General features: G+C 43.0%; 6 protein-coding genes across 13 annotated transcripts; 3 read left to right on the top strand and 3 right to left on the bottom strand.

Annotated features, from left to right (window-relative positions):
* Window positions 1–1,643: 1,643 nt before the first annotated feature.
* On the bottom strand, window positions 1,644–7,588 carry smcr8a (Smith-Magenis syndrome chromosome region, candidate 8a; the record flags this gene model as incomplete). The annotated part of the gene is made up of 3 exons (XM_080724185.1): window positions 1,644–2,115; window positions 4,769–6,616; window positions 6,987–7,588. The coding sequence occupies 3 exons, from the start codon at window positions 7,586–7,588 to the stop codon at window positions 1,644–1,646; spliced, it is 2,922 nt and encodes a 973-aa protein (XP_080580311.1).
* Window positions 7,589–8,359: 771 nt separating this feature from the next.
* On the top strand, window positions 8,360–29,845 carry top3a (DNA topoisomerase III alpha). Its single transcript, XM_080722915.1, has 19 exons — window positions 8,360–8,839; window positions 9,725–9,784; window positions 9,902–9,975; window positions 10,544–10,619; window positions 10,947–11,055; window positions 11,658–11,801; window positions 12,902–13,072; window positions 13,285–13,385; window positions 13,719–13,793; window positions 14,413–14,495; window positions 14,811–15,021; window positions 17,017–17,202; window positions 18,411–18,540; window positions 19,925–20,038; window positions 20,875–21,040; window positions 21,909–22,055; window positions 23,063–23,188; window positions 27,895–28,724; window positions 29,495–29,845. The coding sequence occupies exons 1-19, from the start codon at window positions 8,630–8,632 to the stop codon at window positions 29,671–29,673; spliced, it is 3,192 nt and encodes a 1,063-aa protein (XP_080579041.1). The 5' UTR covers window positions 8,360–8,629; the 3' UTR covers window positions 29,674–29,845.
* Window positions 29,846–35,444: 5,599 nt separating this feature from the next.
* cbx7a (chromobox homolog 7a) lies at window positions 35,445–40,974 on the top strand. The gene is made up of 6 exons (XM_080722926.1): window positions 35,445–35,739; window positions 37,367–37,410; window positions 37,756–37,821; window positions 37,962–38,028; window positions 38,654–38,957; window positions 39,194–40,974. Exons 1-6 carry the CDS (start codon window positions 35,671–35,673, stop codon window positions 39,832–39,834), a joined length of 1,191 nt encoding a protein of 396 aa, XP_080579052.1. The 5' UTR covers window positions 35,445–35,670; the 3' UTR covers window positions 39,835–40,974.
* Window positions 40,975–42,882: 1,908 nt separating this feature from the next.
* On the bottom strand, window positions 42,883–91,693 carry ep300b (EP300 lysine acetyltransferase b). 7 transcript variants are annotated; one of them, XM_080722911.1, is made up of 30 exons: window positions 89,653–91,693; window positions 86,115–86,725; window positions 81,077–81,256; window positions 79,238–79,568; window positions 78,711–78,824; window positions 76,977–77,219; window positions 76,328–76,418; window positions 75,666–75,794; window positions 75,392–75,509; window positions 74,686–74,869; window positions 73,349–73,426; window positions 72,036–72,121; window positions 71,700–71,846; window positions 70,594–71,364; window positions 69,998–70,240; window positions 68,666–68,879; window positions 67,857–67,975; window positions 61,907–62,146; window positions 61,045–61,133; window positions 57,568–57,648; window positions 56,587–56,643; window positions 56,199–56,276; window positions 55,528–55,595; window positions 53,033–53,183; window positions 51,801–52,061; window positions 51,407–51,572; window positions 50,911–51,078; window positions 49,326–49,487; window positions 48,284–48,565; window positions 42,883–47,571 (listed from the first exon to the last, which is right to left on the bottom strand). In XM_080722911.1, exons 1-30 carry the CDS (start codon window positions 89,744–89,746, stop codon window positions 44,275–44,277), a joined length of 8,853 nt encoding a protein of 2,950 aa, XP_080579037.1. In that variant the 5' UTR covers window positions 89,747–91,693; the 3' UTR covers window positions 42,883–44,274. The 7 variants fall into 7 exon arrangements, with proteins under 7 accessions (XP_080579037.1, XP_080579036.1, XP_080579033.1 ...); XM_080722910.1 differs by having other exon boundaries at window positions 61,907–62,149; XM_080722907.1 differs by having other exon boundaries at window positions 57,568–57,678; window positions 61,907–62,149.
* A 541-nt stretch (window positions 91,694–92,234) lies between these two features.
* Window positions 92,235–106,741, bottom strand: xpnpep3 (X-prolyl aminopeptidase 3, mitochondrial). Of its 2 annotated transcripts, none has more exons than XM_080722920.1 (11): window positions 106,476–106,741; window positions 105,630–105,752; window positions 105,162–105,349; window positions 104,235–104,454; window positions 103,656–103,840; window positions 100,075–100,137; window positions 99,673–99,786; window positions 99,273–99,358; window positions 98,817–99,000; window positions 95,112–95,232; window positions 92,235–93,365 (listed from the first exon to the last, which is right to left on the bottom strand). In XM_080722920.1, exons 1-11 carry the CDS (start codon window positions 106,543–106,545, stop codon window positions 93,199–93,201), a joined length of 1,521 nt encoding a protein of 506 aa, XP_080579046.1. In that variant the 5' UTR covers window positions 106,546–106,741; the 3' UTR covers window positions 92,235–93,198. The 2 variants fall into 2 exon arrangements, 1 of the variants encoding a protein (XP_080579046.1); XR_013961898.1 differs by lacking the exon at window positions 92,235–93,365 and adding an exon at window positions 98,391–98,484 and having other exon boundaries at window positions 95,204–95,232.
* Window positions 106,742–107,306: 565 nt separating this feature from the next.
* On the top strand, window positions 107,307–120,734 carry st13 (ST13 Hsp70 interacting protein). The gene is made up of 13 exons (XM_080722927.1): window positions 107,307–107,431; window positions 108,308–108,451; window positions 109,418–109,469; window positions 109,671–109,758; window positions 111,687–111,757; window positions 111,956–112,022; window positions 112,912–112,996; window positions 113,220–113,330; window positions 113,629–113,731; window positions 117,604–117,720; window positions 118,649–118,715; window positions 119,259–119,431; window positions 119,791–120,734. The coding sequence occupies exons 2-13, from the start codon at window positions 108,342–108,344 to the stop codon at window positions 119,929–119,931; spliced, it is 1,185 nt and encodes a 394-aa protein (XP_080579053.1). The 5' UTR covers window positions 107,307–107,431; window positions 108,308–108,341; the 3' UTR covers window positions 119,932–120,734.
* The last annotated feature ends 1,889 nt before the right edge of the window (window positions 120,735–122,623 follow it).

Here is a 122,623-nt window from a genome sequence, read left to right on the forward strand (position 1 = left end):
CTACAATGGCACAGTTAAATCTATGTGTCAGTTAATTGATTTGTCTCAAGACACAACAACAACACCTATTACAACACAAGAGTCACATCTCAGTGCCAGCTCCACAAACTGTTCAGACTCAAAGTCATCAGGTTCATTCTCAGGATACAGAAAAACAAGAAATACTTTTATATTATGGTGATTCACCCTGGTACAACACAGTCCCATGCTGACGCCACAATACTCTCACACAACTTCAATTAACCACTTAAGCCCTATTCCAAAATCTTTTGAACAGTTTCGAGAATCTTCGCCTATAATGACATGCCAAAAATAGGCACGCCAGGGTGAAAGTGGTTAAGACAACAGTGAAATTCAATACATTTAAGATTAGTAGCTTTTTGGGTCTGACTGCGTCAGTATACAGTATTCATGGCAATGCTTGCCAGCAGTTCATATTAGGTTTTGGCAGCCACTGGCCCAGTACACAAGTGTACGGATGTGCGATGGGTTTCTCTGGACATGCAATATAACAGGGAGTTGAATGGGACTACTCCACACAACAATACACACACACTTCATGCATCATCACCAAACCTGAAGCAGCCTCTGAGAATGTATATACTCTATCTGTCTCTCCCAAACAGAGGTCCATAACTATTGGATTGAAATACACAACCAAGTCTCTTCTTAAAACAAAATTGACGCTCAATCTGACACCAAACACATTGGTAACTGGACAATTTAGGATTCATTCACAATGGCAATGTACTGTATGTATGTATGGACTAAAGAAACAAAACAAAAACTTTAAAAAAGCGAGGCGGCGAGTCAAACAGAAATATTCTTCTGAGAATCTAGTGATAATATAATGGAGCCTTATACAGTAAAGAGACTCATCACAAGCCCATATAAAGAAGACATCCTCTCCAGTCTCCACTCTCAAGCCTCTGTTCATAGCAGCCAGATTATCTTAGCATGGAGGCGCCAAGTACAGCAAACCTGGAAAACATTGAGATGATATCATAGTTGATAAATTAGATAATGATTGGTGGACATTTAAATAAGGCCATGATTTGACCAATCTGCAAGCTAGATACTGTCAGGCCACCCTTGGCTTGAACACCAGCCATGTTGGCTTGAGTTCAGATGGTCGGGAAAGTATACTAAAAGGAAGAATGAGTCAGCAATATGAGGAACATTATTTCCACAGAGGTGAAATGAGTGACACTACAGTAAGGACACCAGACCAGATTAGCTCAAGGTACTCTGTACTCTGTATTTGTTGGTGTCCGAGCATGCTCTAAACTAAATAAACAGAAGTAAGCTGACCCATTTACATTCACTTCTCCTACTCTGTCTACTGACCTGTTTCCCTATTGACCATATTCCCACGGCTGCGTAATAAATAAAAGCTAAATGGACACTGCGTAAATATGGTCCAAGTACAGAAGAGCAGGAAGGAGACAAGCAATGAAAACAAAGAAAGGCAGAAAGAGATTCCACAGATAGAAATATAACCAGTGCAGAACCTCAGCAATAAGATCATCTGTGTGGGCCCACTACAAGCCAGTGGATAAAGGGTGATGTTTACCAAAACACCTCAGGGAGGTCTGGTCCCACAACAATGCAATCCACCCAAAGTCCATCTGTCAGTAGAATAATCAGATCTTGTATAAAACGCTGGTGGTGTATTTAAAACTAAAACAAGGAGCTGCCACTGCCACGGTGACTGGCACAGTGGCAGCGGGCTCCAGGTAGTGCTGAGTGATGAGCTGGCTGAGGTAGAGGAGTATCTGACTGTCCTCTTCCCCCAGGCCCAGCTGCTCCTGCAAGAAGCTGCAGCGCCTGGCCTCCACCCCCTCCAGCCCTTCCTGGGAGCTGATGGGGAGGTGGAGGTGGTGGGTGAAGGTGAACAGGAAGGCCCTGGCCGCCAAGCTACTGAGTGTGCTCTGGACGTGCAGGAAGTAGGTGGAGCCGCGGCGGACGTAGGTGCGGTGGTCGGCAATGTTGGCCAGCAGCTGGCCACGGTACGGCGGGCAGCGCAGAGTCTTCTGGTCGGCGTCCAATATGGAGATGTAGCGGCTGTAGCGCGAGAGGGAGAAAAGCATGCTGGAACCCACAGGAGACGCCACTCTGTGGCAGGAGAGAAAGAAGTTGGAATCATGAGATGGGAGATTAATCGTATTACTTTACTTACTGTACCTGTTGTACAGGAATGTTATGGGGACTTAAACAGGAATGTTTAACAAGAGTCTGAGAGCTGTGACTGCGGTCCATCTTGCTGATGTAGTACCAATTTAAGATTATCCACTGTTGCACTAGTATTTGTACATCACTCTGTATTAAAGATTATAATTTAACTGCCTGCCTAAAAATATACATTTTGATTAATTTTGGAGAGTACAGTGTATTATACAAAGATCGGATGTCTTAAAATGTGTACTGGGTCAAGGAGCTGTTTTATCTAAAGAGGGCATTATTATTTTATTATTATAAGGGAGAGAATCATCCTTTGGCAGCGTTGAATTAATGGAGGCAATTTGCTCAGGGAAGGTGGTTTAAGGACAAATACAAAGATGTGGGCTGAATAGAAGTCCCAAATTATGGCTGAGTCATCATCCTCAGGTAGGTTTTAACTATTCAGGACTGAGTCAGACATAATAAAACTGCAACAATAAGTGTAAGGAGGGCTAGGGACTGACTTGCTTTTCATCACCGGGCAAAAAACAGGATATGGTTCTGGGTAGTTATATCGCCAGAACTCCCACATTGATATATAGGATGTCCTTGCAATGTGATGTTCAACAAACCAAAACTGTGGTTGAAAAGATCATTGCTGCCTTCTCTAGCATAATATTCAGATTGTGGGGTGCACCCCCCTCTTGTGGGGTATGAGAGAATGGTAGGTGGGATGGTAATGGGAAATAACCAACATCTTAATTTAAAAAATATTTCTCATAATCAAAGTATTTTCTTTTTTTGCAGTTAGCGAAAAAAAAAGAAAAATCTTTTAAAAGCGCCAAATTTTGCACAGATGTAGCCCAGGGCATGCTCTAATGATTTAGCTAGGACGCCCGAGTCGGCGACCTTTGGGGTCGCCACAGCGGCCAAATCAAGTTGGGCTCCCATTACATCGACTTTCTATAAAGGAGGAAAATACCCAGAAAAAGTAGGATTTGAGGGGTCTAGTTAGGGGTTTATCATGATCCTGAATCCATTGCAAGCATTTGTTTTGCACAAAAAACATTCCTTGGGCTAAAAATGGCCTCAGAGGGGTGGGCCATGCTCACATCTTCTGGTCGTGCCCTAAAATTGAAGAGTATTGGAAGGATGTACATTCCATCATGGGAAAGATAATGTCTTTTGAGTTGCCTCTGAATTGTACCTTGCTATTACTTGGAAATATCCCAGAAGAGATTTTAACACCTGATAAATACTTAATTAAGATTTTCCTAGCTGCAAGCAAAAAGGCGATTACACGTTGCTGGTTACAACAGGATCCTCCAACTAAAGAAGATTGGATTGCTATAATAAAAGAAATATACACGATGGAAAGGCTAACTTTTATACTTAGACTACAAGAGGACAAATCAGACAAATATTGGGAAAAATGGATTCTCTTTCAACAGCCCATGGACATTGCTTAGAATAGAGACATTGTACTGAAGATTGTATCTTTAATTGTCGACATAAGATGTGCAGCCCACCCTGTTCAATGCTTTGTTTTTGTTTTTCTGTCTTGTTTCTTTTGTTTTCTTTTGGTAGTTGTTTTCTCTCTGTTTGCCTTGTTTGGCCTCGTGTTTTGTGTGTTTAATAAAAATTGAGTTATAAAAAAGAAATGGCCTCAGAAAACGATGGTTTAGTGATGAAAAGTGATGACTCATCACTTTTCATCACTAAACCACAGTTTTGTGGGTGTTTTCTGAGGCCATTTGCATCCTACTTAAATACCCAGAAAAGAAAAAAAGGTTTTTCTGGGTATTTCCTCCTGTATAGAAAGTCGATGGGAGCCCAACTTGATCTGGCCGCTGTGGCGACCCCGAAGGTCGCTGACTCGGGCGCCCTAGCTAAATCATTAGAGCATGTCCTGGGCTACATCTGTGCAAAATGTGGTGCTTTTAGACTGATTAGCACGAAAAAACCCTAAGGTCTCCAACTAGGAGGAGTTGTTTGTATTCCCAATGTTTTTAGTCTGTGACCCAAAAGAGAAATTAGACATTCGCCCAGCACCCAAACTGATGATCTGTCTTGTGTTTCCCCTCGGGGACAATAAAGATTATTATTATAGTGAAAATAGCGTGTTGCGACTACTTATTATTATTATTATTAAAATTATATCTTTTAAAAGATGTTCCATCTTTTGAAATATATTTCTTATTTTTTGTAGGAAAAGAAAATGGAATTTTTAATCGAGTCGTGACCCATAAAAATGTGTCGGTGACCCACAAATGGGTTGCAACCCACTGTTTGGGAACCAGTGCTCTACAGCACCTGTAACTGTTATGTATAGGAAAACAGGGGTGGACATAGCTGAATGGTTAGGGAGCCCGCCTGGGGAACCAGAGCCCCTGGTTGTCCCAGGTTCATTCCAGGCCAGGCCAGTAATGTTGATGTGTGTCCCTGAGCAAGACCCCCCTAACCCCTAATTGCTCACGCGCTCCTTGTGGGCAGCGAATCAGCTGGGTTGGGCTGAAAATACTGAATTTCCCTTGCGGAACTATTACTATTATAATGTGAATGAATGAAGTGAAGAATTAATAGTGTAATTCCTCCTCTCTGCCCTTACCTTTGCAGCCCTATGAGTTTCCATCTCTGCAGATCTGTGAGGGTGAAAGGACAGGACAGCCAGGGCTGGACCCTCTCTCCACACCTGCCGGGTGCGGGTACAAAAAGGGCAAGGGCGGCGACCAGCCTGCGGACCCTCCCCTCATCCGCCCCAAGCACCACCAGGGTCCTGCCACTCAGCAGACACCACAGGGCCTGTAAGGCGAATGGATATTGCCGTACGAACCTCAGTGCTCCCTGGCCTGCCTTCTTCCTCTGACGCAGGGTCAATACCTCTCCATAACCCAGAGGCGAGACAGCCCGATCAGAGCCAGTGGAGGCGCTCATGGTGTAGTCTGAACCATCCTCCACTGAGCACCGGGACACAGCATCTACCAGGGACCCTACTGGCAGCTCCAGCCCGATCATAGGGCTCTCTGAGCGAGGAGAGCCTAAAGCATAGTCCCCCTGGAGCGGCAGGAAGGCTTGGGGTTCCTGCTTGACAACCAGGGAGCGAGGGGGTAGTGGATTTGAAGTGTGCCCCAGACCAGGCACTGTATCTTGGCCCGGAGCCTCATAGAGGAAGCCCTCCTGAGACATACAGCATGCTGTGTCCATCTGCACTAATGCTTCAGGCTCTATCTGACAAACATCCTCAGTCACACCCTCACATCCACTCTCCATCTGTCCATCACACTTGCCCTCGGTCGCCTCCAACTCTAACGCGCCCTTTGGCAGAGAATTGGGTGTCAGGTCACCCCCGTTTTCAACCTCGTCTTCGCAAGCGGTAATGTCCAGTTCTTCGCTGGTGCTCTCTCTCTCTGGGTCACTGTTATGTTCACGATCAGAGGTAGGATGGTTAGGCTCAGGAGTCAAGTCAGGATCCGGGTCAGGTGGATCTGTCTTCATACTCGCTAGACTCTGCTCCCCATCTCCCAGCCCCTCCCCGCTCCTGTCACTGCTAAAGCTGCCTTTGGTCTCCTCTGAACTCTCCTGGGTTTCCAGCGTCTGGTCGGAGGGAGAGGACTCCAGCTGGCTTTCCCCAGGGCCCAGCTCACTATCCTGGGTATGACTGGTCTCTGAGACTAGGTCCAAGTGATCCAGCTGTTCAAGCGGTTCAAGGGAATCGAGCTCTAGAGGCTCAGGACACAGCACTATGTGAGGTGGGTGTGTGAGTTTACCAATGTCTACAGCATGGTTCACAGCACAGAACGGTCGTAATGTCCCCCCATCTTCCTCGTCATCTTCTCCAACGTCTTCCTCAAAGAGGAAGTTGGTGATCTGCAGCTTCTTGCAGAGTGTCAGGTCCAGGCGACGCGTGTGCAAATAGCACAGATCACCCCGGAAGCTCCTCTCCGTTTCCTTCAGCAGCTCAACAGTGGCATCGTGGAATGTCTTGTCACATAGCTCCTGCAGCGTCTTCAGGCGCTTGTCAAAACACTTGGCTGACTTGGCTTTGATCAGCTGGGGGGTGTAGGACGGCCTGCGTTTAACACCTTCCTCCTCTTCAGCATCATCCTCGTCCTCCTCAGCTCCATCAGGTGTCTGACTCTCTCCCTTCTCCCCCGTCTCTTCCATTTCAGTGCAATTACGCTTCGAGGGGTTGGCAAGTGGGGTGTACTTGTCTGGTAGCTTTTCGCACTCACTCAGACACTCAGTCATACATTTCTGGCAGGTCACAGCGTTGGGATCCCGCCGTGGGCGCTGTGGGTAGGAGCTGATCTGTCGCAGCAGGTCTCTGTGTTCATAGATGCTTTTTTCCACATTGGCGATCTCGTTGGCTTTCTCCACAGCGTGGGCGGAGTAGATGCTCTGTGGCTTTGCCTCTCTGTGAAGTCCCTCCTCCTTCTGCAGCACAGAGCGTGTGTACCTGACAGGAGAAGAAAAGGAAACAAAACAAAATAAGACATTTGACCCCTGGGACAGCCGAACCATGCTGTTTCCAGTCTCTTTTTATAAAACAGTCTACTTGTGCTGCTCATTAGGTCAACAGTCTATAGACAAAGTGTCATTATTAAGAGCAGTGTCTCACTTATGTGCCTTTTAATTTTTGAATGCCACCTGTGCACCCTGTGATGTCTCCCTGCTTTCTATTAAAACAGAATTACAAACCTTTCTGGCAGAAGCAGAGAAACAATGACAGATATATTATGTACTGTATATACTGTAGGACAGCAAACCACCATTAGTAGAAAGCAGTTGGCAAACAGTGTTAAGGGTTCAGTAGATATTGTCCTTACTCAAGGTCCCGAAGCTTCCTCTGCAACTCCTTGGCAAATGCTCGTCTGTTGCCAGTCTTGAGGCACTCTGATGCCTGGGAGAAGCGTAGGGAAAGCTCCTGGAACTGTAGCATGATTTTCCTCTCATCTGCTGAAACATAGGCCATGCAAAACGGACGCACAAATCCTCTGGCCTCCAGGTCATAAAGCGTCAGGTGGTGGACATAGGCAAAAGCCCCTTCCTTTGAGTCTCCCAGCACTACTCTTGAATCTTCTACAAAACTGAGTCGTGGGTAACCGCTCCCAGGTGGGTGGCCCACAAACGAGGCTTGGTAGTCCACAGACATGATACGCAAGGAAAAGTAATTGAGATCGAAGGTGCCGCAGACTTTGGGGTCATCTGGGATGGTGAGGAGAGGCTGGGGTCCCACTTGCTCTGAGAACTCAGAGATGAGAATGAAGTCTTTGGTGAACTTGGCATATGAGGTTTTGGCCCAAGGGTTGGAGTTGGCAAGAGGGTGGAGAGGGACAGAGAACTCCTCGGGTAGAGCCCAGGGATCAGGATTTGTATCCCCAAACTCATCCTCTTTAGTGAACGCCACCACGTCCGGTGAGCCTATCATTGTGGTGTTGTTTTACAAGGCATTAGAAACACACAGCACGTCCCATCAGAAGAGCAGTCAAACCCCCAGCGGTCAAATCGGGGCAGTGGAGGCTATAAGCATCCATCGGACAGTCAAAGTGACCACACACACAGGTCATGCAGGTAGGTAGCATCCAAAATGACACTGAACCAGAGGCATCTGTCAGTGACTTTCTATACACAAAGGCAATCAGCTTGCGACAATGGGCCAAACCACTTCCATAAATCACTTCCAGATATTCTAGCAGATCATGCAGGCTGATGAAGCGAGACGAAATGAGACCATATCTGCTGCGGTAGCATTCATTTAAGAATTCATTCACCACTCCCTCCCGTAGCGCGTTGTTCCTGGGTGAAATGCAACGCTCGACCGTGCCGGAGCAACCTCATCAACAGACACTGTAGTTAGAAACACTGCATGCATTTTACATCCTTTCATGAGACAGACGCCATGTTTACCCAGCTGGCTGCTCGGAGTCTTGTCACGTGATCATGCTACTACCAGGGTTCATGAAATAGATGTATTTATTTATATATCTATCTATTTATTTTCTTTTATAAAACATAATCAGTTTGATAAAAAAAAAATATTATTATACAATAATAATTAAATGCAACGCGTCTTTGTCTCGTGTTAATATTGTCTCATGTTTCTTTTTTTTGCACGCTTTTACGACAGTTTTACGACAGCACCACAATGATCAGGCGCGGAATTTGTAAACAACATGCTCGCTGTTATGTTCCTCAAAAACTTTTTTTATTTGCCGTGTTTACCATGTTGACCTCCATGTTTGCGTTCGTGTAATTTTTAACGAATACCCGATGTTAATCGGAAGAGTGATCTCGGTGTTTACACATTTTACACGTCGTTATATGGGGCTACTGCTAGTTAGCCATAGCATAACTTAGCTGTAGCTTTCCCCTTTCCAGTGAAAGTTACAAGTGACAGACAGTGACCTGACGTGGTGACACCCGGCTGTCTGCCGGAGTCGAGCCGCATGTGAGGACAGGGAAGGGAGGTATGCTCATACAGCACCTCGGCAGGGTTCTGTTCAGATCAGTATTCCAGAGGACAACAACAAGCAGGTGTTGTTACTGTAGTTGTGGGACAGTCCCAGAGCCAGCTGACATGATCCGCAGGACGCAGATAAAGAGGGTGCTGTGTGTGGCTGAGAAGAACGATGCTGCCAAGGGCATCTCTGAGATCATGTCCGGCGGGACGTCGAGGAGGGTAAGAATTGGGATTATATATGGGCACGATGTAGGTCAGTGTTTCTCAAAAGTTTACATTTCAAGGTCTCTCTCTCTCCCCCGTTCCATTTGGTTCCATTTGTACACTGTTAAAGTTGCAGCCTCAATTGTGACTGTGAGTGTCAATTTAGACCCCCATAAAGGAACCTAGAGAGTCCCTGGAATCCACTTTGAGAACCACTGATTTAGGTACTACGTACGAATGGTTTGCCATTCACTTTATCATTATATAGTGTCAATCAATGTGTCATTACTAGATAACAGTCTCTGGACGGTGTTTATATATAGTGTCAGAGTCACATACTGTAACATTAGAATTATAGTTGTTTTGTTCTTGTTTTTACTGTTTTAATGTGGTGTATTTTAGCTGTGCCTGTGCTGTATGTATTTACCTATTGTCTTATCTGTATTGACCCGAGCAAAATTATTTTCCCTTGTGGATAAGCCGTCTAATCTAATCTAATCTAATCTAATCTAATAGTTTCTAAATAAATACCACCACATGTTGGGTGGAAGCTTTGGCCTTTTATTATGTTGGTTGTAATTACTTTGTTACAGCTTATCTCCTACCAGTGCAATTACCCAAATAGACTTTGGTATATGTGGTTGTCCCTACCTTGAGGATTTGCCACAGTATAGAGGGTATGCATCATATGCCACTCATCTAGACTGAGTGGCAAAACATAAAGCAGCATGAAGCATTGGAGTTTGGAAGCGCTCTCTGGGAAACTCCTACTGACAACTCCTGAGTCTTGCTGACTCCTCCTGACTCCTACTGACTCTGTTTTTAGCCACTCCCACATCACTTCTAGGTACGATGTTGTCACGTGCATACCCTCTATTGACTGATGTGTTCCATTTCCAGAGAGAAGGAATGTCTAAGTATAATAAGATCTACGAATATGAATACAACCTGTTCGGTCAGGTAAGTTAAGATTCTAGTGGATTTGTTTGTGAATGTAAATGTAGATTTACATATAAGTAAATTATAGCTGTCTTTTAATTTTGAGTGTAATAATAATAATAATAATTTTCCTTACAGAATGTGACGGTGTCAATGACGTCAGTGTCTGGACATCTGCTGGGCTTGGAGTTCAAAACACAATTCAAGAAATGGTAACTAAGCAGCTATAGACAGTGTACAATATACAGTAGGTACACAATACATCATACACACACTGCTCTGACCTTCCATTTATAGGCCTCATGGTAGATGTATTATATTGTCGATGTTGGGTTCCACCAACCTTTTATGTCCAAAACTGTTACTTTTCAGGAGATGGAAAAATGAACCTGTCTTCCAATGGATACAATTTAGTTATTATATTATTTAGTCACAAGCTCTTCAAAAGTGGCTAAAAGAGCCGATCTACAAGTTTACAACGCACTGCCTTGTGATTTTACCACTTTAGCGCAACACTTCTGTACAACCAAGTAGAGCATTAATTTATGGAGGGAAAAAAAAACATACAAATGTGAAACACGGAAACAGAAGGTTTCTGCCTGACAGCTACGATATGCTGATCTTATCCATTATTATGTGTCAGTGAAGTCATAAAGACCAATAGAATTTAGTCCCAATTTTGCTTAGTGTGAACACATATCTCAGCCAGTACCAGGTGTAAAGTTCTTTGTGCTGTGCATTTGTGTATCTACTTACTCTGTATGTCTACCGTATCCTCAGGTATAGTTGCAATCCCGTGATGTTGTTTGATGCTGAGGTGGAAAAACATTGTCCTGAGAACATGATACCAATCAAGGTATGTTTATGTGCTCTATGCTTTCAGTAATCCTAGAACATAATTTAGTACGCGCTTATTCTTTCCAACATTGACATTGCCATGAGATTTCTACCCTTATATTGTTTCTTTAGGTTAGGTTACTCATAATTTATTAACTGTAATTGCTTATTAGATATTTCTCTTTAACAACAAGACCATAGTATTGATGAATTATATAATAATAATATTCATTGCCTTTACATGCTGCTAGCAGCAGGGGGCCATATCTGCCAAATCATATAACTTTCACTTATTTTATTTTTTTCCAATCATGCCCTGTTTCCTTGCACCCTTCTCCCTCTGTAGCGTTCCCTTGAGAAAGAGGTGAGGCAGTGCCAGGCTTTAGTCATTTGGACTGATTGTGACAGAGAGGGAGAGAACATTGGCTTTGAGATCATAGATGTCTGCAAAGCAGGTATGATATTACATGTGTGTTGGCAGAGGTGGTTGGGCATCTTGCAGAATTGCCTGACTCCCTTCTTACTGACATAAATTATTCAAACAAACATTATCTGTGTACAGTATATCAGTGGTTCTCAACCTTTTCAGGCCGTGACCCCCCAAAATAATCATATTTTAACTGGGGGGGGACCCCCCCCCACCCTGACGACACTAAGAGTTGAGGCATAACATGGTTCTATTGTGGAAATAGCAGATCTACATGCTCACAACACCCCGCTTTCCGAGGCGTTGTGAGCATGTAGATCTCTCTAATATTTGACAATTTGGCCAATGTTTAATTTGTCATTTTAGGGGTATTAAAAAGGTCCTTAAATTGCCACTTTAGAAATGTGCAGATACCCTCTATACACTTAAACTTTATGTTGGTTTGTTCACAGTTGAGTGAGAAAACAATGTTGCACATTAAATTAATCACCTGGGGACCCCCCTGGGGGTCCCGACCCACAGGTTGAGAACCACTGCAGTATATAACTGTACAATCAAAGCCAACTACACTTTTCAACGATGTACTATTTTGCTTATGATAATGATAATGACTGTGTGTGTATGTTTCAGTAAAGCCCAATATACAAGTGTTCCGGGCAAGATTCTCTGAGATTACTCCCAACTCCATCCGACGAGCCTGTGAGACGCTAATAGAGCCAGATGGTAACGTTAACGACGCTGTTGATGTTCGACAGGAGCTGGACCTCAGGATAGGTAATGTGATATTTATTTATCCGGCCAACAATTACGCTGACAGTTGTTTCTTAAGGACTGCCTAGTTTTACTGTTCCATAAGCACCTATGTGGGTTATATTGAATTTGAATCTGGGTATGTTCCCTTAATTATATTATACGATTATAAATAATCTGTAATATTCTTTTGCATAGATTCGTTGATACGACAATAAATGAAAAGGCAACAAAACACGCTTCTCAATTATATGAAAAAAAAAATAGATATTAATATCACCAAGAAAGTAAATGATAGACTTCAGACCTAAAACACAAGGTAGCACAGTCAATTCTGTCCAGTACATGAACAGAATAAAAGCTAGCTGATGCAATCTGAAGCTGGTTGCTTTAGATTACGTCAGCTAGGTCCACTGACCTATATTGTAGACAAAGATGTAGGCTAGCCCTAGAAATTACTTTGACCAATCCTGGTGCTTTTTAGTGTAGTACGCAGGGGTGTCGCACCAAATTCTGGGCCCTGGGTACTTTAACTATTGAAAAATAGCAGATATACAAGCTCGGTGCCGCGCTGCGAGCTTGTAGATCTGCTATTTTTGAAAAATAGTGAAAATGTGTGCAAGTCTTTGAATATTTCAAATCCTTCTAAGGTTTTTTGAAAAACCTATGTTTCTATGTCAGTGGTACTCAAACCTTTTCATGTGAAGGACCCCCAAAATGATATGTATTTCGCTTAAAAAAATACATATATTCAAAGATTTGCACACATTTTCATGACTTTTCAGAAATGGCAGATCTACAAGCTCGCAGTGCGGCACTCGGTGCCGCGCTGTGAGCTTGTATATCTGTTATTTTTCAATAGCTAAAGTATTAAATAATTAAGGCCCCTCCACATTGGGCCCTAGTAACTCAGTCCCACCTTTCCCCCCGTGTGACGCCCCTGTGTGTACTGCAAGTTTTGGTAGATCTCCAGTGGGACTCACTAACGCCTCCCTACTTAATATTATCTTAGTATTAACATATAGGTTAATATTAACATATTAACTTTGGAAAGCCAATCGTAATCTTGACATTTCAGATGGCAACGTTTTACTGATCTAACTGTGCACTGTCTTCTGCTTCAGGTGCGTCCTTCACTCGCTTCCAGACGCTTCGGCTCCAGAAGATCTTTCCAGAGTCTCTGGCCAATCAGCTGGTCTCGTACGGCAGCTGTCAGTTCCCCACTCTGGGCTTTGTGGTGGAACGGTTCAAAGCCATCCAGGCCTTCATACCTGAGACCTTCTACAAGATCAAAGGTAAAAACATCCATATACACAGTATCTACACACCTGCATACCTATTACATAATACACAAAAATATGAATTCCGGCTACAGACCTGTGTCGCATGTCTTTTTCCGCCCCCATGAATATGATATATTACTTTGATATTAAGTTTTTCTCAATTTCTCTCCATATACTTCTCTTCCATGATTCCATCTTTCTCTCTCTTTACCTCTCCTCATCAGTTCTCCATACAGTAGAGGAGGATACTGTCGATTTCAGTTGGAAAAGAAACCGTCTTTTCCATCACACAGCATGCCTGGTTCTCTACCAGATATGCATGGAGGTGCGTGTAGTGTATGTACTATATTCTTTGTTTGTACATCTGCTGTGTGTCTACATAGGAATCCAAAGATTTTCAAAACTTAAATAAATGAAACGTTGAACATTTCCCTTTTGGGTCTCGAGCTATAAGGTTTGGGAACTACTGCTTTATGTCATATAAGATAAGTTGTTTTTAAATTATATTCTGTCGAGCTCTCAGGTGTAACTGTGTAGTGTAATTACCCCCCTTTTCTGAGTGGGAAGCATTGTTTGTCTAAAAATGTCTAAAAGATATAATATGTATGTACAGTAATATACAGTACATAAAAGATTTACAGAAAAATCTTCTTCTCAGAATCCCATAGCAACAGTCACCTCAGTAACCAGTAAACCCAAAAGCAAGTGGAGGCCGGTGCCGCTGGACACTGTGGTAAGAATATATGGACACACATAATGATAAAAACAAATATACACTCTTCACATAACTTATTCTGTTTGAGCTAATGATAAGCTTAATTTATATAGCACTTTAATACCAGGACACATAGATACAGTACAGGACAAGATGGAAAAAAACACACAAGGGCAATAGTTGTGATGATAAATCATTTAAAAGCAGATAGTATATAATAAATTGTGCATTGTGGATCTCAGGATTCCCTTAAAAACACCTGGCTCTAATCTGGATCTCGGACTTCATGTGGCTAGCCTGTGATATCAGTCATCTATGATGACAGACGTCTATGATATATTGATGACTGACAACTGAAACCTGGCAAATTTTGGCAAGGTTTCAGCAAAATCACAACCTTATTGACTTGACATTAAAAATTAAGTAGTGAAGGTACTTCTATAGCCCACTGGCAGTGTGCATACAACGTTTGGCTCTGATCTGTCCAGCTGTGGTTTGCGAGATTAGCTCCAGACAGACACACACTGCTAGTCACGCTGAAAAAAGAGTAGGATGTTTGAAGTCAAAGTAGAGACTGGAACCCTGGTTTGTGATGTCCCTGCTGCCCTAACAGGCCTTTCCCCCATCTCTCTGAAAGGAACTGGAGAAACTGGCATCACGGAAGCTGAAATTAACTGCTAAAGAGACCATGAAAATAGCTGAAAAGCTGTACACACAAGGGTATGTATTTAAAAACAGTCCATATCCAACTATATCTAAATGATCAGTGTTTGAATCCGTTCGAAAATGTGTTATTATTTATTTCTAAAGTCATAACTCCTACGCCATGAGTCAAATTTATACAAAACTGGCTATCGACATCCTATCATCATATAACCTGTTAGTTATCTTTAATACAGGTGTCGAAACCCCCTCACAACGTCTAACCTTTTCTTGAAACCTTGAAAGTCTGCATTGTCAAAGATCCTTCTTCTAGGCCTTCTTTTTCTTCTTCTACTTCTTAAAAAAAACCTTTGTATATCCACCTCCCCTCAGGTTCATCAGCTACCCCCGCACAGAGACCAACATGTTCCCCAAAGACTTGGCCTTGACTCCCTTGGTGGAGCAGCAAACCCAGAGCCAAGCCTGGGGAACCTTTGCCCAACGGGTCCTGGACCAGCCTGGAGGACCCAACCCACGGCAGGGCAACAAGTCTGACCAGGCCCATCCCCCCATACACCCTACCAAATACACCAACGCACTGCAGGTAGAAAGATAGAAATATTACACACACACACACACACACACACACACACACACACACACACACACACACACACACACACACACACACACACACACACACACACATGTCACACACACACACACACACACACACACACACACACACACACACACACACACACACACACACTGCACTACACTTGTTAAAATGCCATATATGCTAACATTGTGCTTATGTGTGTGCACCGCAGGTGTATCTACTGTTACAATTAAAGGAGTAGTTCACCCCCAAATGGGGACCATCCGGAACAAATGGGGGTACATTTATTGTTTCCAAATTATTGTCTTAGGAATAATCAAAAAACTAAAAATGAATGTATATTATATATGGTGCCATGGCATTGGTCCGAAGGTTCATTAGTCCGAAGGTTCATTAGTCTGAAGGTTCATTAGTCTGAATTTGTTAAGAATACTATGCCTAACTCTAACCCTAACCCTAACCTCAGCAGTGTTGGGAAAGTTCACTTTAAAAACGAACTAGTTCAAGTTCAAGTTCAGAACTTCTAAAATGAACTAGTTCATTTCATAGTTCATAATTCTATATTTTGAACTAAAGTTCATGGTTCCCCAAAATGAACTAACTTAGTTCTTTTTTTTTTTTTTTTTTTTTTTACAAATCTCTTTATTCATTTTTTTGGCAGGAATAGTAGAAGGCATCATAATAGGTAATATCACAAATGTAAACTGCACTTATTTTACATATTCAACATCAAAAGTCAGTGTATAAAGATTCAATAAAATAAAGAGAACACACAAAACATGAAACAAAAACATACAGTCGCAAAATCCCATTCACACTTTCAACCAAGACAGGACAAAAGACAGAGGGAAACACGAGGAGGGGGGGGGGGGGGGGGGGGAGTCTCTGCTCAGGCTAATTGTTAAGTTCGTTTGTGATCGTGAGCGTGCCGATGTAATCCAGCACGGGCTGCCACGTTTTGTGGAAGGATTCCAAGGAACCTCTGAGGGAGAATCTAAGTCTTTCAAGTTTGATACAGTATAGAATTTCGTTCGTTCTTTTTTTACCCATAATTTTTTTTATACTTTTGGCTATTCAAAAAAAAAGAAGAAGAAAAAGAAGAAAATATATATAGGTCTATATATATATATATATATATATATATATATATATATAAATGTTTAGACGTTGCTGCATGCTATTATTTGTCAAAATTATTGACACAGCCCATATAGATCCACACACAGTAATAATTTCATCTAACTTAACATTGAGGTGCCCACAATATTTATGTGCCCACTGCCCAGTTCCCAGTCTTCCTGCACCCTTATTGTGAAGGGCTGAAGGCAGACGTTTCTAAACCTCGCGCACAGCATGTTTCCGCGTTGGTTAAAATAGCTGATCTACAAGCTCACGTTGTCTCGTGGATGTGACGCGTTGTGAGCTTGCTGATCAGCTATTTTCGCCGTACAACACACATACGACAAAGTATAGTCAGGTTTGCGAGACGTAACGAGGAGGAGATTCACAGTGCAGCTGCAGACAGCACCGCATATCAACGTTCACGAGGAGCTGCGTGCAGTGCGTGCTATTGGAGCATGTGAATGAAAAGAGAGAGGAGAGGACAGACGGGCGCGGACCGCCGCACGAACGCCGACGAACGCCGTTCACGGGCGTCAGAATGACCACGTTCGACAATATCGTTCATCAAGCGAAAACAATTACGTTCAGTTCACGTTCGCCCAAAATATGAACGTGTTCATGAACGATCGTTCTTTGAACGCGTTCGGGTACAACACTGAACCTCAGTAACCCTAACTAAATTCGGACTAATGAACCTTCGGACTTATGGGCAGTCCCCATTATATATATTATTGAACTCTTGAAGTCTCCATAGTGTGAGTAATCAATAGAAAAAAAGTCATTTTGGGGGTGAACTACTCCTTTAAAGTATTTAATTAAAAAAAAATATATTCTGTTTCTACCCTTTGTCTCCAGGGCAACGAGAGCCGTGTGTATGAGTTTATCGTCCGTCACTTCCTGGCTTGTGTATCCCAGGATGCTGTGGGGCAGGAGACCGTGGTGGAAATAGATATCGCGCAGGAGAGGTTCTCCGCCTCTGGACTTATGATAATCGCCAGAAACTACCTGGATGTTTATCCCTATGATAGGTGGAGCTCCAAGGTGTGTGCCTGTGATTTTTGGGACATATTATACAGTGAATACAGTTGAGACAAACCCTGCACTCTACAGCCAGTGCAACGTACTTTGTAACTCTACTTTTTAAAAGGTCCTGTATGAAAACCTTTTGACATAGTGCATGATGCAATTAGAACTGACAATCACGGTACACTAATAATTTAGACCGACATTCAGCGATTGATCTACAATGATGTATTGTATGTACAGTATATAGGATTCAAGTTGCTACAGACCGCAGGTCCGTCCAACAACAGTTTACTTCCGAGTTCCAAACAACACATCAAAACCTACTGCTATGCAGAGAATGAACCATAATGATTTCGGTGATCCCATGACCTCTCTCCTAGTTCCAACATTTCACTTTCACACAAGATCTCTCAAAATCTAATGGGTGGATTGCCATGGAACTGCCCACCCCACCACCACAAGCCCACTAATAGTATTTTTTAATTAAACTTTCTTTCTTTGCATAACCCCAGTAGTGCCAGCATGGGGCTCTGGAGATGGCAATATCACCCACTGTGGCGTTTAAGGGGTAGCACAGTGGCCCCTAGGGGCCAGTACCAGTAGCAGGGTTTTTAGACTTTAGTGTGTATGAATGAGAAGAAGCCTGTTGGTTTTGGCAGTTGGTGCTACTACCACAGGGGTTCTCAAACCTTTTTAGGCCGTGACCCCCAAAATAAACATATATGAACTGGGGAGTGGGGACCCCCACCCCGACAAGCACTTGGAATTGTAGGTATTACATTTAATGTGACCCGGTTCCACAGATAAATATTGTGAAAATAGCAGATCTACATGCTCACAAAGCGCGTTGTGAGCATGTAGATCTGCTATTTTCACAATGTTCGCCTCTTGCTTACTTAATATTTGACAGCTTGGTATTAAAACGGTCTTGAAAATCCTTAAATTGGCACATAAATGTGCAGATACCCTGTATACCCTTATGTTGGTTTGTTTACCGTTGAGTGAGAATCTTTTTTTACGCTAAGCTAATAATCTGGGGAACCCACAAAATAATTTGGGGACCGCACTTGGCGTCCCGACCCCAAGTTTGAGAACCACTGCTCTAACAGAATGATCATGATTTCCACATGATCCCCACGGCTCGACTGTACTGTGTAAAAATGATATATTAGTAATAAATACTAATAGGTTTGTGTGTATGATACTGTACATGCTGACACTAGGTGATCCCAGTGTATCAACAAGGTTCCCAGTTCCAGCCCTCGACTATAGAGATGGTGGACGGACAAACCAGTCCTCCTCAGCTGCTGACCGAGGCTGACCTCATATCACTGATGGAGAAACATGGCATAGGTACCATATACACACACGCACGTGCATACAGCTTGATATTCACACAGAAACACACATACTAGACATGGGGTCTTCAATGTTTTCAGGCCAAGGACCCCTTAGTTGAGAGAGAGATGAAGCAGGGACCCCCACATCTTTTTCATAGATTCCATATAGTTTCATTGTTTGACAGCAAAATCATCATTGTATTTTGGATTCATGTCAATTTTTCAGATACGTGTTTAACTACTTGAACCGTCAATACATAACTTGACATTTCACTCTGTAATTGGTCTGCTCTTTTTACCCTCTACACCAAATGACTTTGCCGAAAATAGCCGATCTACAAGCTCACAACGCCTCGCAGCGCGAGCTTGTAGATTTGCTATTTTTGGCTAAAGTTCTCAGAATATGGACGCTAGGATTCAAGTGGTAAAAAAGGAGAAAAAAGTTTCTATCACACAGTAGTAACTCTGAGGACTCGCTAGGGGTCCCGGACCCCCTGTTGTAGACCCTTGTACAAGTCAATAGACATGCACTCAGAAACACACAGACAACTACATACAGCACACACACACACACACACACACACACACACACACACACACACACACACACACACACACACACACACACACACACACACACACACACACACACACACACACAAACAAACACGCACGCGCATACACAGACAGACACACTACAGAAACATAGCGTCGCAATCTTTTGCTATATGCACAAATAGACACATATTCTCAGGCATATGCTTATACTGTACACTTAAAGACTGGCAGAGACTTCACTTGATTTCAGTGATGGAAAAACAGCATGGCACATGTGACATACATTTGCGTACATATTTGCCATCACACCATCGCCCTGGAACGGCTTCACATACAGTATATCGGATTAGTCTCACATACAGTATGTGGGATTGACTCTTAACAGTCATGGGTGCAGGCTATTGAAAACTAAATAGATCAGTGGTCTCGCCATTGGGCTGTACTCACACAGACAAATTTGATTAGTTGATTTTGTAAATCCAGGTCAACAGGGCATTTGCTGTTTCTACAGTATTAGCAGGGTGCAAATTGACAGACGCTGGGATGTTTTTAGAAATCCACCTGGGGGTGAAAATAAAATCACCAAAGGTGTGGATTTAAATCTTCCCTGGCAAATCTTAACATGTCTGTAGATGAATGAATGGACAGACGGATGGATAGATAGATCGATAGATAAATAGATAGCCTTTGACTTTAAATGGAGAGATAGTCTTTGACTTTAAATGGATGTTTTACCTGGTTATGATATTACCTGTCAATGTCAATACTTGTTTTCCCCCCCTCAGCTCCATGATGCATTCGATTACCCTCTCAAAAATGCTTTCTCACAATGCCTACAGGTACAGATGCAACCCATGCTGACCACATAGAAACTATAAAGAGCCGTATGTATGTGGGGCTGACGGCTGAGCAGAGGTTCATCCCCGGAGAACTGGGCATGGGTCTGGTGGAGGGTATGAACACACACACTCACACACACAAGCCCATCCTCACTGCATACAGTAGTACACCACGCAGATAGGGCCACACTCTGACGTTACTCTGCTTTGTCTCTTAGGAAACTATGACTCATTCAGCAAATATATTACCATTAGAGTGTTTGTGTGTGTGTGTGTGTGTGTGTGTGTGTGTGTGTGTGTGTGTGTGTGTGTGTGTGTGTGTGTGTGTGTGTGTGTGTGTGTGTGTGTGGGGGGGGTGGGGGGGGGGGGGGGGTTTAACCTCTTAAACCCCAGCATCTGTATTCTGGGGAAAACTTTTACAGAAGATAGCAGATTGTCAAGCTCACAACATGTCACGATGCGCTGTGAGCTTATAGATCAGCTATTTTCAGTGAAAATATTTAATGTAGAGCGAAAAACAGACAAGACACTAGTCTGGAGCCTTGAGGGACTCTCAACAACGTACTGTATGTGGTTTTCTACAAATGTCTTTTAAATATGAACAGTTTTCTGAAGAAATGTGTTGCTATGTCAGTGGTTTTTCAAATGTTTTCATGTCAAGGACCCCCAAAATTATATGTATTCGGCCACAGATCCACATCTCAAAATATTTAGTTCCAGGGACCCCCAGAAGCAAATATTTGAGTTATTTTTTATATACAGTATATACTGTATATTCAAAATATATATTTGTCACACACTTTCAAGATATTTCAAAAATAGCAGATCTACAAGCTCATAGCACGGCACAAAGTGACGCGCTACGTGCTTGTATATCTGCTATTTTTGAATAGCCAATCTAGAATGATTACTGGGTTAAGTAAATGAACAGTGAGTATTTTGCTGTGTAGGTTACAACTCCATGGGCTTTGAGATGTCCAAACCTGACCTGCGCGCAGAGCTGGAAGCAGACCTGAAGCTGGTGTCAGAAGGGAGGAAGGACAAACAGAGCGTGCTGCAGTACCACATCCAGAAATACAAAACCGTCTTCATTGAGTCTGTGAGGAAGGCCAAGAAGTGAGTCACTGAGTGGAACTAGAAAGATTGCACTCAGTAGAGCATACTCTGTACAACACCTGCCAACAATACTATGCATTTGTCAAGATATGCCTTTTACAGTTGAGATATTACTTATAATATAATTGTAACCTTGAAATTTCAAATTATGCCTGACTGACTGACTGACTGACTGAGACAGCACTTTACATTGTTGTACAGCTCAATTCATTGTATGGCTCTAACATTGAGAGCTTAAGTACATAATCCTGTCCTAAATGTCTTGGTTGTTTTTTAATTGTGACACAGTTAAGAACTAGACAAATGTGCCCCTCGGAGCACAGGTCTCCACCAGGCCAGGTAGTAGAAGTCAGTCTTAGCTAATCAGAATGAAATATGAGAATTTGGACAGGTCTGTGTACCGATTTGCGTGATGTTTAGACAAAATCTGTAGGAGTTCATAGGGAAGAAAATGAAAAATCGACCTCCTAGTGGCGCTATAAAAGGCCAATGTGAAGTTTCACGCAATCTGCTGCTGCATTCATGATTTAAGGCATTTTGCTCAAAACGAGTCACTCCTTCAAACTTTAGATGCCAATCTTAGCCATTCAGGATGGAATATGAAAAACCGGAGATAAAATGGAGATAATGTGTGATTTGCGTGTTTTGGACAAAATCTGTAATATCAAAAAATGTGTTTTGCTCAAATCTGCCTCCTTGTGACGCTTTAACAGGCCGATGTGAAGGATTTGGGGCAGAGGTTATGTTCTTGCCTCCAGGGAGTATGCGTGCACCGTTTCACACCGATAGGGCCAACGACAGTGCTGGAGATTAGCCTTTCGGCCTAGCGGAGACAATGAATGTACTGTTGTGACTGATGTTGTGTCAGGTTGGATGAAGCTCTGGCCCCGTACCTGGGTGCAGCTCAGGAGTTCACCGAGCCGGAGGAGCAGGACATGGAGATTCCCCTCCCGGTCAGGAAGTGTCCTCACTGTGGGCGGGACATGGTGCTGAAGACCAAGAGAGAAGGAAACAAGTGAGACAAAACTGAGTGCTTCTCTTTCCTGTACAGTTCAGTTAGATGTGGAAATGATCATATCTCTATGTCCATGTCAGACTATGCAAGTGAATTTTCTGATGATTGTGTTGTATGTGTAGGTGTGTGCTCTGTTCATGGGCAAATTGACATTTTATCATTTACAGTAGGGTTGGTCAGTTTGTAATACTATACTTTGAAGCACTGATGGTTACGGTATATACTGTTAGCAAAAAAGTGCTCATTCTGTGTAGTCCTAATAAATGTGCATCGGCAGCTACGAGTGTGCAGCTTTACTCTTTTTTCATACAGTATATACTGTATCACAATATATTCCTTGTCAATATCAGGACACCGCATTTTAAGATTTCTTGTGTGCAGAACTGCAATGGGAAAAAACACAAAACCTTAAATTCTCAAGTAACTTTCATCTCTGAAAAACACTTACAATAAGATCAAGCTGCAGAAAGTGAAAATTAAAAGGTACAGCAGGAAAAAATTCAATCCATACCATTGGGAAAACTTCTACAGTACCTTCTATACTGCTGTAGCTGTTTATACCATCATGAATTACAGTTTTGAGGAATTAAGCAAGTATCCAAATGTGTTTTCAGTTAAACGTGATGAGGGATTCTATGACTTTTGTGGCAAAATTGCCAACATTAACTTAATGAAGGCCCCTGTTTTTATAGCTACAATGAATGTCTAATTTGTCGATTTGTAAAAGGCGATTGTAAACACAAAATGTTTGCACGAATGTAAACTAAAGTATTTTCTATGAATCAGGAATAATTATATTGTGGAAAACTATCTTAAATTAAGTGTAATTCCAAGAATAAGGCCCCATATGCTTTGTGTTTTTAAACCCTGCAAGGGTAACCTAAAGCTGTATTAATGCTGTAACTGTTTTTTTTTGGGTATATGACTACAATTGGGGCGGTTGTATTTGGTCTCCCTGGTCCTGTGTTCTGGTTTGACAGAAATCTCTTCTCTCCTGTAACCTCCAGTAAGTTCCTGACCTGTACTGGCTACCCAGACTGCAAGACGTCTGTGTGGTTCCCTGAAAACATGGTGCTGGAGGTCAGCAGAGATGACAGCATCTGTCCCACCTGCCAGCCTCGCCCCGTACACATGTGAGTATAGACCAGGGGGAGAGTTCCGCCGATTTAAAATGAGCCCAATACGGAACTAAAACTTCCTATGATTGGCCGCTAGTTGCGCTGTTGCCCGGTTGCAAAAAGAATTGTTCTCCATTGGATCCCATTCATTTTCCCCTTTCGTGTTCTAACCTTAATTAACATTTTCATGAATACTTTATGGTTCCTATCGCTAGTTAAAAATTGCCTTTCAATCACGATGATATGCGTTTTGTGAAAATAAGGTCCCATTTATGTTAAAATTGATGATAAAGTTGCGGGGGGCGTGGCCAACTAAACTGATACCAGCCGGCTGTGTTCTTCTTCGTGTGCTGTATTTCGGGAGGCTCCGACCACATTCTCCCATGTATCCCTGCGGTTGCACGTGACCGTTGGCAGCCAATAGCCTCCACTTGGTTGCATTTCAATCTATGATGGCAACACCCATGCCAAGGACCCATATTGTGTCATTTGCGCTGCATAGAAACCAATGGCTTTGCTTTGTCCATATCTTTTATACAGTCTATGACTCTATGGTATAGACTAACCTCGCCCACCAGGCTTTCTGAGGGAAAGCCTGGTGATCGTTAACGGGCGGTTTGATCCGGTCTAGGTGGAAACCACAAGCCAAAGAAGCGGCGTCGCTTTGTTTTGGTTCCCTCCGTTTGTTTCCCCAATCCCTTTTAAAATGCTCGAGTAGCCTAGTGTAGTCTTGCCAGTCGCTACGAGTTGGAATAAAATATGCATATCCCAAACACATTTTTCAAAAGCAAAACTACGCCGCATCAAGGAGTTTATTAGGTAGGCCCTAAAAGTATGTCCTTGAGCGCAGGGGAATTATTTTGGGTTAAAACTGAATCCGGTTTGATAGTTCCGGCAAATTGTAGTCCTTTGAGTACTACAACATGAAGTAAAGTGGTTTCCTCTCCCGACCGGATCAAACCTCGAAAAGTGAAGCGATCCCAGACTAGTATAGACTGAACCACTGTCACTGTTCACTCAGCTCAAGTGCAGCTAATATTCAGGACGTTTATATTAGTCTTAGTCTATATTATATTAGGCACAATTTTCTGTGATCCAGTGTCTTAAAAAAAAGGTCTTTCCTTTTTTTCTTTCCACTTAAGTCATTATGTCAATTCCCCCTATGACAGTTCCCTGTCACTTCTGATCCAAACTATTTTTATTGGTCAGGGTGTTGACAACTACCTGTCTCCACTGAAATGATGTAAACCAGGGGTCTTCAACGTTTTCAGGCCAATGACCCCTTAGTTGAGAGAGAGATGAAGCAGGGACCCCCACAACCTGTACATAGATTCCATATAGTTTCATTGTTTGACAGCACAATCATCAATGTATTTTGGATTCATGTCAATTTGTCTTTTCAGATATTTAACCACTTGAACCGTTAATACTTAATAAACTTGACGTTTCACTATGTACTTAGTCTGCTCTTTTCCCCTTTACACCAAAGCTCTTTGCCGAAAATACAACGCTGCGAGGCGTTGTGAGCTTGTAGATCGGCTATTTTTGTCTAAAGTTCTCCGAATATGGACACTAGGGTTCAAGTGGTTAATATAAAAAAGGAGAAAAAAACGTTCTATCACACAAAGATTTGGAGGACCCCCTGTTGTAACTCTGAGGACCCCCTAGGGGTCCTGGACCCCCAGTTGAAGACCCCTGATGTAAACGGTGGTTCTCTTCACCTGTCGGTGGGGAGTGTCACCATGAGGGTGTAATGCGTGCAGTGGAACACTCTATCCTTCACAGTTCCGCTTCCTGCAGAGCAGGCGCCCTCATGGGGAGTAACTACTGTAGTGCAGCGACATAGATTGTCCTGCTAACAGGCTTTACAGCCACGAAAATTGTGTTTGTTGAAGCGCTCGTTCAAGCCAGAGGCACCGCAGTGTTTCCATTACAGGCAGGAACTTTACTCCTGCACCACCCGGATTATTTCAGTCGAACCCTTGTAGCCTAGAGGCATGTTTCTTGCCACCGTTTCCCAGGTGCCAAAAGTTTTTATATTTTGTAGAACCTTTCACAATCTCACTGATCGCTCTGTCCGTCCAAACTGTGCTCCTTCATGTGGGCACAAATTATGCCATATGTAAGCAATGGATCAAATTACAACACAATTCCTTAATCCTTGCCCCTAATGCCATCACCTTCAGTTACATTTAACCATCTACAGTATACTGTATGTCAAAATGACTGAGTTGTTCTATCTGTTTTATCCTGTCCATTCCATACACCAAGGAAAAGAGGGTTTTAGTCGCCTTTATTTTATAGATCAGTGGTTGCTATATGATTATAATATTCTAAACCAGGAAGAACTTACATACAAGAGACACAATCGCCATCTCAATAAGAATGTGATAAAGGGGCTTGCTGCTCCTTTTATTTTTATTTCCCCATGTAGTAACCTGCTCAAAGTCCTTTCATCATGAAGTACTGTTGTTGTCCAGATCATTTATTTTCATGGTGTCCCCTTTCAGTCTAGTATTAGCCACATGAACCTTCTGGGGCAAACATTCGGCGAAAATGGCAGGTCTACAAGCTCACAAACGTCGCATGAGCTTGTAGATGGGCTACATCTTGATTTGATTTAGAGGGCAAAAAGGATAGAGCCTTGGGGGACCGTTTCATTAAGTATTAAGTATATAGGTGTAAGTGGCTAACACATATGGATTCATTTAACGCAAAACACTCAATGGCTTTGCATTGCAAGAACTGGTCAGAATTCCTTCTTCGCGTGGGCGTTAACCCTTCTCTCATATGTCTTTCTTCAATCCAAAACGCAGGGTGATCGAGTTAAACTGCTTCACCAACAGCTGTTACTATAGCGACTAGTGGGTGCAGAACTCGAAGTAGTTTTTCTTAAAACTACTAATTTTAAAATACATATCTTTCCTTATATTCTTTGCACTCCGACACTGCATGTTATAGATCAGAAGTGTGGGTATTACATTTAATGTGACTCGGTTCCACAGATAAATATTGTGAAAATAGCAGATCTACATTATGTAGATCAGCTATTTTCACAACGTTCGCCTCTTGCTTACTTAATATTTGACAGTTTGGCCAGTTCAGTATTAAAACGGTCTTGAAAGTCCTTAAATTGTCTCTTTATAAATGTGCAGATACCCTGTATACACTTATACTCTGTGTTGGTTTGTTTACCGTTGAGTGAGAAAAATAATTACATTAAGCTAATCATCTGGGGACCCCACAAAATAATTTGGGGTCCTGACCCCAAGTTTGAGAACCACTGTTATAAATTATCCCAACACACAAACACATTCTCTCTTTCGCAGGAACGCTCCTACATCTTCACTGTCTGGTGGAAATCTTGTATGTATTCATTGGTTCAATATTTATGAAACCGACAGACATGCAATAGTTAACCACTTTCACTTTCATTCAGAAATAGCTCCTTTCGGAACCTCTCCCTCCGCTATACAGCTCCAAGATGAGGTTCCTGCTCATATCGAGCCCATATGAGTTTTTCCGGGGGATAGTTCACCACGTTTTTGACCATTCTTACCTTCACCAAACATCGTATCGAAAAGGTAAAGTCCTATACCCATCTCTCACATGTCTACTTTTTTAACGGCGGGGGTAATCCAAGCGATGTGTTGAATCAATACTTCTAAATCGATCGTTTTCTCAACCAGTTCCATGTATTTGTCAGCCTGTGGCCATTTCTCTCCCCGACCGCTTGGTGGCTGCAACACAGAATAATGGCGAGTCACGTGTACACACATTACTGCTTCCGTAACATTTCACTGGGAAAAACATGGAACTGGTTGACAAAACGAGTGATTTAAAAGTATTATTTCAACACATAGCTTGGATTACCCCCGCCGTTAAAAAGGTAGACATGTGAGAGACGGGTATAGGACCTTTACTTTTTGGATACGATGTTTGGTGAAGGTAAGAATGGTAAAAACGTGGCGAACTATCCCTGGAAAAACTCATAATATGGGTGTTATGAGCAGGAACCTCATCTCGGAGCTGTATAGCGGAGGGAGAGGTTCCGAAAGGAGCTAATTCAGAAATAGCTCAAATAAGCCACGGCACGTGAGCTTGTATATTTACTATTTTTGTTACATTTTGTGACACTGTAGTATTATTAATTTATGAAAGAAAACATAAAAAGTTGAAATATGGAGATACAAGATTTCTGCCCGACAACAACGATATATGAGTCCTATATTTTCTAATTTTCCATTTATCAACTCCCCTTTGCCTTTTATCTCAACCCCTGCCACCTCTTCCTTCTTTTTCCTGCCCTATCCCTCTCCACATCTACCTCCCCTTCCCTCAGTCTCTTTGTACATTTTCCTTTATCAGAAAGTACACAGCGTTTTCACCTTATTGGATATTTGGTTCATATGAAGTCTCAGATACTGCTGAGAGAATGGATCTGCCACAATGGAGCTTATCTTGCCAGGTGTCGATTAACACAACGTGTACACGGAGAGCAGATCTGCCAGCACTGCACATTCCACTCAGACGATGACTACAGTTACCTCATTAATGCACAGTTTTATGTTCCCCTCATATCAAACATTATACTATAGTATCTGTGATACATGTCTAAACAGTGCTGGAGTGCAGCTCAGTTAAACCTATTTTCAGTTCATTTATTTGTGTCTCAGTGCCGCCAATAAACTGCCTTGCCTCCTGTGCGTTCTTCTCCCCAGGTTAAAGTTGAAGTTCCGTCGGGGCACCCTGCCTCCCATGATGCCTCTGGAGTTTGTCGGCTGCATTGGTGGATGTGATGAGACCCTGAGGGAAGTGCTCGACCTGAAATACCTCCGAGCAGGAGCGGGAGGAGCTGGTAGGGGAGGAGGAGGAGGCACAAGGGAAGCGGGCAGAGGTGGAGGAACAGGCAGAGGTGGAAGATCAGGAAGAGGCGGGGGAGCAGGAAGGGGTGGGGGAACAGGAAGAGGTGGGGGAGGTGATCCTCGTCCACCAGCCCCCCGGCCCATCACAGCAGACCCACCCAGATCCATAGCACCCCCGCGACCATCTTGGACCCCCCAATCCATGGGTGGCAGCGGCAGCGGCAGCAACGGTGCTGCTGCGGACCCCGGCAACAATGTCGTTGTGTGTAACTGTGGTCAGGATGCTCTGCTCCTCACTGTGCGCAAAGACGGCCCCAACCAAGGACGTCAGTTCTACAAGTGCAACGGCGGAAGCTGTAACTTTTTCCTTTGGGCCGATCAATCCGACCAACAGGGGGCACAGCCGAGCAGAGCTCCTCACCCACCAACAGTACGGAACGCTCAGCCTCCCCGGCCTTCCCTGGGCTTTGGGAACAGCCCTGGAGGAGACAGAGGAGGTTGGGGTGGAGGAGGAGGTGGAGGTGGAGGTGGAGGAGAGACCATGTGCAACTGTAACGAGCCAGCGGTGATGAGGACGGTGCAGAAGGACGGGCCGAACAAAGGACGCACGTTCCACACCTGTGGGAAACCGAGGGAGAGCCAGTGCGGCTTCTTCCAGTGGGCTGACGAGAATGTGCCTCCGTCAGGTGAAGAATAGACACGCATGCGTGAAACACACGCAAACTGATCTGAGACATCCCAAAAATGTTACTTTACTTGACACATTGAGATACACATATACATGTATACCAGGCGCCTATACTGTATAAGATGTGTCACATTTAGAATGTGCAAGATCAAGTAAGTAGCCAAGTAAATAGCTTGCCAAGAAAAGAAGCATGTCCTAAAAATTAACTAAAATAGCAGGTAAACATCGTATATAGCACCTGTCTAAATTACAGAATTAATTAATATATTTAGCATCTGTAGTGTGGACAAGCAAACAGCATACATCTATCTAAATTACATACATAGCATGTGTGAACAACAAGCATCTAACTAGTGAACAAGTCATCATACACAATCTCACCTACACATTTACAGTATGTAGCAGTAGTGCTATAGAAGAAATGGCATGACTCAGATACGCATTCACTGGGACCTTGAGTCACTCACGGATGTGAAGATGACATGTTTCAGTGCTTTTCCTCCATTTCCAGTGTACCTATTAGATCTGTTACCCTTCTCTCTTTTTATCTTCCTTAAACTCTGTGGTTGTTAAAGTGGGGTCCAGGGACCCTCAGGGTTCCTTGAGGGGGTTCCAAATGGACCCTTACATGTCATTCTGAGAGTGTACATGGAGACTCTCATTTTACATTTTGTACACTCAGAGTTATTTGGGTCCTTTGAAATTAAAACGTTTGTGAACCACTGATCTAACTTCACTCTTGTGTTGCATGTGACCTCTCTTCCCCAGGCTCAGGTGGTTTTGGAGGCGGGTCTGGTGGAGTCGCTGGCGGGTCAGACCGAGGGAACAAGGTGTGGAAGAAAACGGGAGGTGCAACTGCCAACAACCCTCCTGCTGCCAAGAAACCACGTAACTGTGGCATCTGCCATGTGCCTGGACACACCCGTGTTACATGTCCACAGCGGTGACCTCTGATGGTGGCTGAAGACAGAGAGACTATGTTGGATTGTTTTGCAGCTTATGGCATTTAGGGACAGCCTGGCCATGGATGGGTTTTGCTGTTAAAATCCATGCAATCTCTTACTGTACCAAATGAAAGTGAGTGAGAAAGTATGTTATTTTATGTTGTGTGTAAATGAATAAATGACTAAGTGCGCTTTTACTTTTAAATAAATAATTAAATAATACCTGTTTAAATCAATTTAAATGTGAAATAGTTTGCCCCTTGTCTCTAACAGAAAAGTTAGAGACGATGGGGGGTCCGCTTAGAAAACCCAAGGAAGTTAAAGAACCAACGGAACCATTTGGATATGATCTGAACCACAGCTTTGATCATAAGACCATCAACAAGATGAACAAAGTAAATGTATTTGTTGGTAGCTGGTAAATACAGATTGCTGCTAATGTTGTATTGTTGGCTGGCAGCCACACAGCAGACACAACAGGGTTTAAACAGAAGTCTGACATGGCCTTTTTTCTAGTACAAGTACTAGAACCAGACATACAGAACAGAACATTCCGTACATGTCTGACACTAATAGTTCTTAGGTGTACCCAGATCTACATCTATGAAGTGTTTGTTCAAAATGGATGTCTGATTTTGGGTCCTGCTTATAAAGTCACAGGGCTTTGTTTTTGGGGTGCTGAAGAGTTAGAGAAAGGTCTTTATTTGTAGCCTTAAAATGTCAAGCTGAAATATTAATATAATTTATGTGCTTTCATTCTGAATTCATGTTTCAAAATGACACTACACTACTTGACTTTACTATAGAACTCTGACTCTGACTAAACTTTGAACTGCATTTCGTTCAAAGGATATGCAGCAAAGATGATGCTACCGGTCGGGACACATTGATTTACAGTAGACCACTCTTGCAACCTGTCAATGCCTGAAATTACTTGACAATGAAGAGATTTACTCAGCTGGCCTTGAATCAATTTAATCTATAATCTTGTATCCTGACAGCATAACAGAGCACTTTGAGAAAGTCTTCATTGATAAGCAGAAGCAGTGCTGGAATTGAAGGAAAAAGTGTAGATTGATTTTTGTCATCTTCAACTGTTGGAGGATGAAGGAATCAGTAGTAGCCGGGGACCCACAAGCCCAAAAGCTCAAGGAATAGGGTAGGACCTGTGATTTTCTGCCGTACTTTTTATTTCTGTTTTATCTATTAGTTTGGTCATTAAGGTCCACAGAATGAGAGGCCTGCTCTGCCGGAAACATCGTGAAAAAAGGTTAAGGCCATTTGTATGTTCACTGTCCCATTGACTCCACTAGAAATATTAAAAAAAGGAAAAACATCTGCTTTAATTAGCATGTGAGGGGTCAAACTAGGGGTTCTAAGTGATTCTGAATCCATTGCAAGCATTTGTTTTGCATGAAAAACATTCCTTGGGCTAGATATCGGCACCCCAAAACAGTCAAAAGTGATGAGTCATCACTTTTTTTCCACTTTTCACAGTTTTGGGCTGCCGAAAGTTAACCCAAGCAATGTTTTTTATGCAAAACAAATGTTTGCAATGGATTCAGAATCACGAAGAACCCCTAGTTTGACCCCTCACATGCAGATGTTTTTCCTTTTTTTAATATTTCTAGTGGAGTCAATGGGACAGTGAACATACAAATGGCCATAACTTTTTTTCGCGATGTTTCCGGCAGAGCAGGCCTCTCATTCTGTGGACCTTAATGACCAAACTAATAGATAAAACAGAAATAAAAAGTACGGCAGAAAATCACAGGTCCCCTCCCATTTTGGTGACTGGGTCCCCGGCTAGTAGGGTATTTTTTGTCAACCACAACCAGCAAGATGAGGGTTTTTGTGTCTTGCCTTGTTTTCCTTGTCAGATAAACTGGTATACAGTATGCTATTTTATGTTGCGTGTAATGAATAAATGACTAATGTTTAAAGCAATTTTAACTGAAACTGTTTGACCTTTGTCTCTAACAGACAAGAATCACAAAACTGTTAAAGGGCTAAACATTAATTCATATTTTATTTATTTAGGGGTACTGATATTAAAGGTGCAGTAAATCATTTTGGTGTTGTTAAAATAAGTTAAATAGCTCTATATTCTGATAGCAACCATAAGTGTTTGTTCAATAACAGGGGTCTATCTCTCCCGCCATCTCCAGCTCTTTGGTAGCAGAAATCAAATTTTCAGTTCACCAGGTCATACAGGAGAGCCAGTGCTTTTGAATCAGAAAGTGATGACACAAAGAAGTGAGCAGACAAAATTGGCATATGGAAATGGTAGGCTACACCAGTGGTTCTCAACCTTTTTCAGGCTGTGACCCCCAAAATAATCATATATGAACTGGGGACCCCCCACCCTGCACAAGCACTTGGAATTGTAGGAGTTGGCATTACATTTAGTTTGACTCCTTTGTGAAAATAGCCGATCTACATGCCTTGTGTTGCGATACTGTATGTTGGTCTGTTGTTGAGTGAGAAAATGTTAACATTTAGCTAAACATCTGGGGACCCCCCAAAATAATTTGGGGACCCCTCTGGGGGTCCCGACCCACAGGTTGAGAACCATTGGGCTACACTATAACATGGAAGCTGATAAATGGGTAGCCTACTCTCTCCTGATTGGCTGAAATTGGCAAGCCACATGAAAATGTAGCTTAGGCTACTAAGCATATACATTCAGTTTATTACTTAATTTTTGAGCCGTGCTCCTGGAAGGAGCTAAACTCCATCATCTGGCTTTGTGTTACGCTTAACGAAATAAACTCATAAATAGCACCCCTCACTTCACTCTAGGTGTGATTTTTCCCCTTGCTGATTCCTCTTGACTTGTGTCAGTAGGCTGCCTACAACCACACTTTTTTTTTCTCAGAATTTCATCTTTCTAGTTTCATTGTGGGCTCGCTGAAAGGCGAGACCAAGTTATACCAAAACTTTATAGGTCAAGTTTATTCTCCTAAAAAAAATCAACGACAGTACAAAGGCAGGGCCCTTAGCCAATGAGGAGCAGCGTTCTTGGTGACATCACAACCAACAAGTGCGACCTGATATAAATCACAACAACAGCGCGTGGGCTCGAGACCAGTATGTTATATCAGTGTGTTATACCAAAACCTTATAGACAAAGGTTATTCTCCTCAAAAGAATGACCGCGCCCATACATGGTGTTCCATGCGAGCCCACACTGTTTCGTAGGAACAGTATTTCTATTATTTATTGTTAGGGTCAGAGACAATGGTGATCAGCTTGAGCTTCTTCTTCCATGTAGGCCTGATATTAAACACACGTGTAGCTGAATCCGAGAACGCAAAATTCACATGTAAAATGGTGGACCTTGAACTTGAACTTGCAAGAACCAGAACATCCTCTGACAGCTTCTCACTCAACCCTGTTGGTTTTCAAAATGTAGGTCTGTTCTTCAGACTTTTAATGTAAGAGTAGGCCTAGGCCAATACTAATGAGACTTGAAACCATGAACTGTGATGCCAATATTTATGCACAGTCCGAAGACAACTTCTTGTCAGTCAGTGGTTGGTTCACTTGGTTGGTGATAAAGAGCTCAATGGGAAGGGCAATAAACCCATGTTTCTGTACATTTGCATATCATAAAGCCAACATATATTTCAGATTATTAATTAAATTATTGCATGCCTATACAGTGCCACCATATTTTTGTTTCATGAAAAAAAAAAAAAAAAAAAAACTTCAAACATGGTTTAACTTCCTGGCTGCACAGTTTCCTATCTCATTTCAGCCCTGCAGTGTAATAAAGGCCTAATAGCGAAACTATATTGCAGACTTGTGGAATGACGGGAAGTCGGGAACCTAGGAGTTTCCCAGAAGTGCATGCAACCTTGTTGAACCTCTGTAGGCTACATCTACGTAGGCTACACGCTATAATGAAGTGCAGCCCCGCGGCCGCGCGACTTGAAATAAAAGTTTAGATTTCCCGGTAGCCCATATGGATTTAGTGGTTTGTTGATAGATAGCCCCACTCCCCAGGGCGCCTGTTACAAAGAACTGAGGGTGATCTGATCCTGGTCTTACTGGCACGTTTATTATGAGTCATAGCCTGACATGAGTCATAACGTGGGTGGGAATGTGCGGTGCGATCTGTCGTTCCTTGTTTTCTACTCCCTGCTCTCAACTCAGCTTTAGTAGTAGGCTAGTATCCAGGCAGATAACGGTCATGTTATGCTGTGTTTGTCCCTCTTCTGAACGACATCGCTATCGGTAGAAATATGTCCCCAAGTTATGACAAAAAAAAGGTCAAAAGTCACAACTTCGGGGTCAGCGGGGAACGATGTAACTCAGACATATGGTGTCATTATCAACAACACCCGCCCCTCTTTGCCCCCCCTCCCCTCCATCCATCCAGCTTTTCAACCGTCTCCGTAGAAACAGTTACCATGACACCCAGTGCCCGTAAGTGATGCAAGTGTTCCAGGTGCAGAGAATTGACCATGGGCCCCTGTGTGTGTGAGAGAGGGAGAGAGAGAGGGAGAGGGAGAGAGAGAGAGAGAGAGAGAGAGAGAGAGAGAGAGAGAGAGAGAGAGAGAGAGAGAGAGAGAGAGATATGGGGTGGGGGGATGTAAAGAAGAGTTTTACTGCATGAGTAAACTGATATGGGGCAGTTTCAATGAAAGAAATAGGATTTTGTGTCAGAGCCCTACCATTGCCTACTTGTCACGATGTAAACTAGCTGTAATTGTCTGCTGTCCTCCCTGCATATCTGTGTGTGTGTGTGTGTGTGTGTGTGTGTGACTCAGTGTGTGTGTGTGTGTGTGTGTGTGTGTGTGTGTGTGCGCGCGCGCGCGCGCGCGTGTGCACGTGCGTGCGTGTGTGTGTGTGTGAGAGAGAGAGAGAGAGTGTGTGTGTGTGTGTGTATGCGTGTGCGTGCGTGCGTGCGTGTGTGCGTGTGTGTGGAGAGAGAGAGAGAAAGTGAAACTTTGGATGAACATCCTTTCACTATAGGGTCTTGATCATAGCCTACATGTCTATCCATCAAAAAAATAATCAATGATCGATTAGGCTAATGCCAATCGTCAATGTATTTGTTCACACACTTACAAAAATGACTTTCAGCCCTGTGGAGTGGTTTCAAAGAGCTCTAGAACAGCTGGAAGTGTGTGTGGGTATTCCCAGCAGAAAACGAGGCTTTCATTTCCAATGCAGATTGTGATCTTTCCTGGCTTTTCAACTGTTACATAAAAATAGCCAACACTTTATTTCATCCTCGAGCTGCACTTGAGTAAACTTGAATTCCGTGCAAAAACGGTTATATAATTCTGGTCCATCTTTAATGAGCAGGCTACATCATGTTTTTCTTTCTTTCTTTTTTCACCCCCACCTTTTTCTTTGGTATTAGGTCTGGTTTGTAAGCTTAACTGTGATTTTTATATCAGAGATGCTGAGAAATCAAGCTATTATTTTTCTTTTTTAAATGGCCTGTCATTAATAACACATGTAAGAGCACATAATAACACAGTGTTCTTTTCCTCAGAACTTAGTTTCACAATAACCTTCCTGTTTTGACCCTCCTCTTCCTCCTCTCGCCCCTCCCTACCCCCCCACCCCACCCTCGCTCTGTCCCTCTTCTGCACTCTGCTCCAATTTGCGTGCGCGGACTCGTGGCCACGTGCACGCTTCTTGGGGGCTCGTCGACGCATCGCAATGGAAAAGGGGGCGCGCCCGACTCACAGCACGCGCTATCCAGTGTTGATGTGTCGCAGATTTTAAAAAACTCCGTAAAGACTGAGAGAGAGAGAGAGAGAGAGAGAGAGGCAAGGAGGATCCGGATCAGAACACATCAGGGTGGCAGCTGGAAAACAACAACAACAACAACAACAACAACAACAACAACACAACGAACAAGTTGTTCAGACTGGGGCTGCAGCTGCAGCAGGGGACACTTATTATTATTTTGTTATTCTGGAGGACGATAAATTAGAGAGCCCGTTCAGTTGCGTGCTGTTCGGAGCGTGCGGAGCAGCGATGGAACTGTCGTCAATAGGAGATCAAGTGTTTGCAGTTGAATCGATAACCAAGAAGAGAGTCAGAAAGGTAAGATGGATGGATCGGACTTTTAACACAACACACATAACTTATTATTCCTGGCGGGGCTTTTATTATGGCCGATATAAAGTCTCATGTTCCTAATAAAAATATACCCCGGCCACTGGCGGCCAGCCACCTCCGATCAAAAGTAGGCTACGCAGTTTCCTTATAGTTTACGCAAAGTGATGACAGTGATCTATTATTATCAACAACTGCGCAAAAGTTTGACATTGTTTCATGCCTAAAAACACATCCTATATATAGGCTATACCCGCGATTACGGCGATGTGCGTTTTAATATTTGTGCTGCGTGTGTGAGCGGCTGGCAGGAGGCTCTACACACACTGTACGGTATGATGATGATCGTAGTAAATGTAAAGGGGGTGTGTGTGCGTCCTGAGAACACAACTGGTATAGGATCATCCAATGTGGTGCGGGCTACGCAGTTTATTTGTAGGTTACGCCAGTAGGGGAACGGAGAGGACGGGTGTGTATCTGGGTGAAACTGCTGCGTAATGTCACTCACTAGTACTGCGTGATCACGATAATGATCTATTGATTGATACCGCTGCGTGATATACAGTACATAACATACACATCCATCCTTAGTGTTTCTCCGAGAGCATACAAAATGTGACCAAATTGTTACAATTTGGTTATAATTGAATTTGTAACCAAATTGTTACAATTTAGTTAGTAACATTTTTAGTTACATTTGTAACCAAATTGTAAACATGTGTTTACATTTTGTTACCAAAACTGTTACAATTGTTACACTTTGGTTACATTTGCACGCTCTCAGAGTTACGAATGGATACATTTTGGCTACTCTACTGTGTAACTGGATAACTAATCCGCTAGATGACAGTGTGTGCGAGGATGACACATAGGTGATAACAACACGGAACGAATCCTTCAGTTAGTATATGAACAGAACATGCTCATGGTCTCTTATAGCGTGCAACGTGTTGTGTAACTGCAGCCGATGTAAACGTCTCCGCGGCGCCCACCACAGCCGTACATACAGTGCATCACCGTGGAATCGTTTCAGAATGGGTGGAGGTGAGCGCGCGTTGCGCAACACACCATGTTGTTTACATGTTACCATGGCCCCACCTATTTCCACTGGTTTAATGTTCTAGAAAGTCCCACTACATTATTAAACCAGCCCGTATGTACCCGGGCCGGCCTACCACCCTACCCCCGTGCCCATGTGTGCGGTCACGTCATCACAATAGGAGAGAAGATGTTTGGAGGCCACCCAGCCCCGCTGTCATTGACGTCACCCTCAGAATCACCATTTAAAGAGAGAGGGAGAGAGAGGGGAAAATAACCCATGATCCCCCCTCCACACTTTAAAGTGACAGTCACCCTTTTTTCATGGTTGGCACACACGCACGCACGCACGCACGCACGCACGCACGCGTGCGCACACACACACACACACACACACACACACACACACACACACACACACACACACACACACACACACACACACACACACACAGACTTGTGTCCATTGCAATCTACATTTCAATGGACAACAACATTCTATGTGCGGATTGTATGAATGTATTAGCAACCATGCTGTTCCTCTCATCCAGTGTCCATGTCTCTCTCCCGTCACCAGGGCAATGTGGAATATCTACTGAAGTGGCAGGGATGGCCTCAGAAGTGAGTAAGCCTTGAGTCATCACTGAGTGATCTCATGCCAATGTTTCCAGGAACCATAATGCATTTGTGGATTAATTATGGTTCCTTGTATATAGATAGGCAGGCAGGCATGCATGCATACAGTGTACACAGTGTTAATTGATAAATGGACATTTGGTTACATTTGTACGCTCTCATAGTTAAATGAACACTCAGGATGTTACGGTATATAAGGCTATACAGATAGAATTCTAGATAGATTCTAGAAAAATAGACATAGAAACATTGTTGCACACATAAATAGATGCGCTAATGGAGCGGTTAATTGGAGCTAAAAGTGGATGCGCTGTTGGTGTCCATTGGCAGGTACAGTACCTGGGAACCAGAGGACCATATACTGGACCCACGCCTGGTGCTGGCATACGAAGAGAAGTGAGTATTCCTGGAAAAGCTGTTGTTTTCAAATTTCTTTTTAAGTTCTAGTTAGAGCAGCTTTTCATTCGCATCTCTCTCAATCTGTCTGTTTGTCCTTTGCCTCGATTCCCTCCCTCTCTCTGTGTTTTCTCTCTCAGGGAGGAGAAGGACAGAGCTCTCGCCTATCGTAGGAAAGGTCTCAGACCCAGGAGGCTGATTTTGCGGGTAAGGGCACTTTCCACTCTCCTTGTCCACAGTCTTAATTATCACGCACCTCTTGGGGGGTCACTGTTCCAGTTGTCCTTCATCCCATGCAGGCTACAGAAAGTCTGCATGGGCATCCCCACTCTCTTTCCTATTCACAGGACTAATTTCCCCATGGGGATCAATAATCTAATATAATATAACTTAAAACATTACAGCGTGTGACCTGCGCCAGAGATTCTGTTTTCAACCACTGCCTGCCTGTGCATTATCAATGTGGTATAGCCTTCCAACCTGTCATATCTGTTAAGCCTGATTTATACTTAGTTATGTGCTGGTGTCGTGTACAAGCTCGATCTACAAGCTCACCAGGTGCCAGTGTTGTGAGCTTATGCTGTAACTGTAATGTATATGCATGCTGGTGGTGGTGGAGGCGGATGCTGATTTCAGGTTATTGGTCAAAAAAGCAGTTCTATCAGCCTCACTTTTTGCATAGTAATGCAATGTAACTAAAAGAAAGACTGGTCCACCGAGACAGCATGTCAACAATGACGATAATCTTTCTCTCTCATCTGTCTCTCTGCCTCTGTCTTTATCTCTATCTCTCTGTCTCTATCTCTCTCCCTCCATCCTTTGTCTGCAAAAGAATATCTTTGCCATGGACCTACGGAGTACAGAGAAGGTTCCTGAGAAGGCTCCCCCCAGGCTACGCCTCTCCCTCACACGCTCCATGAGCACAGACGTGGACCAGGGCGAGAGAGGCATGTACCGTCGAATCATCCGACGGAAGAAACCGCAGAGGGTCAGCAAACGAGGGCCCCACGGACCCCCCAGAAAATTCCGGCACCCTGCAAAGGTAGAGGATCCTATGGAGTGTGACTCAGAAGACACTGCTGAAGAGAGACAGGAGTCTGAATGCACCAACGAGATGCGTGATGACAGTGTATACGGTTGGTTTTAAAAAAATACAAATTAGTTACTTTTCTTAAGTCTCCACTTAATGGTCATGGTATTATCCATTTAGACATTCAATAAGTAATTGTAACTGTAACCCAGGAGTTATCAAACTTATCATTTCATCATTATATAATGATGCATATCTTTTAACTTATTTCCTCTATCTATCTATCTATCTCTCTATCTTCCCCTGTCTGTCTGTCCATCCGTCCACCTCTTGTTCTCCTAGGTCGCTCAGAGTGCAGTTCTCCTCCTATCCTGGAGCGAGAGGTTGAACTGGAGGTGAAGGAAACAGACGACAATCTGAAACTGGTGAACAGAGACACAGACACAGGGGAAGCGGTCATGACTGACAGGTTAGAAGGAGGGACTTGTGAAACAAGACAGATCCTGCTGTCTACACCCAACCCTGCAGAGAGCTGTGCTTCTACGCTGGAGGCAGGACCAAAAGACATTGTCACCACGGTCAGCAAGCTAGATTCACAAGGTGTCGAACCAGGGCCGGACACCTTGACTGGCATGGCCACTGGGGACTCTGGGTCAGATTATTTCAAAAAAAGGTCAGAGGAGAGCACTTGCAAACTGGAGGCAGAAAGTCAGAGCGGCAAACAGAATATGACTTCAGTTATAGTGAGCGTTCAGGGGGACAGCAAGAATGTAGGTGACGGTTTTATAGTCTGCTCAGGTGACGAGGGAAGGAAAATGAGGGACGACAATCAGAGCATTACAGCGATAAAACATCAACCAGGCAGCACTGCTCCAGCAGCGGAGAAACCTGGGAAGGTGATTGTTACTTATGTGACTCTCAACTCCCTAACAGTAATTTTCAAGGAAGCTATAATGCCTGAGGGCTTCTTTAAGAGCTGTTGAACAGCATTCTGGTCAGAGTGAGAGAGACACTAAGTTTGGAGGAAAAGATGAAGGCAGAAAAACAGGGAGCAAGGAGAGGTGAGGATTATGTTTTCATGAGAAAAGGTAACTGCAATGTTACACTTACTGCTCATTTTGTACTTGTACATAGCCTTATATGTGACTGTAAGTTAATTCCAGATGTTTACAATGCTTATCGGAGAGATGCACACATTTGCTACAATGAGACTAATGAAGAAATTTGCCTTTTGAAAAAGTGAGTGGTAATTTTAACATTGTGGCTTCATTTTGAGGACAGGACAGCATGAACATAGGAAGCCTAAGAATGCGAACATCTTATTTGCTCTGTTGCAACCCGGTAGTAATGGGTTTCTCTACTGGGCCAGTAGAGAAAATGGATGCGAGCAGTGAGCTGAAATTGAAAGCTGCTGGACTGATTGAGATGGCAAGATTAAGAGGAAGAGAGAAAAGAGAGAGGATGAGAAATCTTGAGACCGCAGTTGAATCTAAAACATTAGTCTACATAACTACTTCCATGCAGCTATTTGTGCTTTCCAGAATAATCCAGAATATTGTTCTCACACTGAAAACCTGTTATCAGGGCTTGTCGCTCCTTTTTCTAACAAGCTTTTGTAAAGATATCCCTCCTTTTCCAGTAGTCACACAGTGCTTTCTGCATGCCCTGTCAATCTGTGCCACATATGCACAAACCACTGTCCCGTGTTGTCATTGAAGAGGTTTATTTCTGTCTCAAAAGAAATAACACAAAGGAGAGAATTAATGCCTGCCAGAAAAAGAAAGTATTTCAATGAGAATTGATGCTTAAAAGAGATAAATACACTATTGTTAGGTGTCTGTCTGTCCTTACTTTTCAAGTCTGAAATGCTACCTGGTTCTATTTTTGTATTACCAATTGATAGTCCACTCGCTAGCCTTTGTGCGTTTTCAAGAGATGTTGGTTTCCCCAACCGCCATCACCATTAAAATGCTGTGTAGGGTAATGTGCAAACTGAAGCAAAATGTACATTAGGTCGAACAGTAGTGAGCTACTATTTATCGCATGTCACACCTATAAACTGACTTAAATTATGTCACGTGTCTGAATGAGTTTTTCTTTGACCGAGATGAGTTGTCAAACATGTCTTCTCGATAATAAAATGCCTTTTTATTTGACTGTATTTCCAATAAATATGTACTAAAACAATTGCTGCCTCACACGCCTTTCTAAACTATAATCCAAGAGATTAAAACGAGAACAATGAAATAATCTCATTCATACCCTGGGTTTTACATGAACTCTCAAGGAGAGACATTTCCATACTATTCTCCAAAACACCCGTTATTGAATGCAAAAGTTAATTTCTGCTCCAGAGAGCTTTCATTCAGATTTCAAGACCTAGAGGAAGGCCCACTAGGCCAGAACAATCTTTTATATACAGTAAAAGGATCTTCATGCCCTTACTTTGGTGGCCATTCTGTGCCCTCTTGTATTGACACCAATATCCTTTGAGGTTTTGGAAGTGGCACAACAACTGCGAAATCTAAAGCCAATTTCATGGTAGTAATGGGCCCAGGAAAGCTTTGTTCCAACAAAGCCCGACATAGAAGCCATGCCTGTTCATCAGGGCTTAAAGTAGTTCACCCTGAAAATGACGTTGTCTATCGATTACTCACGCCATGGAGACTCGAGTTCAATAATATTTTTTGGTTAAGTTCGAATATAGTAAATTTACCCCCATTGATTCCGGATGGGGACCCGAATGCATTCAGGTCCCCATCCGGAATCAATGGGGGTAAATTTACTACAATCAAATTATTTTCTTAGGAATGCAACAAATACCAAAAAATGTATTGGACCCAATAGAATAGGGTGAACTACTCCTTTAAGTTGTCACTGATCATGCATCACCATCTACCACCACTAGAGGTCATAGTGTTCTCAACAACTAAAAGTAACTGTCTCCACTGTCATAGATACATACAGTATATCCATTAGTTTACTAAACTAGAAAGTCGCGCCGCAAGCGGCGCTCCTGTCTATCCCCCCTCGCCACGTTGTTAACAGGAAAAGCTCTGTGAATGCATAGCAGGATCCAGGCAGAGGTGGAACATAATTCGACGGGTAACCAAATGTTGTGTAACTGGCTTGGTTCGGTGGAAAACACGACACACCTCCCTCTGTTGTAATTCGATACACTGTCCGCTCAGCTTGCTCTCTCTCTCTACTCTCTCTACTCTCCACCCCCCCATCCTCCCCTCACTGACTGTGCCTGTGAGGGGCACGTGCCTCTCTCTCTCTTTCTCTCTCTCTCTCTCTCTCCACGCGCGCTTCTGCACTCTCGGAGGGGCTGCGCTCTCTAGGGGCTGTGTGTGTGTGTGTGTGTGTGTGTGTGTGTGTGTGTGTGTGCGTGCGTGCGTGCGTGCGTGTGTGTGGCTACGCCCCCCTCGGTTGAAATAGGATCCGCCGGTCCCATAGCTGGGAATGAGCCAATGGAGGGCAGTCACCATGGCGACGGGGGGCGAATGATAGCGTTAGGGGCGGTATTCCTTACGTCCTAGACGACTACCTATGAGTTGAAGTCGATGTAAAGGGGGCGTGAATGGGCTTGGAAGTGGGATGCAGCAATAGGAGGAATGTATATATAAGATGGAAGTGAAAAATCTGACAGGGGACTGCACAACCCTGAATATTAAGATTATACCAATCTTGCTGGTATGTTTGGCTTCAAGGGTTATATCTTGATGAGGTTGTATGGTTCTTACGCATGGAAGATTTTAGTTTAAGGAGCAAGCAAAAGACTTGAGCTGTAGAACACCATTGTCAATCAAATAGAAAACAATTATGTCAAATAACTTCCTATTGTGGAAGACCAGTGGCATGTTGGTGATGTCAGTCAAGCTTGAAAAGTGATTCTAATTAAAAGTGACTCATCAGAAAAGCTAAAATATAAACTATCAATAACATGCAACAGTGCATGGACAACAGCACCCAGCACTATTTTAATTTTCCATTTTATTATAAAAAAAAACAGTATTTGAGTCCACAGTTTGTGTTTTCTTTGTACAGTAAAAAATATTAAATTAAACTCCCAAAGGACCTTAGAAGAAAGATACATTGGGAGGGTGGAGACAGAGAGGATTCTCCCTGCAGGAAGGTGGGAGGGTGGGGATGACGGCAGGAGGAGATGGGGTGGAGTGGGAGGGGACCAGTGCATTTGGATCTCTGCTCTGTGAAGGGGCCGGGGTTTTAGTCCAGGGGGAAGCAGCAACAGGGATGAGGCAGAGAGAGGAAAACGAGAGTCACATCCCTCCTTTTCCTGCTCAGTTCTGTGCAACACAGTCTATTTGGATCAATTTCCTCCCATCTTCTCAGAAAAAAACTAAAGCAAAAAAAAAAGAAAAGAAAAAAAAGAAACACTGGTGGATGCCCCCCGTGGTTTTTCACATCCCACCCCATGTACGCGAAATGTTACAGGCACACAGGAATGCACCCCCAACCCTGTTACTTAGTAAGTGTCTCTTAAGGAAGGAGTGCACACACATTCAAGGGAGGGCCGTTTCTTGAGGGAAGTCCCTTCCAGCATGATCGTTGTCCAACACAGCAGCTGGCTAGGGTGTTCAACATGTCCGTTAGCCAGCTGAGAATCGCAGTAGACCCTCAATAACTGCAGGAAACACTGACATTTATTTACTTCCTACCTGGACAAACCCAGACAAAGACAAAAGTGAAATGAAATATCCACTAACCCACTCCCAAATTCAACAGTCAATAACAAAAATATATTTCTATATGAATTGTAGCAGTCTCAGGGTAGATACCAACCCCAAAAAAGGGGAAGAGAAAAGAAATCTTGGAAACAAAAATAAATAAAGCAAACCCAAACATTTAAAAAGTAAGATATGCATCATGTTTGGATTTATAACATTAATAATAATAATAATCCACATCACTCTGTGAAACTAATAAGACAGACTGAATGATGGAAAACAAAAACAATTAAAAAGTCCTTTGCATTAAATTGTTTCCTCTTTAATTCTTCACCACTTTTAAAATCTTAAAAACATTTCTTAAAAAAAGGCAAATACTCCCGTTTCCCCCAACCCCCCCAAAAATATCTCCTGTCTTGTATTCTCTAAGGGGTGGGGGAGCATAGAGAAACCATCCCCCTCTTTGTACACAATTGGCAAAAAAATATATTAACAGCAATAACTTACAATTCATTTATTCTAATTCATTTATCGACTTGTTGATTTATTGTTGCATCTCCCATAGGAAGTTCAGTTCAATGTATCTTTATTGAAAACATTTTAAATAACATTTAACAATAGTATAAAAAGAAAGGCTAAGTAGTAATAACAATAACACTGTCCTGGGTGAGTGCAGTTTCTGCGAAGGATCACAGAGCGTCTCGGCTCGACTTGACACATTACGTAGGTTTCCTACATTATGTCTAAGGTATTGTGATTCATGTTCTGGCCCAACGGGTCTTGACCATTGCCCCCTGGCCCGTGAAGACTGGCCATCCCACTGAGCTGCGACAACATGGCGTTCTGATCGGAACCAAACTGTTCCATAGAGTTCTGTTGCTGCTGTTGGGCCGTTTGTTGCTGCTGTTGTTGTTGCTGTGGAGGAACCACCATGCCAGGGTGATGCTGGTTCATGTGGCCCGGGTGTGGGGAGCCTGTCTGGGTCTGAGGGGAGATGTGATGTGGGGAGGGCTGGGGCTGCATGCGTGGGGATGGGCTGGAGTGTGGCGGCTGGGACTGGGGCCTCGGCGAGGGTTGTTGTGGGGATCGCACCTGGTTAGCTAGAGACGCGTTCATTGTCTGGCCCTGGAGATGTGGGTGTGGGGACTGAGCCATCGACTGTTGCTGCTGGGGACTCATGGGGTTGCTGTGCTGGGCAGGTGACCCCCCAGTACCTAGGTGCTGCTGCTGCTGCTGAAGCAGTCTCTGGTGAAGCGCCTGCTGAAGCAGGGCCTGCGAGGATGGAGGCTGGGGGCCACCTTGTGGGTGCTGAGGGCCCTGAGGCTGCTGCTGAGGACCCCCTCCACCTGGACCTCCATCACCCCCTTGCAGGCCAGCCATGGCATTCTGCTGCTGCATCTGGAGGTGGTGCTGGTGCTGAAGCCTCTGCTGAAGAGCTGCAGCCTGCTGTTGAGCCACTGTCCCTGGGTAGCCTTGTCCCTGCTGCCCTGGGGGACCACCAGGCTGTGGCCCAGGAGGGGGACCTCCTGGAGGGCCTTGTCCTGCCTGGGGCGGCTGCATGCCAGGCTGGCCCATGTAGCTCTGGCCCTGTGGTGGCTGTGGCTGCTGGAACTGCCCATGGTTAACGCCTACACCCATTTGCTGCTGCTGCTGCTGCTGCTGCTGTTGTTGTTGTTGCTGCTGTTGCTGCTGTTGTTGCAGTTGTTGTTGATGCCGTCTCATGAACAGCTCTCTTAATTGGGGATTGTTGAGATTGGCCATCTGAGGCCCTTGGCCAATCATTCCTCTTCCTGCTCCCTGTTGCTGCTGTTGCTGGAGAGCTGCCACTTGCTGTTGTTGTAGCCCACCCAGCATTGGCCTCTGCTGTTGCTGCTGCTGCTGCTGTTGCTGCTGTTGTAACTGCTGCTGCTGCTGGACTTGCTGTAGCTGAGCCATAGAGGCCATGTTGACATTCACACCCCCTTGACCTCCCATATGCATCCCCGGTTGTCCACCAGCAGCAGCATTCATGTTCACCTGTGGACCCCCGCCTGTCATCATATTACCAACGGGAACGCCGACTGGGCCGGGGCCTCCTGGCGGAATACCTGGCCCACCGGGAGGCCCTTGTGCCCCCTTGTATTTGGAGGCTCTCTGTTTGATGAAGGCAGCCATGAGTTGAGGGTTGGAACGCAGGATGTTGAGGACTTGCTGCTGCTGGAGTGGTGAACTCGGCGAACGGAGGGTCCGTAGCAGCTCCTGGAGGGCGGCCTGCGGGAGGTTCCCTCCGCCGGGAACACCGGCTCCTGGGACACCGGGAGCACCAGGGATGGCTCCGCCTGGAACTCCACCTGGTATCCCACCACCAGCACCTTGCTGTTGCTGCTGTTGTTGTACCATGTTCATCAGGGCTGCATGGCTTTGAGCTTGTTGCTGCTGCTGCTGTTGCTGCTGTTGCTGTTGTTGTTGCTGCTGCTGCTGCTGCTGTTGCTGCTGCTGCTGTTGCATTTGTTGCTGCTGTTGCTGAGCTGCCACCATGCCTGGGTGCATCTGGTTCAACATTGTCTGTCTCTGTTGTGATGCCATTCCTTGTTGGGCTGCCCACTGCTGCTGCTGTTGTGGATTTTGGAGCGGAGCACCCATTCTCTGCTGTTGGAGTTGGACCTGAGGAGGGAGCTGAACCTGGGGAAGGTTACCCTGCTGAGGTGCCCCCCCAGGTCCCACCATCATCCCTGGCGGTGCTCCTTGTTGTTGCTGCTGCTGTTGTTGCTGCTCCATGTGGGCTCTTGCAGCAGCCGCAGCTGCAGCAGCTTGGGCCTGAGGAGGCATGCCCTGCGCCCCGACCATTCCTACCGGCCCCGGATGTCCCATGCCCATCTGTTGGCCTTGACCCTGTTGGTGGTGGGGGTGAGCAGGCATCATGCCTGCAGCTTGCTGGGCCGCTTGCCTCTGCAGAGCCATCTTCCTCTGAGCATCGGCTACCTGCTGGATCTTCATGGCAATCTCCACAGCTGCTGGAGGAGGGCCGGATGGTGGCTGTTGTTGTGGATGTTGTGGAGGCGGGGGCTGGCCCTGGTTGGGAAGCTGCTGACCTCCACCACCTCCACCCATGATATTGCCACCAGGCTGCTGTTGTGGTGGCGTTGCAGGACCCAGACTTGGTTTGCCCTGTGACTGGTGAATTGGGGAGGAGCCAGGTGGTCTGTTGGCATAGGGAGGCAGGTTGTTGGGATGCTGTTGCATTTGTTGGGGGGTGCCACCGCCTCCACCTTGCTGTTGCTGGACCTGAGGGTGCATCTGCTGCTGATGCTGGGGGGAGCTCATCATGCCCCCTCCCCCACCTGTGCCACCTGGCATCTGTTGGAACTGGTGGAGGTGGTGCTGAGCTGGCATCCCACCTGGTTGCTGTTGCTGCTGGGCTGAAGGCCCAGGTCCCACGCCTTGCTGGGGACCTGGAGTCATGGCCGGAGTGGGGGTCTGAGGGGTCGCGGGTTGGGTGCCACAAGATGTGGGGGTACTGGGTGCTGTAGTGCCGTTGTTCCCCGGAGATGGAAGACCTCCAGTGGGTCCCCCCGGTGGACCTCCAGCCGGCTGCCCCACCCTCTGCATGCTGGCCATCCTCCTCCGCAGCATCTGTGCCTGCTGGAGACGATGCTGTAGCTGCTGTTGTCGTAGCTTGTGCTTGATATTCAGGCAGAACGGGACGGGACACTTATTCTCCTGACAGTGCTTGGCGTGGTAGCAACACAGGGCGATGAGCTGCTTGCAGATGGGACAGCCGCCATTGGTTTTGCGCTTGCAGCCCTTTGTGTGCTGGACTACGCGTTTCATCTTCTGGCAAGATGGCAGGGAGCAGTTGGCGTTGCGGCACTGGCAGGCGTGGACCAGCGACTGGATGCAGCGCTGGATGCTGAGGCGGCGAGAGTCTCCAGGACTCTGGGTGGCGGCAGCATTTGCGTTGTTGCTCTCGTCATCTAAACCGAGACCAAGTTTGTCCATCTTGTGCTCATGGCCCTTAGTGTTGTAGCAGGTGATGCACAAGTCATAGTCCTGTTGAGTGGAGAAAAGAGGGGGGACATGTTTTATTTAACATCAAATAAAGAAAACGCAATATAGTTTTTCTTTGACATACTTTCCGTTTTTTGTCTGTTTTGTTCTTCAATAAGAAAATCTGTTTAGTGTACCAACTCTTAAAATGTAAAGGAAACTATGAATCTGAGCTGAGATAATGACATTTCTATATCATTTAGCCACAAACAATTGATAGGTTTGTGCAAGCCCATGTCTATAGATGCAGAGCTGTATAATGACTCAAGATTCAAGAATCTTGATTATGAAACGTCTAGTAGAGCCAGATGATCAACGAACTCTGCCTACTGACCCATCTAGAGAAATCTTAGAATTGGTTTTGCCATGCTGTTATTATCTTTTAAATTCACGAGCTGTTTCCATCAAGTCACCAGACTCATAATGAACTGTCAAGAGTAACCGAAATCCCACTCGAATACAACATTTTGAACAACTGTCCAAGTGCACAAAATGTGATGACCATTCTCGATAGAGTAACTCTATATAAGGTGTATATTAGCATAACATCAAACTCTGAGTTCTCTGAGATTTAATTGGGGGAGCGATACTGACTGGACTCTCCCCAAAGCAATCAGAACAGCACATGTGAATTCTTAAAGCAAAAGCTTTGACACCCTTTCTTCTTCAGACTCCACTGCAAAAGACAAGCCTTTCCCCCTTCCCTCCTTCTCACCTCACAGACGGTGCAGTGGTAGCGGGTCTCCACATGATGTTTGCACTCATTGCAGGTGTAAACGAAGCGGTCCTGGCTCTGATTGTGCAGCTCCACCAGCATGCACATGGAGCTCCACTTGGACCGCCTCAGGGAACTGAACTCCAGGTGCTTGTCGCGGGCCAGCGTCAGGAAGGCGTCACGGCCATCCATCAGGTCACAGGCCATCAGTCCGTCTGGGTCGGAGATGGGGGGCAGCGAGTTGGCCGTGGGGGCAGCGATGAGACGGATGACAAAGAAAACCTGGTGGTGGATGCAAGAGAATACAAATATAACATGTTTTATTCACCAAATACAGGTAAAATGTTGGGATTTTAAGGAAAAGCTCCAGGTGAAGATTTTACAAATGTGTTTATTTTAGCCTATGATTAAACTCTGGCAGTTTGTTGTTCCTAGCCCATTTAGATCTGTTAAACCTACACGTTATTAAACTTTTCAATCCAGGACAGCATCTGTGTCACTTTAGATGTTGAGATCAGCCTCAGGTCTAAATGGGGAATATACTATAATTTCTTTCATCATTTCCGAAATCTGACAAAGCATAAAAATGCCAAAAGAGAAGTCTTCGAATATACTGACATAAGGTGCAATGTGGTGATCAAAGAGAAAGGTAGATTATTGATTAGCAAAATAACACATGTTGTATATACAGTAACTTCTGAACAATTAATAAGGATTAGATTTATTTAATTTGAAAGCTAGTCTCAAATTAGGCGTTGAGACTTATGGCTGAACTATGCACACCTAAACTGCCTTGTTTGCTGCTACTGAGGAGCCCATGTTGCCCCTATAATCCAGAAATACAGGGTGGTAATAATAATTACCACATAATAAGTCTGGGAGCTCTACATTGGTCACATCTGTATGTAAGAGAATGACTGAAGTTTATTCAGTGTAATTCAATAAGGAGGTGAGCATAGGGGTGAAATTAGGAAAAATAAACCAATAAATAAGAAGACATTTCTAGGTTTACAGGGGTTTGTCTCCTGCCAGAATCAAATACCTCTTTGTGTTTCTCCATGGTGGCGTAGAGTTTCTGGGAAAGGTCGTTGGAAACGTTAGGCATCCCTGGTTTCTTCTTGTTGGTTCGGCTTAGACTGCTCTTGTTCTTGCTCGTCTTTTTATTGTTCTTCTTTTTGGCATTCTTGCTGTCTCCTTTAGTAGCCTGTAGGAGAAGGTTAACATTGTGTTTAACGTTTCCAGATCGTTGGCGTTATTAGAACACATTGGTGTTGTGCTGCTAAATGGAATCTGCCTGGAAGTGATGCTGCCACAACTCATAAATGGCTGTAAAGTAAAACAAACAGGCCCGTTTAACCCATTTAGAACGGGTACACATTTTGTGTTTCATTATTTTATGCTTTAACTATTGAAAAATAGCAGATATACAAGCTCACAGCGCGGGCTTGTAGATCTGCTATTTTTGAAAAACCGTGAAAATTTGAATTTTGACCCGATTCTATAAGTGTCTTTTGAATCCTTCCAAGGTTTTTTTTAAAAACCCATGTTTCTGTGTCAGCAATCTGGCCAGCCATCGTCAAAGAAAAGGTCCTTTTCACTTAACTGGAGCTCAGTTAGTCTGTTCTTGAGAGACTACTATAGCCCCTTTTCGACTGCAGTTTTAGCACCACACCACACCACACCACACCACACCACACTACACCACACCACACAGCACCACATACAAATATCTACATTTTCCATTACAAAAAAGTACCCCCATCGGTAAGAAACAAATTGACCCTTTTAACTGTGATTATAATACAATATAAATTTGTATTACAACTATCCTAATTATAATGAACTGTAATGGATTATAACTGTGATTATAATACATTATAAAGTATTAATGTATTACTATGATAATTAAAATACACTATAATAGATTATAATAGTGGTTATAACACAATAGAATCTATTATCAATGTATTACAACTATATCCTGGTGGTCTAAATGAAAAGTCAGTGAGTGATCAGTCATTATGAAGTGTTTGGCCCTGTTTGGCCTAGCTCAGACCTACTCTAGAGTGGATACTTTTTAGTACCCTGTTTAGTACCACTTTCACACCACTCTACCCAGGTCCTTGTAGTGGAAAACCTGGCACAAGTGGGTGGTGTGGAGTTGGGCCAGTGGAAAATGGGCTTATGTCAGTGGTTCTCAAACTTTTTCATGTGAAGGACCCCCGAAATGATATTTATTTGGCCACAGACCCCCATTTCAAAATATATAGTTCCAGGGACCACCCAGAAGCAAAATTTGAGTTACAAACGTTCGCTTTGAAAATACAGTATATTCAAAGATTTGCACACATTTTCACGACTTTTTCAAAAATAGCAGATCTACAAGCTCGCAGCGCGGCACTCGGTGCCGCGCTGTGAGCTTGTATATCTGCTATTTTTCACTGGTTAAAGCAGTCAATAATTCTAGGCCTAAATGGGTTAAAAAAAACTCCTCAAAAGTCTGTGAGTGTAACATCTGAACATGTGTGTAAACACAATACAGTATGTGTGCAAGCACATACGGTACATATGTATGCACACACCCCCTTCGGTCATTGCATTTTACATCATTATTCACTACAACTCACATCTATGCTCTCGCAGGAGGTGCTGTTCTCCTCTCTCTTCCTCTCCTCTTCCTCCTGCTCCAACTCCTTGATGCTCTCCTCCAGTACGTTGGGCCAGAAATCTCCCTCAAAGTACGGCAGCTCACTGGCACTTGTCAGACGATCCTCTGTCGCTTGCTTAAAGATGTCCTGAACAACAACGAGGGGGTGGGTGAGTTTACAGATGCATAGAGCGGTCTACAATGCATGATTGATGGACATGAGAAGACAGTCAAGGGTGATGGATTCGGTTGTATTTCAACTGCTTCGAAATCAAAGCCACAACACATTAACAATGACTCATTATAACACATAAGTATTATATATTTGTTCATGATGCAAGTACAGTAATAACATAAAATAATTATAATGGAAATCCTGCTGTGTGTAATATGTAATTTTAAAAGAAATGGGAGCCTTGTCAGCAACAAGTTGTAAAATAATTTGCATCGTATAACCCTGTTGAGACTCCTCTCACCTTGTAGTCGTGGACAATGCGCTCTGCCACGGCCTTGTCCAACATTTTCTTGTACCACTCCTGCAGCCGTTTTGGCTTGGGAATCTTCTGGTCTACTGGGTGACAGTGGAAGATGTAGTCGTCCCCCTCACTGGGTGGACACGCCCAGATGTGGCCCGTTGTAAACCTGCGAAAAGGAATAGCGACGTTAATTCACATTAACTAAGAAATCGAAATCCATTTATTCTTCTTGCTTGCTCAAGTTATTGAAAGTAACTGAAAATTGCTTTCTTTGGCTGCCTAAAGCAGCTCCAATGGTAAAGTAACTGATACACACAGGAGCTAAAAATCTGGTTTTATGTTTTCAAAACAGATGTATTCGCATTTTAAGCTTGTGTTAACAGTTTTCTCATACCCTATTCTCCTGACATATTCCAGGTAGCCTATGAGGATCTCATGGTAGACGCCTGTACGGAGGTGGCGAGGCTGAAAGAAGTGCACGCTGTCCAGGTAAGAGATGTAACATCTTCTCTGATTGGGTGGAGGGCAGTCAGAACCGTACTCTTGCACATGCATGCCAAAGAAGCATACATCGGCTCCATCGATGTCCTCAAATGCAAACAGGGCTTTTGTCCTGTATGGAAATGACTCCGACATTTCTCCACTGTCCACAAACCTGGGGGACAAGACAGGGATCAGGTCTAAGGAAACATGTTCATTAACTACTTTCAAATTGAAATGCCTATTTTGGGTACATTCTCAAAAAAAAAAGAAAAAAAAAATGTTTTCTGTATTGAGTGATTGTTATTCACTGAGCCTTCAGCTTTAACTGTGCACTCTCTCTGCACACGGAGAACTGTTTTCTCTCCAGAGGGTGGTTCTGGTGCATTCCAAATGTCAAGTAGGGTCCTAATCAAATCACCCATAACAACTTAGTTTCAAATCTAAAATATTGGTTTGATAACTCTACATGTCTGTGATTTCAAGATGCTGAATTGTTCTGGTACACGGTTTGTTACTCTAAACCCCATAATCTGATTAGCTTCGTAAAGAAATAACAGAATGAGATGGTCAACATTTAATCAGAAAACACATTTCTGATTCTGCCTCAAGTTGTGGATAATGTCTGTGTATATGACAGAGTGCAATAGGATAACATATACAAAAGAAAGAACACTAGGTAAGTTAAGTGAGTGGGAAGGAATTTAGGTAAGGTTATCAGTTCTTTAGCTCTGGTGGGCTTCACTGATGCATCCCTACTAACATCTCTGGCAGCAAAATCCCATATTTACTCAAGCCATGAATGGCCATAAATATAAAGGACATATTATTCACATCCTAGCGTGACCAGGTGCTTCCTGTGAATCGTTTCACTGGTACTACACCCATGCTTCCACAAAAAACCCTCCCAATTTAACAACCAGCGAAGATTAACTCGCCAATTACTATCTCAGTGGTTCCCAAACTTTTCAGGTCGAGACCCAAAAAGAAAGATGAGACGTTTGCCCGGGACCCAAACTAGTGACAATAGCAGATCAACAACCACACAACGCCTCCGTAGATCGGCTATTTTCACTACTTCTTAATTATAATGTTTTCATATTTATGGAATTTTTAATGTATAACATTTGTAAAAAACCCATGTACCTGGATTTCATGCCTGGCTTGACCTCCACCACCTTGTCAGAGACGTGGACCACGCGGATGGTGACCTCCCCCGCCTCAGGGTGGGCCTGCCGCTTGAGGTAGTCGTTAACTCGCGTCTCCAAGAAGACCCCCAACTTTGTATGGGGGAGCCCTGTGAAGGAGGAGGAAAAAACAGGACAGATGGGCAGAGAAAGAAGGGAGAAAAACAGGAAAATAGGAAAGAAAAAGGAGGACGGAGAACAGAGACAGAAAGAGAGAAAAGACAGATGAAAAGACAACAGGAAAAAAAGAATGCTGGTTAGAAGGATAAGACCATAATGGTTGAAATAAAGCTCAGTGAATTATGAGGTTGGGGAAAGCGAGGTCGTCAACAAGTTCACCAATATGGATTTGTGATAATGGAGTCGTCTTGGGTTTCTTAATCTGGGATTGCTTTCATATGTTTGCACCACTGGCATACAAAACTTGGCATTGGCTCAACCGAAACTGCTGGAGAACACTCTGGAGGCTGCCTGCCTGAGGCATTTTGTCAGTCTTTTAAAGTATAGCAATGGTATTCCCCGTCTTTGTCAATCAATAAGTTGGGGCTGCCCTGCTTTTAAATGGGGTCAGTGAAGCGACTTCGGCCTCGGCTCTAAACTCTTTACACCTAAGTGTTATGAGAGGTGCACAATAAAATCCTCATGTTCATTTAACTTTGAGAGTGTACAAATAGACCCCTTAAGGTGAGGGAGAGAGACATGGAGTCAGTGCTTAACCACAAGAACTCTAGCATCCCTATTCTGGGCATTTCAGTACGCAAACATTCTGCAAAATGCACAATCTAGCACACGCTCTTATATATCAGAATGCGTTGAATTGTGAGCTTGTAGATAGGCTATTTTCAGGGTAGAGATTACGAGATAAAAAAGGAGCGGACCACTGATCAAATACGTATCTAGGGAAGAAAATACCTTGTTTTAAGCATTTCTATGAACTTAGGCAGTAATAAGTAGGAGTGATGCAACAACAAAATGGTGCTTTTTTTATTGCATGAAGAACTACATTGGGAGAACCGTGTGTTTACTAACCGCAACAGTGTTTAGCCAAGACCCGCCTTTGGAAACGTACGGGCCTCTTTCCCTTCATCTTCATCCATATGAAGTATTTTTGTTTGTGTTATCTTTGGGTGTATTATTGTAGGCTAATGGGTAGGTAATCTTGCAAAGTTCAAATAGGCTATGTTATTAAGAGCCCATTTAACCAGTAATATCACATTCAGACAGATAAATTACGGGCTATCAATCATCTGGATGGTCTTCTATCCTGAAGGCTATCCACGAGTTTCCTACGCCCCATAGTGCATTGCGCAAACGTCTGCACCGAGGTTCCGCCGCCGATTTACAAGCTCACAACGGGTTGCATCTGCGACGCGACGTGAGCATGTATGTCTGCTGTTAAACCCGGAAGTTTGGTCCTGATAGTCTCCAGTAAACTCCCGCGGAAACTTGTGGATAGGATGGTGTGCAATACACTTTTTCATCCGTGTGACAAATGAACCTCTTAACTCTCCTACTGCCAGATTATTTATTTATTTATTGGGTCTGGTGCCATCAAAAAGCGGCGTACCTTTGCGACGTTATAGCAGATAGACAGACATTTATTTATTTTTTTATTGTGCAATAGTGCACTTTGGTCTGCCAGGCAGCAGAGGGCGGCGTCATGCGAGAATGAATGTGAATTTGCCTGTTATGTGTTGAAGAAGAAGAAGACCAGTCACTGGCCACAGAGCCTTACAGCCAGAGGAAATCAACAAGGAAGTGAATTGTTCTCCGTTGATCTAACGCATAATGGATTTTTTACACCATCACCGCGGAAAATGTGTTTACAGTAGACGGCCGCGCGACCCCTCATCAGCTTACAGTCATCAGACGAACGAACCGAACGAGCGCCGTATTGGCATCGAGGTTCTGTAAAAAATGGGGCGAACGTTAACGTTCAAAGCGTGGGGAGAGTTAACATCTTCTTCATACTCACTGTCATATTCAAGATAACTTAATTGAAACAGCAGTTTAATAACTTTAAAGTAACGATGACAGCGTCCACACAGGGCGAGTCTTATCAAAACATGGTTGTGGTTAGTAAACACGCGGGAGAACCTATACCTGTATACAATTTTTAGTATGGGTAATTTCAGGGAAAGATATGGAACAAGCGGTTGATTTAGGGAAAGAACAAACATTTATTTTAATTTCCACAATCATCAAAAAATACACCAGACTACGTCATATTAAAATAGGGTACAAATATATGTCAACATTTATTTTAAAGTCAACAACATATCACTAACTTGAGAAATTGTGTTAGTACAACAATTTCTCTGGCCACAGAACAGCAAAGTCCCTGGTTCAATTCTCAACTCAGGACATGAGTTGCAGGTTTCTATTCACTATGCTTTTGCTTTCCTATCGTTCCTAGTATTGTCAAAGCCAAAACAAGGACTGGATTTTACTTACTTCTGGCCGCGTATTTGTTCTCCTTGCGTGTCTTATTGGCCTTTTTAAGGCAGTTGTCACAAGAAAAGCTGTGGATAGAAAGGGGACAATTCAGTACTTCCATATGTAACATCTCATCCATTATCTGTCAGACATTATGTATCAATAACATTGGTTAGTTTCATTAATGTACATATTTATCAATTTGTTATTTTAACTATAGTAACTTGTGATTGAAAGTGCCGTTTCTTGATAGCAAATAGACTATGCAGGAAATCAAGTGGAATCATGGAACAAACAGCTTTTCAGAGAGGGCGCGATCACACATCTAGCGCCGTTAGGCTCAGAATAACGCCCATAGTAGCTGCATTTCCTGCCGTCACAATGGTTAGTGCCTATCACTGCCGGGTGATAGATCAGCAGTGCTGAACCACATGCGTTGAATTCAACGCTTGTGTATGCGCATCAGCAACGGCCCACTGACGCTTCTGTAGAACCCTTTCCTGTTTTTTCCCTTAACATGGGAGTGGATGGGAGTTCTGCTGCTGCCCGTACCCATAGAGTTGAACTACAACAGGCTTTGAGTATGTGTGCGTTTGTTATATAGAAAGACTACTGCCATCCTGGCATGCATACTCAACAGTGACGTAATAATATATAAAGAGAATGCGTCTGCGTGAGAGGTGGCTCACCCTGAAGGCCATATGGTGTCATTATGCAGGACACAGATCTGGTGCATTTTACGACCACAGTCAATACATTCCACAAGCCTGGACAGAGAGACAGAGCAGAGGACAGATGCAACACAGAGTTAATAAATCCACATACTGTATGTCAATATTCATTCTTGTCTGCTCAGTGGTGGAGTTAAGTGAACAGGGGAGGAAAAGGCAGCGACGGACTGCAACAGGTGTGAATAATGAACTACAGGATGCGCTACACTCTTGCATCATATATAGCTTAACATAGATAATATATCAAATATTAATGACATGTTCCGTTTCTTTAAGCGTAAACAATTTATTTTATAGTTAGACAGTTCAACGGCAATATAAAATATGATAAAAAGTTCCAACGTACAACTCAGGGTCGAGGGTGTCGTTCTTTTTTCTCTGGAACTGTTCTTTGTTGATGGACCTGTGAGGGGGGAAAGATTAGGTCAATTTGCCCGAAATAATTTCTGTCTGTCTAGTTGTCAGGGATAGTACATACATGTTTTTATCAGGCACTGCATGGCTTTAGGGGTACAATAGTTAATCAAAAAAATAACAGATTGCCAATTTTTGCATCACACCGTTTATGATGAAGTATAAACTAGGGTTTCCTTAGAATTATTTTGCGTTGATTCATTGAAATATATCGTCGTTGTCGGGTGGAAACCTCGTATCTCCAAGTTTCAAATTTGTCTGTTCTTTCGCAAAGTAAAGCCCTGCTTCATCATACAAGGCCGTCGCACAAAAGTAGTGAAAACAGCAGATATACAAGCACACAACGCCTCGCGGTGGGAGGCATTGTGTGCTTGTAGATCGGCTGTTTAAATCATTTTTAAAATGATAAATGCAAAACAAACGGTTTTGGACATACAAGGTTTTCACCTGACACCGACGATATATTTAAAAGAATCTTATAACATTTTCCAAAAAGAACACAATTCAAGATTATTCAATAAATCAAATAATTGATCAATAGAATAATGGCTAAGAATATTTATCGATAGTTGCAGCCCTATGCACAACATGTTATTAATCAGAAGGCACTGCTTGGCTTTGTAAAGAACTGCCACAGGAATCTCCCAAGTTCAGAAAACAATAAATCAGTTAAAGAATGCATGAATACATTATATAAACAAGATAACTATGTAAGTTTGAGTCTGGTTGGCTTTTATTTATGAAATAATGGAGAGAGAGAGAGAGAGAGGGAGAGAGAGAGAGAGAGAGAGAGAGAGAGAGAGTGTGAGTGAGTGAGTGAGTGAGTGAGTGAGTGGGAGTGGGAGAGGGAGAGGGAGAGGGAGAGAGAGAGAGAGAGAGAGAGAGTGTGAGTGAGATGTATCCAGGTACTCACGCCTGAGGCTGGGAGGGGTCGTCTCCCAGGGAAACGGTCTCGCCCTGGATTTCGTTGAAACACTTCTCGCAGAAGTGGTACCTGTCAGCAATAAGCCCAAATTTTGGTGAACTACACCGTTCGCCGAACAGCACAGCCAATCACAGAGAGGACACGAAGAAGCATCCGCCAGTCAGGAAGGGCGGGCACACAGGAGGAGAGGGCCAGAGGGCAAGGGAGGTCGTCAGGCCAGGAGGTACGGTAGGCAGCCAATCGTGATGCAGGGTTTTTGTGTGGGGCGGGTGTTTTGATTTTGCGTATAAATTTCGGAGTGGATGATCGGTCACACCAAAGCAGGCCAATGCAGACATCACAAGCGTTAAAAAAGGGGGGGAGGGGAGAAAAGGGAAAAAGGGGAAATGGGGGGAGGGAGGGAGGGGGCAAAATGAATATTTTAAAAAGCGTGAAAAAAATCGTTACAGGTCAGACAAGGATGATGGAGGGATGAGAGGGGGACATGGTGAAAAGGGAGGGAGGGATGGACAGAATGTGAACAACAACCAACAGAGGACAGAGAGCCAAGGCAAAGCAAAGATTAGCGTCAGACATTCTGTGGTCAACAACAACATTACAGCAACATGAGAGTAGGGATGGGACGATATAAAAATGTCATATCACGATTATTGTGACAAAAGAAATCGCGTTTTACGATATTATCGCGATAATCAAAATCCATTATCCTGGGGTGGAACATTTGCCAAAAAATAGCGTTGCAACGTCTTGTGAGCTTGTAGATCGGCTATTTTTTGGCAACTACATTTGAAAGTGAAAAAAAGTCTGTATCAAGTATGTATATTATAAGTACCTTTTACCAATTATGAAGGGTTTAAATAGTACCGGATATGCAGCTCGGCAAATAAAAGGTGAATTGATCCCAGTGCATGACAGAGGACGATATCACGATAAATTAAATCTCCACGATACGATTATCGCGAGTGTTTTTTATCACGATAAACGATAGTATCGCTTATCGTCCCATCCCTACATATAGTCCATGGGCCATACGGGTTGTCGGTATCAAAAAGGTGGCAAAGGTTATCATGCATTTTTGAAAAGCTCTATATCTGTAGATTATATTTTGGTATGATAACCCTTTCTTAGACACAGCTAAATTGGTGTTATCAGCCGCTAGAGTTGGTGTCCCATTAACTTTACATTACAGGGAAAAAAAGCTAAAAATTAATCTGCTTTAAGTAGCATAAGAGGGGTCAAACTAGGGGGTTTTCATGATGCTGAATCCATAGCAAGCATCTGTTTTGCACGGAAAACATTCCTGGGGCTAAAACAGCCCACACAAAAGTGTGAAAAGTGATGACTCATCACTTTTCATCACTAAACCATAGTCTTGTGGGACAGTGTTTAGCCCAAGGAATGTTTTTTGTGCAAAACAGATGCTTGCAATGGATTCAGTATCATGAAAACCCTCTAGTTTGACCCCTCATATGCTACTTAAAGTTGTACCATGTAACTTTTTTTATAAAACAAATCTTAAAATTGTCCTAACTGTTAAATCGCTAAAGTTTTAGAACACCCACTCCGTTATTTTCAGCTTCTGAAGCCTTCTCTTTATATGTTTTCTATGATCCTGGCCGTGGACCGGATTTCGCGCCAAAATGACGTAATCTGCATCATCTGTATACGTTGTGTATACGTTGCCCAATCACATCGCCGATCATGCACACATGGTACACTACCGGCCAATCACAGCTTATCTGCTCTGGTCTCCAGGAAGCGCCTCCGCTTGGCTACAGTGTTTACCATGGTGAAGGATTTTAACCTCTTAATCCACAAATCCTGGCCAGAAAATTACGTTCTACCATGCGTTCTACCCCTCCACGGATTACTATCGGTCGCGGTGGTTTGCGGCGCCGCTCCGGTGGTCCGCGGCGGTGGTCCGCGACGACTCCGGCCGAAAAACGGCCGAAAAAAGCAATACCGCTACTGACCACTAGTTGAACTTACACAGTATAGCTTTAAAGCAGATTCATTTTTTGCTTTTTTTCCCTGTAATGTAAAGTTAATAGGACAACAAATCTAGCGGCTGATAACACCAATTTAGCTGTGTCTAAGAAAGGGTTATCATACCAAAATATAATCTACAGATATAGAGCTTTTATAAAATGCATGGTAACCTTTGCCACCTTTTTGATACCGACAACTCGTATGGCCCATGGACTAATAAGAGACCACTAAGGAACTGTGGAGGAGGAAGGGGTGGGCGTGAGGGTACCAGGCTCCACACATCCAAGGGTGGATGAGGAAAAATAAAACAAGTGGTAGTGCAACAAAGACCCATCATCCTTTCGGTACATTTATAAGGTGGGAACCTTTATTCTTATAGTGGTGCAAGTTGGTTACACCCCCCCCCCTCCCCATTTCACACAGTAAAATCCTAACTCTGCAAGTGGTGTGCATTTGTAACTCAGATTGAATGAAAACATGTAACCAAATGGTCCCTTATGGGTCCATTTGGTTCCATTAGTTACACGTTCAAGAGTAGTCTGACGTAGCCAGATGATCAGAGCTCTCCACCTGCTGATAGGTCTGAAGACATCCAAATTCAATGAAAGGGCTAAATCTGAGGTGAACAATTAGGACATTTTAAAAACAATGCGAGGCCTTTAGGGCATATTCCTTCATATGGGATGGTATCAGGATTGGTTTTCAAAGCAGTGGGTGTAGGTTTGTTAGCACAGCCATCCAAGCCTATTCATTGAATTTAGATTTCCCCAGACTTGTCATTAGGCCGGAGATCTCCGATTGTCTGGCTACACAAGACTAACCCTAGGTATGCACTATGCACACAATTGCACTTAGAAGCGGATAACCCCCAAACCCCTCTCAGCGTAGTGCATGTGAAATTAACCCAGAGAAAGCATGGTCCAGAAACCAAAGACTAAATCTGAAGACAGGAACCCACTTTATGAATGACCAACGTAATGGAAAATTAAACAACGGTGAGTTGTGGTGATGGAAATGGTGCCAGGGTAACCGTTTGAAGCCAAATTTAAAAAAAAAACTTTGACTCGTCTGTGATTGAACAATATGCTACATTGCAGCAAATATCCCACACGGTGTGCAACAATATCACAAGACACTCAAGTTCTATGTCATCTTATGAGGATTTATCACAGTCAAATATCTGCACATGAAAATACAATTCTGTCTTTATTATGTGTGTATGGCCCATGTGCGTGTGCCTGTGAGTTTCATATGTTGTCTGTATGATTGATGTGCATGCGTTTCATCTGTTGTGTGTGTATGACCCATGTGCGTGTAGTGTTTGTGCGTTTCATCTGTTGTGTGTGTATGACCCATGTGTGTGTTGTGTTTGTGCGTTTCATCTGTTCCGTGTGTATGACCCGTGTGCATGTGTTTCTGTGTGTTTCATTAAACCCCAACTGTGTGTTTGTGTTTCAGTGTGTTTACGCCCCCTACCTGTTCTGGTAGCTGAAGTAAGCAGCGTCTCGTTGGATGGTGCATAATTGTTTTCCATAGCAGCATAGGGTTTGTGGGGAAAACTCCAGCTATAACAATAGGGAGGGAGACAGAAGAGAGGTAACAAAACAAATTGTTATTTGCACAGCCATTCATCTGTGGGAAATTGTATGCCAAAATCGATTTCCATTTTCGCTCACACTCAACCCTTTTGAAAAACAAAGTAAGACATTAGAAAAACAATCGTTAAATACACAACACCCGCTCTTCCCGAATACATCCATATCATGCACAAACCAGGGCATTCATGAATAGTGATTTTTAGTATTCAAATGATTCGACCTCAAAGCATTCGAACAGTCGAATATTCGACAGGACTGGCCAAACTGTCAAATATTAAGTAAGCAAGAGGCGAACATTGTGAAAATAGCCGATCTACATGCTCACAACGCCTCGCAACGCGAGGCGTTGTGAGCATGTAGATCTGCTATTTTCACAATATTTATCTGCAGAACCGAGTCACATTAAATGTAATACCAACAATTTCAAGTGTTTGTCAGGGTGTTTGTCCCCAGTTCATATATGTTTATTTTGGGGGTCACAGCCTAAAAAGGTTTGAGAACCCCTGGTATAGAGCATTAACAAATTCATCCACCAGGGGCATTGACAACTCATTCTTATGACTTCCTACCGGTATCTAGCCACGCTTTATAAACTATATATTTTTGAAAGAGAAAACAATAAAAATAAGCGAATATTCGACTTCGGTGAACAACGTCGAATAGTGACTTTGATATTCAAATATTCGGTGAATGCCCTAGCACAAACACACAACGCTGCACATCACACACTCCCATCTCACCTTCCGCCCGCAGCAGTACCCCAGGCCTTGCATGACCGGGTCAATCTCAGCCTCGAACACCTCTGCCAGCTTGGAGCAGTACTTGTAGACGCGGGACGTCTTGCGGTTATACAGCCAGGCGTTGTTGAACATCAACCAGACATCCTCCACGTACTGCCAGGGCTCCTGGTACTGGCCTGTGTCCAGCTTGCGTTTGATGGTGGACAGGTCTATGGGGTTCTTTACTATGTCAAAGTAGTCCTGCTGATGACAAGATTGGTTTGGTCGTCGAGGTGAGAGGGGAGAAGCAGGGAAAACCAGGGAAAACCGTCATTATCGTCGTCATTTTTGAGGCGGCAGAAGAAGGTAGTCGTGGTGACGAACCAGGCGGAACCAGAGACCAGGGGGAGACAAGGGGGGGAACAATGATGTTGAGCGCTGCAGAAAGGAGGGTTCACGTGCAGACAGAGAGACATGACAGCTTCTCCCTTCCAGCACCCTGCTTTGCACCCTCTCTCTTGACCCCAACTGTATTCTACAGTCCACCTCAATTGTTTGCATCAGCTACCGACAAGATTTAAGATTGCTGGGTAGTTACTTTGAACTAGAAGTGTTAGAGCAAAATGACACTTTTGTAGTTTGGTTTGGATTGTACCTTGCCATGATGTACAGCAACTCCAGATATTGGTGAGGTGTCTTCAGTAGTTGCTCTACTGATTAAAAACACTCATTATTGACTGTGCAGTCAAACAGATCTCAAAGACACTCTTTAACCACATACATGAATGTAAACAAAGCAGAGTCTGACAATATGTAACATTACAAGTCCCAAAAGCATTTTTTTAGGTGATATTTCTTTGTTAACGCAAGTGTTAAATAGCTTTATATTCTTATAGTAATCATTCTCCAGCTCTTTAGTAGGGTTAGGATAGACATTTTATCCAATCAGGAGGAGACTCATTCAGGATACAGGATAAACGTGAAAGTGTTCAAACATTTTAACTGCAACACTATAAAATGTAAGCTTAAATCATAAATTCATTCTGATTGGATGAAATTTACAACCCACCTGAAAATGTATTTTCCATTTACTAAAGAGCTAGAGAGACACGCAGACTCCTGTTGCTGAACCAACACTCAATGATTAATGTAGAGACTATAGCGCTTCAACTTTTTAACCCAATCAATCTGGAGATTTATAAGGCATTAGACCTAAATAAGTAAAGAAATGTTGATTTTGTTTTTAAGAAATAGCCAATAGAAATGTTGATTTGATTGATACCATTTCAAAATTAGAATCTGTGGATCCAGTTCGGATCTTCCTCCTAATTAAAAAATCAACAGGAAGTTGACATATTATTACCCATTATCACCTTCCCTATTTTGGCAATATAAATTAGGAAGAACACCCAGATTGGATCCTCGGATCTGGAAATCAACATATTTGTGTACAAAAAATGCAGAATCAGGTTTCGTAATGTAATAAATTGTCAGAATCCTTTGTTTGCATCCATTTAAGTGCTAGAAGAAGTGACTCATTTCACTGTATAATGCAAGTCAATGACGAGACTAGTTTGGAACATTAACTTCTAATCAATGGAGCAATCTTTCTAATCAACAGCGCAACGACTGAAGATATTACACTAATATTTGGAGTTACATCATGGCAAGGTACACAACTCAAAACTACCAAAGCGTAATTTAGCTTTAACACACAGGACACTTGCTATGAATTAATACCATTAGTATATTTAGCATTTTCCCCTCCTATAGTTTTCCTGGGAGGTCCTGTGTAGGGAGCGCCTGTGTAGGGAGGTCCTGTGTAGGGAGCTCCTGTGTAGGGAGCTCCTGTGTAGGGAGCTCCTGTGTAGGGAGCGCCGCCGCCTTCGCTGCAGTGTAAACACCATCCAGTGGTGGGGTAGAAGTAAAATGATTGAACATGTGAAATACTCAAGTATACAGTACTTGAAGCTGTGATGACACCCAAAAATAAAGTAAGTAAGTAAATAAATCAGGCTCTCTTTGGCTGATATTGTTGATGACGCCACGGCGTGCCTCTACTGTACTTCACTGTATGTACTGTACTGTCGGTCTCCCCTATTGTCTCCCCCTGCCAACACTACGAAAACCAGGAAGTCGCCTTACAGGAAAATGTCTCATTACTAAATCTGTGCATATAAAAATGATATAACCTCTCAGTTATCCTAGTTTTAGCAACATTGTTCATGTCAAATAGTTAGATTGGCTTATTTGTTGAAATGATAAAAATCGCTATGGTGGGCGGTTCAAGGCTGGATTCCAGCTGGGGAGGAGAGGAGCTAAAGACGGATACATATGGTGGTGGTGCACCGTGACAAATGCGGCACGGTGCTCTCATAGCAATTTTGATCATTATAATGAATATGCTTCAACAAACTAGTTCACGCGGATGATATCGATGTACAGGTAACTAAGATATTCGATTGTATTCATATATATTCATATATATTTTATATGAGCAGAATTACAATTAAAACACGTTTTAAGTCGAGGCAAATTCCTCAATTTCCTGGTCAGTGAGAGGCTGCGGGAGGCGCTGATCTCTCTGCTCTGTCTCTGCCCGTTTCTGAGCCTTTACAGAGAGACCATGTGACCTACTGTATCATAGTGTTAAACGTCGGTGTGTGTCCCTTCCACTTTAAGTAAATGTAGGCTACTAGTTACTTTACACTACTGTTTACACCGCAGCAATGGCGGCAGCGCCCTCTACAGGGGAGAGCTCAGGAAAACGGTCTAGAGCTAACTTTGGCAACATGGGCTCTTGCCCTCCGCTGTGGTCTGAAAGCCCATGGAGATTTCAGGCTGCGGAGGGCGATCGAGGTGCAAAGCGGAGGTGAATCAGAGTAGTAGTAGCATTAGCAACAGGCACACATTGTCAAAAAGCTAGAGGATCAATTATATTATCATTGGCAGCATCAGCGTTGGCGATCGACCACGTTTGCACAGTGGCGATTCTACTCTTACATCCCCCCCGCCCCTTCCTCCCTCCCTCCCTCCCTCCCCCCCAGTATGATGTAAGAGCAAAATGGCCATCGTGTGAATATGGTCAATGACATGAGCCAGCAACTTGAGTGGCGGCATGGCGGCACATTAAAAGCCAACGGCACTGAGGGCAAAGCAAAGATATGCAAAGACAGGTGAGTCTCTGGAGTTGTCCCAGCAATCCTCATCTCTCCTCAGTTTATTCTCAAAAAGGAACCACTAAGGGGCTGTGTACAAAGAACACTTTTTTTTAAGCTTCCAGGACTTTTTTTTTTTTTTTTGCCATGGATTTCTATGGTTTAGATGCACTAGTAGAAACACTTCCCAGTGCCAGGCATCACATTTCAGTGCTGTTGGTATCCAGCGATTGTTGGTGTGCCTCGAGTAGAAAATAGTTAAACTTTTAGGGAGGAGTGCCGCTAAATGTCACTTTCCTACGCAAGGTTGGAGTGACACGCCCATACTAAGGGCACATTTAATGTTCTGGACATGATATCCGAAGCGCTCTGCCGCTCAAAAATCGCTTTCTGCAGACACAGCCTCTAACACTCCAAGCTCAGGAGAATAGAGGAGGAAAAGTAGAGGCTTTTGAGACTCATCCATCAACAAGGAAGTGGGTGGAGGCTTCAGAGCTAAGGGTCCATCTCCAAGTCACCAAGGCAACAACAAACAGGAAATTAACCCTTTTCTCTGAAAGGACCAGTCACATGACAACCAGGCAATGCACATCATAAATATTGGATCACCACGTCAAGGAACAGAACCCCCCCCCCCCCCCCCGCCCGCAAAAGAAAATAATAATAATAATTTGGGGATCCCGACCCACAGGTTGAGAACCACTGGTGTAATTAATGACTGTGACAAAGTTATACATAAAGTAAAGTATAAACTCTGGAAGTTGGGGGTGTTACACAACCAATTACTTCACATGGCATAACAATTTTAAAATAGCAAGTTCAGTGTGTTGCATTGTGACACGTTGAGTGTGACTGCCATTTTCCAAATACTTTTTTTTTAAGTGGTCAAATGAGTGCTAAAACGAATTAGTGCGCCAATTGCACACATGGTGTTACAGACGTAGCTGGATAGACCGTGCATTACTGGATCATGGACGTTCCTGGAGTGGAGAGATGAGCCAAACACCTGCTGCCCTACATCAGTGGTTCTCAACCTTTTCAGGCTGTGACCCCCAAAATAATCACATTTTAACTGGTTATATTGTAGCAGATCTACATGATTTGATCGCGTTGCGAGGCGTTGTGAGCATGTAGAACGGCTATTTTCACAATTTCTGCCTCTAATATTTGACGATTTGGCCAATGTTTAATTTGTCATTTTAGATCTATTAAAAAGTCCTTACATTTTCACTTTAGAAATGTGCAGATCCCTCTATATACTTAAACTTTATGTTGGTTTGTTTACTGTTGAGTTAGAAAACAATGTTGCACATTAGGTTAATCATCTGGGGACCCCCCCCCAAATAATTTGGGGGTCCCGACCCACAGATTGAGAACCACTGCCCTACATGACTGATCTGGAAACAGGTTGGCATTTGTACGATTTTAAACTGTATCAGAACGTGATGATACTGTGTATATATGGTGTCTGATTCTGTTAAAGTACATGAAGTAATAATACAATTTTAGTTTTTCTAACTAGATTTCTCTAGTGAATTGTTCCATCTGGATAGTAATTAAATCAAAATGTACTATAATTGACAAAAAGTATACCATAAATTGATTTGATCTGACTGAAAAGATACATTGAGTGTACAAGTGTTGGTCCACCTCTACACACAACCCACAACCAAACTCAAACACAGTACTAACTACTGGTGAGGAACTGAACTAGGAAGCTAGGATGGAATTCTAGGATGACAGCTATCAAATCATAAATCCAAATAAAAATCTAACAGAAGCATTTTGGAAAGCATGAATGAGGGAGAAAACAAATCTGAAATACGTATATGAATGACAAAACAAAGCAATAGGCTATGAGCATTTTTCTGATACTTGGAAGTGAATTGCTTCCCTCTGGTAAGGCCTTGAAATGCAGGATTGTTGCGATATGGACCAGATAATGGAGGTTTACTTAATTTTTTTGGTGTGTGATGAAAGACAAACAAAAACAGCCATTAACTTCAGAGAATGGTCTGGGGAAATTTGGGGTGGGAAGGATTATAATCGTTGAGTGACTTAATTAACGTGCATAAAGGGCTTCCTTAGTAAAAGATACACACACATATATGCATTTGCGTGTGTGTGTGTGTGTGTTTATAATCTAAAACGTATATTCAGTAACTGACTAAGTAGGATAAAAAATTATAAAAAGTATAAAAATAGAAATGAGTGTGGGGGAGACACCCAAATAGACCTTGAAGATCAAGAAAGCGCTAAATGGGCTTAAAATCATTGTGTTGAAACAATCAATGGCAAAGGAAGAACTTTAACCAGAATAGATTTTCATGCTGTTCAAATCTTCCCCCCTGTGTTATGTAGTCATTGTCAAAGACTGACAGTAGTAATGTTCATAAGCTTTGCTTTGATTTATCCAGTTAACTAAATGTCTTTATGCTGAGAGAATTAGATGTGGTCATAATTTGGCTCTTCACACACACTTAAAACTCATGCCTCCCATGTACATACAGCTTAACCATCTATGATTTTTGTACATTTATATACAGTACATTCTAATCAAAAGAACACACACACTTAAATCTCATTCTCTCAACACACACATGAGTTAAAGATGGACTGAAGGTGAAAGAAACTGGATGACAAGTAGACATATCAAAAATGAAAAAAAGAAAAAAGTAAACTATGACCACTATGAAGAAAAACAAAATAAACAAGAAAGAGAAACGCTAAGTTCATAGAAGAGGAGCAGAAGCAAAATGGCAGCCAGTGCAGTCCCTTACCAGGTTAGTTTTGTTACTAGTTCGAATACGTACGGGTATTCCCAGTAACTGGGGGTTAACCGGCTGACGGAAGGGCAGGGACTCTGGGTCCTGGCGGTACAGAGCCTCCAGGGTGGGCATCAGAGCCTGACGCAGCTCCTCTGGTTTAAAGACTACAGAGAGAGAGATGCATGGAGAAGAGTTGGAGTCAAATATAAGGACAGAGAAGATGGAGAGAGGGAGAGAAAGGTGGTAAGACAAAGACATTTTTAAGAAAAGAAAGGATGGAGATTGGCAGAGGAGGGAGATGAAGTGAGGAAAGTTGAGAGAGAGAGAGGAGGATAAATTGTGATAAGAGATGAATGAGAGGGAGATGAGAAAGAAGCGATGGGAAGGGACAAACTTTCATATTTTGATGAAGTATGGTCACCTCTCACAGCATACCTCACCTGGTCGGGTGTCAATGAAAGTGGAGTAGGGACGGGTGGGAAGGGGATGGGACTTTCAGAGATATTACTTAGGATCATGACATGTATGTTTTCTATTGTTTTTATGTACAGGTATATGTATTATTTATTTATGTTAACCGTTTCATTTTGTTTTTGTAAATGTATAACATTTGATTTTGTGTGAAAAAAAGAGAGAAAAAAAGAGCATGCATTGTTGCATTTATCTGACTTAATGTAATTTGCTCGAATAAAAAAGTGATGGGAAGGTAAGTAGAGGTAGACAAAGTGAAAGGAAGATGCGTGATCTTTAATTAAAATCTTCTCATGGAAAACCAAAGAAATTAAATATATAATATCTGTACAAATCTCTTTTTAATGTCACCAACAGAGAAAGAAGTTGAAGTAAGCACTCACTTTTCCGTTTGCTCTGAGTGCTAGAAGGAGAGCTGGCGGCTGCAGGACCTTCCTCTTCCTCTTTGGGCTCTTTCTTCACCTCCGGCTTCCTGTCCTCGCTCGCTGGTGCGGATGACGATGAGGATGACGATGATGACGATGACGATGAGGACGACGAAGATGTGTCCATGGGCTCGCCTTTACACCCATCTCCCGAGGGCTTCTCTTTCTTTATCTGAGAAATAGAGTAGACGGTAAAACGCCACTCTAATGATTTCCTAAACTCAACACACAAATGTTTGATCTTCCTGGATAAACTGCAGTCTGAGAGAGTTGGCTCCTTCCTCGAGTAGGGAAGTTTGCATGGCAGTGGATGTCTGATGTTGGCAGTTTCAATTCTCAATGGATCTCAACAGGTTTTTAATCCCACTAGAATAATAGATCAACTGCCCCAAATGTTGTGTTTTTTGAGCGGTGGTCACAACGCTCCTATACGTGGCCGTGTGTGTGGGTCTGTCTGTCTGTCTGCGTGTCTGTCTGTCTGTCTGTCTGTCTGTCTGTCTGTCTGTCTGTCTGTCTGTCTGTCTGTCTGTCTGTCTGTCTGTCTGTCTGTCTGTAGCCTGCAGTAACCTTTTCTGACCACACATGTTAAGGGAGGGGCGCTGTTGTTCAGGCCAGGCCAGGCAGGCACACACACACACACACACACACACACACACACACACACACACACACACACACACACACACACACACACACACACACACACACACACACACACACACACACACACACACACACACACACACACACACACACACACACACACACACACACACACACACACACACACACACACACACACACACACAGGGGGGGAAAGGGGGGGGGGGGGGGGGGGAACCACCACTCAGTTCACACGGCTGTGATTTTTGTTTGGTTGTTTGGTTAATGTCTAAACTTGCTCATGAGAATCCTGCTAGTTTCTTGCGCTCAGCATTTCTCCAAGGACAAACATAGCATTTTACAACTAAAATCTGGTTTTCAGAATAGCATTCACTGAAAACAGGTCTGACACAGTGCATACAAAGCCAAGCATTAGTCTATGAGGGGATGCAGGGACATTCAGTGATACAAAACAAGCACTTCTCCCGGAACTGACCACAGGTCTCAACTAGGAGGTTGTTGTGGTTGTTGTGGTGTTAGCACCACTGACTAATGTGTTTGGTTTGTTTAGGAGACCATCAGGTCAGTGCCACTATACTCTGATCCACTGGGATCAGAAGTACTACTGTTTTTCCATCCTACCAGGTATTTTGAGTTGAGAACCACTGGATTAATTAAGTATCTCACCTCTGGTTTCTCCTCCTTCATGTCAGTCTGACCCTTGCCCATCTTCCCAGAGGCCTTGCTCTCTTCCTCCGTTTCCCCTTCCTCATCCTCATCTTCCTGCTTCTTCACCTCCATCTTCACCTCTCCCTGGGAAGCTGCGGGGCCATCTGCCGGGGCCATCTGGGAGCTGGGGTCTGCGCTGCTGCTGACCGACGGTGGAGTGGACACCTGACCATCCGCCGTCCCATTAGACTTCTGCGACAGCTGTGGGATAGAGGGATGGAGGGAGAAAGAGGGAGAGAGGCCGCTCTTAGTTTACAATTACAAAAGAAATTAAGCAGGGCTCAAAAGTCTGTTTTGGATGTTGGAGGAAAAGAGGAATCTATAAGGGAATATCACTGCATGTCCCAAGAGACTTTCAGAGGATTCAAATAGTAAATTAATTATAGCGTTACACAGATATAAACAAAGGTTGAATAAACAAAGACATTCCATTCCCAACTTTCTCATTTTACAACCAACTACCAACATTTTCCAATGTTGGTAGTTGGTTGTAAAGCAGCAACCCGAGTATAAAGACGGAGAAGCTGCTCGGAAGCAGGCAGCCATCTACTTACTGGAGAGCGAGGAAGCTGCGATGGCACATGAGAATTCTGGGTAGAGGCCGACGGAGCCTGTCCCACCTGGGGACCTGAGGAGGAGGCTCCGCCTCCATGCGCTTGCTGCTGGAGCTGATTGGTCTTCTCCGAGTTCATCCCTTGCCCAACTGGCTGCTGGGTATGCTGCTGCTGTGGAGCTTGCTGCTGCTGCTGTTGCTGCTGCTGTTGTTGCTGCTGCTGCTGTTGTTGCTGCTGCTGCTGCTGCTGCTGCTGTTGTTGTTGTTGTTGTTGTTGCTGCTGCTGCTGCTGTTGCTGCTGTTGCTGTTGTTGTTGTTGTTGTTGTTGTTGTTGTTGCTGCTGCTGTTGTTGTTGTTGTTGTTGTTGTTGTTGTTGTTGTTGTTGCTGCTGTTGCTGCTGTTGTTGTTGCTGTTGTTGTTGCAGTTGCTGCTGCTGTTGCTGTTGCTGCTGCTGCTGCTGTGGAGGAGGCAGCTGGGCTGGATTGGGAGTGTGTGGCTGCGGCGTCTGAGATCCAGGCAACCGGGGAGGTGTCTGGTGAGGCTGAGGCGTGAGGCTGCGTGCCGGCGACGGGGAATTCTGTCTGAGGGGTGGGCAGTGAGGGTGGGAGTTGGGCTGGGTGGAGCTGGAGGACGGGGGTAGGTTGGGAAGAGGCCCGGCACCTACGCTACCAGGCCCCAGGGGGCCTCCAGGGGGGCCGGGGCCTGGTGCAATGGAGCCTGACTGGGCAGCAGGACTGTTGGCTGGGATGGAGGGCGGTGTGGACATCTGGTTCTGCTAGAGGAGACATGACAGGCACAAGGATGTTACAACAACTATTTTCACACTTTTGGTACAGCGTTGGGTAGTTACCCTCCTTCTCCCATTAACCCTGGTGTCCCGCTCTATTTTAAGCCCAAACCACACCAATGAATTGCCTTGCAACATGCAACTACCTGCAACCATTATACCCAATGGCAGTCGCAAGGAGTTGCATTGGTGTGGTCTACCTTAAAACTGTTTTGTTTTGTTGCAAGGAGTTGCATGGCAAATGTTTGGTGTGGTTTGGGCTAAAAGTTAATTGTAATCCAATCTAATCTATTAAGGCAACTACAGTATCTGGTTCTTACATGGGGCATGCCTCCCTGTGCTCCTGGCTGGTTCATGCCAACAGGACCAAGACCTGGATTGGACCCAGGAAACTGGCCTGGAGGGAGATACTGGTTCTGTAACTGGGCAACGTTGGGTTGACCCATCCTTGCTGCTGCCATGCCCATCTGGAGACCACACGGCACAAGGACATGTTAAGAGGTTTGACCTTATGATGCTTGTTTTTAAGGAATACACAGGGTTATTTGATTGGTGTCTTGCATTTGAATGCATAAACAGTGAACATACATACATACATACATACATTAATTAATCCATGAAAACAGACCTTTAATAGTTTCTTAAAAAAACCTGACCTGGTTCATTGGATTGCCAAGAGGAAGGGGAGGTGTCGATCTCTGACCCATGGACTGCATCCCCATCTGACCAAACTGATTCATCCCTAGAGATGAACAACAAAACAAAACAATAAGTACAAAATAAGAATAACACTTTCTTTATTCCTCAGAGGGGAATTGCATGTGGCGAGAATGGCAGCAATGAGGTCTTGTCCATTGTTTTTTACTATATTTAAAGTACAAAAAAAGGAACAGGAGCGCGCACCAGCAGTGAGGAGGTGCTGACCACGGGGATACAAATGTAGAAAAGAACAGGAGGTCGTACTTAAGTACAACACCATATTGACACATCTAACATTTCACTCTGAATTGGTACTTGGAGGTAGGAAACACAGATATAGAAAGCTAGATGCCTCATTCGCCGCTGCTGTCCACTGGAGCGACCTGTAAAAAAGTCCTGCCGGAAGTGTGGAAGTGTAGACGGCACGCTGCCACTCGAAGTGACTACTCGCCAATCACTGTGTCTTTTCTGGGACGTATCTATTCAATTCAAAAGGAGCTTTATTGCAATGTTTACATTGCCAAAGCAAGCGTCCCTGATCATGCACAGCTCAGCTGTTCTTGAGAGGTGCGTTTGAAAAGACACCTGCCTCTGATTCGCCCACCAAATTTCAGTTTGTGACGAATGCGGCAATGTGCTTCTGAATTCCACCAGGACATTTTTACAGACACCCCAGAGCCGGAGGAGGGGTCTACCTTTCTATGTATATGGTAGGAAACCTCTGCCTGTATGTACTTGTATGAGTGTGTGAGTGTGTGTGCGCGCCCGTGTGCGCGTGCGTGTGTGTGCGCGCGCGTGCGTGCGTGCGTGCGTGCGTGCGTGCGTGCGTGCGTGCGTGCGTGCGTGCGTGCGTGCGTGCGTGTGTGTGTGAGAGACATTGACTCGAACAGTGGTTCTCAAACTTGGGGTCGGGACCCCAAGTGAGGTCCCCAAATTATTTTGTGGGGTCCCCAGATGATTAGCTTAATGTAATTTTCTTTTCTCACCCAACAGTTAACAAACCAACACACAGTATAAGTGTATACAGGCTATCTGCACAATTATAAAGTGACAATTTAAGGACTTTCAAGACCGTTTTAATACCAAACTGTCAAATATTAAGTAAGCAAGGTGAAAATTGAGAAGATAGCCAATCTACTTGCTCACAAAGTCTCACAGTGCAAGGCGTTGTGAGCAAGTGCTTGTCAGGGTGGGGGTCCCCAGTTCAAATAGGTTTATTTTGGGGGTCACAGCCTAAAAAGGTTTGAGAACCCCTGGACTAGAACATTACCTGCAGGGTTCTGCATCCTGTTAACCATCTGATTGGGACCAGTGGGCCGGACCATGGAGGGGTCAGCATGAGGACCATCTGACAGAGAGTAAACAGCATGACAGGCATCAATAATCTAGTGAAGACATCACATCAAAACCCTGGGGAATAATATCTAATAATCTGTGAACGATCTAAGCTGTATATGAGATAAGTAGACAAACTCACACAATCCCACTTAAAGCTATACTGTGTAAGTTGCTCAACTAGTGGTCAGTAGCGTCCGCGTCTTTCGGCCGCGGACCGGGCCTCACACCCCCGCGTCACCCCCGCGTCTGCCTCCACCTCGCCGAGATCTATCTTTAGAGGGGTACCTGGTTCCTGTGCGTTCAGGCATTCCGGAGAAACGGAGTGTTTCACCCGAGTATAGAGACACACGGGCGCCTACAAATATGGCCGCCCTATTGTGATAGCTAGCGACCCCACTTCAAGATGCGCTGTGATTGGCCGGCAGTGTATAACCCTCGCTGTGATTGGCCGGTAGTGTATGATGACGTAATTTTTGCGCGAAAACCGGACCCCGGTCAGGATCATAGAAAACATATAAAGAGAAGGCTTCAGAAGCTGAAAATAACGGAGTGGGTGTTCTAAAACTTTAGCGATTTAAGAGTTAGGACAATTTTAAGATTTGTTTTATAAAAAAAGTTACATGGTATAACTTTAAGTATCCATCCTTATGTGTCATTATAGATGTTTTTATCCAAATGTTCTCATCTTGCTAGGAGACAAGCTAAATCCCTTAGACACATCTGGTTGGCTGTTGGTTGGTTATTGTGTAGTTAGTATATGTTATCTACCGGTATCTATATTAGCTGTCATCAAGTTTAGTTTAACAATAGCTAACGATGAAAGAGGACTGGGGACAGAGAAGCCCAAAAGTCAATTTCTCCCAGCACCAAAATATCTACTGGATATTATAGCTAGCTAGCTAAACTCTTTTCCCAGCCTTTTCTCATGTCACGAAGGAGAAAAGCCTGAAGAAGAACTACAGCATAAGTGTCTATGGGGCAAGACTTCCATTTTATGTACATCCCCGGAAGCTGTATTTTAGGACCAATCGTGACACGGTTTTCATGCCCATGGAATTTAAACAGATTATCACAGCATCATCTTAATTTCCTTGGATGGTACTTCCTGTACTTTCAGTCGCAGTTCTTGCCCAGCATACTAGCTAGTACATACAAGCTAACCAACAAGATGTGTTAAAATTCACATGGGCAGTTTGTTTTTATTGTCAATTTAAATATCTATATGCTGTATTCATGTGTGGTAATAAGTGATTCAAAGTGTGTGCTTACTTGGGGGTTGTCCGGGGGGCATGGGCGGTTGCCCCATGCTCGGGGGGCCCTGCGGCAACCCTGAGGGAGGCATGCCAGGCTGGCCAGGCATCATGCCCTGCTTCTGAAGTCTCGTCCGCCTCTTCTCCTCCAGCTCCTTCTGGATCTTATAGATCTTTTCAGCCAACAGGTGGTAATATTCCGCCTGGAGGTCAAACAGCAACAGAGAAGGAGAGTCAAGCGAAGAGTGAGTTCTCTAAACACTGATAAAACAACAAATATATCCAGTTTGCACCAGAGATGTTTGTTTTGACTAAGAATGTAATATATTCAATACCAATACGAGGCAACTGAGCAACACGTCCTCCCCCCCAATGGTAGTGGATAGAGGACCGCGGGTGGGACTTGACAAAGGGTCAATTCCCCAATGTGTACAGTGGTCCCTTGTTGCTTCCAACCTCTACTGTTGGCCTGGGTTATATTCAGACAACTACATGCCTCCTCCAATACACATGGAGTTTCCAAACATTTATTTTCACCTCATAGCAAGGAGTTTCACATGGAGAGCGTAACCTAATCACGCCATCTTAGAAAAACATTGTTATTGACTTACTACTACTACTACTACTTAGTCCAAACAGTTAAGCTAAGTCTTAGTTAGAAATGTGTTCCATCACTAGTAGATGGAATGGAAATGTATGTCACAGAGAGAGTATAAGGTTCTTACCCTGCTGTTAGCGGACTCATACATGTCGCCCTCTACTTTCCGAGCGTAAGCTACCAGATTCTCCATCCTCCGGTCCTTCAGCGCAGCTGGGTCTGGGGTTGGGAAGATAGCCTGTACACTGCTCATCCAACACACAGAGAATAAAAGAAACAAAGTCAAACATAAGATCCAACTGTGACAGTTATCATTCATTCACTAAGCGATAATCATACAGCTGGTCTGGGGTCAAGGTGATGGCAAGCACTGTTCTGATTTCTCTGTGGTGCAGACTCACAGCTTGTGGACAAGGTGGTTACGGAGGTCCTGTGTGATGTCTTCATGCCAAGACTTTCTCATGCCTGCTGCAGAGGCAGGGGTGGCTATAGGCATGGAGCCCAAGCTGCCCACGCCGTCGTTCATTAAACTGAAGAAAGAGAATGAGAAGACAAAGAGAAAATAAATTAGAGAGAAAGAAATTGGGAACAGATTGGTAACTATCAGAGTGACTTCGAGAGACGTTTCATCATACAATTTGGATTGTTATTTTCTAACCAACTTATCAGTGATTATCTGAAAAGCTAATTGTTACATCATGACATGGTAAGAACACAACCCAAACTCTACCAAAGAGTCCAGACCCTTTAAAATGGTACTACATCCAGCTTGCTACCAGGTTACTATGCTCAGCTGATAGTGTAAACAACAATTCATGGCAAACTGTTTGTGATGGCCCCAAGAAAGATAAATCATGACATGATGTCTACAACATAAGCATTAGTGTTGTCTACCATACAGTAAAAAGTGTGTAGTTCATTGCATTAACATTACAGTTAAAAGGTTGAGTGTAGAGCATAGTTTCACTGCTTAGCACCAACTTAAGTGTCCCAGAGTGAGGCAATGAACCTGTAAGTTGCTCTGAATGACTAAATGTGAATTCTACTAAAAATGTCTACTAACCTCTGGGCATTGATGGAATCTGGTAGTAGGCTGGGCTGTTGGTTGGAAGTCTGCACCCCAACTCCACCATTCACTCCCATGGGGTTCCCGCCTAGATACACATAAAGAATGAGATACAAAGCTTACACAAAGTCGATCTTTCTACCAGTAAATATACATTTATAACAGAGGTCTACTGAGGACCCAAATACAGTTGCAAGGGTTAAGTTCCGCAGAAGCTCTGTTATGACTTGAAATTGTAATAATGTATTACAACAGGAATACAGTATATGCCTTAAAAGTTTAAACTGGTATAAAGAAACTGACTCACTCATCTCTTTACAAACTTTCAAAGGACCTTTCAAAGTGGAGAATCCAGTCTTAGAGGAGCAAACAACTCAAGTTAACATGCTGAGCCTATAGATCCTATTAACCACTTGCACCTTGGCTGACAGCATATACTTTGTTGAGCAGGGTCCTATACTTGGTTCCTTCCTTTTTTCCCCTCTACACCCTCTACGGACTGACGGACAGACAGGATGTGCCGGTTTTCATACTATACTCTATACTGCCTACGGTCGCAATAAAATTGATCAAACGTATGCAGCAAAAGTTCACAGCATGATGAACTGTACTGTATTCACTGTATTGTATACCATTACACACTCACCCATGGCATTAAGGGTCCTCATTCCAGGCTGCCCCTGAAGGGCCTGGTTGGGCATCATGGCCTGTGAAGGTTGCTGTGGCATCTGGTTGCCCTGGTATGTGAGGCCCAAGGCAGCATAGGCTCTCTCTATGGAGCTGGGGTCTATCTGGTTTGGAGGGTTGAGGCTGGGGGCGTTAGGCTGGGCCCCAGGTACACCTGACCCTAAAGAGTTCACCAGGCCCACCCCTGCATTGCTAAGGAGCGCTGTGGGGAGCAGGGAGAGAGACAGAGGGACCCATGAGAGGGATATAGAGCAGTGGTTCTCAACCTTTTCAGGCCGCGACCCCCAAAATAATCATATTTTATCTGGGGACCCCCCTCCACCCTGACGAGCAAGAGTTGAGGCATTACATTTTGTATAACACGGTTCTATTGTGAAAATAGCAGATCTACATAGGCGTTGTGAGCATGTAGATCGGCTATTATCACAATTTCTGCCTCTAATATTTTACAATTTGGACAATATTTAATTTGTCAATTTAGAGGTATTAAAATGTCCTAAATTGTCACTTTAGAAATGTGCAGATACCCTCTATACAATAAACGTTATGTTGGTTTGTTTACTCTTGAGTGAGAAAACAATGTTGCACATTAAGTTAATTATCTGGGGACCCCCAAAATAATTTGGGGTCCCGACCCACAGGTTGAGAACCACTGATATAGATGGGAGGATCAATGCAGCAGATAATTAAACAGGAATTAAAGCAATTGGGCACTTTGTAGAGCTTTGGGTTGTGTAGTAGCCTACTCATGATTTAACTAGTCCAACTGACGAGCTATCACCCCGCTGTGCAGTTACTTAGAAATAATAAACAGCGCCTTACTGACTTCCATTGTGCAGTGAAACAGCACTCAAAATCCCTCTTTTAACACATGAATACAAACAAAGCTGATTGTGACAATATGAAACATCACAAAAACCCAGTACGCTGTTTGTCTTTCATAAAAATATCAACTCAGCGGATCCGCGGATGCAGATCTTCGTGGTAGAGAGTTTAAAATTGTCTTTAAAAAAAGGACTTGGTTTTGTGATGTTAGTCCTTCGTTTGCATTTGTTTAGGTGCTGAAAGAGTGATTTTGAGAGCGGTTACATCATACAATGGAAGTCAATGAGACGCAAATTTTGTATTATTCATTTCTATTCAAATGTTCAATGGAGCAATATATGTCGCCAATTGGACTAGTTACATCATGACATGGTAACTACACAACCCAAACCTCTGGCAAAGTGTCCCATTGCTTAGTTTAAAGGCAAAGTATGTAACTTTGACATGTTTAAGTAACAAAACAATAAATACATTTTGGACCCATCATTTCAGTCAATACCAGCAGTTATCGGCCACTGGAATAGTGTGGTGGCGTTTACCTGTAGAAACACACTGTGTTTGTATTGTTTGTATAGCCCCAAAACTCCCCGTCTACCAAAACAAACAGTAAAATCACCAAATGAAAGCATGAGGGCAGTGTGTTTCTGCAGGTAAAAACACACTACACAACTCCAGTGGCTGATATCTGCTGGTATAGACACGATGGAAACAATGGGTGTAAAAGATGTACTGTAAAAATGACAAGTATCTGTGACATGTTATCAGCCAACTACTTACACAGTGAAAAAGTAATGACTGGATGAGACTCTGAATTCTCATTTCACACATGCGCACACATTTATGCACAAGGCCAGTGTAAAACACTCACACTGCTGGTTCCGCTTGTCTCCAGCATTTTTCAGTGGCAGACAGACAGGACAGTCGTGCCGCGTGCAGTTCTTCCAGTGAGAGATAATCTGTCTGGACGAGGCACAGTGCGCCACTGGAGGAGAGTGTTGGAGAACACAGAGTAGAAGAGAAGAGAAGAGGCAGGTGCAGGAGTAGGATAAACAACATGAGAGAACACGTTAGAAAGACAAAGTAATATTAAGTGTTGTTCTGTACAATGAGGCTGTGTCCCAGTGGATTTTAATGAAAGGAGGGATTGAACAACCATAGTAATAGTAAAAAAAGAAAAACATTTAGCCACAGGGAGGACATGTCACTTTGGTTCGACTACAGTCGAGGATTCTATCCAAGAGGGATTAAAAACAAAGCACCAACTACAAGCAAAGAAAAAAACACATCTAGGGTTGTTCTGCAGAAACGAACTCTTAACCACAGCCTGGTGTTTATGTCACAAACCACAGACACGGGCATAAAACGAGCGACTGGTATAATTGGACAGACTCTTACCCTGGCATGACTTGCCAGCCTGGCAGTGTGTCATGTGGTTCAGGACGTTCTTCATGGTGCGACAGTGGGGCAGGTTGCACTGTCGCACCTCCCCGTTGGCCTGCTCGCGCCGCTGGCACTTGTGCGCGTGGAGCAGGAGAACCAGCTGCTGCTGAATCAGCTTACGCTTCTCGGGGTCGGCCGTAGGGGGCGCTGCGCCGGGACCTGCCCCCACGCCCACTCCCACGGCACCCAGACCGACCGGGGGCCCTCCCACACCCACTGCTGCTGCCCCTGCCCCGCCCACTGGCACGCCGCCTACAGTGGAGGGCTGCTGTTGCTGCTGGGAGGCCTGGGGGAGGAGAGAGAGAGAGAAAGACAGACACGGATAGGGGAAATGTGTTAACCCATTTAGCAAGCTTGTAGATCTGCATCGTGAACATTAGAATTTTGACCCGATTCTCTAAGTGTCTTCTAAATCCTTCTAAGGTTTTTTGAAAAACACATGTTTCTACGTCAGTGGTTATCAAACTCTTTCATGTCAACGTCCCCCAAAATTATATGTATTTGGTTGCCGACCCCCGCCTCAAAATATTTTGTATCAGGGACCCCCCAGAAGCAAATATTTGAGTTGCAAATGTTCACTTAAAAAAATAGATATTCAAAGATATGCACAAATTTAAATTTTCATGATTTTTCATAGCAGATCTATGAAGCAGATCTACAAGCTTACAGCGCGGCACTCGGTGCCGGGCTGTGAGCTTGCATATCTGCTATTTTTCAATAGTTAAAGCATACACCCACACTACTTACTGTACCTGCATTTATAGTTTATGCTAATGGAACTAAGAATTCTGGACTTAAATTGTAAAGAGAGTCATCACAGCACTGCCTCTTGCCATTTTGCAACAACAAAAATATCCTCACTAGTTTTTTTTTCTTAATTTATTTTTTATTTTTTTACAAGAGACTGCAGGAAACGACAATCTCAACAAATGGAGGATTAACCGGTAATATTTAATTAAGCTCCTCCAGCATCGAGAGCAGAATCAATCCCACATTGATCCAAGTTTTAGTGTGTGAACAATAGAGGTATATGTGGTCAATATGCTCTTCAATGTGCACTCAGAGCAAAATAAGAGCTCAACTATAAAAATTAAATTGAAATGATCACTCTTCACACACACCTACAGCGTTTTTAAGACTCAAAGGGCTCCTTGTAAAACACTTGACCAATGATGCACACTCACTCGTATAAACCTTCTTAATAGCGATGGAGGTCATGATCTACACCAGCTTAGTGTAATGTGACAGAGATGTTTTGGCTTGGCTACAACCACTTAGGATGAACATGACCTTAGGTCCAATTTAAATCTAGTAATGAATGAATGAATGAATGAACTTTATTTATATAGCACATCTTCACAGCACGAATGCACAGAGTGCTTTACAGATACACAATACTCAATAAAAAAGTAAGAGAATCGTCAGCCTTGAGTGGAAAACACCACTTTTAAAACATAACCACTTGAATCCAAGCATCTACAAGCTCACAACGGGATGTGAGCTTGTAGATATTTTCAGCAAAGAGATTTGGTGTGTAGACGGAAATACTAAAGGACCTAGTATAGTCATGGGGTGACCTTCGGTCAACTAACTATATAGGGTTAAATTGGTACTGGTACTTAGAAAATATCTGGCAAATTAAGAAGACAAGTTTTGTGTTGCACTACAGCTAAAGTTAAACATCAAAAATGAAAAAGTCAGGATGGGAACAGCTTCCATGGAAGGAGGGCTCCCATTGTATATAAAAAGATGAAAACCAAATTGTACAGTTGATGCGAGTATTTGTGTACTTACCATGCCCGGCATGCCCTGGCCCGGTGTTGTCTTCTTGTCCATGTTGAACTGGGCAGCCAGGCTGTTGGCCAGGCCTGCCTTGCTCTGGAGCTGTGGGCCCAGCCCTGCCCCAGGTAGCCCCTGGCCACCGGGCTGGCCGTACGGACCACCATAGGGGCCCGCACTGGCCATCATATTCATCTGGGGAGGAGAGAGATGGGTAGGGGGATGGAGAGAGGGAGGAAAGAGAGGACAGTACAGATTGGAATGAAGATACGGAAAAGACACTTGTCCAACTCCTCCCAGCCAGTAGAAGTATGTGTCATGTAGTCACAGATATCACTATCCCCACCCGGCTTACCACCCCTGAACACAGGCCAATTGTGTTCGTATAGACCCTTGACAAAGAAAGCCAGATGCACCTCAGTGAATTCGAAGTTTCGAACCCCCAGACTCTGCAGTGGTGGGCACTGGGCAGCTAATTTACCACTGCACCACATGAAAATGTTTCTGCCTCGAAGCTGTGTGAAAATAACACAGCTCAGTGGGTTTCATGAAGCTGTGAACTACTTCCATTTCACTGAAAACCACAAAGACGCCAAGTAGGGATGGGACGATATGAAAATGCCATATCATGATTATTGTGACAAAGAAATCGCGATTTGCGATATTATCGTGATAATCAAAATCCATTATCCTGGGGCGGAACATTTGCCAAAGAATTGCAGATCTTTAAGCTTACAACGCGTCATGAGCTTGTAGATCAGCTTTTTTTTGGCAAAGACATTTGATAGAGTGAAAAAAATACTGTATCAAGTACGTACAGTATTAAAAGTACCTTTTACCAATTATAGAGGGTTTAAGTGGTACCGGATATGCAGCTCGGCAAATAAAAGGTGAATTGATCCCAGTGCATGACGGAGGGCGATATCACGATAAATCTCCACAATACGATTATCGTGAGTGTTCATCAGGATAAACGATAATATCGCTTATCGTCCCATCCCTAGACGCAAGCATAAAAAAGCATGGCGTTTCAAGTACACAATTTCAGTTCTCAAGTGTATTAGGGAAACAATAGGAAAATAGATTAGTGACTCAGTTCACTGGTGAAGATAGTCAAGAATCTCTTTTTTTGAACACTGATCCACTCAGAGTCCGGGGTGCACCTTAGTGCACTAATACTAATATCTTAGTCTGAGATATTTCTTTTAACAGTACACGTCACCGCCCCACCCAGACCATCCAGGGAAGGAAAACAAATGCACTCATACCGTAAAATTACAACATTTGGCCAGAGCTACACCATGGGCTACAGTTTAGCATAATATCTAAACATGTAATCAAACCATATACACAAAAAAAAGAGAACATTAACAAACTGATGGCACACAATTATAAACAAACGTTCTGGCCCATATTGCCTGTACTGTACATCCCTTTACAGGAATGGTGACTTATCAAACAAACATACTGTATTATACAGCCTCTCTACAACTCTGCCGCTTCAATTCAAAGACAAAGTTCTATGACGATGAGCGAGGGGGGCAGTCTCCGGGTCAACGCTGGCAAGACCAAGGAAATGATGTTGAACTACCGCATGAGCGAGAGGGTACCACCAGTTCTGCTATTTGCCAGACCCATGAAATGGGTAGACCTACATAAGCAAATGTCGGTCCGGGTTTTCTATATAAAGGGTATATATGATGATGACATGATGATGACATGCCTACAAAAGGCATGATGTCATAAATGATGATGACAGACAGGGGGTTGGCAGAACCGGGGTCTGGCACAACCAGGTTGACCTGGTCTAGTTTTTAATAAACCTGCCACAAAAAGTTCGGAAATCTAACTTTGGTCGATTATATCTCCCCTTTAATAAACCAAAATGGTATTGTGTTTTATATCATTTTCATTGTTGATTTGTCACCTTTACAACGAGGTACAGCTTGTAAGCATCGGGCATTCGAGGCATGAGCTACACAGCCAAACGTGTGGGTAGCGCCGACCCAAAATTTGCCAACATTCGGTCCATTATATCCCCCCTTTAATTATGCCAAATGGTATTGTGTTTGATATCATTGTTATTGTTGATTCGTCACCTTTACAACGAGGTACAGCTTGTAAGGATCTGGCATTCGTGGAATGAGCAACACAGCCAAACGTGTGGGTAGGGCCCCATCCAAAAATGGCCAAAATGGCCTGGCAGGCCTGCAATACTGTTCTTTTGGTGTTCACCTTTGTTACTTGGGGCATTGAATGATTGCACTCTCTCAAAGTAATAAGGAAAAGAAAAAAACAACACATATTGGCCATTTTTACACTTTGTTAATGTTAAGCTCAGTGTCAGGGAAGCCCAAAAAAAGAGTAAATGCCAGCAGAACAGTATTGCAAGCCATTTTGGCAAAATTCTGGTCGGCGCTACCCACACGTTTGGCTGTATAGCTCATGCCTCGAATGCCCGATGCTTACAAGCTTCGTTGTAAAGGTGACAAATCAATGCTATAAATGATATAAAACACAATACCATTTGAGTTTATTAAAGGGGAGATATAATCGACCAAAGTTAGATTTCCGAACTTTTTGTGGCAAGTTTAGTTAAAGCATTAAATAATGCGTAATAATGTGTTGCCATTGCCAATCTAAATGGGTTAGAACATTCATGGGGGGCCCACAGTGAATCCTTGTACCCAGGGCCCAGAATTTGGTGCGACACCCCTGTGGACAACAACGAGTTCCTGGGAGTGCACCTGAAAGGATTACTGGACAGTCTGACAACTCTGATGCGCTCTACAGCAAAGGTTGAAGAAAGACGTTCTTTCTGAGGAGGCTCAGGTCCTTCAGAACGTGTAAAAAGATACTGCAGATGTTTGGTCTGTAATGGCTGGTGTCCTCGTCTTTGCGGTGCCTGCTAGGGGCGATCACATGGGGTCAGGGATCAATCAATCTGCTCAGGCTGGTTAGTAAGGGCTATGAGGTGGCAAAGGTGTATACAGCAAGGAAGCTGCATGCTGATTTACGATGGCGAGGCCCACAATGGCCGCTCTAATCGGTCAACAAGAGTCATTTCTGATAGCCACGAACAACACCAGCATAATACCTTAAGGACAGTCTGGAGGATATAGTACAATATCACAGTGTATAATCAGCAGTGACACTGTAGGGTACAGTTAGTGATTTCTGTGATGTTGGAACGCATTTTAATTGCATATATTTTTGCATGTGTGTATTTTGTATTTGCCTTAGCATAGATTCTGCAATTTGTAATATTTATTATTTACTCTTCCTATGACTGCATGCATCTCACAGTACTTTTCTCACTGTATCTTGCCTGTATCTGCATTTCTCTCACAGGATCAATAAAGGTGGTCTATCTATTAATTTATCTATAATTGCTATAAAACCTTAGCATATCGTGCAACATTCTTTATCATGTAATTTGACCAAACAACCTAATTTAGCATAGCTACTGGGCCTTAATCTAATGCTATTCCATCCACTAACCAGTCGTAGAGGCGAAAGAAATACGATTTCTAGCACACGGCAGCTATGAACCGGGGGGTGAGATTTAGCGGCCATTCGCCTTTTTACGGCAGCCCATTATAGACAAAACTCTGAGTCTGAGGAGACATCTCCTTTATTATGAAAGGCCGATGTAAAAAAAACAAAAGACAAATTGTCGAGTGATACAAAAAAGGATTTAGGGTAGTGGCCTAGTGGTCCAGGCGCATACCACATAGGCTCTGATGCCTGACAGCGCGTCGCTGTCTATCCATCAATAAAGGCATAAAAGTCCCAAAACAAATCTTAAAGGCAGAATTCATCGCGAAAATAACATTATGCAAATGTTATATTCCTTAATATTTGAATCCAGGCCCGGACCACTGGCCTGGGCCTGGCAGTCCAGGCTCCTACAGTAAATAGCCTGACGGTGCATCTAGGGTTCGAGTTCAGTTTGCGACAATCTTTACCGGTCTCTCCCCATGACCCCATCTCTCTCTCCCTGTATGTATGTACGTACGTATGTATGTATGCATGTATGTTTTTTTTCACTTTTCTTTTTATCCATTCATGAGTTGTCCTGACTGAATTGCAGTTTGTTTGTTTGTTTACTCGCGATTCCGTGCCTTCTGGATGAGGGACAATGAGGCCTTGGCAGCATCCAGTCTTTCTTGTGGAAGTAAATGATGAACTACAACGATGAATGTTGTGTCCGGCCATCGTGGCCTCCATTGCTCCTTCTTGGAAACACGCTATTGGTTTGGTTTTCAGGAGTACGCTGCTCCGATAGGTTAGCCAAGTCGGTCCAGAGAAATACTTGCCACAGACCATCTAAATGTACTGCAATTTCCCATCGCTAGAAAAGTTTCCATTCAGGTCTCTCCACTAGAACTGACGTTCAAATGTAATGAAAGGACACAGAGACTAATGAGCCAATTCAGGTATGTTACCACAGATGTAGGCTCCACCACTTAAATATTTCCTGTGACAGCCATTTCAAGCACTACCAACACGTGATGCTTCTGCTCAATTCTGGAGGATTCCTAACCAGCATATTGCAATTTTAAATCATTTAATTGCAGACCCTCTGCTTAAGTGTCTCAGGATATTATAAATAATATAAAACAATCAGGTAGAGTATTACACAATGAGGTTAATGCTGCAGAAGACGAGGTCGCTGGTGGGAGTCCCCAAATAATCATAGTAGGCAGCAACCTACTGGGATCCACCAGCCTAAAGCACTGGTCTACACCAGTGTAACTGAATCTGAAAACTTGGGTCTACAGCTTACCTTGTGCCTCACCCAGGACAACAAACATGAAAACATCAGACCAAAACCTAAATCACACTGTAACAACTCCTTTGTGAGGACTACGTACAGGTATGTGTGTAGCAAAAAATAAATCATATAAAAACAACAACTGATTGAAACTGCAACATCAAATGATTTGAAAATGGCAATAATCACCATTGCTATTCGTTTTTTTTTCTTTTTCATAATAAACAATACAGCCAGAGTGCATGGTCTTTCTGCATTGTGCATTTTCGGCCTTACCTTGTTCAGTGCTCCCGGCTGCTGTGGCCTCATCCCGGCTTGTCCCCCAGGTCCCATCTGCTGTCCCCCTTGCTGCTGCTGTAATGTCTCTGCCAACAGATTACTATTGCTACCCATACCCGTGTTGCCAGGGTAACCCATCCTGGGTGAGCCGTTCATCACCTGCCCTCCCATCAGACCTTGCTGCTGTCCATTGTTGGCCTTCTGGGCACTCATCATCGCAGCCGCCCGGTTCATCCCAGCCACCCCACCAACCATTCCCCCTTGCTGCATCAGTCCAGCCTGCTGCTGTCCCTGGGGTCCCATGCCTTGGGGCCCACCGGGGGAGGAGTTCATGCCACCCATCATGCCCATCGGTGCCCCTGGTCCTGTGCTGTTTTGGTTGGGCAACCCCTGTTGAGGCGGTGGTCCAGCGCGGAGGAGCTCGGAGAGCTGTTTGTGTTTGGCAGCCGCGTCCTGGCCTCCCACGCCCATCGGTCCCATCCCTCCTCCAACTCCCCCCAGGCTGGTATGGAGTTGGCTGAGGTCCCCTCCATTGACCAGCCCCAGCTCAGATGAGTTGATGAGCTCATCGGGAAGGTCGTGCTCCAAATCAAAGAGTGAACCAAAATCTGTGAGAAAAAGAGAGACATTCATGTAATTTATTTGGAGAAGCTATCTCTCAAGAAGCAACAGCTTAGGAAACTAATCATTTGAAATTCATAACTTATGTTGAAAGGCTAAATAATTCTTAACTTTAAAATAACCACTGTCATCCAATGAGAAAAATGTCAGCGCAGCACTGACATTAACTTGATAATCTCTCTGGACTCGCTCATAGCGCTGCGCAAAAGAAAATCTCCTGTCCTTCTGGAGCTTTGAGACAGGCGGCCAGTGCAGCAGCAGCTGCCTCCCAGAGTCTAGACTCCTCTCCTGGGCATCAGCTTGTGGTTTGATGGGGTGCCAAACATGGAGAGTGCATGCAGTGGGGTCAGGGTGAGAAGCCACAGAGGTGTAAATACTGACTGGGCAGGTGTGCACACACCGTCTACAGTAATATGCTATGCTGCCACAGCACAGTGAGGCGAAAGCCCAGTAGCAAGGTAAGTGAAGTTGATGGAGTTAGGCTATTTATTTTTTTATTAAATGAGAAACCTCCAGCACACCCTCACTCAAATCTTGTCTTTATTTCACTTGTTTAAACTTTGTCTTTCAGATATGGTATCGGTAACTTTATTTCCTCTCTGTGATCAATTGAATAAATCGAATCTAATAACAGCAGTTTTTTCCCCCCACACATTCTGACAATTTCCTGATATTTTTCCATGCACCATGTCTGACTGCATTTGACTGTTGCCATTTGTCAAGAGCTTTCCCATGTCAGAAAAAAACACCAGCTCAAACTATGGATCTTTCTACCACAAAGCTGTCAGAATTAAGTCATGCTGGTGGAGAGATCATACATATAATTTTAGAAGTGTGTGCAGGTCCAGGTGGATAAACTGCTCTCTGCCTGCTGCCAGCCAAATCGGGACTCGAACCAGCGACACGCTGTCAGGCTACACTGAGCCTATGTGGTAAGCGCCTGGACTGGTAGGCCAGCTGCGTCCCAAAGCTTCATCTTTTGACATTTGGTATTCCTACACCTCGAAGGTTAAACACTACTGAAAATAAGGCAAGTGGCCATTTATGGTGCTATATTGTAGGAGGTATATATGTAGTGGTGACTGACAATGCCTGAGGCTGGCTGCATTGCCCTCAAACATGCACACTTGCCATGTCTTGGTGATGGCAGCACAGAGTGCAGAGACTGCATACATCTCAACACCTATCAACAACCTTATTTTGGAAGTAACCATCACACCGGGAGTCACAGTAGCTCAGCTAACCATGTCAAGCACATACAAGACCCCAACAGATACTGTATATGCTTATGTGTATTTTCTGACATAGTACTTCTCAGATCAAATGTGATTAAATAAATAATTCACAAAAGCAAAACTCGCTCGACTTAAGTAGGCTCGTGTCAATCAGTATGTGTCAATGCAATGGTATACAACAAGCCTAGAGTCATCAAATGTCTTAGTAAGGACCACCTTGAGTCTGATAACAGTCAGCTTAGCAAAATGCAAGGCATTGGCACAGTCCGGATTTGTCAGCAATGCTTACGTGGTTATATAAAGTTAGATGTAAAAAAGAAATACTTGGTGTCATTATGCCATTCAGACAATAGGGGAGTATACAATAAAAGTGGGCTAGTCGGAGAGCGCAGTAAAGTTGATCATCTCCGACCAAACGGTTAAACTATTGGCTTCGTCGTTCACTTTTACTACTTTGCTCGAGGCTGTCGCACGACAGTTTTAAACAGAACACACACGTCGCCACTTTTGTTCCCGTTTAAAATGTGTACTTTTTCTTTTTTATTATTATTTCTTTTTTATAAATCGCACAACAGGCTCGTACGTCAAACTACATTGACAATGAGTCGCGATGTAACGCATTGTGAGCTTGAAGATCTGCCATTTTCAAAATACTTTTATGCATTTGAAAAGCTTGAAATGGGACATTCTGCATAATGAGTACCTTTACTTCTGGTACTTTCAGTAGATTTTGAAACCAATACTATTGTACTTTTACTCAAGTACATTTTGAATTCCGGACTTTTACTTGTAACAGTATTTCTACAGTGCAGTATTGATACTTTTACTCAAGTAAAAACATTTGAGTACTTTTTCCACCACTGGTAGCAACAATTGCATTGGCAGCACGACAACAATGCTTTGCGCAAGTTCTTCATTGATGAAGTGAGGGCCAAACAATAGCTAGCTGTTAGCGTCAATACGCTTACGGACGGGGTAGCGACTACACAAGGTTCATGAATTTAACCCCCTTTTATTCATTTATTTTTACTGAAATTAAAGGCTAGCGTAGAGGCTACTAAACCCCGAATTGTGTCCACCGAAATGTTTACCGCCGAGTTTGCCAACAAGCCACTTCAACTCAGCTGAGCCGGTAGCCACCGAGCTAGCTGCGTCGCGTAATACCATTCTCTGCCTTTAAAGTAGCTAGACGTTGTGTTTAAAAGGGGCTTGTAGGCTACGTGGAAAGACCGTTTTCATATCATTTTAGTATGGCCTGTGTGTCATTCGTTTAGGTTTTCCTCGTTAAAAGCGAATTGGCTCTCTGAACATTAAACTAATCAAGCCAACTTGAGAAAACTGGGGTGACTCGACTCTTCCATTGTTTGGCGGTGGAACAGTAGACACTAGCTAGTTGGGTTAGCCAGGTGCGGCTAGCACACCAAAACAAAACACCTGGAAAAGTTGTCCAAGTCGACAACTGCATGCTTTCTTGAAGCAATACATTTTCTGAGTCAAACCTTTCCATGCATGCATGCGTATCGACAGAAGCTCTATGCAGCAACTAAGCAAGTCCGTGCAAGTAACTTCTACTATAAGGCAACTCCGCATACTGTAATCGTTCCGATCTATGACTATTTACTCACTGGCAATTAATTCGTTTTGTGCTTTGCAAACAATGCATTTAAAAGGGTGTTTACCGTTTCCATCACTGGCTGATACAGAGAGAGCTGGAGAAGACAGCTTGGGCCTCTTGGCTGAAGGCGGGCCGGACTCCAGGACATTATCGGCCATATTTTTGACGAATTAAAAAATTACTGCAGATCCACACAGGGAAAACGTATTCCCCTTGTTTGCGCTTCCTGAACCCTCTTGAAGAAATCGTATGGCTTCTTCCCCCACCGCTTGGGGGACGGTAGGGGAAAGGACAGCAATGTTCAACTCTTTCCTTCAGAGTTCCCACTCTCGGTTGATCCCTCTCCGTAGATATCAATCCCCCTCCCCTGTCCGAGATTGTGTTTCTTCACAGATTTCTCAGTTGAACAGGAGGAGGTGGGAAGGTGGAGTCGGCACAAAAAGACAAGCGAACGGGCTTCCGACAACCTCATGTAGCCTCTTCTGCGACATATAAAATGCCCCAAGACCTGTCCTCCGTGGCTGATTCGCTCTTGTCCGCCATAGTCGGCGGTGAAATCTAATGTTTTAATTCCGAGGCGCTTCGGTTGATGTTCTCAGCCAGGCAATGAAGATGAAAAATGCGATAGAAAAATGCAGGCCAACCGTACCCGGGTGGTAACTTTTGAAGGGGCTTTCTCTCATGCAACAGTTTAAAGAACCCTGATAGAGTTCAGACTATAACCGACTTGATCTGAATTCTCACTGCAATCACCCATATCACCAAAACAAGCCGGTCAGTTCGGTGTTGTGATCTATCCCAGTGGATGACAGTGGTTTAAAATGCAATTAAAGCATGATGGATGGTAGTCAATCTCAAGTGCACTACCGAGAAAGCAACTTGCATTGGCTTTTGAACTGAATAAATAGCATATAATACAGTTCTGAGAGATGAACACGAGTTTCACTTGCATGAACTCGTTCAAAAATAACTACAGCAAATTCCAATTTACGTGCATCTCAAGTTTCTTTTTGCATGTGCATATCGACTACAAATGTACACTTTGTGTATGCGTCTATCCATGCAAGGCACTAAGTCAAAAATAACGGACTCATATTGCACATTTGGTTGCACCCCTTTGCGTGAGTATGCCTATTGCAGCCAGCGGGGTTCGAAATGGATGCAAAAATCATTAAAAATCTTGTCCAAAATCACAGCTTGTCTGCCTTTTCGGAATTGTCAATCGATTCTGGTGCAGCTTCCTCTTTGTCGGAATAGTTGTTATGGGATATGAAGAAGCTAATTGCCAATCAGTGGTCAAGTAGAATGATCCAATTAGTTTTATTTTGCAGAGGACGTTCCATGGGGTTACATATCCTTTGCTTCTGAAGATAATTCACGTCCTGGGTTTTCTGCTGACAACACTATAAAGCTTTCCCGAAAACTGGAGAAAAATCAAACGCTTTATAAATATTGCAAAACAATATCTTGTCATTCACTGCGTATACTGATACATCTTGTCATGCAAGCGGAGAAAAAGATCCCATCCAAAAACTGGAGAATACAATGATGGGCGAAAATGTAATAAAACGACGTGGGTCGCCAAGAAATTATTACTATTTTAGAAATGGGAAGCCACGGATGGGCAAGATATTGTTAGCAACACCCCCCAAAATATTTTGGGTTCACAAAATCCTTTCATTGACTCTTTGTGATGGAGAATGCCCCCCTTCGCGTTTCTCCTGGCAATTTTCCCTTCTCTTTAAACCCGTCTTTCGTCTTTCCACCTATCTTTTATGCCCGCTAGTAATTTATTTGTATAATTGTCTGTGCGGGCTTTTTCCTTCCTCCGCGATGGGCACATAATGATTTTTCATGTTCGTATTCTTTCGTAGGTTTTCCTTCGTTATAATATATTGCCCTCTTCCGCCTCTCCTCTCCGTCTCCGCTCCGCAAAAACACCCCCTTCCTTGGATTTTCAAAGAGTATTTCCTTTTTATATCACCGACTCGTTTTCCTGACGTCTTATCTTTTGTTTATGCCTTTTCTTTTCCCTCTCAGTACTCGGACACGATTCCGCCACTCTTCAACCGGCGGTTCCCGGAGTGGCTGTTATCGGTGTTGGAGTCGCTCCTTCTCTCGGTATCTCCTGTTTCTTACGGTCTGTCCGCACAAACAAAATGGCGGCTTGTTGTTTCTACTCCTCTGATACGGGGGGAGGGTTGGAGGTACAGCAACATTAGGCGTGAAGGGGGGTTGGTTGGTGCTCGGGATTGCCCGGAATACACTTTCGTATTCTCTCGGAGTTGCACTACTATCGCACTCATCTGTAGGGGACAGTCGCGCTCCACCGGCAGTAACCGCACCGCCATCGGAATTGGCACAGATCCTTTACATTCGGCAATCAATGGAAACACGTTTGAACTTTATCAAAGTAAAGCCTTCTTCAATTGCATTTTGGCTTGATATGATCATAAACCCAACACACTCTCCACAATGTATTCTAAATCATACAGACTCATCAGGTTGTTCATGTGAACAGAAAACATTTTATACAAGTATCAGAAACCAGGGATGCTATCCTGACCTGCAATAAATGTACAAGAGAGCCGTTGGGAGTTTATTGAGTTCAGGAACACATTTTGACATGTATAAAATGTCCTCTTGTTGCCTCCATGTAACACACAGGAGAAACTCAACCTTACATTCCCTATCTAAATAAGACAAACACATACAGGCATGAACACACACATACACTCACCAAAATCTTGCCAAGATACTTTCATCAATTTCAGTGCATGGGTAGCCTATGGTTCTCCAGACCAAGTTCAACAGGCTGATTGTTATGTTAGACACAATACTCTTATGTGGCTTCTTGTAAAAAACGAGGTCATGAAAATGTCAGCCTCCATGATGTAGGTGTAGGGTCTACAATACATCATTAGGTAATTCCATTCCAACATACAGTATTTGCAAAATAAAAGAGTACATATTGTGAAGAAGTGTGAAAGAAATGGAGAATTTGTTTACAGGCGTATGCATTGTAGATGAAGGATAATGTGAGTAGTAAACATATCCAAGTAGGCATATGCCATGAAAACATTATGCACCTGGTACATTAGCCTATTTCCAAATCACCTCAAACTTGACTACATCTGGCCTCAACCAAACCTGCCTATGCTTGTGCACTAGTGATTTTGAAGCAGTTGCTTAGTTTAAGATTCAGGGGAAGATGCACACTGCAACATTTACTGAATATTTGTTAAAGAATAGTTGTTTTTGTTTTTCTGAATATTGTTGTTGGTGACAGATGCACAGGATGAGATGTGGTAGCCTGCAAAACACAAAACTGTAAAGACAGCATGCATGGGTTTCTTTGCGATTTCTTTTATCAAAGAACAGCATGTGTCAAGCTAGCATCTGAAAAAATGGTTTCACTCCAGTTAAAAAATAAAATCTTTGGGATTGCAGAATTTCACCTTCATTGTGTAAAAATAAAATCTTGCAGTGTGCATCCATCCTTTAGGCTTAGGGGCTCTGACCGTGTCATAGTTATGGGGATAGGTGAATCACGAAACACACTGCCTGGCTTTGGTGCCGACACTTCAACAGTTGTGCCCGTCTGCCTGCCCTATCTCTGGGCACAGGCCCGTTCCACATCAGCGATGGTCTTTGGTGCCTCAGAGGATAAAATCAGGGGTCCTCCCTTGTCTTGGATCACAACGTCATCTTCTATTCTGACCCCCATGCCACGGAACTGTACAGGGGCCTGGTCATCGTCTAGACAGATATACAGCCCTGAGGGAAGAGAGGAGGACATTGAAGAGTTTGACATGTGTAGCTCTGACGCGTGATATTGAAACGTAACGGCATTGCCGCATAGAGCGCTCGTTTTCACAGTTATTGTCCACGACACTGCAAGCGGCGCGAAGGCCAGCGGACCTTGGTCCTGCTCTTCGCCCCCGAGCGCTGCAGGCGCGAGTGGCCGCGAAGAGCGGGCCAGGGCTGCGCGGCCGGCGGAGCGCCGCGCGAGTTACGAAGCCGTGGTGAATGCAATCGTTACGGCCTGGGCAAGCGCACGATAAACGCAATGATAATTGGGGTTTGGTGCACCTCGCACGGTCCAAGAGACCACAACGGAGCGCTCCCTATGTCCGGTTCAGCCAATCACAAGCTTCAAAAATGAGTCCGGGGCGTGGCTTGCGGCAATGCCGTTACGTTTCAATATCACACAGCTCTGACATCTCTTTTTCTGACAGGAAATGGGGGAGAGACGGAGTGACATGCGGCAAAGGTCGCCCGGATCGGGAATCGAACCGGCGACGCAGACAGGCATTGATGTCGAAATGGCAATGCCTATATGGTATGCGCCTGGTCCACTAGGCCACCAGGCGCCCAGCTCTGACATCTCTTCATGTTCGAGAGAAAGTCATGTGACCAAAGCTGTACACCATTAGTACAAACTTCATATAATGTTGCTGAAAATACTAATTAACTAGAAGCAGTGCTCTTCCGAGCACAGGTCTCCACCAGGTCAGGCATGTAATGTGTTTTACATAAGTCGGCCTCCTGATGGCGCTATAAAAGGCTGATGTAAAAAATGCAGGGAAAAGGTTTTACCTTGGCCTCTAAGGAGTGCGCATACAAAGTTTGACACTAATCGGTGGAGTTATAGGTGAAAACATGAATCAGCCTGTTATAGCGCCACCATGAGGCTGATTTGATTTTTCTTAAGTGGCATTTATTCCTCTGCCTATTGGGAATGTGCATGCACAATTTCACCAAAATCGCACACTGCGTTCAGGATTTCAGGCATTTTATTCAAAACTGACCAATCCTGCAAACTTTGAAAGGCAGTTTTAGCCAATCAGGATGGAATATGGAAAATCTGACACATCCATGTCGATCACATGACTGTAGAGATACTGTCTACTGATTTACGTGATTTTTGGACAAAATCTGTAGGAGTACTGGCAAAAGTTAGTTTAGCAAAAGTCGGCCTCCTGGTGGCGCTAGAACAGGCCCATGTGAAATATTTGGGGCAGAGGTTCTGAATTGGTGTCGAGGGAGTGTGTGTGCACAGTTTGGCAGCGACCGGGCCAACGGCGCCGGAGATTAGCTGGTAACGGACAACCGGACGGACGGACGGACGCACGGACGGACGGACGCACGGACGGACGGACGGACGGAGGGGAAAACATACTCTCCCTCAGCCTTCGGCTGGTGGAGACAATAAAGCTAATATGGTACATCTGCAATAGAACTGATACACCAAGAACACAATGATTCAGAGAATCTATTCGTTTTCATTTCAACTGTTCCAACAGAAATTGCTAACAAATGATGAAAGGCTAATTTTTATTTAAAATTTGCGGCTTAGAAATGGACTTTATTGGAATTTGAAGTGTTGAAGCTTATCATTGACTATCCAATTTTCCATAAGGCACGCAAATGTGCTGGATCGTAAAACACACACACACACACAGAAAAAAAAAAGTATTTTGACGAGTGTGTTAGGAAAAAAAAGTTAGAGTTTCTCTGTACCAGGCTCTATAGTGATGGCCATCCCTGGCTGCAGCGGCTGTGAACGAGACAATTCTGGGGTATCATGGACGTCCATACCCAAGTAGTGACCAACATGGTGGGGGCAGTACCTCCTTGCAGCCTGAGAGGAGTGAAAACCAAACAACATGTTAATGGAGATGTAACACATAAAAAGAGCTTGGTGTGGAGCCCAAAAGCTGAAAATGCATTTGACATTTTTAGCTGTGACAACGGAGCTGGTATAAGCCACTCTGTTGTTCCATAAACTTTCAAGCACAACACCCTTGCTCTGTTAAGCTTTACAGTTCAATCCCTGAAGAAGACCTTTCCAGGTCGAAACATTGGTAATCATAACATTATCTTACATCGTGGCTATGAGTGTGTAGCCTTTTCTTTACCAAGGTCAGCAGCACCTCAGCAATACTGGTGTGTGCACCCTTCTCCTGTTAGTTTGCCAACTTTTACAGTTGGAAATAAAGTGTTGTTGAACAGACTAATGTGCATCTTTCATTCGTCCCTGAATTTAATAGATTGCTAATGGTAAGGTCACATTTTAAGTGATGGAAGTGAAAAGGGAAAGGTAGGAAGTCAGTAGGCTACTTGATAAACTTAAACTGTTAGTGCATTTTGTGTATGCATTTCACTTTCAAACAAATTTTGGGTGATTGTATCAGGCACAACATATTCATCAAATTCATGTTATCAGACACCCCCCTTCCTATACAAACCCATTGTTACTTCAAACTGCATAACCAATAAAACATTGCCCCTCGCGTATTATTAGAAAGGCAGTATCAGTCACCAGAACCGGGTGTTTTAGATGAATCTGACAAGGTTAAAATTTGACTAGTTTGTATAGGAAAAGGGCATGTCTGATGAAATGAATATCAAATATCTAAATACTGAATCGGGCAACTTCAAAACTGTCTGGGATGTTCACAAAAGCCTGAGTAGACGATAAAATAACCCAAAAGTAAAATATCCCTTTAATAGAGATAATGTGAGACATCTACACCAAAAAAGGGGCACAACTGCAGGCAGGAGCAGCAGAAGCACAATGGTAAATAGCAGCTGAGTTTTTGTTACGGTAACTGGGCCAGGCATAACATTCTGATGATGGAATTTATTACCGATTTTCTTATTTGAAAATAAAGCATTAAAGCAATGTAGTGCCTCTAGGATTGATGCAGGTCATCTATTACAAAATATGTCAATATATATTATGAAACTCACAGCACACCTCCATTGATGTCCAAATATTGGTTATAATTTGCAACATAATTATAATATTTTTAATTTATATCTATAACTAATAGACTAAGGGAAATTGTTTCTGTATAATTAGCAGTAGTATTCTTTCTTACCTAAACATAATACCTCAACACATATGGTGTATAATGGCAATAGAAGTGTTGTAGATGCATATGAATATGTACACGTAAACTGTAAAGACATTTTCACATCTGGTGCACTCCTTTGATAGCATTTATAATTTTATATTCTATTGACAGTTGAGAAAGACCAAAAAAAACAAAACAAAAAAAGTTAACACCGCTAACAGGCCAATAAAATGCTAAACTTACTGTATGTCCAATTTTGGTTTACCATCAATGAAAAAAGCATTGTGTGTGTGTGTGTGTGTGTGTGTGTGTGTGTGTGTGTGTGTTTGTTGGTGGGGTCCTCGCTTCGCCCCACTTATCTCCACATGTATCTAGTGTAAGAGAATGTTAGTGGGTCACAGCAAATTATATATCATAGTCCTATTCTAAGCTGGCTAATAATTATGGGCCTAGTGTCTAGATTTAAAACAAGGCCTCCCACATGGAAAGATCACGCATCAATACTAGCTCTAAGTGACCGCCTACATGATAAAGAAACAGAAAGAGGGCGTCCCAGGTCTTATGTAATTTGTGTCTCTAAAATGTAGGGAATTTGGAATTCATTCATTCTTGTTGATACAAGTTCATTATTCTTTGTCTTCATGAAGAATTAGCATGTCAGTCTGCTATGCGTTTTGAACAAACGCCTCCCCAACTGCTACAAATCATTCTTTGTTCCATTACCCTACAGTTTTACTTCCAAAATTTTCCAGAGCGAGTGAGTTCTATATTTCTTTTCTTCATTCTTTTAAAGAAAAACCTAAGTTGAACAAATGTACATTAAGCTTTGGTTTGGCATGCTTATTTTATTTCCCTGAAGTAAACCGCTGCAGGAAAGGAGTGCCTCTATTATAGGTAGTTACACTGGTATATTGTGCTTTATGAAGGGTGTAATTAGGTCACTATTTCATCGTTTAAATTGGCCAGAGAAGCTTATGGCCATTTCCTGACCACAAACCATCAGCAAGGGTAAAAATAAACACTTAATACAACAAAGATTCCTCAAGGCTCAAGGAATGATAGTGTTATAACACTAAATGTAGTTTGCTGTCTGTATACGGTTACTTTTTATTTGTTGTACTTCACGCAACTACAGGGGAAGACAGATTTTAGTTAAACCGTAAGGAAGGTAACATGCCCTAGACCAGTGGTTCCAAAACCACTGGTCCAAAACCAAAAAGAGAGATTAGACAGGTTTGCCGGAACCCAGACTAGTGAAAATAGCATAAAATAGCAGACAATGCGTCGCTTTCACTACTTCTTAATTATAATTTTGTAATGGAATTTATTATGTTTTTTGATTCCAGTTTTGGATGGCGATAAAACATGATCTCAGCCATTGATCTTGATAAAGGAGATTAAAGTATTAATGAGTAACCGATGGTCACCTGGCAAACAGTATACTATAAAAGCAATAACATTTTAAGAGCTTCGATTCACAACATTTGACTACACTCCTTTACGGCAAACACCTGACTTGCCAGGCCAATGACAAATTGCTGTACAATACTGAATTATCTGGTCTGAGAGTTTACATCCCACTTTTGATACTTGATCAATACTTGTTGCGTTTAATAAATATGCACCTCGAATAGTGCAAGGTTAAATTCAAATAGGTCAGCACAGCAGGGATTGGTTAGTGCCTTTGTAAGGCAGGGAGTAGGAAGATGATGAATTTACACTGGGCTAGGGTACCTTATAAATATTCAATAATCGTCCTTCATAATGTTACGAATGTCTCATAACAACACATTCAAGAGCTGCTGCCGGGTTTTCTATTTAAAAGATCCTAACCTTAATGCATAATAATCCTCTATCATTTGATATTCATCCTTTTAAATTTGAATGTGTTATTTACACGGCAGATTGAAGGGTCATGTTCAATGTTTTCAGCGCATACCTGCAATGTTTTGAGTTTGATTCCCAGCTCAGGGTATCCTTCATCCATCCTCTCTGTACTCACTTTCCTGTCACTAGCCACCGTTCTACCCCAGCTAGAACAAGAAAGGGTCTAATAATGCTCTGGCTTCCATGTAGAACTTGGACGTCATGTAACCAGTCTATTATATCAGTCAGTACTATGAGTACGTTTGAAAAAGTTAAATATTAAAACATAAAATAAAATAAAAAGAGTATAAAACATGAGAAAAACAGAAAAATATTCAAATATGCAAATATTCAGGCATCTACTTCAGCATGCATAGCATGCATGAAATGTGGTGCCGATTTGTCCAGCGGTTTGCAAGATTAGCTGTAGACAGACAGACAGACAGACAGACAGAGACACACAGCGCCACACCATAAAAGCGTGTATAATGTCTTGTACCTTCATGATGTCAGCATCGCTGGTATTGGCCTTGATGATACCCAAACGTTTGAGTTGTCGCCCCAGCAGGTTCTGCATGGTGCTGTAGATGTGATCCAGACTGACTCCTGGGGAACAAAGAGACAGACAGGACTGCTGGACCTCCAGAACAGCCTCATACAGCTCTGCTTGTGCCAGGCTGAACCTAGAGAAAGGAAATTCAATGTGGTCAGTGAAAGTCATTAACCTGGGAGGAAAGGGAATTCAAAGTGGTCAGTGAAAGGGATTTGATTTGTCAGCAGTTTTGGTTCTTGGCCCATTCGTTTGCTTTACATTTCGTGTTCTGCTAAAATGGGTAAAAAAAATTACATGTTACCGTCACAAATGCCCGATGCTTACAATCTGTACCTCGAAGTAAAGGCGACTAATCAACGATAGAAATCATATAAACACACTTTTTGTGGATAGTTTACTTACCTTCCATTCACTGGCCATGTACGTGTGATATCACTGACATAACCAAAGTATTCACAACCACCATCAAGCAAAACCATCTCACCATCCTGAGGAGAGAGAACGAATACAAATCTTGTTTTTATTTATATGGTTCATCTGTTAGTTCTTCATTGATAATAATACTGAAGCACTTCAGTTACAAAGTTTTGCATGAGACAAACAATAATAATAAACAGCAGCAAAATAGAAACATGGATCATCATTAACATCTGATTAAATAATGCAGTTTTTTGTGAGAAAAATCCAAAATTAAAACTAAAACAATACAAATATTAGCCTTATAAAAACAGTATAGTATCTGTATTTTTTAAAGCTAAAATGTGTTAAATCAATTAAAACAATTCACCATGAATCTCTTTACCTTGACAATCTGGTTGTTGTTTATATAGTGCAGCGTGTTGGCTCGGTTTCCTCCTGCAACCACAGGGGGATAGGCCAGGAAGTTGGCGCCATGGACGCGATTCTCAAAATCAAACTGAGAGAAAGTTCCCATAATTCCCATGAAATTCCTTCTAGTTGACAATACGCTGTGTCTGTGTGGTCAGGCTAGTGTCCAATTCAAATATTCTTCTATTCCCTTCTATGAAGAGGCACATTGATAGGGCACTATACAGAAACAATAACTGTGAAATCATGTTTTTTGTCAATACCAGCATACAATGCTAATTAAATGTCTAAAGAATCAATGGACAAAACATTTGGTCACAGATAGATAGGGGATATAGAAATCATAACATGCAATGTTGTAAAATTATACTTTTACCTTAGCATAGAGCAGAGCTTCATCGATGTCCCCTTGACAAAAAGCCATAGTTTTCCTGAATGCCTGTAAGAATTGGAAAGGGTTTCTAAATGCCAAGTATGCTTGAATGATCAGTTTTGATCCAGTGTAATATTATCAACACACACTTTTCTAACATGCAAACTTCCAAATGCAAAAACATTGTAATTCTAATATTATATCTTTGATACTGTATAAACACAAAGTCAAAAGTGACCCAAACGTGATAAATATGTGTGAGAAGGGGCTGGGTCTGCTATCGTCCGATTTAGATTTTGAAGCTCTAGTTTTCACAACTTCTGTATGGCTCTATAAGAGCTATAAGAGGGTCTGTCTGTGTTTGTTGTGTGCCTGTTTTTTCTCAGAGTTAATCTCACAAACCATTGGACCAATCAAAGCACCACATTTGTTGTACACACTGCCAGTAGGCCAGGAAAGTAAATCCCAGAATATCTTGCACATATTCTAAACAGCCTTTCTTTTTGTTCAAGAATTTACATTTTTGTATATTGGAAGTCAATAGAATTCAGACTGACTGAATGGCTGATGTCATAGTATTGACATAATTGATGACTGACAGCCTGGTCACACTTCCTGGTGGAAATATGTTCCACTGAGTGCAAACTGCAAACAATTTACTATTTATCATTATTATCCTACTGCTAACTGCATAACCGGCCAGTCACCTTTTATCAAACGGCACTGAAACAAATCTTTCTCCATTGGGGGGATTCATGACATACAGTCATGAATTCTTTACATATATGCCTCTCTTCATGAGGAACAAATGTGCCTAAAGGACCAATAAGTTCCATCTACGTTTTCTTTTTTTCCCTCTTTTATCCCACGATTTTGTAACCCATTTTTTTCACCCAGTGTCAATTGTCTATTGTAAACATTTTGTACTTTTACTTTTGGTACTTTAAGTACATTTTGATGGCAACACTTTCATACTTTTACTCAAGTACATGTCGAATTCCGGACTTTTACTTGTAAGGGTGCCCTCACACCAAAATACCTATGAGAGTGGAATCCGCGTTCCGCCAATGCATTTCAATGATAAGGGAGCGTTTTTTGCAGAAATCCTCTGCTTGCTTGAAACCGCTTCACTCTCATTGAAATGCATTGGCGGAACGTGGATTCCACTCTCATAGGTATTTTGGTGTGAGGGCACCCTAAGGGTGCACACACACCAAAATACCTATGAGAGTGGAATCCGCATTCCGCCAATGCATTTCAATGAGAATTGGGTGTTTTTTTGCAGAAATCCTCTACTGGCATGAAACCTCTCCATTCTCATTGAAATGTATTGGCGGAATGCGGATTCCACACTCTAGGTATTTTGGTTGTGTGTGCAGACTGTGTGTGCACCCTAAGGCTGGGCTCAGACCAAAATGCCTACGAGAGTGGAATCCGCGTTCCACCAATGCATTTCAATGAGAAGGCGGCGGTTTCATGTCAGTGGAGGATATCTGCGCTCCGCGCAGACCTTGCGTTTATGCTGGAGCAAAGGAATTCTCCACGCAGATTCTGGTTTCCCCCCCTGTCCAATCGGGTGAGTCGAAGGCGTAACATTCTGAGAATCAGGAAGGGACTGGGAGATGTTTTGTTTTGATCAAGAGTCTCGTGCACCCAAACTCTTCTCTTTTTAGCTTGTTGCATCTCCCCTTCCAATAAAGCAAGGGCGAGTACCCTTCGCCTGTCCATTATAGAGTTGACACGTAAAATATGATGAGGATCGCTACGCTAGTCTACAGGCTACAGGGAGGAAGGGCGGTGCGGGAAGTGAGTGACAGGCGTGTCACTGGCTTTGGGACGGAATACGCTCTCTGCGTTTTTAGCCAGCCGCGCACCAGAAGAGTTTATCCACTGCCGACCATATTTTGGTCTGAGGGCCCTCAGACCAAAATACCTGTGAGAGTGGAATCCGCATTCCGCCAATGTATTTCAATGAGAGTGAAGCGTTTTTTTGCAGAAATCCTCTGCTGGCATGAAACCGCGTCACTCTCATTGAAATGCATTGGCGGAACGCGGATTCCACTCTCATAGGTATTTTGGTGTGAGGGCACCCTAACAGAGTATTACCATATTGCAGTATTGATACTTTTACTTAAAGGGGAAGACCACCCATTTTCAATATTGAACTATGTCATTAATATACCTTAGAGGAGTTGTGTGGAAATAAAAAAAAAGTTATCCCTCTTCTGTGTTGCCTAGAACTGGAGGATTGATTTTGGGGTTTGTATTATCAAGTACAACTTGATGACATCACACCGTTGGACTTTACAATACAAACGCTAAAATCAATCCTCTAGTTCTAGGCAACACAGAAGGGGGGGGACTTTTTTTCTATTTCCACACAACTCCTCTAAGGTATACTAATGACATAGTTCAATATTGAAAATGGGTGGTCTTCCCCTTTAAGTAAAATATGTGAGTACTTTTTCCACCACTGTATGAAACAAGACATTTCCTTCCTCCGGTTTTGTGGCATGGACGTCTCGCAACCACCTAGAGATGGAGACAGACCACAACTTACTTTTGAACAGGTGGTAACTTTACTGGATTTTTACATTACAAACTTGGCCTCAGTATTTTAATGAGCCCTTGTCCTCTGGCGCTGTATTGTCATGTAACTGGTGTATTCTATTCTATTTTACTATTCCTTGCTACTAGTTTTTACTATGTTTGACGCAATCATTTTTTATTTATTTTTTTGTGAGTTTCACACAAAATCTGTGACAGAACAGAACACTGTCAATAATAATGTGAACCACAAGCTTGCAGCTGTGTGGGCAGATCTCTGAAAAGTTGGGTGTTGAAAACTCAGCTCTGAAAGACATACAGTAAGTCTGTCTGCAATAAAGTAAATATATAAAGTAAATATATTTTGAAACCAAAGTTTCAAAATAAAGATTCACCAAATTTGAAACTCCGAACATGTGTTGGAGAAACACTTTATTAAGAGTTCTGTACTATCGCTTACAGAGATTTGAAATGGTTTTTTTTTTGCCTATCAAAGCTTTATGCAAGCCTTAAAAATGAAAAAAGGTAATCTTGCAAAACCTTTTTTATTACATTTCACATGATTTACACCACAACATCATTTCCCCTCGCCTGAAATGCCTGTACTATACAGGTATATTTTACATCATGCACTGGGAACATGCACCGATTTCATATTTGTGTACCGTCAATATCACTCACCCTTCCTAGTCAGAATACCTGCATTATTATCCCATCACGCGAGTGTGAACGCAAAGCGTCACTTTAGGTAGCATAATGATGCTTACATAAGAGGGGAGCGAGACCAGAGCAAAGTTTCATTAGCAGCAGTAGTAGTAGAGTTAAACTATCCATCTGCCTGCCTGGAGATGCTAGAGGGCATGTAGGAACCACTCTCCCACCGCCTATGCCAGTATGTCCATTTACCCAGCAACGTACCGGTATTCCAGTGGAAACACAGCTGACATCACATGCACAAGCAGTTGCTGTGAGCTTGGTTTGAAATTGCATATACTGTATGAGAAAACAGAGGACCTTTGCCTGATTTAAATACCTACCTGTGCTGTGATACGACCAGCCTCTTGCATGAGGGCCACCTCGGCTGAGCTCTTAAGGGCCCTGAGGGAGTGCGTAAGAGGCCTAAGAGCATGTGCCATGGGTCCTGCCTCCAGCAGAGGACGGACGTGAGTCTGGTGCAGACGAGGGTGGGATGGCTGCGAACTGTCATACCACAATGTAGTGCCTGGCAGAGAGAGAGAGAGGAACATAAAGAAGAGAAAGAGAAGAGAAGGAGAAGAGAAGGAGAAGAGAAAAGAGAAGGAGAAAAAAGAGAAGAGAAGAGAAGAGAAGAGAAGAGTTTTGTTCATGATTTGGGTAGTCGCTTCCAGCTGGAGCTTCGATAGTCTCTCGTTTCTTCAGTAATTATGCTCAGTAAAGAAGAAAGTGCTGATGGTGCGTTAAATATGGGATTGTAGAACATCCCTCTGAAGCATGACAAAATGCTTGCGAGTGTGTAATGATTTAAACTTTAACTTTTTAACACTCTACGTCACCTCTGTTGGTGAGAAACAACAGAGGTATTGACAAAAGCAACTAAAGGAAGCCAGGGATGTAAATTATTTAATAGCGCCACTAACCTTTGAGGCTCCTGAGTACCAACCCCAGCTCTTCAATGTTGTGAACCCGCTCTATGCCACTCAAAGCAACGGCTCCGTCCTTCCCAGATCGGGGCCCATCCCATAGCTCCCTCGCTGGGTCTCTGCGGGGCACAAACAGGATAGCCTGGTCTGGTCGCCCATTTCCATGCAGAACCAAGGCACTGTCAGGCTCTAGAACACCACTGAGGTAGAGGAAATCCTGAAAGAGAGATATTGTGAAACAGAATGTCCTTGGAAAAAGGTTTTAAATAAATGCACACCCTCAGTCAGTTACTGCACTGCAGTGAATAATTATTCATTAAGTGTCATGGGTGATACAGTACATTAGATCTCTCCTCACATATGAAGCATGATTTGTCACATTCCCCATGTATTGAGGAGAAGGGGGGGCTAGGGAAAATCAATAGGGTTCATCCTGGAATTAGATTATGAGATACCTTGTGTAAAAGGTTAATATTTTGGCATGAGGTTGGCACAAGGGATAGGTTATGGGGTCAGTGAAACAGAGTGCATCTTCCAGGGAGCATGAATGCACTCACTCACTTTTATAGCAATCTAATCTGGTAACTTGTGTATAAAAAGCTGATGTGAAAATTGCAGGGCAAAGGTTTTTCCTTGACCTCTAGTACACTATTTACACTATTGGCCTGTTATAGCGCCACCATGAGGCTGATAAGAAAATGTTGACGTTTTTTGCATGAGTTTTGGATAAAATCTGTAGGAGTACTGTCCAAAAATGTGTTTTGCAAAAATCAGGGCAAAACATAGTCTCCCCAGGCCTTTGGCCTGGCGGAGACAAACATGGTTCAGATGCAAAAATGCAAAAACAACTAAGTTAAGCCAGAATGACCGAATGGAAAAAGAGGAAGGAAAACAAAGAAATGCATCTTGAAATCAAATGCACACCTGGTTCTGGTGGAAGGGGTAGGGGATGTCATTAGTCATGTAACGGGTTGGGTGTGATAGAACAATGACCAAATGGGAACCAGAGGCAACAGAGGGTCCAAGCCGGTCGGCCTGGGCTTCGATGAGGGAGGCCAGCCTGAGTCTGCGGAGTTCATACTCTGTCTGGGTCAAGCCTGGAGTTACCTCACCTGGGGTAAAGAGTGGGAGCAGATAGTATGTTTAAACGCCTTGTAATATTGTGTCTGCATCAATTGTGTGAATTAAAAAATAAGCATGCATCAATTGTGAATCAAAAAATAAGCATTTCCAATGTTTCTGGATAGGCCCCCCTACCATTATGAGACCCCTGGATTCCGAGGGAATTATTTTTGGGATCACAGGCTATCCGTATCCGCAGATTCTCACTAGACCAGATCATAAAACTGGTAAAATACAGTACACTGCAGCCAATTGCATAAATATACTCACCATATTTTATGAGGTGAGGGTGTGTGTAAGGGCTTGGCTGTCCCAGGTAACGAGGGGGAACAGTCTTCGGTTTTAAACCGCCATGTTTCACAGAAATTTTCCTGCATGGGCACCACACACATCCTATAGAGAGGACCGTCAAACAGCAGATTCTAATATGAGGTGTCCAGCTTCAAGAGTTCACATTGCTACATATAATGTCACCTAGGCTATTGTACATAATTCACTAATGATGCTGCAGAATTGTCACACACTTGCACCATGACCATACATGATTTAGCAGATCAAGAAAACTAACTTATAGACCTGTAATGCTTTATTACAATGGACATGCAGGCATAGAAGTCATATCTCATTGAAGGATTTATATGACGTTTCATTTACACTGTAAATGAAACGGGAGGGGGGGGGGGGGGTCCCCTAGGTGGTCCTTAGAGTTACTACAGGGGGGCTGTACATAGTGAAAGGTCAAGTTTACAAATTATCGACGATTTAAGTGGTTAAATGTCTGAAATTAATCCAACATAGACTGATGGCAGTGCTGTCAAACAAGTCTATGAATCTATCAATAAAATCGATGAAAATCTGCATCACACATTTATATAATATGTAGAGGTGGTCCCTTCTTCATCTCTCTCTCTCAGCTAAGGGGTCCTTGGCCTGAAAACGTTGAAGACCCCTGATTTACAGAATAGAAGGTGGAAGTAAAAAAAACTACACCTAAAACGAGCCTCTCACTACATCTGCAGAGGGCTAGCCTCGGCATCCAGACTTTTCAAGCAGAGGGCAGACAACAGGTCAACGTTCAGTACAAATGACAACCCATTAAATAATGTCACATCTCACCTCGACTCCAATTAGAGCGTGACAGGACCTTGACAGCCGATCTGGCGAGAAGGTTGGGTGAGGACAGCATTGTGTAGGCGAGACCGATCAGTCAAAGCCCATGATGTGTGCTCTCTTTTGGGATGGATGTGATCACTGCAGCAGATCATGAGGAAGCCTCAGATCAAACGACATAGTATTGTACTGAACGGGTGTTGTGTACCTGTCAAATAGCCATGCAAAGTGCCAATAGAAACGCCAACTGTTATATCATCATGTCATGGGCACTTGCTTGCTGTCTGTAAGGTGACGATATGGGCCTCCCCTTTAAGGTCCTCGTTCTGATTGGCGGAGACAGGGCCAAATCCGTACTCTGATTGGATCAGAGCAAGAATGACCCATTTCCCCTTGCGACGGTGTTGAGACAGGACCCCCATGTTTTGATCAGTGGTGTTAAGTAGGCTACATTTACTCAAGTACTGTACTTTACAACTTGTAGGTACTTATACACTATTACATTGTAAGATATAGATTATTACATCATAAAACATACATTAACCACTTTAGCCTTATTTCATACCTGAAAATAGAGATCTACAAGGTCAGTGAGCTTGTAGAGCTGCTATTATCAAACAATTCAGTACTTTTACTTTGGGTACTCAAAGTACATTTTAACAATACTTAGTACTAATAGTTGCACGTTTACTCACGTCAACTTTGTATTCTGGACTTTTACTTGTAAACAGAGTATTTCTACATTGCAGTATTGTTACTTTTACCTAAGCAAAATATCAAAGTACTTTCCCTCCACCACTGGTTTTGATCATTTCTGTCTGTAGCAACGCCTGAAAGAAAACATCTAAGCGACGCCTCCTCCATTGAAGAAGTGTTGTCTTCGTTGTGTGGGCAATTTATTCTGCTGCAGTTTCTTTATTGTCAACCACAGCTCGTCAAAGAGGATCTAACTCTCCCTACAGGTGGGTTGGTAGCCGTTGGATTCGCGGTGGTTTGTGGAAACCACGTCGAAACGCGTATAAACGTGATGTACAACATCGTGACGACGCGTTAATCATGAATGGTGATCCTCTTGCGCTGTTTGTATGTAATATTGGTGCATGGACATGCACACAGCGCGTGAGCGTCTTGCAGAATCATTCCAGAAGCTTCTGGTATGAAATCACCACGTCGTAATAATAACCTTTAATTAATCAAATCCACGCTGTGTTTATTTGTAAATGACTATTTCAAGCGGCTATTGCGGTTGTTTATAAAAAACTCTTGTTTCCTCCTGGCCCGTTTCGGAACGCATTTTTGTTGTATTTGGGACGACGTACCGTCATAATCATTCCAAATTCCGAAATGGGTTTCCTGTTTCCCTGAAATGGGAGTGGTAAAATATCAGTTTAACGCTAACGTTACGAGCAGCTACTATAACATCGTGTTTAATTGTCTCTGTCACTTGTCAGTGCAGTGGTGGAAAAAGGAATTCAAAATGTACTAGAGTAAAAGTACAAAAGTATTGCTATCAAAATGTACTTAAAGTAGACTACAGCAGAGCAGACTTTTATATATACTGTATATATTTTTGGCACTGTTATAATATAGTAATTATTATTATTATTTTCCTGAAAATATCTACTGCATAGTACTATGTTCTATTGGTCTGTCATTCAATGTTATATGAGATTCATCAACATTACCATATATTATATATTATATATAAATGATATAGTTGATTATTGAAAATGGGGGGTCCTCCCCTTTAAGTACAGTACTTGAGTAAATGTACTTGGTTACTTTACACCACTGGCTGCTTTAACATTGTGTTTAATTGTCTGTTGTTTCATGAGCAGCTCCAAGTGTTCCGGACGGACCCGAGGAGCCAACATGGACCCACGGAAAGTGACAGAGTTGAAGTCCTTCGTACAACTGTGTGAATCCAATCCTGCTGTATTGCACCAACCCGAGCTGGGATTCGTCAGGATATGGTTGGAGGGGTGTGTATGGCACGCACGGCCTGGTCTGCTTACAACACATGTTAGCAAGTCACCCATATATGATTACAAGAGGGGATTTATTTGACCGTTGACTGTTCAGTTTTGTCAGTAGTGGAACCAAGTGGAACAGTGTTAACGACTCTAGAGTGCAACCGTTTGGTCTGCACATGCACCCAAGATCTGTCCAGTCACTAGTGCTACTAGTGGATGTGTGGATGCACTTAAATTAAGCTGGTACCCTTACAGTATATGAAACAGTTTGGAAGCAGTGCAAACAACTAAAAGTTAGTTTGGAGCCCTGACTCGAGCAGCAGTGGTACTGTATAAATTATTACTCCTCTGCAGTTGTGGTACTACTGTATGGATTTTTACTTATTGCAGTAATAAGTCACTGTTTACCGATGGTATGGCGGTATCTCAAATTGAAATTAATGTAAATAAATGAAATCGCACCTGTGCGAAGTGAGCGGTGCAAACACGACACACGTACATATGTCCTTGTATGGGCCGTTCTGTCCGTGACGTCAGTTACTTTGTGTATGAGCACGGATCTCCATACATGAAGATCCGTACTAATACACAGATCAGACTGATACACACCAAGTGAAATGTAGGAGCGGTTTGCACCGCTCAAAAAAAAAAATAATAATCACGGTATAATTGGTTATGAACTCGACACTGCGGTATGCATTACACAACTGTGGTATTGCGGTTATTGCACCCAGTCCTATTAGGGCTGGTGCGGTAGTAGCGGTATGGATTTGTAGTTATCACGGTAATAAGTCACTGTTTACTGACGGTATGGCGGTATCGCAGTATCTCCCAAATTCTGGAAAATATGACATAAATTCTACATTTGTTGTTGTTCTATCAGAATTTTGAATTCAACTATGTAAGTCACAGGTTTTGGACTCCAAACTATTATGGATTGGCTTAATGAATTCTTTTTTATATCATTTGGTGCAGAATGGGTGCCAAAATTCCACCAGGACCTTCCAAGACTGGCGGTTCATGCAAGGTAAAAAACAATATAATATAACAAAATATAACAAAATAACAATACTCAGTACTGTATGGAAATATTGTATACACTATTTTATGTTGCTTACCTCTAAGAATGATAGGTATTTAGTGTCAACACTGACAGAATTGTTTTTAATTTTACAGACAAATCTCACTATTACGAACAATTGACAACTACACTGTTTGATGTTTTCAGGGTGGATGCCCATGTGGTCCTTCTCCCACCTTTACTCGAGCAGCTCCTGAGCCTCCTGTTCTCTCTGAGAGTGAAGAGAGTGATATAGGTTTGTCCATCCCACATACAGCACAGCATTACGTAGGGTTTGGGACAGATGGTTTCTTTCTGGGACCTAATTCAAGATCCACATATAATAGATCCATAAAGTCATTGGCTTCTAGTTAGAGGGCTGTAAAGTGGCACACTGTCTATATCTGACTCTTTCCAGTGCAATGTTTTGTCTGAGTTCATGCGGGCACAGAGGAAATCTCCTGTAAGTGCAGTTTCCCAAGTATTGAGAAATGTACCATAGATGTGACATCTCTGATCTGGGTGTGTCACTGTCAGCAATATTCCACTGTCAATGTGAAAGTTTGATTAATGAAAGGCATTTCTGACCTGCTAATGTGATTATGGTTTTATTATGTCCTTCCGTGCGTCACAGTGCGTGACCGTGACACCTCATCACAGCTCAGCAGGAGGATATAGCTGACCTGTTCTGACATTGCAATGATGTTACAGTCTCATGTGGTCTATGACGTCAAACATCTATGATGTCACAACGTCAGTCATATCAAATATGGCCACATTTTGGGCATATTTTGGCCAACTTAAACAACCAACTGCAAAGCAAATTAATTTCGTCCTTGTCCCTTTTATGCCCATATATGGAGTTTTTTGATTGATTGAGGAATTTATTAGAAGTTTGCAATAGAAAAAAGTACAGTTTCATGACAGTACAAATCACTGGTACAAGGTCAACTAAAAGGAGATCCTAGAAAGCCGAGGCTTATTTCCACAGGAACCACACTTTAAGTATCTCATATAACATTGAAAGACAGACGGATAGAACATAGTACTTTATCTAGGTTAATATCAGTTTCAAAAGCATAACATCAAAATACAAAGGCAGAAAAAAGAATAATAAAAAAAGGGGGGGGGGGCATGGGGGCTTAGTCTATTTACAAGTCACGGGTAGCAGCTGTCTGAAGGTGACTTTTCATACCAATTTTGAAGGAGGCTAGGGTTCCCCGAGGTCATCAATGAGTTAAGCCATTATCTGGGAAATGGGAATGCTCATATATGGACTTATTGTGTCATTCTCATGTGGTCTTGTCTATGTGTCCAGTGAGTCATCTCCATATTTTTGGCAAAATGTGGCCACATTTTGGCCAACTTTAACAACCAATCAGGTCTGTGCATTATTTTATTTTTTGGGGGGGGTCAAAGTTGATCCCATGCCAAAGCGTCAGCGCTCGCCCAGCAGTCTGCTGTCACCCAGGCGGATGCCTGCACTCGCCCATATGGGGGGCAGCCCTCTATTCAGAAACACCCCTACATTCAGAAATACCCCCACAGAGGTTAGGGTTTAGGTTAGGGTTAGGTGAAACCTCTATTTAGAATAATGGAAGTCAATCTTTTGAATAAAGGTGTTTCTGAATAGAGGTGTGTAACCGCCCATGTGCTTCTCGCCCTTAGGGCATCTTACTGGTAATATGTTGGCAAAACCAGCTTTGTGTTCATTTATCTGCTAAAAAAGTGACTTTGAGAGCTGTTTCACTGCGCAATGTAAGTCTATGTAGTTTTCAAATCAATGAAGCAACGGACCAAGATATCTCGCTGATTGGACTTGTTTCATCATGACAAGCTAACTACGCCACTCAAACTTCGACCAAATTGTCATTGCGCTTTAACTACGTCTTTTGTTTTGTTAAGTTGGCAACCCAAAATGGTAGTGTTAGCAGCGTGAGATCAGACTCAGGGCGACTGTTCTACAGTACACAATGGTAGTGAATATTGTATATAAATCAAATGAAACTCATTTCCGTGCGGACTGGCAAGTGTAACGTTATAGTCCTCAAACTAGAGGCTATTGACATTGCCTGCAAATTCTCTTGAAACCGCTAATTTAGATTGTAAAGCAGTGGTTATTAATCACAGAAGGTTGTATTCTTGTAGGCATTAAATCACAGGTTAAACTGTTTTCTTCTGTAGAGATCGACAATGAGGGGGTGATTGAACCAGATACAGATGAACCGCAGGAGATGGGAGACTTTGATCTGGAGGTGAAATAAGTTTTTTACATTTTGTTTAAAGATATCGCAATGTGATGTTTAATTTGAACCCATATCACCAAGCATGAATAACACCCAATTTAATAGAAAACATTTCCATGTCTACCAAAGATCCCAACATGTTATGCAAACTACTTGGGCTTTAAAATTCTCAGGCCAGACTTGACTGAACTTGACTGTGTCTTTCAGGTGACAGAGGAGATGATGGACCAGGCCAATGAGAAGAAGATGGAGGCCATTGACGCTTTAGGAGAGGGTGGGTTGAGAATTCCAATAAAAGTGAATGGCATTGCTATTTATGCAGTGTCCATGGTTGTTCCAGATTATCATAACTTCACTGTCAAGTATACATCTTGTATCTCCATATTTCAACGTGTTGTGTTTGTGAACTTGTAGATTGACAATTTTCACAATTTTAAATGTTTTTCTATTAACTCATTGAATGCCATTTCAAGATGGCCCCCAAGTACCAGACTGCCACTATCCTAGATTTCTAGTGCACGGATCAATTTTTAGTGCACGCCCATGCACCATATATGCATCATATGTGTAGTACTTTTTAACAGCTTTCAAACAAAAAAATCCGCTTGGAAATCCGTTCAGGCATTCATGAGATAGAAGCCTTCAAAGTCAGACAAAACAAACACTGCCACCTTCCAAATTTCTAGTGCACGGATCAATTTTTAGTGCACGGATCGTGCACGCCCATGCCTAGATCATGCACCATATGTGTAGTACTTTTTAACAGCTTTCAAACAAAAAAATCCGCTTGGAAATCCGTTCAGGCATTCATGAGATACAAGCCTTCAAAGTCAGACAAAACAGCCATTTTTGACATTTTGAAAGATGTGTTTGTTATGGGGCTAAACATGCAATTTCGCAATTGCGATCATGCCTAATACATTTGAGGCATTTTTAGAAAATTTTTTATAAAAAAAAATTTTGAAAAAAAAAAAATTTTTTTTTTTTTTTTTTCAAAATGGCTTCCAACTCGGGAAACTCGGGCTGTGGCAGCCTGGGAGTACTGTAATAACTCGTGAAACTCGTGCCTTGGCAGTCAATGAGTTAATTATAATAAGGAACTTTTTTTTTCTAATTAATTTTTCACCCAACGATAAGCTGTTTCATTTGTTGTTGTCAATTAGGTGATCTTCAGAAAGCCCTAGACCTTTTCACTGATGCTATCAAGCTGAACCCTTGTGTAGCCATTCTCTATGCCAAGAGGGCAAGGTGAGTTCCCGAAAGATCTAAATGTGGTGTTCAGCACTGGCTAGTGCTGGGTGATATTACCTTTTGCCTCAATTATGATCAAATATGTTTAAACCTTGTTTAAAAAAGATTAATAAGTTGTAAGTATGTTTTCTTCTGTGGTTGGCAACAGTATCTTTGTTACATTATCTGTCAAGGTTAGCACTGTGTGGTGAATGTAACAGACTTGTTGTCTTTATATCAGTGTCTACATCCGGATGGAGAAACCTAATGCAGCCAAGAGGGATTGCGACAGAGCAATCGACATTAACCCAGACTCTGCACAGCCTTACAAATGGCGGGGGAAAGCTAACAAGTATGTTTTCTCTTATTTATCAAAATGAATATCTACTGTCGGAAACTAAAGCAACCGCAACTCATAGCTCAAATACAAAAATATAAATGTGTAAATGGGTTAGGGTTAGCCATGGGTAAACCCAAATGAAGACAATGTTTTCAAATAGTGGTTTTAACGTTTAAATAAATTGTAAATGTTACAACCGATATGTATTATTTGCATATTTTTGCATCGGAGCCATGAGTGTGGCTCCAAAATGAAAATCTTGAGGAGAGATCAGTGTAGCTAATGGTGAGTGTGTCTTTGTAAACCCCAGGCTCCTCGGTAACTGGGAGGAGGCAGCCAAGGACTTGGCTACAGCATGTAAGCTGGACTATGATGATGATGCCAGCACTTTGTTGAAGGAAGTCCAACCTAAGGTACAGAACCTGATATCATTATGATATGCCATTATCGCCAAAGCATCATTATAAGGCACAGACGATTTGTTACTTTGTTACAGAACATAGTCAATTTAGATTTCTGATGTCCTTAACCCATTTACTGCCATAAAAAAACAGTGACTTCCGGGGTTGACTGCCGCGATTTTCGTACTTTTAAAGTGGGCACGTGCATGTCCATGATCCACGCGCACCTGTGGTCCGCTCGCGACCACAAAACATCCCAGTTTAATCCATGCTATGGTTGCTGCTCTAGCTGCAGTGTTGTGTAACAAGGAAGTGAACGCATGAGAGAGTGGCACAGAGGAACGTGTTGTCCCGCCCCCCAAAAAAGCGTATCCATTTCCGTTTCTGGCCCCAAACCGGAAGCCCTGTCTTTGGAGCACTTAGGAAAGGCCGATCGGCGATCCCATTTTTTATTTGTTTTATATAAATGAAATCAAATTAAATTCTCAGGTTTCTCGGGCATGGCAGCCTGGACCAACGGCTTTTTCTTGGGATTCTCAGGTTCCACTAACCTCATATTCAAGTCATAATGTTGTCATCTGGACTTAACCAACCAACTGTAGCCTAAAAAAAAGTCTTTGGTTTTTTCTTTTTTTTTAAGAATGGATGTAAGACCGTGCAGTTATTGCCTTGATGTGTAACATTAACTAGAAATACTGTTCCTTCGAAACAGTGTGGGCTCGATTCCAACCCAAAACAATAATAGTAAAAGTGTCAAGTTCCCAGGCAATGCTCTCTTTCATTTTACTGACGTAAAATGGTAATGCAAATACAATGTAGACAAGCAGTGTTATTACATGAACTTAAAGGACCAGGTCACCTTTGGGACAACCAGATCTTATTTTATTGTTGTGTGGGGACACGATCAACACAATGTTGAGTTATTTTTTGTGTTCAATCTGTGTTTTTAGATATTTTAGTATTTCAGTATGCTACAACTGGTCATATGATGCATTTTGCATCATATGATGCATGAGATGATGCAATATCATGCTACAAAGCATCATATGACCAGTTGTAGCATGCTGAAATAATAAAATATCTAAAAACACAGATTGAACACAAGAAATTACAGGATTGTGTTGATCGTGTCCCACACAACAATAAAATAAGATCTGGTTGTCCCAGAGGTGACCTGGTCCTTTAAAGGTATGGACAATTAAATCAAAATAAAATTAAAATATAATGTGGACGGGTAACCAACAACAAAAGTTCAAGACCAGTAGCATGTTGGGAACTGAAGTTATGGCTGTTTAAAGCCTGGGAAGAAAGATGGGGAACCTGTGTGTGTGTGTGTGTGTGTGTGTGTGTGTGTGTGTGTGTGTGTGTGTGTGTGTGTGTGTGTGTGTGTGTGTGTGTGTGTGTGTGTGTGTGTGTGTGTGTGTGTGTGTGTGTGTGTGTGTGTGTGTGTGTGTGTGTGTGTGTGTGTGTGTGTGTGTCCTAGGGGTCCCTGAACTACACTTTGCAAACCAGCAAACCACATCAAAGTAATAGTACGCAGATGGTCCTAATATTGACAAGCTTTTTAAAAACAGCAGATCTACAAGATCACAACATGTCGCAATGTCACATTGTAGATCAGCTTCTACGTGATTCATCTACCGTATGTTTTGTATTAATAATAAAATCTGCAAAGTAACAAGTAACTAAAGCTGCCAAATGCAATTGCAGTGGAGTATAAGTAACAAAAGTGTAAAGTAAAAGTTGGTATACAGTACGGGACATGCTGATCCAAATGCATATGGGATATACTAGGATTCAAATGCAGACAGGCTGAAATTCATGGCTTTTAAAGTGTTTGGGGTGTGGTTTTGCCAGGTGGGTCCACTTCGGTTGATCGTCTGATTTGGAAATGCATTGGTTGTGATATCTCCCTGACAACCAACAACAACCACACAGAGTGCCCCTGCGGGTTCTAGGATATATACTGTAAAGCCCATCGCCCGGGAACCTTATTCTTTTTAAGTTAAATTTCTAAAACACTACAAAACATGTGTCAAAGACAAATACAAGCAAACGTCTCCACAGTAACACAGTAACAGTTGTTTGTGTGTCAGTGTGTGTGTATGCGTGTGTGTGTGCGTGTGTGCGTGCGTGCGTGTTAATAATTATTATTATTATTAATAATAAAATCTGCTAAATAAAAAGTAACTGAAGCTGTCAAATGCTGTATTTATAGTAGAGTATAAGTAACAAAAATGGAAATTAGAGTAAAAGTACCTAAAAATTGTACTGTAGGTACAAGTACTTGTTTGTATATACTTGAGTAAATGTACTTGGTTACTTTGCAGCACCACTAGCCTTACATTAAGACGTCTCTGCCGAGACTTTCGCATTGTCACTGCAGGTCCGACTTATGTAAGGCTACATCACCACAGAACAGCCAATGACAGCCAAGCCTTTAATCACAGCTGTGTCAATCAGTAGAGTGGAGAGGGACATTTATTTATAGTTTTAACTATAACTATAGTTTTATACATCACACAGCTTAGACATTTGGATCAAATCAGACAGCAGACCTGTGTGAACGCATTGATATAAATAGCATATCTGAAGTGTGAATATTGCAGCCACAGCGACTTAATATAAACATGGGTCCCTTTCCTCTGTCTCACTCTCTCCCCACTCACTAAACCCATTGGAAATGCATTGGGTGCTTAAAGTTAAACATTTTTATTTTTTTATAATTAAACTACAAAACATTTCAAAACCAAAAGTACAAGCACACGTGTCCTCAGTAAGCTGAACACATAAAAATTTGAATGGTGTTGAAAGGTGTAAGCGTTTAAGAGATGTAGCGCGCCAAAGTTTTGAGGAGATACTGACTAGTATATAAATATAGAAATAAATAAATAATGAAGATAACATACGTGTGCTCGCCTTCCAGGCGAGCCCACAACAAGCGTCAGCTGGACACAGACACAGCACACCTCCTCTCTGCTTTGCATTGCTCTAAAAGTGACTGGAGTTAATACCACACGCCATACAGTTGGCATAATCTGTCCAGACAGAAAGACAGACAGACAGCTTGAACTTTATAGAACTCGTTCCTGATTGAGAACAACGCAAGTCAGGAACAATGCAAGTTGGGAATGCATGCCTTGCCTAGCTATGCAATATCTGTTGTACCTGTATGTCTGTGTCCCTTTTATTCCCATATCTGGAGATTTCTGTATCTGTACCTTTTTCACAAAAACATATTACTTAGTATTATAACCTTCATAAAGGGAAGACTAACAAATAAGTGCTGAATGCCCTATGTTTATTTGACTATTTGAAGATCTGGACCAGTGGATCCAATCCGGGTCTTCTTCTTCATAATACAAATAGCTAAAGCCTCTCCGACCTGCTTAGTGCTGAATGCAAGAGAATCCTCTAAAGATGCTTTTTATGAATTGGGACAGACATCCTTCGAGATGGTACATTGAACTTCAGATCGATTTCCAGGTCACGTTCAGCAAGAGAGAGGAGACGAGGAGGCACAAAATAGATTAATGAGACAATGCCCATGTTTCCATTTTTGACAGCCAAACTGCTTTTGAGACTCGAGGTGTCCATGAACTTTTTTGAATTTTAGTATTTCAGCATGTACTAGTGATGCGTTTTCCATGATGCAAAACGCATTACTAGTACATGCTGAAATACTAAAATATCTCAAAACACAGATTGAACACAAAAAATAACTCAGGATTGTGTTGATTGTCTCCCAAACAACAATAAAATAAGATTGGGTTGTCCCAGAGGTGAAATGGCCCTTTAAACACTAACCTCTGCCCCCTAGGCACTCAAGCTGAAAACTGAATTTCCCCTGCAGTACTAACCAGGTCTCCAATCCTGTCCTCTAGGCTAACAAAATCATCGAGCACAGGCGCAAGTATGCGCGCAAGAGGGAGGAGAAGGAGATCAAGGACAAGAAGGAGAGGATAAAGAAAGCCAGGGAAGAACATGAGCGGGCACAGAGGGTGAGATTTTGCTGTGTGTGCGCACGTTCGTGCATGCATGCAGAGATGGAACCGCTCTGTCACAAATAAACTCAGTAGTATTGTGGGGCTTTCCGGAAGGTACTGCTTGGTTTGTAAGATGTATAGCAATATACTGTATAAGGTGAGGGTTTTATATTATGCTTACATTTACCTGTGATGTCTGTCTATGTTCCAGGGTGTTCGGGCAAAAAGTACCCGGAGTGTCCGAGCACCTACTGTATATACAGAATGCAGTTCTGGACTGGACCATGAGATAGATTGGCATGGAGGGTTAATATGTGCATTGAATCTGTTAAAGATATTTATGTTGCTGTGTTATTGTTGAAAAGCAACACTTACTATTTGACTCTGTTGGTAGAATCTGTTACATAAGCTGAATACCACCATGCCACCCATATTTTTGGGCGCCAGCACCAACATACCCCTCCCCTATCCCCCATCTTCCACACCAAGCAGTTCCTATCTAAGACCCACCTCACCCTACTACTGCAGCGCCAGATCTGGTACAGAGAATGCCCGAGCGATTATTTGGGATGCGCAGAGAAGTTGAGAGGAGCGGAGAGGCGAGCAGGCACGGCCCCGTGAAATTCTGCACAAGTGCTCATTTGTGCACACGACCATGGGTGGCAAGAGCTGGATTGTGGCCGTCTTTGTAAATATCGCCCTGCGTTATTCGCGGAGCTATTGTGTTTGTGTCTCCAATGTGGCGCAATCCCTGCTGATCAAAGCGAGAACGCCCATGTCACTCGCTCCCGTCTGAAAGGCGCTTAAATGTATTTAGTTTTGGAAATGCAAGGCCTACGGTACTGGTGATTATTCTCCCCAACTAGCATCTTTTTAACACAGTAGGGTGCTACATGAATATTAAAACTGATATAAAAATATAACATATTTGTGTTGTTAACAGGAGGAAGAGGCTAGACAAGCTGCTGGTGGAGGAGCTGGTGGAGCTGGCGGCTTCCCAGGGTTCCCAGGTATAAAGACAAGTGTTAGCTTTTTGAGAGGTGGAACACCATCTCCTAAGCTTGACTGGTGACGGTGGTGCTGTTAAGCAGCCCATGCATGCGCACACACTCACACAGACACATACAGGGGGAGGGTAATCCCCCGCTCACTTCAAACTGGGTTTGCTTTTTTTTCACTTAGTTGAATATAGGACATTTTGTCTCCTAAATCACAGACCAATTATTGCCTGTGCTTCCCATGACAATTTGTATAAACTCTGTACTTGACTATGTAACATAAACCATTAGTCCTTTTTGAGCAGTGGTCACACCACTCCTAAGCGAGAGTTTGTGTGTGTGTGTAGGTTTGTTACTATGCGTGCGTGCGTGTATGTTTGTATGTAGCCTGTAATACTGCTGGTCACCACACACACACACACACACACACACACACACACACACACACACACGTGACCCTGAAATGAACTGCTACACACAGAGCCACGCACACACACATGCACCACGCTCACTTAAAACTTGGATTGATTTTTTAACATAACTCTGGTTCTATAGGCTTCCCAGGAGGCATGCCAGGTGGCATGCCAGGTGGAATGCCAGGAGGAATGCCAGGTGGCATGCCAGGCATGCCAGGAGGAATGCCAGGTGGTATGCCTGGTGGCATGCCGTTTGGCATGCCTGGAATTGGGGATCTCCTGAAGGACCCTGAAATCGTTAATGCCATAAAGGTATGTTATAAGTTCCTCCTCTGCCTTGCACCACTTTTCATCAGTGCATTTTTACACATCATTGCCATTTAGCTACCCAGTTCCTGATCCAAAAAAAGAATCAAAACAAAAATAAAAGTGTCACATTATTGATGGACAGATTTTATTTTTTATATTTTTATTTTTATAACTATTCTGTATTTTTATCTGTTAGATATCTATTGTTTTTATGTCTACAATATTCATATTTAAAAAATAATAATAATGTGAAATTATGGCAAAGCATGTCATACCCATTTGTAAATGTAACTTGCACCACACAAAGTTTCCATTGTTGCCTTTTATAAGTGATCTAATTTCTCTTGCACGTTAAACTCCAGGACCCAGAAGTGAATGCCGCTTTCCAGGATATGGCCCGGAACCCAGCCAACATTGCCAAGTACCAGGGCAACCCCAAGATCATGGCCCTCATCGCCAAGCTGGAGAGTGCCAGGTTTGGAGGAGCCCCACCACAACCCTAGAGTGTACGATGAGTAGGAGGAGGAAGAAAGGGTATAGGGGAATGGATAAATGCGGGGAGGACGACACACAGGAAAGGATTCATGTGGAGAGAAGGAGAAGAGTACGGAGTTCAAGTTTAAGTTCGGAGTAAAGTATAACTGTGAGAAGAGGGTGATGCAAGAGGTTAATGGATGTTTGTTTAGTGATGCTATTTGGCAAGCCACATTGCTTCTTAACAGTTATTCCACTGTGTATGGGTGAAATTGCGAGAGGGTGGATGGCTTAATGGGCATGAATAATATAATATTGGAGCTAAAGAAAGGCATGCAGTAAGCTTTTATACTACTCAAGGGAGGAAAGGTGGGGCAGGAGCAACGTTTAAATGATCTTAATTGGGGTCCAGCTTGTTAGCACTTAGCAAAAAATCTCATTAACCCAGTGATTAAACATGGGTACAAAATCCCCTCCTTCCCCCCTATTGCTTATCACACTGATCCCTCACCTGTCTAACAACAGGTTGATTTGATTATACTGTTTGTGACCTGAATTTGCTAACAGAGAACACTTGTTGAGCCACCAGCCCAAACATTTTACAGCCATTTCTTAACTGGCAATATGTCATCCATCTTTATCAGGATCAGAGAATTTACTATGTACAGTGGCTAGCACTTGTTTTTTCTTAGGCTGATTTAGTTTTTTGTATTTTGTTCCCCTCTCACCTTCGCTGTAAGATAACATGTTCCTTTGTCTATCTTCCAAATGCAAAAAAATGTTACTGTTCTTTTGAAAAATGACAATTCACATCAATAAATCAATAATTAAAATGTTATATTTTTTCTTTTTTTCTTCTTCTTCTTTCTTCCTTCTTATTCATGAAACAAACATTGTCAATTAAATCTTTGGCAATATTATGCTTTATTTCAGAGGTCAGAGCGGAATCTGAGGGCAGATAGGTGATACAAAATGGGTTTGTCCTACTGTAGGACCCATGACCTTTGACAGAAAGCTTTGACACTGTTGGGCCTTTTCCACCAAAAGAACCTTGGTTCCAGAACCAGTGCCGGTTCAGCTTTCTTGGAACCTTGGTTCGTTCTTGCGAACCGGCTTGCGTTTCCACCAGATTGAACCAGAGGACCCAAGGATTTTGTGGTTACCGTTCGGAACCAACTTTTACGGTTCGGAACCAACTCCAGTTCTCGGTGGAAAAGCACACCTCTGGTTCATCCCATAGGCGGGAGAAAAAAACAGAACCGGTTCTTCGCCGGTGGAAAAGGCCCCTGTGTGAAACACCAGTTTTCATGGTACAACGTACAGATTTAAGGCACCCAGTACCAGAGTCTGCAAAGCACATACAAAACATCAGTGAACCTCCATGTTTGACTGTTGACAGCATTTTCTTTGAAGGCTTTGTTTTTACTTTACTTTACTCTAAATATAGTTCATGTAATTTACAGTAAAGCTCTAATTTGATCTCATCAGTCCACAGGGCAAGGATTTTTACTTTTGCCCCCGATCTCAAGACATTTGATTTTCTACGTCAAAAAAGGTGCCAATAATATTCTTGCAGACATTTTTGACTTGTGTGGAATAAGCTAGTATTCAGTTTTACCCAGCTTTTGTTTTGTTCCTCTGCAAACCAAAGAAATGCATAGGCCTATGTATGTGGATACCAAAAGATGTTTTAATTTCATGCTGAAACGAACTGTGTTGTTGGCCAGCTTGGTCAGTCTGGTTTAAGTCCACATTCGATACAACTTTTCTCACTGACCCCAACAGACTGCCACTGGCATGCAGTGCAGAAATATCCCTTTTGTTTACATTTTCAAGTAGTAGTGAAAATAGCTAGCCTGACACTCAGCCTGAATTGACATTTCGTTTCGCTTCATTATTCAAAGAGGTGTGGCTAGCGATTCAGGGTCTGGAACTAGGCTAGAAAATAGCCACTCTACAAGCTAAAACGCATCGCAATGCATTTAGCTTGTATATGTGATGCGTTTTGAGCTTGTAGATCGTCTGTTTTCACTAGTTTCGGTCATGGGGTGATTAAATCTCTTTCAAGTCTGGGAATTACTGCAGTAGATGCCTCTTTTAAGTCAAATCTGGAAAAGTTGCTCAACACAGACCATCAAGAGACATTCCTCAGGCTCTCAATTCAGTCAGTTTGAGTTTAAACCGTTAAACTGTATATATTAACGACTTTAATATCCTGTGAAATCCAGATTGGAATGTCCAAATAGGCCTGCTGCTAATCCTGTAGGTTATTTATCCTTTTAGTATGGGCTATATCCCATATACGAGTAATCTGTCGCTTGCACTTAAGTATAAACCAGGCAGTGTCTGAGGCATAGCCCTAGAGGTGAGTAAGCCATTGGCCACCTACAATAATCCTCCCAGGCCATTTATCTTTCTGCCACAGGATTATCACCAACACGTGACTGAGTCAAAGCAGCCCATATTGCTCACACCAAACAAACTCCTGTCAAAGAACAGACAGCATGGCTGTATTAAGAAAGGTGGCACAGAAAAACAAATTAGTTATCCTGTGTGCATGAATATTGAAGTGTAATAGAGGTGCAGTAAAATCTACAAGCTCAAAGCACTGAGTTTGCAGATCTGCTATTTTCGTGATACTATTGTATAACAAAGGGTGATAAATCAATTCAACACAGACATCAATACGCCTTCTAATAACCAGCTGTTTGTATATTCCCC

Source organism: Nannobrachium achirus (genome assembly GCF_963921795.1).
Source record: "Nannobrachium achirus genome assembly, chromosome: 4".
Classification (NCBI taxonomy): domain Eukaryota; kingdom Metazoa; phylum Chordata; class Actinopteri; order Myctophiformes; family Myctophidae; genus Nannobrachium; species Nannobrachium achirus.

What these genes read in the sequence shown, in the direction of transcription:
- top3a (XM_080722915.1), top strand. Translation starts at nt 8,630, where the DNA reads ATGCTCATACAGCACCTCGGCAGGGTTCTGTTCAGATCAGTATTCCAG. An exon ending in CATAGATGTCTGCAAAGCAG is followed by an intron (nt 11,056 to 11,657) that starts GTATGATATTAC and finishes TGTATGTTTCAG; the next exon opens with TAAAGCCCAATATACAAGTG. An exon ending in GAAAAGCTGTACACACAAGG is followed by an intron (nt 14,496 to 14,810) that starts GTATGTATTTAA and finishes ACCTCCCCTCAG; the next exon opens with GTTCATCAGCTACCCCCGCA.
- cbx7a (XM_080722926.1), top strand. Translation starts at nt 35,671, where the DNA reads ATGGAACTGTCGTCAATAGGAGATCAAGTGTTTGCAGTTGAATCGATA. An exon ending in GTGCTGGCATACGAAGAGAA is followed by an intron (nt 37,822 to 37,961) that starts GTGAGTATTCCT and finishes TTTCTCTCTCAG; the next exon opens with GGAGGAGAAGGACAGAGCTC. An exon ending in CCAGGAGGCTGATTTTGCGG is followed by an intron (nt 38,029 to 38,653) that starts GTAAGGGCACTT and finishes TGTCTGCAAAAG; the next exon opens with AATATCTTTGCCATGGACCT.
- ep300b (XM_080722905.1), bottom strand. Translation starts at nt 89,746, where the DNA reads ATGGCCGATAATGTCCTGGAGTCCGGCCCGCCTTCAGCCAAGAGGCCC. An exon ending in CGCAGCTTCCTCGCTCTCCA is followed by an intron (nt 70,241 to 70,593) that starts GTAAGTAGATGG and finishes TCTATCCCACAG; the next exon opens with CTGTCGCAGAAGTCTAATGG. An exon ending in GACACCCTCGACCCTGAGTT is followed by an intron (nt 56,277 to 56,586) that starts GTACGTTGGAAC and finishes CTCTCTGTCCAG; the next exon opens with GCTTGTGGAATGTATTGACT.
- xpnpep3 (XM_080722920.1), bottom strand. Translation starts at nt 106,545, where the DNA reads ATGCTGTCCTCACCCAACCTTCTCGCCAGATCGGCTGTCAAGGTCCTG. An exon ending in CCCTCACCTCATAAAATATG is followed by an intron (nt 105,350 to 105,629) that starts GTGAGTATATTT and finishes TCTTTACCCCAG; the next exon opens with GTGAGGTAACTCCAGGCTTG. An exon ending in AAGCTCTGCTCTATGCTAAG is followed by an intron (nt 99,787 to 100,074) that starts GTAAAAGTATAA and finishes ACTTTCTCTCAG; the next exon opens with TTTGATTTTGAGAATCGCGT.
- st13 (XM_080722927.1), top strand. Translation starts at nt 108,342, where the DNA reads ATGGACCCACGGAAAGTGACAGAGTTGAAGTCCTTCGTACAACTGTGT. An exon ending in AGACTGGCGGTTCATGCAAG is followed by an intron (nt 109,470 to 109,670) that starts GTAAAAAACAAT and finishes TGATGTTTTCAG; the next exon opens with GGTGGATGCCCATGTGGTCC. An exon ending in TGGGAGACTTTGATCTGGAG is followed by an intron (nt 111,758 to 111,955) that starts GTGAAATAAGTT and finishes TGTGTCTTTCAG; the next exon opens with GTGACAGAGGAGATGATGGA.